This window comes from Hoplias malabaricus, chromosome 1 (assembly GCF_029633855.1).
Source record: "Hoplias malabaricus isolate fHopMal1 chromosome 1, fHopMal1.hap1, whole genome shotgun sequence".
NCBI classification, from domain to species: Eukaryota; Metazoa; Chordata; class Actinopteri; order Characiformes; family Erythrinidae; genus Hoplias; species Hoplias malabaricus.
In genome coordinates, this window is record NC_089800.1 from 49,533,891 (window position 1) to 49,678,069 (window position 144,179).

At 40.0% G+C, this 144,179-nt stretch overlaps 3 protein-coding genes across 3 annotated transcripts in view; 1 reads left to right on the forward strand and 2 right to left on the reverse strand.

The window, feature by feature from the left end:
• Positions 1-2, reverse strand: part of nek3 (NIMA related kinase 3) — an 8,636-nt gene extending 8,634 nt beyond the window's left edge. The window contains exon 1 of the mRNA XM_066678845.1: positions 1-2. This exon is cut by the window's left edge and continues 351 nt beyond it. The gene's annotated coding sequence lies outside the window, so the exon portion shown is untranslated.
• A 9,369-nt stretch (positions 3-9,371) lies between these two features.
• On the reverse strand, positions 9,372-88,006 carry LOC136709423 (LHFPL tetraspan subfamily member 6 protein). Its single transcript, XM_066684647.1, has 4 exons — positions 87,705-88,006; positions 85,461-85,999; positions 13,741-13,839; positions 9,372-10,178 (listed from the first exon to the last, which is right to left on the reverse strand). The coding sequence occupies exons 2-4, from the start codon at positions 85,843-85,845 to the stop codon at positions 10,060-10,062; spliced, it is 603 nt and encodes a 200-aa protein (XP_066540744.1). The 5' UTR covers positions 85,846-85,999; positions 87,705-88,006; the 3' UTR covers positions 9,372-10,059.
• A 6,410-nt stretch (positions 88,007-94,416) lies between these two features.
• cog6 (component of oligomeric golgi complex 6) lies at positions 94,417-128,107 on the forward strand. The gene is made up of 19 exons (XM_066678889.1): positions 94,417-94,592; positions 96,086-96,229; positions 96,346-96,417; positions 96,941-96,999; positions 109,623-109,734; positions 111,307-111,389; positions 111,585-111,655; positions 111,942-112,035; positions 114,277-114,405; positions 115,301-115,392; positions 116,043-116,107; positions 116,377-116,468; positions 116,563-116,680; positions 118,696-118,827; positions 119,809-119,976; positions 120,146-120,253; positions 122,999-123,052; positions 123,159-123,238; positions 126,857-128,107. Exons 1-19 carry the CDS (start codon positions 94,455-94,457, stop codon positions 127,002-127,004), a joined length of 1,959 nt encoding a protein of 652 aa, XP_066534986.1. The 5' UTR covers positions 94,417-94,454; the 3' UTR covers positions 127,005-128,107.
• The last annotated feature ends 16,072 nt before the right edge of the window (positions 128,108-144,179 follow it).

The following is a 144,179-nucleotide window of genomic DNA, read 5'->3' on the forward strand; positions in this document are numbered from 1 at the left end:
ACATTTATTATAAAGCCCATAGAGTTTTTTTTTCTTCCTCTTACTGACTCCTTCAAGTCGGTCAAGTCCTCCACATGGGAGTGGCGGTATTTCCGTGTTATTGTGTGACGTCGTGATGACGTAGCCACTTTTTGCTTAAGACCAGACATTTATTTCAAAACTGTGAGGGCAGTTCGTCCTAACGATCGATATTGGCCTTTAAAACACACCCAGTCCGGCCTAACGGAGAAAACAAAATACGCCTATAGCATAAATACTCATTGCTTTAAGCCTGTGATTTTTTTTTTATATTTTGTAATTCACTCCCTGACCACAAGATGGAAGAAAAGGCACGAGAAGAAAAGACAATCTCTCTCTCTCTCCCTCTCAGACAGACAGACTGGTCCAAGTGTTAATGCATGTTTGTGGAATGCAGGAATGCAAGTACACAAGGTTTACTGCACTGCAAACTACTACCCTTTAGTATGCACTAAACTATCAAGTCTGACACACATCATATGGGTACATGTATCGGGACACTTACGGGAGCTTTTATGATATTCCATTCTAAATACGTGGGCATTATAGGGTTGGTCCAGCTGTAAGAGCTACCACATTTCTGGAAAGACTCTCTACAAAGTTTTAAGGGTCTGTAGCAACTTGTTTTGGATGAGAGGACATGGGTCCGAATATCCATTCTATTTCAGCCCAAATGTTTTAGAATGGTTGTGGATCTTGCTTTGTGCACTGAGACATAGTGATGCTGGAACCGAAAATGACCCAAAACTATTCCCAGAAAATAGCGTACAATTGTCCAAATTGTTCAATTTTCCGTCACTGGAATTATGGGGTCTAGCGCAACCCCTCAAAAACAACCCCACACCATTATGCCTTCTCCACTAATCTTTACAGATGGGAAGATATAGCCAGGCAGGTAATTTTCTCCTGGCATTCAACAAACTCAGGCTCACCCATCAGATGGCCAGATAGAGTAACATGATTTGTCACTCCACAGCACACGCTAAAGTGTACAGTGTGGGTGTCCTTTACACTACTCCATCCAACACTTGGTATTGTTCCATTGAAGATACGGTGAAGCTCAGAGCACAATGTTTTTATGTTGACATTAATGCCAGAGGAAGTTAGAAACTCTGTGGTTATTGAGTCAGCAGAGCATTGGTGAATTTTACACAATTTGCAATTTAGACATCGATGACCTTGTTCTGTAAGTCTTTGTGGTCTGCCACTTGGTTGCTGAGTTGCTGTGGTTCCTAAGCACTTCCACTTTTTGATAATATCACTGATAGTTGATTGTGGAATATGAAGGAGGGAAGAAAATTAACAAACTGTTTTGTTGCAACTGTGGTATCAAATTCAGTGAGCTTTTAAGAACAACCCATTCTTTCACAAATGTCTGTGAAGGCATCCTGCATGGCTATGTGCATAAGGTTATAAAAAGAAACACCACAATTCAGTGATTAGAAGGTGTGTCCCAATACTTTCGTCCATATTTTTGTTATTATTTCACAAGCCACTTTACTTGGAGAAGTGCTTGCAATCCAGAACTAATTTCCAGTATCAGTATCTGACCTCAGTGTTGCTCACATGGCTGAATACAATCAAGTCTTTGCAAGAGAGTAAATGCTGACCCTGCAGCAAAGGTTGACCAACTGTTAAATTTTCATCTTTTTTGTTGGATGTCTATCAAATGTCACACACCATGTTGCTATTTGTTAATGAGCTGTTAAATGTAATAAATAGCAATATAAACCTGTGCAAACTAAAAGTCTCACTGCAAGTTATTAATGAATTATTATGAAACTTATGAAAGTCAAGTTCTGAACTATCATAGCATGATTATAAGAAAAAACAAAAAATAAATGACAACAATAAAATATACAGGAATTAATGTAGATTGGGAATGAGAAAGAAAGAAAATATATGGTGGGACAAAGAGACAAAGGGCACTGAAGAAAGAAAGAAAGTGAGAGTGAAGTGAATGGGTCAGGTTTCTGCTTTATTAGAAAACTTGTATCTAAAATGACATATGCCTCTGAGGTCATAGTGACTCTCAGCTTTATCGCCATGAACTGAATACTGTATGAGAGCTGGTGATTGTACGCAGACACAGGCAAATAATTCTGGAGCAATCAGATAGTTTCTCCCGGTGCTGCCGTGTGACAGAGGGGATTGTGTAGACGCAGCTGTGTTTACCGAGGGATTTACTGTGCTTATTAGCCCCATGTATCCATCCAGGCCATGACTGTGGATTGTAACAGGCACATTCAGGTGCATAATGACTACCTGACAAAGTGAGCTAAAATAAATGCTGCATTATTCCCAGAAATGCAGGTCTGCCCTTGTGGCTGCACCTCTTTTGTTTTCTCTTCTCTGTGTACAATGTGCTTCGGGCTATCATTTTATTTCATGCTGATCACATTCAATATAACATAAAAAATAGAACAAAATGAAAGGAGCAGGTGGAGATTATCCTGTGCAAAAGACAGAGACCACCGTTTTTTTTTTGTGTTAGATTTCCTATCAGAGCTGATCCTAAAGACCCTCCTCCTGTGAAAATCAAGGTTTTTTTTTGTTGCCTTGTTAACTGTGTGTCTGTGTGGTGTAGTTTATAAGCTAGAAATGTGTCATGAGGGAAATGAACAGTCAACACCATGGCTCATAATTTCTGCTTTGGAATCGCAGTGTTCCAAAAACGGTCTCAGGACAGATTCAGACAGCCAGGGCTTTTTATTTCATAAACCTATGACTGATTTGTGTATCAGTGTAGTCAGAACAAAATCTCATACTTCCTAATGTTATATGTAAAATGCCAGCTGCTGTTTTCTGTTTTTTATATCAGAAATATTGATAGAAGGGTTTGTTCTGACAACAATAACATGGAATGAAAATTGTTCATAAAGCAGTGAGATAAAGCGAGAATTTTATGTTCCACAGTGTCACAACCAAATGTGGACCATAGGACAAAAAGATATTAAGCCTCAATATAATGTTTAATAATGTTGAATCCATTAAGTCACTAGATTAAAAAGGATAGGTGGGGTGTGTGTGTGTGTGTGTGTGTGTGGGGGGGGGGGGGTTAAGTTCCCCTACAGAGAAAATGTGTACAAATGTACATCTCAGAGGACAACTTGTCCTTCAGTTCAGGTGCAGCAGCAGTCCTGACCAAGGCAGAAAGAGAAAATGTATAAATGACCATCGCTCCAGTTGATGGTTCATATTTCAGTGAATGATTGTTGGCTAGGGACTGTAAAATGGACTCCATTATCGTCCTCACGGAAAGAGCTAGAGAAAGACTGCATTCATCCTGCGATGTACGGACCCCCATCATATCAGATCAAATAATTACTGCTCATGAGAAGGAAATAGCAGCAAGGGACTGAGAAGGTAAATCATATCTGTTATGGCCTGAATATGCATTTAATTTATATTGAATTTCTTGGATGTTTTGCTGACGTACAGGAACATTTTCCTTGACGTAAAAAAAGGACATAACCCTCTTTCATGAAAAGAAACAAGAAGAACTGTGTGTTTTTGTTGATTATTAAGTTTTAACATCCCATATCTCATTAATTAGTTTATTTATTCATTTCCAGTCGGTACAGGGCCCTGTATAAAAATGGATCTTTAAAAATGGTCATTTTGGATTAACAGTTTTTGTGATGTCACAAAGGCCTAGGATTTACATATCTTTGCTGTCCAGTTAAAAACATGTATCTAAATAGCCACTTTACAGAAGACGGAAAAAAACTACTGAACTTTCAATAAAAGTGAATGTAAAAAAGAATTTATTCCAAGTCATTTTGGTCAATTCACATCCATCAATTGAGATGGATGTTTTTAATAGGACAGTGATGATGTGTTGACATATTTGTAAAGCTGTACTACCCAGTCCGTTTATATTGATGTTATAAGGATTTTTTTTCTGGACTGCTTTTACAATGTTGGACAGTGTGGGACACCCAGTAAGAACATGGGTCATACATACCTTGGTCTTGAACCCACAGTAACAAGAGAAATCTGTTTAATTCCACATGAAAGGAAAGGCTATAAAATGTTGATATTAAAATGAATTATGATAAAGTGTTCTTGGTAAATCAACTCAGGTATCTAATTTCCTCAAAGAAAAAATAAATCATAGCTTAATATATGAAGATTTCCTTTGAATATATGTAGAAATTTCAAATAAGGACACAGTGTCGTTGATATTAAACACTGCAAAGTGGACAAGTTTCAGAGAGTGAGTGAGTGAGTGAGGGAATGAAGGAGTGAACTGGGGTTCAAGCCAGTTGCATGAAGTATAATGATAGAGCAAGTAGCAGTATATAATAGTCACATCCCACTTAAAGGTGTAGTTCAAGATTGTACTCAAAAACTGATAAATAAAATTTAGATATTTCCTTATTTGCTGCTCTCCAGTCTGTTTTTGTGCTGGAAACCAGTCTGATGTGTGTTTACAGAGCCTCTGTGTCTGTAAATGGGTGAAAAAACAAACTGTCTCTGTCTGCTCATAATGAGTGAGTGATATTCATTAATTAATTCATTCATTATCTGTAAGCGCTTATCCAGTTCAGGGTCGCGGTGGGTCCAGAGCCTACCTGGAATCATTGGGCGCAAGGTGGGAATACACTCTGGAGGGGGCACCAGTCCTTCACAGGGTGACACACACTCACACATTCACTCATACACTCACACCTACGGACACACCTACCAACGTGTGTTTTTGGACTCTGGGAGGAAACCAGAGCACCCGGAGAAAACCCACAAGGACACACAACAACTCCTCACAGACAGTCACCCAGAGAAGGACTTGAACCCACACCCTCCAGGCCCCTGGAGCTGTGTGACTGCAACACTACCTGCTGCACCACCATGCCGCCCCCGTGAGTAACATTGACTTACTTTTTCTTAATTTTGAAATGTCTCCAGATTCGGGAGATGGCTAACTACATTACCAACAGTGCTACAAAACTAAACAACTCAAGTTACGAATGAGATTCAGTGGTAATTTAAATAGAGAGTAAAAACTTACAGACAAGTTAAACTTTAGTCGCATACAAACAACAGTCATTTTTTTCTCTCAAACACACCGTTCCAAAAAAAAGTCACTTAGCTGTGGAATGTAAACAACCAGAGAGAACTGCAATTGCCCACAATCGTAGACTTTCCCTTTAAACCCACCTATTAACAGATGTATGTAAATGTAACAAGTGACTCTCAGAGACAAAAATATAGAATATAGGGCTTTTTAGATTGTATTAAGCTAAATACCACGTTAAACACATTCTGCTGAGTTTGTATTTAACCTCTAAGATTTTAGTGCAGTGCTTTAAAGAATGATGAATAGCCTACATATCAAATAAGCATAAATGGTTTACTAGAAAATGACAGATGTATCCAAGTGTTTACCCTCAGGGTGGTGTTTTGAAGTGCCTATAACCCTGAGTTACGCATACTATTACATTGTTAACATCCTATCACTTGGAAATCTCTTGCATGTCATTATCACCCACGGGAGATTTCACAGGACCTCCATCTTTAACTGCAGGCTATAAGAAGACAGCCTGAGATAATGGGGAAAAGCCAGTAACCCTTCTTCCAGACCTCAATATGTCACGCCACACTGCTATTCAGATGTGTGTCTGCTGCTCGGAAACAATCACAGGCACAACAATAGAAAACAGACAGAACTGAGCTAACACCACAGAGAAGGAGAAAAAAAACTCTATGCTTCTTCAGGCATGAGTGAAGAGCATCATTATGGTGGCATCAGCCTGCCAATGAAAGCTGCAATTCACTATAACGAGCAGCAACCCTAGAACTGTGAATATATGAATGTTCAATATGCTTATTATACAAAGTTACAAGGTTATAATCTGGTTTACAGTAAATGTTTGCTGCAGGAGCGATGACTCCATCTCTCATGGCTATTAGGGCTGCACAATATTTCTGTGAATCATTATTACAATATTGCCTGATATAATGTTAATGTTAATTATATTATAAAATGTTGATCAAAAAAACTGCATACAAATGAACCATCTAATCTGTCTCTGTGTTTGTGTGTTGTGGGTGTCGTGACCAATCATTGATCAAGATCATTGTGTTAGTGGAAAATTTGATGTATCAAGGAATTAAAAACTTACAAACCTTAAAATAAACTCTGAAAGTTTTGGTAAATGTGTGGACTCTGTGTGTAATGTTGCAGCTCTTCGTTGAGCTGCTAGTGAGCAAAGAGTTTAAACACCCTCCTACATTATATACAGTGTGTATTACTCAAAATAAGGAAAGACCTAAATGAAACGATAACCCTTTGGCATATGATGATAATTTTACACAAAAGCTATGGGGGGAGGTGGAAACACATTAAGCTATGTCACCCTGGAAGGTAGGTCTGTGAGACATCAAACTGGTGAAGAATTTCACAGGAAATCCATTGGTGTGCCTCCTGTCAATGTAAATGTATTCATTTTCATCTCACAATAAAATACTAAAGTTTGTGAAACCAGAAAATTGACCATAATGTGTACAGAATGGGTTTGATATAATGTCTACCATGATCAAGTGTTAAGGCCATTCTTTACTTGTTTCCTGATGAACTTTCACCAAAATATCTGGTGAAAACATCAACCATTCTGTCTCCAGGATGAACAACATTCTGTATATTCACAGAGTAAATGAGTGCCTTGAGATGACCCTACAGGTAGAAATCCAAAGGGGTTATATCAGGACAACGTGTTGGCCACTGAATTAGACTCCTGCAACCAATCCACTTTTGGGGAACTTGTACATCATATAGCCTCTAAAAACATATCAATAAACTGCTGCTCTATGAGGTCAGGACAGTGATTGCTGTTACAACATCCACAGTCCATCAGTTTATTGGCGCCAGAACCTATTTCTCAGAATTCAGCGAGAATTTTGGCAACTGCATTTTGGGCAATGGGAGGCCCATTTGCGTAGCATTGGATGTAATCTTCTGGGTGTCAGTTTCATCATGCGAAAGTTACCTTGACCGTGGTTTTTCTGATGAAATTCTCTACCATGATGTGTCACACACTTTCCTTCCCACTGGTAAAACTGAATGTGAATCCAGGATTTTAGAATTTAAGATGGCAGACATGTGACATTGCCTAAAATGTTTCCCCCTTCTGCCACAGGTTGATCGTTGCCTGTCAAGCTGTTTTCATTTTATGTTTCCTTACTTTTGTAACGCCACTATAAAAATAGCTGTGGTACAATTTCCAGAGCTGCTACTTCCTTGACATCAGAAAATAGTAACTTTCTTACTCACCGATAAATAAATTTGCTTCCATTATTTAGGTTATTAGGTTGCAAAACACATCACAACATTTACCAGTATAATACCAACATCTGTATTTTGCCAAAAATGTCTTGGTCGATCTTGGGTTTTAGCAGAAGCAACATGCCCTAATTTGGACATACTGGTCATGTATAATCATTTTATGTGTATACCAAAACTGAAAGTATGTCAGCTGTTTAGCCTGTGCCAATAAAATTTAATTGCTAGAAATATTAATTACCTTTTGTTTTTGTTTACTAGTGATGTTTGACTTCAAATATAGTGCCTGCCATATTAATCCATTGATATTATTAAGTATTAAAAGTCATGCATAAGTTTTGGGGCCTTAGCTCAGCCTATGAATCTTTAATGAACCTGTATTGTGAATGTCTATGACCCTTTTTTGCACACCATATAAGTGTGTGGTTGTGTCTATATGTGTTTTTTTTTTTATTTGAGCATCAACTGTAAATTCATGAAAGATCCCACCTTAAACCAGGGTAATTACAAATATATTTTATTGGTTTAATTTCCCACCAAACACTGCACTTTAATGAAACACTGGATTCCTTGATGTAACAGCACACTGGGTATTATATTCAGATCTTAGTAGAACCTTTGTAGAACCTTGCTTCTCTATAATTCAAGAATTCCTTTGGAAGACCTGTCTGTCCAGTGCAATGCCAGGGAAGTGTATTAAAAGGATGCATGGCTGTCAAACCAGCTAGAGTTCCATGGTACATTTCTAGGGCTAAAACTCCTCTGAAGGATTAGGGTTACAATTCCGCATTGCCTGTTCTATTTTTGTGCTCCTCTCTCTTCCAACATTGGCTGGATTTAAAGATTTGCAATTTTCTCGGGAACTTGATTTCCCCCCCTCCACTAAGTCTCATTTAACTTTCATTTGCACTGCAAGAGTGACTTCCAGAGACTGGCTACTGTACCTGAACTGCTTACATTTAGATGCTAATAAGGGCATCAAGTGTGGTCCCGTATGGGCCTGAGGTTGTTTAGTGTTGTAGCAGGTAATTTATACACAGCATAGTCTGTAACTCCCTGGACATTTAAAGAAATTTTCAGTTCAAAAGAAGGCCAGAAAAACAGCATGACTTCAACTGGAGGGCTGTTAATGGTCTGTAACTGTATTATCTACATACTTTACATAAACGCTTTGCTCAATGAAACTACTGTTCTAAAGTGATTTTTAGTTCTCTAGAGTACAAGAGAACAAAGGGTGCTTTTAGATGCGTTATTTATTAATTCACAGATTTTGGCAATGTTTCAAAAAGAAATAAACAGGACATGAGGAAATGATAAATAATACATAAAAATATGTATTTATAACATTTTTTGGCAGCGTGTCTGTCTTAACAGGATGTTGTCACTTTTCAAATTTAAACTGATATTGTGCACGTTAATTTAATTACAATTAATCCATTAATTTCAATCAGTTACAGCCCCCTCTATATCCAGCTGGCCCACACTTGGCAATGAGCATGGTGACCTCAGGCTCATATTCATCTGCTCCTGAGCTTTCCAACGTATCTGTTAGTGCTTTTATACGGAGATTCAATAAGATGCGTGTATATTTGGACATCTATGTCCGCACTTTTGATGAATTGTCTACTGTTTCCCGACAAAGCAGTTCATCAAAAGATATTTTGTGTAAAATCCATGGTCTGTAGTTCCTACTGGTTATGGAAATGAGCAGCAAACTTCTTACCTCAAATGCTAATTTAGATTTTGACCATCTGAGCAAGTTAAAAACTGATCTTTATGATCGCCAACTGTTACTGGACTCCACCTCTGTTAGACAGCTATTATCTGCAGACCCTTCTGACCCTTAACTGGCTAGTCAGCTCATTGCTTTTTCAATTTACTCTGTGAACCAGTGCTGATTGCTAGTTCACCATGTGTCAGTCTGGCCAATGTAAAGTGCTAAGGGCACTGAAAGCAATCCCGAGGAACAATATTACAGTTGGGGGCTTTGGGAACAAGGTGCAAAGTGGTCTGAAAGACAATGAAATGTACAATTTAAATCAACAGATATACTGTTTATAAACAGGTTTTATTTACAAACTTAAGGTGAATAAAACAATACATGATATGGGTATTTTCACAAATGTGTATGTTGTTTAAACATACAGTGTCACAATGGATATAGAGTTTATTGTTCTTATAGTATACTTTAGCATAAAACAGTAAGCATTAGTCCTCTGAAAATGCTTATTGGACAGTGTAGAAGGTGAATATGTAAATTATTGTTTTTCATAATGTGCTGCAAAAACAATATGTCAGATTACATAGATATGAAGACATAAACAATCCATAACAAGAATGCATTTTTTAAATGCTTTCTTTCTTTTTGTAACAGACTTCACTAGCACTAGTACATCACAAAACACAGAGGAAAAAATAGCACTCTCAGGATTAAGAGTAGACATAAAAAAGGGAAATTGGTCCTTTTGATTTTCCAATAACCATCCTGTAGGCATGTACTATAAAGAGAATAACAGTCAGTTGTGTGTGATCAAGCTAACAAAAATCAGACCACTGGATGTCCATGAGATTAGAAGGTCCACTGAGTGTCAGTGGAGGATCACTGAAGTCGAGAAGTAATGGAGAATGTGTTTAGAGCTGAAAGAGTTTGTTTCTGCGGTTTATAAAGTCCACACATGGCTCTTGTCCCTCTGCTGCGTCCTATCGGCTGTAACTGTGCATGGAGCTGGATCTGAAGCTGAATATGAAGCTGACTCTCTTTAATAAGGATACTGCTTCTGTTTCTTCCCAGCGAAGCAGGCCAGCCAGGTGCACAGCAGCATGGCCGAGGCAGCTCCAGCTCCGGTGCAATAATACGCCCAGCCAATCTCACACGAACCTAAAGCAAACACATGGGAAAATGTTAGCACAAACTCATACTCAAAGCTGGGTTATCGTCCACTAGAGGACAGTAGGGGTGCTGATCTGGGATCTGCTCGGATAAAGCAGAAAACATCCATTTTATTCAAGAAAAAATACAGAAAAACTATTATTCTAATAATTTGTTTGCAGCCTCAAATCCCTTTTGTTCTCCCTCATTTATGAAACTCATTTATGCTTCATGGAGCAAGCCCTACATATAGGGGCAGCCTTGTTTAATATAGGTTTAGTATGGAATGTCTGACACATCCAGGCCGCTAGGTGTCAGTATAATAGCTGTCTCAATACATGAAGAAGAATTGAATTGAAATAATTGTAAAGAAAATGCTTGAAATTGAAAGTGAAAAAAGTTGTAAACCAAGCTTTAAACTGTAGCTATAAGTAAATTTACCTGAAATAATCAAAGATAAATCATTTCCACATCCCATACATCACATTCCCTCAGCCAACCCATACTGGATCTTGGTTTTGGCGCTGGCACATTGAGGCTAATTTGTTAACTCCAAAAGTCAACATTGACCCAAACCTCTTCTACAAATCAAATCCCAAAACATCTGTCAACCTGCTCAAACTGCATCCAATGCTTTATGAAGTATGTGCACACCTGTTGAAGTGGTTCTGAGCACAGTATGACTTTCAGTGAACATTATTGATTATAAAATCATCTATACAAAACTTCACAGAGTAGCTGAATGATGCAGTCAGTCAAAGCTGACATTTCTCGGTTTCTGTTATTCATCTTTTATATATAACTCTTATAATTCTTAACTGAGGGCGGCACGGTGGTGCAGCAGGTGGTGTCGCAGTCACACAGCTCCTGAATATTGTGGGTTCGATTCCCGCTCCGGGTGACTGTCTGTGAGGAGTTTGGTGTGTTCTCCCTGTGTCTGCGTGGGTTTCCTCCGGGTGACTGTCTGTGAGGAGTGTGGTGTGTTCTCCCTGTGTCTGCGTGGGTTTCCTCCGGGTGACTGTCTGTGAGGATTGTGGTGTGTTCTCCCTGTGTCTGCGTGGGTTTCCTCCGGGTGACTGTCTGTGAGGAGTGTGGTGTGTTCTCCCTGTGTCTGCATGGGTTTCCTCCGGGTGCTCCGGCTTTCCTCCCACGGTCCAAAAACACACGTTGGTAGGTGGATTGGTGACTCAAAAGAGTCCGTAGGTGTGAGTGAATGTGTGAGTGAGTGTGTGTTGCCCTGTAAAGGACTGGCGCCCCCTCCAGGGTGTGTTCCTGCCTTGCGCCCAATGATTCCAGGTAGGCGCTGGACCCACCGCGACCCTGAACTGGATAAGCGCTTACAGATAATGAATGAATGAATTCTTAACTGAATCTTTTTGAACTGAAGACGTGATTCTACATATAAGCCACATAAATCATGTCCATGTGTGTGACACATAAAAATGTCTACTGTAACGTTACTCATGTTAGTATCAGTGAAGCTAAGAATAAAAGAGTTTAAAAGTTCTGTTGATTCTTGAACTGTCAATCCCTGGTGTGAAACAGGGTCAGCCATGCTGAGAAGAGAGCTAAAGCCTACTGAAACTCATTTTTAAAAACTGAGAGCAGCAGCTGACGGACATAGCTCAGCTAACTGTGACATTTGTTTTTCTGTCTTTGCAGCACCCACACACACATAGACCTCAGTTCTGCCTGTCACAAGCTTTTGAATTCTACGCTTGCTTGAAGACAAAGAAATTACTCTGAGCTGAAATGCTGCTCGCCAGTTCATTTCCAATTCCTGGGAATTCTCAGTTCTCTGGTAAAGTTTTAAAGAAGCTCTTCAAGCTGCACAGAGTGAAGTACGAGCTCTGCAGACTTGTGCTTTCCACATTCTTTGCTCACAGCAGTGTTGCTTTAACACAGCATATTTTTGTATGAACAAACAGCATAATTAGTCAGGCCACAAGATCCTTTAAAGAGAGGTCTAGAATTCTGGACATGAAACAAAATCAAACCCAGTTTACTCCTTTTACAACAGAACTTCCATTGTTCACTGTTCAGTTTCAGATGCACCTGAAAAGCACATGAAAGCATTTCTGTTACGAAATGAGGGAGTCAACTGGCTTATTTATTATTACTGTTATTTATAGCATGAGACAACATTAAAGCAGACTCCATGGTATTAAAAATATCTTTGACTATTTTAAGTGCATTATTTCAAAGTATTTCCACATTGTGATGACACATCATCTTACTGCTGAAGTTTTGACTGTGCTGCTGACCTTCCTTTAAGTAACTATGACTATGTCATGCTGAGAGAACCTCTGTGGAATAAGCACTTCATCAAAAAAGTCAGACTTGGCCATTTGTTCCGTGCTGCGCTCTTGTCACTGTGCGCCTTAATATGAGGAATAGCGCCTGAGCTTTGGGACCAAATCCAGCGTTTCCTCCAGGGAAGGGTTTATATTTATGAGGGAGTGAAAAATGAATAAAATAAAACGAGAGTCCACATGGCCATCTATTATTTCCACATGCTCTGCTGAGCTTTTAGAACATTCAGCAACAAAAATACCAGTGATGGTTGGTTTTTGGTTGCAATATTTTTTGAAGATGCATCGATCGACAAAAACTCAGATCAAATGCGCCTAATAGAGGAGATCATTCTTTAAATCCTAGTCAGTGAGAGTATGTTTTCTTGTATAAAGTGGTCTCGGATGATACTGAATGCTTTAGTGCCTTATTATCCATTCAAAAACTGCTGACAAAGTATGGCAATGTCTCAAGGGCAAGGTCTAAATTTGTTGTAATATATGCATATTGCACAAATTCTGTAGTGCATTTCAACAGTGCTGTTCTTGCTCAGGTCATTATAGTTCCAGTACCAAACATGGGCTGAAAATGCTGCTCATGCATTTGGAGTAAACTACATTTCTTAGGGGATATTCTACATTTGTTTCTATATTAGCTCATAATGAAGACTGTAATACCGGCGGCCTTCAAATGGGAGAAGAGTAAAAACTGTTATAAACTTTGTTGTTTATTTAATTTAAAATACACTTTGTAAATACATCATACATCAGCAGTGGAACCCTTCCCTTTCATTTGCCTTTTACACATGAAGCTCTATGACACTCAGGTACAAGAGCATGTAAAGATCAACAAATACATCCAGTGTCACCCAATGTGGCACAAATGGAAAATGCATAAAAATATTAAATGACAAGAAAGAAATAAAAAGAAGAGAGCGTGCCTCTACTTGTGCTGTTAACTCTAGATCCAAACGGCCCAGTGGTTTGAGTCTGAACATCACACAAATCAATCACTTTATCACTTTACTTTTAATCAATCACTTTACCTCCATTGGGAACTGATAATTAATGTTTAACTCATTATAAGTGAGGCTCAACCAGAGCATGCGCTACTTACGCAACATCATTACTTCTCAGGACCATAATCTTGAGCAAAATGTCATGATAATAATTGGGGCCATTCAATATATATTTGTGTGCATTATGGGAAATATGCTTTTTAACAGAAGTGCACAGTGAAACTTAATGTATTTGTTTATTATGTGTTAATTAAAGCTTACCCAGTTGAAACTGGTCGGAGCCGTTGTCACAGGTTTGTCTGACCTCCTCACTGTCCCAGCCGAGAGGGTAGAGGGCACACCCTGAACCAATCAGAAGACCTGCACAGAGGAGGAGATTGGCAGTGTTCAAATATGCACCAAGGCAACTAGGCACAATCAACACAAACCCAAAACACGTAAAACAAAGAAGGGCGGTGGGGACCACCCTCGCTGTGGCTCAACTTGTATTTTAAAATGGGCGGCATAGTGGCGCAGCAGGTAGTGTCGCTGTCACACAGTTCCAGGGATCTGGGGTTGTGGGTTTGAGTCACACAAACACACACATTGGGTCCAAAAACACAAATTGTTAGGTGTGATGGCTACTCAAATGTGTCCATAGGTGTGAGTGTGTGTCGCCCTGTGAAGGACTGGTGTGTTCCAGCTCCGGACCCACCGCGACCCTGAACTGGATAAGCACTTACGGACACTGAATGAATGAGTTGCCTTTATGACTCAAGTAGTTTTACTTGCTAAATACAGTTTACGTAGTGCTTTGCATTAATAATGCCACTGCATCCTTATTTAAAATAGTCTTGAAACACAAGGGCAAAAGTATATTTTCTATATAATAAAGACACTCAGCATCATTTAAAAGCCTGCAGAGTCTACTTTCTTCGCAAAGACCTCAATACAAACCGTCTTTATGACTGATTTCAACAAACCAATTAGCCATATGAAGCAGTGAAGCACTGCCATATGATACTAGGAGCAGATTAAACAGACGGTGGCATCTGAGGTTAGAGTCAGTAGCTGTTTTTAAAGGAACGAGGTAAAGAAGGAAACAAAAGGCGATGGTGACAGTACTGAGGGACAGTTTATTCTTATTCTTGTGCTCGAGAGGTCTTGTTGTCTCACTGTTAAACAGTTCTGAACAGGGTTTAAACAGGAGGTGGAGGGGGAGACTATTTTCCTGGTACATGTTTCAAAGGAACATGGCAATTTCAACTTCTACATGAGTGAAAGTTATATTAAAAATGGTATAAAAGCTTTTTCTTACTCTCTTCCACTATCATTCCACTCACAGAAGTCTCAGGAGGTTACTGGCTGCTCTTTTTGCAGTTTGCTGCTCTCCAGGTCTCAGCATTGGGCTGCAAGACCACGACTGCTCTGCTATGGATGGATATTAGCCCACAGGCCTGCAGCTAAGGGGCTTTGCTATCACATTAGCTTAATCTCTTCCAATTTGCCTCTCGCTTGCCTATCAGTTTTGGGCCAGTCGTGGAGAGGGAGAAGGAGACACAGAGGCCCATGTGCACTAACCTCAACACATACTGGACCAGGAGAAGATAACAGCAGAAAAATATATAAAATTAATCCCCACACCAGCAGAGCACAAGCTTCAGAAATGGGTGTGTGAGGAATTAAAGCAGAATACAGATAGAAACACTACAGCTAGATTGACAGCCAGAAAAAAATATCTACCCCAATAGGTTGATATTGGTGGCATGGTGGTGCAAGAGATTCCTGGGGTTGTGTTTCTTGGGTCACTGTCTGTGAGGATTTTGGTGTGTTCTCCCTGTGTCTGCTTGGGTTTCTGGTAGCTATTCAGAAATGTCCTCAAGGTAAGAGTGTGTGAGTGAATGTATGAGTGCGTGTGATGCATTGCAATGGATTGGCACCCTGCCCACTGTGCATTCCTGCCTTGTGCCCAAAATGATCCTGGGCAGGTTAATTTGCAGACCAATGAACAAGATAAAGCATTTACAGAAAGAAATGATTTGATATTTTTATATATTCACTGTTTAAAAAAGCTGAAGTTATGTAACCACAAATGTTTTGGCTTTATTTGGCTTTGGGGGGTTGGCTTTATACACGTTCCAAAGCCGCTCTGAACTCCTGACCAAAAAAATACCTGAGTTCACTTCCCCGATTCAGCTTTTACAGGTGTGTTTTTGCTTATCGGAAAACAATGACATTTATGTTATCATAGCGTCGGACTTCTGAAAATTGGTTAGGGACTGTTTTGGGAACCTGAGGCACTGTGATGCTACTAACCAGATTAAATCACTGAGAAACTAGCATTGTTCACAAATACCTGCAGCAGAGACAATAGCAGGTTAGGGTTAGTCATGTTATGTTGTCAGTAACTGTGAAAGAGAGCAAAATATAACTGAATTGTACATGTTATTTAATATCACTTGGCTGTTAGTTTAAAATTAAATTTGGCCTACTTTACTCTATGAAACTTTCTCAGCATAGACATTTATTACCCTTCGAGTACTGGAAATCATCAGCCACATCGGATAACACCATGACAACACTCAAAGCCTTTTAGCGAATGGTACTGTATAAATGCCAGAGACCTCTTAACTTTATTACATATCTTGTCTGTCTTAGGAAAACACAGCTTTTTTTAAAGTGACTTTCTCTGACAGTTAAGGTGTTTTAGTTCTCCACTATTTTTGGAGATACATTTATTTCTATTGACAGCGATGATACATTTCAGGAGATATTTATACATTTTAAATTCCATTGAGAGCGATCGCTCCAGTGTTTTCATTTTTTGTTAATATGTTGGGGATATTTTACTGAATTTACTGACAACTTCACTCTAAATAAATGGCTGTTTCAACTGGAATGTGGCCAAACAAAAGGTTTTTTTCTGCACAGTACTGAATATGAGGACACATCATCATAAGACTCCACAGAAGGACTAAAAGGTCTACTCAGGACAGAGGAGTAATTGATATGAGCAGAGAAGCATGAGCACGTTGTCCACTGGTGTCAGCATTTAATTGAATGGAATAATGAACACACTCTTCTTGGCGGCCAGAATAATTTCTTGCTCATTTTTCCATCTGAAAGGAGCAATAAGTAGAATTTCCTCTTTAATATGTAATAAAACATGAAAAAAGAACATTGCTAGGTGTGAATGGTGTCAGAAAGAAGAAGAGCATCATCATAAGACTCCTGGGTTGAGGAATCTTTTTTTTTCCCCCAGCAAACAGCCTCCAGTTTGGTGGTGGAAAACGTGGCCATGACCAGATACATGCGAGCGACAAAATTGAAGAAGCATAAAACAGCCCAACACATTGAGCTTTTAGTCGCCTGTGCAGCTTCAAACACGCTTACCACGTCTGACTTAAAGTCTGATTAAAAGAGCAGATCAGAGATGTGCCGCCTCTTTAGATGTAGCAGAATCTTTCTCTAGAGTCAGTTCCGTCTCTAAATCGCTGCCCCACTTTCCAAGTGTGGGTGGGTCTGTATCACACCGAACACTCAAAAGACAAGACCTAAAATATGCTCAATCAAAAGCTGCTAGTCTTCTCTTCTGGGTGCTACTAAAAAGCTTGATGCTGACATTCCTCCACCACAGTTCTGGAGGTGATATAAAGCTCGTGGTTCATTACTACTGCAGCAGAAGCCATGACGCATGGCTCTTAGAAGTCTTGTTATGATGTTAATGTATTCCTGCTGAATTTTAAATAAAATCACAAATTCTCTTTCAAGTCACAAGTAATGTCAAGAGATAAAGAGGCGTGTAATGAGCTTGAAATGCCCTGCAGTTCTTAAAAAAAGAAAAAAAAAAACAGAAAACAAAAGGAGGATAGCACAGCTTGCGCAGAAAGGAGTATGTGTGTCTTTTCCCCTGAGCTTAATGTAATGGCTATTTTGGCACAAATCTGGAGCACAACACCTATTTACAAAGGCTGTAATATGCATCCTTTCTCTGTTATTACACAAAAGCAAGGTGGTGATCCTGACACCTGATTCTGTGTACAGCAGGACGAAGGTATGCTCTACTAAGAAGAAGAAAAAAAAAACAATTATCAGCAGCCTGACCGTGGCCTCGAGCGCCAGATACTTCTTTTAAATAAACACAATACCATCCTCATTATGTATTGGCTCCTAAAGGGACATAAAAGTTGCTCTGACCAATTAAGGCGACTTATCATAATAGGTGTGTTGCTAATACACTACACTGTATTCAACTGAAGCAGTAAATAAGAACTGAACGACATATAATTCGTTATTGGCTTTGCAGTGCTGCTATGGCAGAAGGGCTTATTATGCCAATAAGACCTCCAATCAATCTTACTCTGTGTTGTGAGAATACTAATCAATCACAGTTACTCTGTATTCACGCCGTCCAGCAAGTGTAAATAATATTGCTCAAGATAATACAAGGTAATTCTCGACCATATAATGTGACTGATCCCCATAGCGTGGTAAGTATGTATCAATATATTCCGTGCTGATAGTCCTTCCCTGTTTTTAAGCTCTACTGTAACCCTTGAAAATGTCCATTAAAATGTTTTCCAGGCTTGCTTAGGAAAGAGAATAATAGCTTATGGACATGGTGACATTTACTGTTACTTTTCTCATGCACCTTGAAAAATGTACAGACTCCAAAGAGCAAGTGGAAAATTGGATAATGGCATGGTGTAAGACAGGCCTTTCCCTGTTCATTTCTTTCTTTGCAAACAGCTGGAGAAACAAGGACAGAGAGAGAAGAAAAAGACAGCTCCAATCTCCATTGATCACTGCAACCAACATGGAGCTTTTACTCTTTCATCTCCCCGTCTTCACTCCTGCAGCATGCTTTATTCATTAAACCTTTAGCAAAGCAGGTTATTAACTTGAACAGGGAGAGAACCTGCAGCAGATGTTGGTTGCATTTCTCTGCATAGTTTCCTCAAAGGAATGTAATGAGGTAAGCGAACACTGCGAATCACAGCAGGTTCTGAAGGGAAACAGTTTTCCCAGTGAAGAGGAATGCAGTGACGTGACCATCCCAGAGGCTTGTTTTCTGTGGTTTGTTATTAAGGTTCAATGCAATGGAAACGGCAGGCCTTAAAGGTCATTCCCCTCCAAGTCGTAGCTCACACCGACTGTAGTGTAGTTTTGCACATTAAATTACATTTTCTGTTCAATATAATAAAGCAGTGTCTTGCTTCAGTGGCTGCCTCTTCTAACAAGACTTTAAAGTAAATGTTTAAAAAACTGTTGAGAGTATATAATTACATTCAGCCAGAACAGCATTAATTAGGTCAGGTAATGATGCTGGAAAAGTAATTCTGGTTTAAAAAACCACACAAACTCATCATAAAAATACTGCATTGGGCTCCATCACTCCAAAGAGCACTGCTCCACTGGAACAGTAGGGGTGCAGCCAGAGGGGATGTACCCAGAGCTGACGCATGGCATGGGGCATGATGACCTCAGGCTCATATGCAATTGTTCTCATTTCATTTCTTGCTTTGCTATGGAGACAAGCTTTGTGAGTGCAAATGACAGCCTGTGTTCAAGCAGAATGCTTTAATTATGATGAGTATTAAAAAAAATCATGTTTATATGATTACATGTATATAGTTATTTAAGAAAATATCCATATAGGTTCTCTTTCTCAGAGAGTGCACAATAAAGACACACTTAATAATAATAACTACATTGTGATAATTAAATTATAAAAAGTGTATGTAAATATACATGGTACAGAAATAGATTTATCCAAAAATACACTGCATAGCACTTAAGCAAATTTTTAACGATGCAGCCTTTTTATTTCCTCGTTTGTTCATTGAGTATTTTGGGTGCATAATCCCATCCTCCACACTCTCTATGTGGGTTATTGAGTCAAAGAAAGATGGATGGAGGGAGGGGGCATGAGTGTGTGCGATGATTACTAAGAATGGAAACAGCAACTGCACATTTTGTTTGAATGCCAAGATTCCAAGAGGGAGGACAGACTTATGAACGACAGCTTGACGTTGGAGACAATCTGTGGTGTCATGGAGTTAGGCATGTGTTCCTGTATTTCCAAAATACAAAGGCTAATCCGGAAGTTTTTCACAGTAGTATTCAGTATTGAATGGGGCTTATGGGTATGAGACCCTGGAACCATGAGCAGAAACAAAACCCATTCAGATCATGCAAAATATCAAACAGTTTTACAGAACATATTGATATTAACATTAAATAACAGAACTGACTCAACAAAAAAAAGTGGGTCAGCAGAAAATATAAAGGTGGTTTGAGGTGTAATACAGGGTGGGCCATTTATATGGATACACCTTAATAAGATGGGAATGGTTGGTGATATTAACTTTCTGTTTGTGGCACATTAGTATATGGGAAGGGGGAAACTTTTCAAGACGGGTGGTGACCATGGCGGCCATTTTGAATTCTGCTATTTTGGATCCTTGGCTATTTGGAACTTTTGTTTTTTCAATGGGAAGAGGGTCATGTGACACATCAAACTCATTGGAAATTTTGCAAGCAAACAATGGTTTTAATGTATCTTTATTCTTTCATGAGTTATTTACAAGTTTCTGACCACTTATAAAATGTGTTCAAAGTGCTGCCCATTGTGTTGGATTGTCAGTGCAACCCTCTTCGCCCACTTTTCACACACTGATAGCAACACTTTTTTCTTGTGAAATTCCCAATAAGTTTGATGTGTCACATGACCCTCTTCCCATTGAAAAAAAAAACAAAAGTTGGATCCAAAATGCCCGACTTCAAAATGGCCGCCATGGTCACCACCCATCTTGAAAAGTTTCCCCCATCCCATATACTAATGTGCCACAAACAGGAAGTTAATATCACCAACCATTCCCATTTTATTAAGGTATATCCATATAAATGACCCACCCCGTATTAATTAAAATGGTAGTTCTCAGACCTAATTAGTTTTACTTAGTGACTTGGTTACATAGTAATGAGTCTTTCTGTATTTACAAATGAAAACAGAACAGAAAGCATAAAGACACCAAACACGTTTACAATAGAAGCCGATATACTGTTGCTTTAGTGTCGCTAATGATAACTTCACGTTTTATTGCTGTGGCAGTTAGAGATTAGTTGGACAACACAAGTATTTCTTTACTCATTTTAGGGCTTTTAGGGTAGTCTTCAGGAGAGTGAATATGACTAAGTTAGAACTGCTTTGTGGTCTGTGATCATGTGGGGCTGCCATTGTCTAAAATTTGGAAAAGCAAGCTTGGGTCCAAAAGGTTGCCAGTTTTATCCGGGGGAGTGAAGGAATAGCTCTTTCTCCTCCCTATATCACCATGGCTGAAGTGCTTTTGAGCAAGGCATCTAACCCTTAACTGCTCCCTGGTTGCTGAGGTGGCTACCCATAACTCCAGGTGTGTGTGTTTGTGTGTGTGTGTCTCCTCACTGCCACAGAAAGATTAAACGCACAGTCCAAATTTTGTTGTGGTGTGCAATGATGATAAAATCATGTTTTCACATTTTTCCTGTTACACATGTTGTAGTCCTTATCACTGTTACAGCATACGTCCTATTTTTTAAAATCATCAGACAGCATTGACATTTCATGACAGCGAAAATCAGGTTTTAAAAAAGTTCCATTTACAGAGCTTATGAGAGTTTAGTTGCTCTTCTAAGAAGTGCTGTTCAAAGGACCCTATGTTTGGTAACTTTCATTACCACATTTCCACACTTGAATGAAACCACCTCCTGGAATTTGTTTCTGTTGCATCACTTTAGAATAAATTTCTAGAACTTAATAAGACTGAGAAGTCTCTCACGTGTGCTGCATTTATGAACTTCCCCTGAAACCCTGTTGGAGTTGCTCAGGAAGGGAGCTGTGGATCCCAGGTGGAGATTTTAATGGTGTGAATGACAAGGTTGTCAGCTGCTAGATCACAGGACGGATGGTAGAATATTAATGATTGTTCTCTCGCAGTCTGGAAGTGGATGACCTAGATGTTTAGTAACAGGCTCTGTGACACACACTCTTCAGCTCAGCTCAACTCAGCACCACTGAAGAAGGCAAGAAAGTCCCTTACCAGGAGATGACTCCATTTGTGACTGTTTATTTTGAAGTTTTTTGGATAAAGTAATTATATAATATAGTGTTTATTTGATTCAAAACACTATGCAACTGATCTAGACTATATTACACCAGGTAACTGAATCAAGGCATGTTTAAAACGAGCCTGGATTTAGCTAACAGTAGTTTAAAGGATACATTATGTCCCTTTTTTCCACAAGTTGACACAGTTCCCAGGGGTCTTAGTGAAATGTGTGTAACATGTGTTGGTCAAAACACCCCAAAGATCAAACAGGACTTTTCTTACTCTGTTTAAACAGACCTTTTCATAGCAACCAGTTTCAGCACCTGTTGATAACGAGCCTCGGTTTACTTCCCAGTTCCACCAATTCAGTTCATCAGTGTGATAATGTGATAGTGTGGATTTTTTTTTTAACACTTGAAACATTAATTCACCTTTGTTTTAAACCTACATTATTTCAATAAGCTATTATCATCTTACATTTCACAAATAAACAAAACAGATATCATTCGAAACTAATAACACACAGGGAATTTTGGCAAAACACAGAATAGTGAACTAATATTCCTCACTGGCTTAAATAAGACCAAATTGTGGCCAAAATTCTGTAAAGTGCATCCATTCCAGGAAGAGTTGCCAGAAAAGAATGCATTTTGTGGAGCACGGCTAATTCAATGACTATGATATCAAAAGAACTCCTCTACACTACACTGTATCAGAAAGTAATTTGAAGATGCCTGTATCCATGTAAATAGCAACAGCACATTCTGACATCAGGCCTGAAAGCAGATCACATATTCCTGTCACATCACCATCCAGATGTATGTGTAATTACTGGAGTAAAGCAAAAAAAAAAAAAAGAAACAGATGCGCTGAAATCACTCACCCCAGCACCGTAAATGCGTCATGATGAAATACACTGGAGAGGCTCTGACAAACTGTGAAGAGGTGCTTCTGTTTCACCACAGCCCTCATGGGAATGGAAATTGGTTCAGCCTGTGACAAGCCCACAGACACCTACTTCACACAGCGCACATGCTGGGCACCTCTAACACAGACCTAACATTTTACTGCGAGGCTATAACAACAGGCACAGCCTCAACAGCCTCTTTTCTGAACACCTTGATGCACAGCCAAAGTGACATATACTCTTAACAGACTGAATTATGCTAACAGTCTGACTTGCTAAAGGTTGTATATCAATACATAGCAGAGGCATTATTCCAATTTTTCCGTTGCTTATTGTGCACTGTTTTCTGAGTTTCGTGACAAATGGGCCACCAGTGGAATGATATGCTTATATAATCTCCATAGAAATGCTTTGAACAGTGGAATTCCAAATGTCTGCCAGAGGGGTATAAACCCCTAGCGCTTGCTTGTGGATCAGTGGATCTATGTTCTCTGGAGTTACAGAGCTCTATTCAGTTGGGATGGGCTGAAGTGGTTTAAGTGATGCAAAACTATTCTTCCAACATCAGCATCTGACCTCTTTATTGTTGTCATGCCCAAATGCCATCAGATCCTCACAACAATGAAGCAATATTTAGCATAAAGGCTTCTGCCACCTAACAATTTCCCTTTCAGAAGTGGTATTGTTTCAGGAGGGCATGCACAAACTTTAATATATGCACTCTTAAAAATGAAGGTTCTTTGTGCAATGCCATAGAAGAACAACTTTTGGATCCATAAAGTTTATGAACATTATTCCATTTTTCCCAATACCTTTAAATGGATAAAGAACCTTAAGATGGAGTGATGCATTTTTAAACCTTTCAAAGGTTCTTCACACTCGCACATCTCTTAAACACACAAGGTTCTTTGTGGAACTAAATGTGGTTCTTCAATGGCATCGCTCAAAGAACCCTTTGCATGATCTACACTACAAGGGCTAGTTGTTGGTTTAACATTGCCTACAGAAATGTTCCCATCAGTGTTGCACATTTGCCGCTGCCCTGCTGAGACCAGATTGAGGAACCTTGACAATGACAGTGGCAAACTTTAAAGGTTGTTGTCATGGTAACAGACAGCAGAGCTGGTAGGCCGCCATTAGCGTGAGCCATACAACTCCCCTGCGCCCCATCAGCCAAATCTCAAACTTTCAGATAACTTTTTTTTGATGGAGAATCTGGTTTGAAGAAACATGAGTGAGCACATGGAATGTAAGACCTAGTCTCTTACAGAGCACTACTACTATCTTCCATTAGGAAAGTGTTCAATAGTCAGCGGTGAGTGGGTGCTAATGAGCCCTTGCCCTACAGTAAATGCTTCCTCACACTATTAGTGATTACCTTACAGCTTCTTATTCACCCAGCCTCAGAGCAGCAAGCCTCGCATGTCCTTACAAGTAATTAAAGATTTAAGTGGCTCGCTCTGAATACAGACTAGTCTTAGGAGTTCAGCAAAAAACCCAGTGAATAAGCCCTGTGAGACTGGCACACTTTCAGAACCTTTAAGGGTACTGATTACAACCCAGGGCGTGAGCCTGGTCGGCTCATAGTAGGATTAAAAACCCCACAGTGAATTCTGAAACTACACCATTTACAGAATATTTACATTCTGTTTTTAATTTTAATTTAGTTTTAATAGTTCTTATTTAACAGGCAACACGGTGGTGCAGCAGGTAATGTCACAGTCACACAGCTCCAGGGACCTGGAGGTTGTGGGTTCGAGTCCCGCTCCGGGTGACTGTCTGTGAGGAATTGGTGTGTTCTCCCTGTGTCTGTGTGGGTTTCCTCTGGGTGACTGTCTGTGAGGAATTGGTGTGTTCTCCCTGTGTCTGTGTGGGTTTCCTCCCACAGTCCAAAAACATACGTTGGTAGGTGGATTGGCGACTCAAAAGTGTCCGTAGGTGTGAGTGTGTGTTACCCTGTGAAGGACTGGCACCCCCTCCAGGGTGAGGTCCCGCCTTGTGCTCAATGATTCCAGGTAGGCTCTGGACCCACCGTGACCCTGAGCTGGATAAGTGCTTACAGATAATGAATGAATGAATGAATGAATGAATGGATTTATTTATGTATATTCACTTTTCTCCCCAGTATTCATTGCTAAGACAATATACTACCAAACAACTCAACACACTTGAAGGAGAATGCTAACTACAATGTTAGCTAAGGCTGGGAGCCTCTTGAATAATACATGGCTGAGGAATCACCAGGCACTAAATTTGGTCAAAGAATTCGGTTTTATGGCATTGCACCAGTTTTTGGCTACTCCCTTTTGACATCTCTTTTTTTACACCGTGCAATAAGGAAAAAATGTGGCCCCCTGGCGGCCATTAAATGGTCAAATAAATGGTCAACTTTTATGCTTTAAAACTGTATAAACCCTGTTAATAGGCCAAAACTAAGCGTAACCATAACCATTTAATTTCAGTATATTTGTATTTTTATTATCATTTAGACGAATTTATATATCTACACTTCCAAAAATACCTTTTCCTGCTCTCCAAAATATTCTGCATATCTTTGATTAATGACTTAAAAGTTTCCAGCGTTGTCAGAATGACAAAAGATCCCAGGAAAATTTAAATGTATCTTGGGCAGTGCATAAGCAGTCTAAAATAGGAGGAGTTGTCCTATATTTAAGCATGTTCAAACTGTTGGCAGGTGAGCTCTTAATCTAGTCAATAGAGGTTTACATGGACTATCTGAAATCCCTTCTTCCTGTGACAGCAAAAAAAAAAAAAACTTAAGGTCCTTTCTTTCATATCCCTGCCATCCTACTGTGTCGGGCCGACTCGTTTTTATGTCATCCCTTCCTGGTTTACCGCAGTGGAGAATGGGGAATTCTGTGCCCTGCTCTCTTGGCCCTCAATGCCATTCACGTTTCAAATTCAAAGGGGTGGAGAAGAGAGGAGAGAGAAAAAGAGAAAGAGACTGCCTGGGTTTTTAGAGAGAGCAGAGAATAGAACACATGAATAGGTCTGGAGGCAGTTTTAAAGGGCTGGACAATCATTCTCAGAGGAACAAGAGATGAAGGAAAGCAGAAGGACTGCGAAAAAAAGATTGCACCAAGGCGATAATATAACTGCTGGTAATAGTGAATAAACCTTCTGGACAAGATATATTTCTCAATGACATAATGCAACATTAAGAGAAAGAGAAAGATGGGCAGAAGCAAGGTGGTACATTCTTAAAAATAAACATTCGGAATGCTTTTTCCTGGATAGACTTCTATTGGTTCAATAGTTTGTAGAGCCCCATTTTTATTCGTGAATTTAACTACTTTGAGTTGCACTAAGTGTGAACAAAGACATACAACTCTGAACAGTTTCTATAATCTCCATAGAAAGAGCATGAAACGAAATGTGACTGCATCTGAGCCTAAAAGTCACCATGTCCAATACATCAGATTAAGGGGTATAAGGCTCCCCAACCCAACAGTGGAACTCTGGACTACTCTCGAGTGATAAAGCACTATCCTTTGCCACTTGGATGAATTGTATCTAATCATTCAACAACAGAACCTGACCTCACTAATGTCCTTGTTTGAATACCATCAAATCCTCACAGCAATATTCCAACATCTACTGTGAAAGCCTTCCTTTGGAGGCTATAAAATGTTACTTTAGGAAAGAAGAAATATGGATGAGCAGACTACCACAGATATTTAGCTATGTAATGTATCATGATATGTATCTCATATTGTAAAAAAATACCTTCTGATATTTTTGCAGTGCTGCCCATCTTCAGTGTGGGGTCCTAAAATGGCAAAAATCTATTTAATTGATGTATTATAAAGGAATATTCTGTTTAAAGGTGCTATAGAGGACCAAAAGGTTATTTTATGGCATTGCTGCTTTTGACTGGTTTATTTTTTAACAGTGTGAACTGAAAATACTTAACTGCCAGTTGATCAGAGGCAACTGTGGGCATTATCCTGCTCTAGTTCTGTCTGTTTAATTCAAACCCTGTCTTTTGGTGAAATAATGGTGGTGAAGTGAGGCTTTGATATTTAATTTCTTGAATATCTTTGTCCAGAAAAGAAAAAAACAGTGCTGTTTTAGTTTAGATCAAGGAAAGAAGTGTGGTTTATTTTTGGAAGGGGGTTATATCTCATTGCTCTTACTCTTTCTTCATTTTCTTCTGTGATCTGATTACTCCAGTCACAAACACTCTCTTGCTTTTTCTGCACTGTTTCATCTCCTTTTAAAACTCTAACAGGATCAGAGCTGAATTTCTCAGAGGAGCTTTATTCCATGGTGAGCTTATCGATGGAGAACGCTTCCCTTAATCCTGTGAGGGGGCGCTGGGGACTCTAGGAAGCCAGTGAAAGGATCTATAAAGGATCACTGCTATCTGGGGGAGGAGAAACGTCAGTGGGAAAGTTGGGCATGAGAGTGCAGTGACTGAGCACTGAGATTATTCTCAATGAAAGTCCAGAAGGAATATGTTTCTCCTGACATTAAGCCACTCAACTTAAGAAATGTCAAAAGGTATGGCATTTAGATTACAGCTGTTTTCTTTAGTAGTCTGTTCCAAACAGTGAATTAGAAGATATCAAACACTAAATGACTACAAATGAATCACTATTGCTTTTTAAAATGACCAAATATTCCTATAAATCAACATGTCTCAATGGGTCTTAGATCTTATGCATTGTTCTACAAAGAAGTAATACAGATCTTTACTGTAATAAAAGCCACTCACAATTAACATCAGTCATTAAGCACAAGATAGTCATTATTCAAGAGACATTTCTAAAGAGATCAGGTCTAAAAAAAATTCAGGTTGTGGGAAAATATCAGTTTCAATATGGGACCATTGAAATAGCCTTTCGGAAACCAAACGTGTCTTTATTCATGCTGCAATTCACACACATTCTATGACACAAATCCACATAGAGAGACTTTTTCTGCAGTACAACATAGAACAAACCTGATCTGCATGTGAGAATAAGCAAATGAGGAAGGTTTCCTCTTTGTATTCAGGAGTCAATGGGTCAGGTCAAACTCAATATATCTTCACACATACGCTGACCCATGGAGAGCAGGGTCAAAGCTGCCTAGTTATAGCAACAAGATACTCTTCAGCTGTTGGACACCTTTGGAAATGCTGCTTAACATTATCTTCACTAGAAATGGTCTCAAGAAACCAATAACAGCAGAGTTTTATCAGAATCTGAAAACATTGGTATCTCTTCTACTGATCAACAAAGAGTGTACTTATAAAACCTATTACTCCTTTTCCACGTTCAACAACAGATTGTCAACAAATTCAAAATATTACAATGACTACGTTAGGCTCTTTTCAGTTTCCCAGACCCAGATTGTGCACAAGCCAAGAATACATAGGAGTTTAATGGTGAAAAGGACTGCAATTGAAATCAGACTTAATCCAAGTCTGAGAAACCTATATTATTGCCAATTTAATGGATGCTGAATTGTTCTGTATTTCTGACATGGTAACAGTAAATTAATACAAGATTTCTGCTCTGACAATGATGCTATGTCACTAGCTACGATGCTACTTATGCTAGTTATCTTTTCTACTGACCACTTTGGTGCTAGTGCCCAATTCCCACGAGAGAAATCTTAAGGGTTCTTTGACACAAAGTCGATTTGTTCCATGTCCCAATGGCTGCCGTGTCACCCTTCACCACATCCCCTCCCCTCCCCTCTACTTTTGTTCCATTGATTGCTCTTGTGTTACCATGTCAGATGTCTCCAATCCGTAGCAGCTTTTATCTGATTACATGCATACAAAACATGTAGTTCTGTTTATTAGATGTGATAATGAATTAGAACATAAATTACATGTTGTGGCAAGCCTGTAACACCAATCAAAAAAGACATAGCTTGGGGAAATGTTACAGAGTCAGCTATAGTCAGTCAAGTCAGTCGACTATATTTCTTAATATAGGAAAGATGCAGAAACCACTTTTGAAAACAAGATACTTCGTGGTCTCCCTGGAATCATTTTGAGATTAGCTCTGAAAGTTCACAAGTCTGGCAAAGAGGCAGAACGAACAGAGCCCAAGTAAGAACAAGGCTGAGACACTTATCCCTTACACACACACATTTCTTGAGAACTATCTCCACAGGAATTTCCATACTGGTGGTGGCTCACTTAACTTAAGATTACAAATTGCAAAAAAGCTTTCCCCTCCAAGTTGAGGCTTAGCGAAGCAGCCCTAAGTAGAATGAGGGGAGGGGAATTTTGCGAAGAACGGGAGAATTAAGGAATGCTCTAGTGCCTGTGAAATGTCCCGCTTTTCGAGCTGTCCCCTTTTTCAAATATGCAGGCAGACTGTCTCATTTCCCAAAAAGCTGGCAATAAAAACCTTGCAAAGCACAACCTGCACACCAAAGAGAGTCAGTAGACACTTGTACGACCCGCAGAGTTGTTGAGCTATTAGGCCAGTGGGGTGTTCTATGATATGCACTGAATTTTCTAAAGAAGTGTTCCCAATAATTTTGACAGATATGCTCACAACAGTGAGCAGGCAGAAGCATCAGTAGGGCATCACAGTGGAGTACCATCTTCAGCTCCTGAATAATTAATGGTAGTGAACATGTAGCAGACAGTTAAGTGTCAATGTTAAAAAAGTTTCCTCTATATTAAGGACAGCGTGCTCTCTCTGGGATGAAGCCTTTAGTGAGTCTTCTCTATTCCCATGACCTCTCAGCTCCCAGGGAATAGACTGAGGTTGAATTAAGGATGAGAGGACCAACTATAGTAAAATCTTCATTCTTGCTGGAATTTTATGTTTAAATATAAAGTTTCCTAGCTTGAACGTACTCTTCTAGGAGAAAGTAACACAAACGTAGACCTCTGATCTAGTTCACAGTCTGAGATTTTGTAATCACTGTTAGTGATCTGAATATCAGTTACAAAAATAGCTATTTAGAACAAACCAGAAATCAAAATGGACTGTAATTTCCAATTTAGTTTAACACTGAAAGTTTCTTTGAGAAACCAACAATGGTTCTTCTGGGGCATTCATTTAAAAAAACGTAGGCAGCTATAATCTGAAGTATGTTATTGTAACAATGAAAGCACATCGTGAAGTCTTCTCTCAGTGTTGTGGGTAATTTGGTCTGTAGGGTTATTCAAGACCACCCATAAACAAATTTAGCCCCCATATTAAATGTTGTTTCTTCTGTCAATCCCAAGTAAACCAGCTGGCCTTGTCTGTAGAGCTGAAGTTCAAAGCATCACAACTAAACATGTTTGTGGCAAGCTGTGCTCCGTCTGCAATTATGTATTTTCTCTGACACATACCAGACTGTGTTTTCCCCAGAGCTTTGTGTCAGACTCTCTGAAAGTTTACATCACCAGTGCACAGCATAGTTCAAAGAAAGCCAAATATGGTGAATGTTTTTTGATGTTATTCAGCAGCACTATTGGTGATCCACAACACGGTTGTGGCACATTTTGGGCTGAAGTTTACATTATATAAACACTCATGCCAAAAACGTAGTGTTGGAAGCCAAAAGAGGTGTTAGGAGTCTTGCCCAAGGACAGTTATTGGTTCATCACAGTGTGCCTACACCAATCTGGAATCAAACCTTAGTCTTCTGCATTAATGTACACTGATGTGACTCACTACACTACACCAACCACTACATAATGGAAACCGTGGTGGAAATGTTGAAATCAATAATAGTTCACATTATGGGAAGGGTTGTTGAGTCATTAATGCACAAGTCAGAATACAGCAAAACCGGGCCATTCTTCTAGTACTCCCTACATACGAGCAAGAAAACAAAGGCACAAAAAAACGTCTGTTGTTACAGCTCCAAAAACAGGCTTGTCACTTTCAGCAACTCCTGATTGAAGGCATAACTCATCCGTGGATTCTGTATCTCCCTTCTCTACAACTGTTTGATATTACTTTTTTGGCTTTTGCTTTTTTCCCCGCAGTGTTTCTGGTTCTTCAGTGTTTCCGCAGTGCATCACACAGGGCTCTGTTCACACTCTGAGACAGAGCAAGGGAGAGGGAGAGAGAGAGTGGAGTAACAGCTCAGATCAAACAAACCTGATAACCTCACAGTCAGTCTCCAAGGATTAAAGGTATTAAAGCATAGTAACAGTTTCTGTTTGACCTCAGATGACTTCAACCCACTTAAAGTGCCAGTGTACTTAAAGGCTACTAAACTCTGGACCACACTCCATGCACACTCCTATAGACGACATTAGCAAAACTAGACCTAACCCTCTGGAACAATGAACACCAAAATATAAAATAAAACGATATAAGATTAATACAAACCTACGAATATGAAGATAACTGTTCCTTTCTCCAACTCACTAAACCTGTCATGATGATGAAAGCTGTCAGCTACTTGCCCCTGGGCTTTCCCAAGTCAAATCTCCTCCCAGTTTATTTTGGCTCCTTCTCTTTTTCCTGCCGCTGTTTGATGTGTGTTAGCCTCTGGGTGGAAGACTGGCAGCAGGTTTCTTTTGCTTTTATGCGATGTATCAATATACAGTAGCGGAACACCTTTGGGGATGTACAAGTGATCCGTGCTCCTGCAGAGATGTCCTTTAGCCAGACTTCATAAAAAAAAGAAGCTTAACTTCAAGTTTTCAAAGACTTTGAGCAAAGAGGTGTGACAGTATTAAAACTGAAATACAAACAGAGTTAGACGATAAGGTGTATAAGCTGGTACAGGAGCTGTCTAGGATTATTTTGGAAAGCAGCTTTATATCTTGCTGTATTAGATGTGGTGTGTTGCCAGAAACTGATGAACTGTGTGGAATTCCCTCCACAAGCTGCTGGGGAAAAAAATGAGGCACGGAGAAAACACTATTAACGTGATGTTATGGTTCTACGTAATCAAGCCTCAAGCTGCAGCAGATTTGGTGGTAATTAATTACGATTTACTGCACAGATAATATTCTATATTGCTGCAAAACAGTGAGTTGTAAACACTTATGTTTAGACTGAGAATCAGACTCAGTTGACTGGTGGTACAAGGAACGAGTGGGAGAATTACGCTTTTTCAAACTCAGAAATTGCGCTAAAACCAATATCCATCTCAGATATGCTGCAGTTCATCTTTCTCACTCATAAACACTCCTCTGAGTTTGCCTGTGCCTCTTAGTTTTGTCTCGACTCCCTCTGTTCTCACTTCCCAGAAGCCCTTCAGCTTGCTGCTGCTGCTTCCTCACTTCCGAGACCACCCGTCCAAACAGCTAATTAATCCCGCTGCAGATTGACTGTAGAGCCTTCCCTCTCCCCTCCCTGTCCAATACGGCACTGTGCTCAGCTGCTCACAAGCCCTCTGACAAGCATTCTCAGCTGGGATCAGAACTCCATTACACTACAGCTTCCCAAACTTCTCCCAGCAGCTTCACACTCGCCGACAAATCTGAGCACACTGACGCATCCATAAAGCCCTGCAACACAACAGCGGCAGCAGAAGCAGATTTAACGCATGGCTTTACTTCTTGAGGGCAGAATATTTATGGAAACCTCCTATACACTAAAAAATACACAAATGCGACAGTATCTCAGGTATGCAGCTAAAAATAGTCCCACCCTTTTTTCCGTTTTGTAAATGCATTATTCAACTGAAATATATTGCATCAATGTTAATGATGGAGCAGAAAGAATTCACATGTTAATGTAGAACAGCCTTATTTCACACATGTCTGTAGATCTGGAGGATTCTCAATCGTTTCTAAACCTGCTATACTCTATTATGAATTTATAACCTACAGGATATGCATTTTCATCATCATTTAAGCTTTGTCATCATCCGTCAATACACTGATCCCATGTTACAGATTTATAAATATTTCCAAGTGCTGCGTAGCAGTCTAGCTACCGACTTCCTGCTGGCTCCCACTGACTCTGCTCACAGATTCTCACTGAATTTCAAACCATGCCACCCCTGCTGGGGTTTAGAAAACCATATAAAACAGGATGGAGCAGTTTGGGCTGCTCAATACCACATGTGGGACAATACTATAATTCATTATAGTGTGCAGAAAAAAAAATCCCTTGTGAAACATCTGGATGTAATTTAGCAAACCAAAACCCAGAGAAAGAAGATATAAACACACCTAGAAGAACGCTGGAGTCCAAGTATTTACAGGACTCAATGGACCACAATAAATGCTTGCAGTTTCGATATGATTGTTCTAATCTGACTTGTACTGACTGGAAGCATAACAGAAACCCAAGGCTTTACAGACCCACATTTCTGGATGTTGGCTTTTTTTGAGGTTACATCTTGACATGATGTTTTTTCATGTTCCCAGTAATGAACTACACATTCTTTTTTCTGTTGGTGCAGAGCTTTTACCAGAACAACCAATATCCCCAGCTGTGTTTATTACTGAAATATGCTGAAGAACAATGGGTGGCAATGAGCCTTAAAAAAGTTCTAAGCCAAAAGAAATACTTCTTGAAGATTGCTGGAGATACGGAGGGCATGTTTGTACACTGACAGGGTCAGATTTCAAGACAAGGAGTCGCTACACAATGTTGTAAATAGCTGTCGAAAAAAAAAAAAAAAAACCTGATATGAGAAGCACTAAACTGTGCCCCATTTGTTAAATGTGAGGGAGTGTGTGAATGTGCGAGTAAGTAAATGACTGAGTGAGTGAGTCTGTGAATGAGTGAGTTTTAAACCAGTTCCATGAGGTTCTTTGCATCTAAAAAGATGAAAATGCAGAAAATGGATTGGAATAATACTCAAAAGCAATGAGATAAGTCAGTGAAAGCCTGTTTGTTGTTTTGACCTTGTGTTGGATGGGCAGGCCTTTAGTTTCTGAGCTGATTAGTGCAGTGGCCTGTGTCATCCAGACCATGAAATCACTTGAGCACACAGCATGTGGCTGAGAGAAGCCAAATAAGTCAAATGGTCCATATATAATACCTGAACTACTCACAAACAGATCACTTTATTGACTTGCTGTGTAATTCAGCACTATGTGACACTCGACGGTATTGGAGAAGTCAGAGAGGATTATAGGAATGCTTTTACTAAATCAAGCTCACATTTTGTAGTCTTGAAGCCAGCACCAGTGCGACTTGACATGTGATTCACAGAAAAGATCACAGTGCTTTAAATGATCCAAGAGAGCAAAGAGACAAATTCCTTCAGACATTCTCGTGGTATGTGAGAGTGTGTTTGTAAGTGTGTGTTAACTCCAGCCCCCTCTTTCTCAGACCACTCATCAATATTCCATGCATTCATTAGCACATACACACATCTGTGGGAATATACTCAGCCCACTCAGATGCGGGTGCAATCACACACACACACACACACACACACACACACACACACACACTGGGAAAGCCCAAGATTGCTTGCTTTCACACAAGTGAGAACAATGTGAGGTGCCGCCACCATGAACACACCCACACATCCCCCACATATCCCCCACACATCTCACACACACCCACTCCGACACACACACACATATCCCCCACCCAGCCCACAGGCTCAATGTCAGTGTGTCCTATGCTGCTCTATCGTTGTGCTGATGATTTGAGACTGAACAGTCAGGGTTCAACATATTTTATCACAGCCACAAAAACAACATTAAATAAACCTGCTTCCTGTTAATATTTTTCCAACATTTCAGCATAGTATTCATCCCCTTCGATGTTTCCCCTTATATTGATTTTATAAATGGAACCATGTCTTTTTTGACAAGAATTTACTGCCAAAAAAAAAAGTCATTAATGTGAACATTAAAACAGATTTCTACAATAAAATATTCATTAATATAAAATAAATGAATGCAAATATATTCACCCCTTTTAAAGCCACTGACCTAATTCAACAGAGAGCCTTGCATTTGATGCTAGTAGGCTCAGAAAAAAATGTGAAATGGAGATCAGCTGAGTGCAGTAAATGTGTCTCAAGTGACTGTATTATAACTGCAACTGGGGCTGGAAGGTCCAGTCTCTGGTTAATCAGTATTCCTGGCTACATTTACACCACAAAGATAACTCTCCACGCAACTCAGAGAAAAGGTTACTGAAAACATAAATCAGGGGATTCATTCATTATCTGTAAGTGCTTATCCAGTTCAGGGTCGCGGTGGGTCCAGAGCCTACCTGGAATCATTGGGCGCAAGGCGGGAACACACCCTGGAGGGGGCGCCAGTCCTTCACAGGGCAAACACACACTCACACATTCACTCACACACTCACACCTATGGACACTTTTGAGTTGCCAATCCACCTACCAACTTGTATTTTTGGACTGTGGGAGCAAACCGGAGCACCTGGAGGAAACCCACGCAGACACAGGGAGAACACGCCACACTCCTCACAGACAGTCACCCGGAGGAAACCCACACAGACACAGGGAGAACACACCACACTCCTCACAGACAGTCACCTGGAGGAAACCCACACAGACACAGAGAGAACACACCACACTCCTCACAGACAGTCACCCGGAGAAAACCCACACAGAGACAGAGAGAACACAACACTTTCCTCGCAGACAGTAACCGGGAGGAAACCCACACAGACACAGGGAGAACACACCACACTCCTCACAGACAGTAACCGGGAGGAAACCCACACAGACACAGGGAGAACACATCACACTTCTTACAGACAATCACCGGGAGGAAACCCACGCAGACACAGGGAGAACACACCACACTCCTCATAGACAGTCACCCGGAGGAAACCCACACAGAGACAGAGAGAACACACCACACTCCTCACAGACAGTCACCCGGAGAAGGACTCGAACCCACAACCCCCAGGTCCCTGGAGCTGTGTGACTGCAACACTAGCTGCTTCACCACCGTGCCGCCCTAAATCAGGGGATGAAAAAAAAATCCAATCCAAGTCACTGAGTTACTAAGAAAGGGAAGGAATACAGCACATGTGTAAATCTGCATTGAGCAGGCCATCCTCTGAGTGACTGTGCTTAAAAGGAGACTAGTGAAGGAGGCCATCAAGAACACCTGTGACTACTCTGAAGGAGTTAAAGCTTCAGCAGATGAGACGAAGTGACTCAGCATACGACAAATGTTGCCTGGGTTCTTCACCAAAGAGAAAACCGCTCTAGAAGAAATCTCAAATTAAATCTTGACTACAGTTTAACCAAAGGCATGTGGGAGACCCCAAGGTAAAAACGGAAGAAGTTTCTTTGGTCTGGTGAGACTTAAATGGAGCTTTTTGTCCATCAGACTAGTCGCTATATTTGGCAGACACAATATATTTCACATCACCACAAACATGCAATCCCTATTATAAAGTGGTGGCAGCCAGCTGTGGAAGGCTTGTAAAGTAGAAGGTAAAATTAATGCAGCAAAATATAGGGAAATCCTGGAGGACAATCTGTTTCAGTCTGCAAGAGAACTATGACTTGGGAAAGGATTCATTTTCCAGAAAAACAATGAACAGAAACATATAAAGAAAGCTACACAGAAATGGTTTATAGACAACAGGGTGAACGTCCCCGAGCGGCCGAGTCAAAGTCCAGACCTGACAAAGCTTGAACAGTTTGGAGTAAAAGGAACAGAGTAAAATTGCAGTGTCCAGATGTTAAAGCCTTACAGAGACCTGTCCACACAGACTCAGTGCTGTGATTGCAGCCAATGGTGCATCTACTAAACACTTCCTTGAATGGCCGGAATATGTATGTAATCACTCATAAGAACTTAACATTTCTGAAATTTCCCTCAAATAAAGCTATTAAATTAAATGTATATATATATATATATATATATATATATATATATATATATATATATATATATATACACCATGTGATGTTTAAGACACGGCAGAGACAAGACATAGTGTGTACAGACATGTATTCTGTTTGGAGGAAGTAGATTGTTCAGTGAAAACACATTTTACTAGCTTTGTTAATGTGTAATTGGCATGGAATTATAAAGTACTATTATTACCATTTTAGCTTTAAAAGTCTTGACAATAATAAAACCTTATGCCTGGTTTTGTACAATACACGGAATGGCTATATTTCTCTTGTGGACATTATGACCCATTTTTCCATCCAATTTATTACTATATCCAGTTCATTACGACTCGACCTATTATTCTTTTAGACCCATCGTCTCACTTAAATCCCAACACAGGCCATTCTTTGTGGATTCATGGACAAACACTTTCCTTCTCATTTACCGTCAAATCATGTGACTTTCCAGCAACATTAAAGTAAAAAGAGTATTTTTTAATCACAGGGTGAAGGCCACAGAGAAAATGACTTTAAGTAACAGCAAAGATCCTGTATAGTTAATGACTGTGAGGCATAGGCCTATTGTTTGGGACATTTCTGTGGTTGCTTGTTTCTATAATCTGCACAAAATGAAGGAGTTAAACACAGTTCAAGGGGAAGCAAAACCATTCAAGTCATAACCAATAATTTCTTTTTCCATCCTTTCCAAACTCCCTAAGACACGAGTGGTCATCTGTCACCTGCCGACGAGCAGTCTACTTCCTTATATAGCCCTTTCATAGAAATGATAAGTGAGATTCACATTTCTAGACCTTCCAGTTTATACATTTCTCTCCTGATTCTGCTACAGACACAGCATCTCTGAAAGCAACACTGATATTAATGAACAGATTAACCTGGAGAAAAACCTTGTTGAAAACTCCCCACCGAGTTTACACCATGAGAGATGCACACTTCGGTCAGCTTCAAACAGTAAAACTCTTGCTTCAGTAAAACACAATTATATGCAGAGCTTTTTGCAGAGGAAACTACTGCAGTGTCTGCATGATACACACCAGAGGGGAACCCTCGGGGCATTGGAGGACGTCAGAAAAGGCCTAATGATGTCTAGATGTAAAAAAAAACTACATGTTCGCAATGTTATTTATTTTTATAATTCCTCATATTTCAACATTTATTAATGTAATACATTGATTTCATTCATGTATGGCTGGTGCAAAATGATTAAATTGTTGAAACGTCCAATAGAATAATATCAGATTTGGATATTTGGGGGTCACAGTGGAATCACATCACCAATCATGTTTGATGTCCAATGGGTGCGACTAAGCATGTGAGAATAATGGCCTACAGGAAATCTGGAATATATCACTGAGTGTGAACAGGAGCAGTAGCCTAATTGACCTGTTTAATCTTGCAAATGCAAAAAATAGTTATGTGCACCACCACTATCTTACTGCTAATATACAAACAGAAATCCCATAGGAGCGCTAGCAGAAAGCTCCCATTTCAAGGTTGAGCAACTTTTACATCATTAACAGTTTATTCTAGGTGTCAATATCATTTGTTCAATGACAATAACTATAATAAGTGCCCGAAGGCTAGAGTATATTTCTATTAATTAGTTTGGTCAAACTTGTAGTGTATGAGAAAAATGAACAAAATTCTGTTTTGTTTTATAACTGTCATTTAGGTACCACAACAATATATGGAAATCATACATTTCCAAAAGTCAAATAAACGCCCTTTTATCTGTACACACTTAAAAATGAGGGTTCTACAAGGGTTCTTTTCTAAAAGAAATGGAGAACTCTGAACACCTGAAGAACCTCTTGCTAGATTATAGTGTTCTCTGCATCAAAATTGTTTTTTTCAGATTGATGAAGAATGCTATAGATGGTTCTATATAGCACCTTTTTGAAAAAGGCTTCTTCTATTGTTGCAATGTCAAGCTTGTTGCAATAGAAGAACCATGTTTGGTGCCATGTTGAACCTTTAACATACAAAAGGTTCTTTGAGTGTTCAGGAACCATTTTCTTTACTAAAGAATCCGTGTAGAACGATCATTTTGAAGTGTGTAGGTGTAAAGACTAAGAATATAGGACCAAGTCTGTGATTTTCTGTGTGGTGCTGAAAGTGAGGGCACATGAAAGAGAGCTCCATTCCTGCCGTGCTGACAATGACAATGAGGTGGGTTTCAGATCTGATTGCGTTTATGAGGCCAATTCGCCTTTAAGAACCCTCTGTCTTCCTGTGCCAAGAGTGGATGAACCACTATCGATTTTGGTGAGGGTTATTTAAAAGCTCTCTGTGCTGAGGAGGAGGAGGAGGAGGAGAGACAGTTGAGGAGAAGGACTACTGACCAGTGAGCTGTCTGAAAACCTGAGATATTTCACTTCAGTCCAGGAGCTTCCCTCTTCATTATCCTCCATCAGGAGAAGAAAAGACTCTTTGATAGCTCTCTGAAAGTCCTCGTGGGCAGATAGACTCAGAAGGCAGGGAAAGGTCTTCACAGATGTGGTGGCAAACAGATGAACAGGCGAAGGCGAAGTAAAAGGGAGCTGAATATAGGCTTCAGAATGAAGGAAGTAGAAGATTAGATCTAATCGCCAGGGATAAACTCAAAGAAGCCAAAGTCAAGTGTTTCAAATCATGTCCAACAGCAGGCGAGACACGTTCTGAGACATCAGTAAAAGCATACCCTTGAAAATAAAAGGCAAAGGGATGTTCAGTCAAGTGCTCTCCACTAAGTAAGCAAACAGAAGCCACAGGACCATAACCGGCCTCCAAGGTCAACAGTGGCAGTAATAGAGCGTGCGATGAGGTGTCAATTGTCTGTAAATCTAACATCATTTATTCATGCTACTTCTTCCTCCAAATTCTGCTGGGGTTTTTTTTATGCTAAAATAGTATTCGGCTCAGCAGGGAGTGAGCCTTTCTCTTTCAGACGCAGGCACCATGTCCCTTATGATGCCAAACATGACACACTACAGAAAAGCGTGAGGAATATGTAAACAGACAGATCCAGACGGCACTCCGTGGGCACACCGGCGCATCAGGGCAAAGGCGTTGGCCCACTTCAAACATTTCAAAGGTGGAGTCTTGGGAAAAGAGACTGGAGGATAGGTTTAACTCTTACATGTCTAGTGTTATTATTTGTACTTCTGCTACTACTAGTTATACTTCTTTAATTCATAATCATTATTTCAAAATGCATTGCATGCGATATGAATCTGCATTTCTATTTTGTTTACATTCTGAAACCAGGTTTAAGGCTGTTCTACAGAAACAAGAATATGTCTCTATGACTTTTGCAAACAGTTAGTCCCAGTCACAACAAGAAGATGATGCACTGAGTATGAAGCCACTATAAAAAAATCAATAAAGGTACATTTTAGGCACTAGTGGAATATAATACTATGGCTGCTGTGGTAATCGAGTTAATTTATGAATGATTTCTTTATGAATTGCTTCATGTTATATTATGATACACAATGTATAACAAATTGTTCTCATTCTCTGTTAGCAGCAATAGCATACTCCAAGCCAGCAGTATACAAATATGGTCCTCTGGACACCAGTTTTTAGAGCTTCACCACCCCCTCACCTTCGCCAATTTAAACAAACTATCTTGTCAATATGTAAACTACTACAGCATATGTATAAAAAATCTCTTTTGCATTTACATTTGTGATATCATCCCATTTTCCCACAGCATTTATTCTGTATCATTATTTGGCTAACACAGTGTGTATGAGCACCACCCATGGCTTCATAAACAGCCTAATGTCCATGATGCTAAATTTCTCACATGACACTACCTTTGATTATTTATGGTCATAAAAATAAAATGAACCCAGCAGTACAAAATGTACAGTGTAAGAGAATAAAACATTTTAAGAGTTGCATTTCTTCCCCAAAATTGTAACACTTCTGCTCTAAGCAAGCTACATTTTTTGGGGTACTTTTTTATTTATATAAGTTCATTCATTCATTCATTCATTATCTGTAACCCTTATCCAGTCCAGGGTCGCGGTGGGTCCAGAGCCTACCTGGAATCATTGGGCGCAAGGCAGGAATACACCCTGGAGGGGGCGCCAGTCCTTCACAGGGCAACACAGACACACACACATTCACTCACACACTCACACCTGCGGACACTTTTGAGTCGCCAATTCACCTACCAACGTGTGGTTTTGGACTGTGGGAGGAAACCGGAGCACCCGGAGGAAACCCACGCAGACACGGGGAGAACACACCCACTCCTCACAGACAGTCACCCGGAGTGGGAATCGAATCCACAACCTCCAGGCCCCTGGAGCTGTATGACTGCGACACTACCTGCTGCGCCACCGTGCCGCCCTATTTATATAAGTATTGTAACTATTTCCGAGTATTTTATCTTAATTTACATTGTAGCCATAAAAGCAATGATCTACTAAAGGCTGTGTATTACAGTAATTTTACTAGGGCTAGCAGTGATTTATTGCTTTTGTCTCCTTATAAACACATGCTAGGATCTGCACTTTCAACAGAATTGCTCCACCTGTTTCGACAAGATACAAGTAAGGAATAATGTGTTTGAAACTTCACCAGCTGATGATAACTGTGACTTCTAAGGGTTATAGGAAAATTCAGGCCATTATTTCTGACCCAGTGACAAGGGTAAAAGATACAGTCAAATAAGGAGCAATGTCGCACCCAGAAGAAGAGCAATGAGGTCTCCCAGTATCTTTTCACTGCAGACACAGAGGGGGAGCCTAATCACTGAATTCATGCCCAAAGCATAAAGTGACGGCAATGATGGAGGAAGCATGCAACAGAGAGAGAGAGATGAAAAAAGACAGCGTGTGGGCACGGTGCCAGTGTGCGCTACCAATTACTGTTGAGGACAGTGGCAGAGGGATTAGAGATGCCCAATGGGCACAGATGGCACCGATGCCCTGCAGGTCCTATACAAAGGTCACCCAATACATAAGGACCCCTGTGGCACCCATGGCTCTATTCAGGATTTACACCACGGGATTCTATTCTGGCTTAAAGAAAGTCAACTTGATGTTGTTTTATTTCTTCCCTCCGTTCTTAAAAGACCGTGCGCTGTCTAACACTGCGGTTTGTCCCTGGGACAGCGAGGGGCCAAGATGATTAGATAAAATTAGAATATGGCACTTTTGTTGTAAGCCTAATATTAGAGCTTCAAATAGCCTTTTAACGTCAAGGGTAATACTATCCCATCTATTTTGATATGTACATGAACATGATCTGGTAAGGCCAAGATTTTGTCTTTAAAGGCCATTGGGAATGATGTAAACAAAAGAATAATAGACATATGCTTCAAGCTTCAGACACATTTTGATTTTACTCAGATGAAACAAAGTGCATCTCATGCAAATTTAATTCTGAATGTGTGTTCAAACATTATGGTAGTGCATCCAAAATAAAGGCAGGGCTAATAAAAGCGTCTTTGATATTAGTAATGGATAATATGGTGGCCTCCAATTCCATATGCTAATGATTTTACTGCATCCAGTGAAGACATGCATATGGACAACTAACCTGACCGCAGAGATTTCATATAAACATTAACAAAGTACATGTACCTCTAATGATTTTAGGTAAGATAGGATTGACCCAACAGTGCAAGTCAACTAGACACTTGATATATTTAACCTAAAATATCAAGCCCTGCAGCTCTTTCTCAAAGGTCATCAACTCTATAAGCACCACACAAAAACCCCTCTGGCCCCTCAGCTCTATTCATAATTTACACCAGTAGATTCTATTTTGGCTCAAAAAAAGGCAACCAATGCACTTTCACCCCCCCCCCCCCCTCCATCAGCAAGCCTTTCACAACTGAAGCATGTGTGTGTTATCTAACAACAAGGGAATGGTCTGAAAGCCTGTTATACTCCTGTGAGTTCACCTATGTCACGTCAGAGATGCTGGCTCAGGCACAACTCAATAAGCTGCTGGTGTGGGCCACTGAAAGAGAGCGAAGATGTTATCTGTGTCTTTTTGTCAAGATGTTTCATCAAGGCTGACCCTGGCCAAATGCCACACTCTCACAGTGCTGCGCCGTAAGGCCATATCTCTCCGGGTCCCGCCGGCCAAATGAAATGTTATGATGGCTGTAATTTGCTTTGAGAAGGTCAATTCTGACACCCGCTCCACTCGTCTTTCTCAAGGATGAGACAAGAGTCGCTTATTTCCGTTATTTCAGCCTCTTTTGGAGAGTAAATATAACCTAAAACGGTTCAATCTGAATCCATTTTCTACAGCATCTCAGTGCATCAAGGAATCTCCAGTTTCCCAAAAAGCATCCAAGCATGAATATGACTCTTAAAAAGTAGAGGAGGCACCACACTGAATACATTCTCTCCGCAATTTAAGATGTTTCTGAGAAACTGGGCTCTGATTTATTTGGTACAACTATCTATGCTCTACTCAGAAATACCCTTTTCATAGCAAATGTTAGAGGTAAACATTTCAGATCTTGCTAATGTTTAGTCTGATTACTCATGAATAATAAACATACTAACATACTGGTTTGTCATATTCTCACAAAATTAAGTACCAACAAAGCAGCGGTTGCTAAGAAATAGTTTTTTTGGAACACACTTACATTAGAATACTTGGCTGAAGCTGTGATACAGAACAGATGATCATGTTGCTGTTGTTTCTCATATTAGTATTTGATGAACGTGGCTTTAGGAATCTTGCTGGAGGACCCTTGTTGATATAATATGAGCCAATGACTCAAACTCTTGCATGGAATGTAGAGGTGCTATTCACTATGCAGGGCTGGACAATATGGCCCGAATTTATATCATGAATTCGATATGATATAATTCCGATAACAGCATAAAAGCCACAGAAAAACTGCCAAAAACAAGCAGGAAACATGACATTGCCATCAAACATAAATCTCTTGGATTTGTGAATATTAATATTTTTCAATTAAATTTTAAACTGAGTGCACTGAATTGATGACTGATTTGATGATGTAATGAATGGCAGTCAGTTACAGCTGTTGTAAATGATGTATATTGAAATATTTAAAATGAGTTTAAAAATCATATAATTGTTATTGAAATATTTTATATAGCGATATATATTGATATTGAATTATTGAATTATAGTCCAGCCTTATCACTATGCAATACAAACCTTTCAAGATTTAGAAGAACCACAACACTGCAGACAATAAAATCTACACATCAAGCTTTTCATATTTGAATATGTCCCGAGAATCTAATGTTTAAATATTTTTGGAAAAACTGCTCATTTGACGCAGAAGAACAGAGATCAGTTCAGTTCCCTTCCACACTTCACCATTAAGAGTCCTTGGCCAAGGACTCTTACAATGTGTTCACCTGTATCTATAAAGTGATTAAAATCTGCAAGTCTCTCTGGACAAGAGCATCTGCAAAATGCCCTAGAAACATAAATAATAAAAAAAATCAATGCTCAACTTTATTACAATTGATTATAATCAATGATAACATTCCAGCAGTGCAATCGCTATGCATTTCCAGCCTTATTCCTCAGTGGTATTTCTGTTTTGTGTTAAGCACTGTGCTGGCTCTGTGAGAGCTTCCTGACACCATACGGCTGACACCCCCACAGGCGCTGGCTTCCACATCATCACCATATGGTCAGGCCTAGGCCCCGGCGCCACATGAGATACCAGGGGAGTTCTCTCTCTCTCTCATTTTGCAATATCTCTTTTATCTTCTCTACCTCCCTAATCCCTCTCTCTTCTGCTGCTCTTGTTTTCCACCTCCAGCTCCCCTGCCTCGTTCCGTGTACTAGAAGAGGGAACGCTGTTTTGCCAACTGGGCCCATCTCCAGGCTCGCAAAGTCCTTCTTCACACTCACCATCACAATCGCACACACTCATTTTCACTTCACAATGCACTCTAATCTTCACAGCTACTTTTTGGCTTTTGTTTTCAGTTCAAATGCGGCTTTCACATAATTGGTGTGACACAGTTAAATAACGCTTTATCACAAAGCCAAAGCAGCGAATAAAAACATATGCAAAACCTCAGAAAAGAGGATGTGTTGAGCAACCAAATGCTATCACTGTTTAAAACAATATGTGTAAATCAGTGCTTTGCCATGTTTGTATTGAGGACAGTTCAAAAATGTGTGTGCATCTCTTTTTTAAAACCCATTTACTCAGTAAAACATCACTTAGGGCTTTTGTTTTTGAATGGCAAATCAAAACCAAGCTCCACTGTTGCTTTAAAAAAAATCCAGTCCATCCTTCCACTGTAAGAATGAATGGCATGGGTCTGGACGGCTGTGCAGTCTTCAAGCAGTGGTTACTGAGACAAAAAAAGAATGCACATTACAAATCAAAGAAAGAAGCTGCTGGTGTTCTCAGAACAATGGACAGGCCACACCAGAGCACAGAGCCCAACGTCACTGAATGTGTTTGGGATTACTCGGATTGGGAGAAGCAAAAAATGCAGAAAAAATTTAACCCTGAACTTTAGAGGTGTGGAAAAATATCCCTGTAGGTTTCTTTGGAAAATTAAAAGCAGGTCTCCTGAAAAGAATGAAAGGCAAATGGTGCACACAAACTAGAGGGAAAAAAAATTATTTGTTTAAATGAATTTGTTGAGTCCTCTCTGTAATATTATGTTAAGTTGAAAATATTTCACCTCTTTAATTATTTCAAAAAATTACAGCACATACCTAATGGCTGTTTTGCCTTTAAATATTTTTGAGTATTTACAAAATATGCTTTAAAAAGTTGTGCCTGTAAATGTATGTGCGCTTGGGCCCCTGTGTGGGCCCCGGCCCTCATAGCGTGGGGTCAGCACTTGGCATGCATGAGCGATCACCTCTCTTTAATGTTCTGGTGATAAATGTTGGCACACTGGCGTGGTGATGAATAGAGCGCATTTCCCCTTGAGATCTGAACCCTCCATTACATCTCTTATTACTGTTCCGTCTCTGATGGCTTAATTGACCCTCGCAGCTCTTCACCGCAGTCCTGTAGTGACCAAACCCCAGGGAGGGGAGGCTTTTACTGGGTGAAAAACGAGGCCCTTCACCCACAGATCCCAGCCTTTGATAAGAGGCGCTGAGCAATGTTCAGGACCACCCCAATTCCACATTCAATCACTCGCCTGTCAGGACAACATAAATCCAGAGCAGATTGGAATGGAGCGAGGCTGCCACTGTTTGTGTAACATGCTGCGATACATTTCCTTTTTTTCTTGTCCTCTTTCCTGCATTATTAGATCGTATCAAGACAGAGGACAACAACATGCATTCATGGACTACAAAAACTGCATTTACATTTATGGAATTTGGCAAACAATGTAATCCAGAGCAGCTTACAACTGGGATGATGTCATAGAGTTAAGTGTTAGGAGTCTAGCTCAAGGGCTCTTAATGCTATACTGTGGTGTTCCTGGTAAAGCTGAGAACTGAAACCCAATCTGCAATGTAGAGGACAGCAATGTGGTGTTATTACCCGCTACACTACACCAACCTCTGGTTCCACCCCTAGTTTCAACTCGCATTGCTGTGGCAAGAGCAGAAATAAGCCATGAGTGGTTTTTAACGCTTGGTCTAAAAGCAGAAACGCTAAGTATGTGAAAACAGCACTTGAACCCAGCCACAGCAGTGGGCCAGCGCTCCTGTGGTGTTGTGCGTTTTCTTGCTTTCGTGTGTATTTAGGTTTTTCTTTTTCCAGTGTATTTATAGCACAGCTGCTCGATTTAGATGCTCCATCTGCTCGTTCGGGACGGGGATGTGTGCTCAGGCACTTCCTTTGACGGCCTGCTCCTCTAGGTCTGGTTTTAAAGATGGGGAGAGAGAAAGAGAGAGAATGATGGCAGTGGATTATTCATCTCCCACACAGAGTCTTAAAACAGACCTCTGTGTGCACACGAGTGTGTGTGTGTTTTGGTTTAGTTTGTTCCACACTGTCCAAGAAGATTTCAAACACATGCATTTGAAAGAAATATGCAGAAGAATCCACAAACATCTTCTTCATTTTGCAGCCATGTGCAAAAGTTTGCTCGCTCCTTGAACAAATAACACTATATCCTGATTTGCCAAGTGGATGTGTGTAAACTAGTACTGGCCTCTGGAGCAGTGTAACTGGGCTCTCTGGAATGTGGGAATGTCATTTAGGAAGTGCTGGAGTAGTGTTTGTGGTCCAGAACTAACCATTCAACACCAGTACCTGAGCATATTAACACTCTCGTGGCTGAATTCAGTCAAATTTTCAAAGCTATTTTCAATATCTTCCAACATCTGATGGACCCAACTGTAACTACCTCAAAGTAAACTGTTACTATTTTACAAGCTATTCTCTTTATTTCAGAGGATCATTTATCAGTTGTGCACCTATTATAAGCCAGGGTTGGGTAGCGATGCTAGGTTCATATCTCCAGCACTGAATTAAAGACACCAACAAACGTGTCCTGGAAGTCTTGGAGTTTAGATATATTTCTGTTAAAGCAGGGGAATTCACTCATTAGAAACATGTCTTGAATCTTTCAGACATAAACCTGTCCCCCTCAGGCTCTGACACTGCAGGTCTTCACTCTTTCCCCTGGACACTGCACTGGGTTAAGGTCAGTCCTAATGAAGATAACACCTATGATGAGGGTTGGAACAAGAAAAAGGTGTGAGACCTTATTATTCCCTGTTCACTCCACTGTGTGTGTAGTTTAAGCAAGGGTTCTATGTATTGTATTAAACCCTGCCAGACTGCCACTAAATTCTGCAATATTCAGATACCACCCCCCCCCCCCCCCCCCCCAAAAAAAAAAGGAGGCAGCATCTTTAAAATATATCCACTTACAAAGTGAATGTGAAATCTCCTCCCCCATACAAAACACATCTCCAAAGCTATGATAACTAATTTATCCACGTTGTCCTATCTCTGCAACGGGAAGGAGACAATTTTATGAATAACACAGCTTTAAATCAAACGCAACATCATAAGTCAGACGCGCATTAGCATTTTTAAAAGATTACACGTAAGCTTCAGAGTGCCCCAGTCTCCTCTCTTTTCTCTTCATTAAGGAGTCCCCTCACAAAATCAAGCACAGGAGAAGCAATTTCACTCGGATAACCGCTCTCAGTGTACTTCAGTGGCATGAAAAATCTGATTTTGAGAGCTTTCTCTCTCTCTCTGTCCTCGGTTATGAACTGATATGGGTTTTAGCTCCAGTGGTTGACAAACCTCTGCAGAAACAGAAGACTCCATTAGAAACAGCCCATCACTCACAGTCTTTATTCTGCACATCCATGAAAAAAAACAGCCAAATGCAGAATTGGAAAACAAAAATAAATACATTAATTGTTATCAGTGGTATCAATAATAGCATTTGTATTAGTATTAGTATAATGAGCTCAAAAAGCCAATAAATCTGTGCATTTACAAGCAAATAACACTTATACAAGTTTCCAGCAGATGTATCTGAGGGTTGGGAACAAGACACACTACTCACAAAATGATCAAGAGCAAAACAAGATTCAAAAGCTAGAAACTGTGCAGGGACAAGGAAGACTGATCTTTGGAGATGTTAAAAAAAAATACAGCCCAGCAGATGTCTTTTAAAACAGAAAGCAGGTCTCCCGGCAGAAAGAAAATGATGAACAATGAGAAGGATGTAAGAAAAATGATAGCAATAAAGACAAAAAGTGTACGTGCGATGGCTAATGGAGCTGTAAGAGCATAACTGGGATCTCACATAAAAGTTTATAGAGGAAACTCCACAACTGCCCAAAGACTTCTGTGTATTCAACACTTAAACGTCTAAATTACTGCCTGTGGTAATTAGCCGTAGAGCAGACAGGTATTAGCTGGGCAAATGTAATATTTATTTACATTTCAAGTGCCTACATCGTAGTAATCAACTCTATTTATTAAGTGATGTTCAGCTGATATCATATACATGCTGTTTTAGCATATAGTTTTCTGAATGGTTTGCAGCTGAAAGATTATAATCAATTGGCCTCTTTGACCAGTGCATCGGCCAGGGATGGTATCCTCATAAGCTATCAGCACTTTCCATAAGCATTCATTATCTAAAAACAAAGAGTAAAGAAATGAGTAAACACAAGATAACAGGCCTTTGTCCTCCCAGCAGTGCAGCAAAATGGTGAACAAACAGGCAGATGAGGTTGGCTTTGATTTGACAAGGGCCTGTGGGTGTGTGTGTGTGGTGTCTATCCCAGCACTAAATAAATAGCCTACTGACTGCATTGAGACTGTGACTGATTATGTTAGCATGATGACATGTGGAAGAAGGACAAAAAAAACGAAAAAAGTAAAACTAGAATTCTGTATTAAAATAAACATTTATTTAAACCCTGTAGATTTCTCAGTTCATTTTGAATGCCATTTGCTACAAAAAGCAGCGGTAACAAATGTTTTTCTTAATGAAATAATAGGTTTTACATATACAATTATTCAAATAAAAATATAGCATTTTATTTTGTTAAGTTAGGCTTCCATGGTTTCCATAACCCAATATTCATTCATTCATTCATTCATTCATTCATTCATTGTCTGTAAGCGCTTATCCAATTCAGGGTCACGGTGGGTCCAGAGTATATCCAGAATCATTGGGCGCAAGGCAGGAATACACCCTGGAGGGGGCGCCAGTCCTTCACAGGGCAACACACACACACACTCACACATTCACTCACACACTCAAACCTATGGACATTTTTGAGTCGCCAATCCACCTACCAATGTGTGTTTTTGGACTGTGGGAGGAAACCGGAGCACCCGGAGCAGACACAGATAGATTACACCACACTCCTCACAGACAGTCACCTGGAGGAAACCCACGCAGACACAGAGAGAACACACCACACTCCTCACAGACAGTCACCCAGAGGTAACCCACGCAGACACAGGGAGAACACACCACACTCCTCACAGACAGTCACCTGGAGGAAACCCACGCAGACACAGGGAGAACACACCACACTCCACACAGACAGTCACCTGGAGGAAACCCACGCAGACACAGGGAGAACACACCACACTCCTCACAGACAGTCACCTGGAGGAAACCCACGCAGACACAGGGAGAACACACCACACTCCTCACAGACAGTCACCTGGAGAAAACCCACGCAGACACAGGGAGAACACACCACACTCCTCACAGACAGTCACCCGGAGGAAACCCACGCAGACACAGGACTCGAACCCACAACCTCCAGGTCCCTGGAGCTGTGTGACTGAGACACTAACCTGCTGCACCACTGTGCCGCCCTCATAACCTAATAATAAGTACAAAGAATCTTTTATTTTAATACTGGCCAGTTCTTATCCAATTTCATATAAATATATGTCACACAGCTACAGCATCTCAGAGTCTTTAGTTCAATCCCCAACTTGGATGACTGTCTGTAATCAGTTCTTTGTGGTGTCTCTGTGGGTTCCCTCTGGGTGCTCTGTTTTTCTACCATAGTTCAAACACACAGGACTGGCTGAGTGACATTGTTCACAGGTGTAAAGGTGACAGGGTAAATGTGTGAGGGACTGACTGAGTGTGAGATGACCTGTCCAGGGTGTGTTTCTGCCTTGTGCCCAGTGATTTTAAGGGTCCTGGCCCACCACAACACTAAAGTTGAATCTGTTATTTGCAAAATATTCCTCAAAAATTCATATTTTTAATATGTACATAGAACAAACCTTTCAGCACACATTTTTTTGCATTAAACAGAATGGCCATCTGCCTACTGACACACACTAGAAATATATTTCACATGTATCCAGTCAGAAAAATTGGAGCTCAGTTCTACTGCTGCTCCTGAAGATAGATGGGATAATACAGAGTGGTCTGTGGCCCTGGTGGCCCCCTAGAGTGTGTGGCCCCCGGTTGGTGGATTAGGCCCAAATCACTGCTGACAAGTCTGGAAAGAATCGAGTGTTTTGAGGGGGCTCTGTGGGGTTAGAGCCGGGGAGGGGGGGTGGTCCAGTTTTCCACAAGGACAGGTTTTAGTATAATCTAGTTCTTGACTTTACAGGGAGTCCGATCAGGTACAGCTCTTCATGGAAAGCCTCAAATTTCAACACAACTGGATTAAATCTGAATATATGATATGGATGTCATTCTAGTTTTGTTTATCTAATATGATTAAATAATTTTTCAAAAATAAACTACAGTACATCAAGCATTTTAGGGTCATTATGGTGTTTGAACATAGCCACAAACTGGATATTGTTCATAACAACAAACATACACTAAACTCAAAATTAATATTCATTCATTCATTATCTGTAAGTGCTTATCCAGTTCAGGGTTGCGGTGGGTCCAGAGTCTACCTGGAATCATTGGTCGCAAGGCGGGAACACACACCCTGGAAGGGGTGCCAGTCCTTCACAGAGCAACACACACTCACACATTCACTCACACACTCACACCTACGGACACTTTTTGAGTTGCCAATCCACCTACCAACGTGTGTTTTTGGACTGTGGGAGGAAACCGGAGCACTCGGAGGAAACCCACACGGACACAGGGCGAACACACCAAACTCCACACAGACAGTCACCCGGAGGAAACCCACGCGGACACAGGGAGAACACACCAAACTCCACACAGACAGTCACCCGGAGGAAACCCACGCAGACACAGGGAGAACACACCAAACTCCACACAGACAGTCACCCGGAGGAAACCCACGCAGACACAGGGCGAACACATCAAACTCCTCACAGACAGTCACCCAGAGGAAACCCACGCAGACACAGGGAGAACACACCAAACTCCACACAGACAGTCACCCGGAGGAAACCCACGCAGACACAGGGAGAAAACACCAAACTCCTCACAGACTGTCACCCGGAGGAAACCCACGTGGACACAGGGAGAACACACCAAACTCCACACAGACAGTCACCCGGTGCCGGACTCGAACCCACAACCTCCACGTCCCTGGAGCTGTGTGACTGCGACACTAACCTGCTGCCCCACCGTGACTCCCAATATTAATATCATAAACAAAATTATAAAATCAGTTTTACTGCCAAACTGCCCCATTTAGATCAAGATACAGATGTGCTGGTACAGATTTACACTCCTAAAGTCATGTATGTGAGCTTGGGGTTTGTTTCTGGTGAAAATATCTGTAGAATGCTGAAGTGCATTTCTGATATATTTATAGACACAGAAACTGTTGTGCCTTCATTTCTTCCATTTAGTTCAATTCAGTGTCAAGCCGTGCCCCTGCTCCTAGCACTGATCTACACCTCCTGGCGACAGATCATTTAAGTGCTCAGCCAGGCATTTTTTTTTCCATTGGGTAATTGTGTCTCCCCTTTCTCATGCAGCATAACTAGCCATCAGCGTTGTTGTAAATCACTGCAGTAACTTCTGCACGCGACGTCTGCCCTTGGACCAGAAAGCATTATCATTCCACGGCAAGCTGACGGAGGCTAATTGCTGTGGACTGTGGCGCTGGAAAATATTGTGGCTGCCTCCTCTGCTTGACCCAAACATGGTCCAGTCTCTTCTAATGGGACAGCGACACACGGGCGTCCAATTACGAGACCAAGAAAGTTCAGCGGTAAAAGCAAGGTGATGGGATGAAGGTTAATTGCCAAGTTGCTGGAAGAAGGGGATGGAGAATGCAGTCCAATAACTTTACTTTCTTCTATAAACACTAACAGGGTTGTAAAGGGTTTGTAACTAGTATTTCCCACATATTTCAATAGGAACTGCAGCTAAAGTTACATTGACATTTTGTTGTAAAGCGAAGACATCGGAAAAGGACATAAATTAGTGGTTGAATGTGCACCTTCAGTGACCATAATGCTCTGACATTAATCTATAAGGAGAAACGGAAAAGCAACAGTTCCTCATCTCATTCAAAACTATATAAAAAAAAAAAAGATATGAAAGTATGTTTGCAGTGCCGAAGACAAATTTAGATTTAAGAGTTCAGTGATGCATTTATTTAACTCAAAATTTAAATTTAAAAATTTGTCTGTGTGGGTTTCCTCCGGGTGGCTGTCTGTGAGGAATTTGGTGTGTTCTCCCTGTGCCTGCATGGGTTTCCTCCGGGTGACTGTCTGTGAGGAGTGTGTTGTGTTCTCTCTGTGCCTAGATGGGTTTCCTCCGGGTGACTGTCTGTGAGGAGTGTGGTGTGTTCTCCCTGTGTCTGCGTGGGTTTCCTCCGGGTGACTGTCTGTGAGGAGTATGGTGTGTTCTCCCTGTGTCTGCATGAGTTTCCTCCGGGTGACTGTCTGTGAGGAGTGTGGTGTGTTCTCTCTGTGTCTGTGTGGGTTTCCTCCAGGTGCTCTGGTTTCCTCCCACAGTCCAAAAACACACACTGGTCCATAGGTGTGAGTGTGTTTTGCCCTTTGAAAGACTGGTGCCCCCTCCAGGGTGTGTTCCCACCTTGTGCCCAATGATTCCAGGTAGGCTCTGGACCCACCGCGTCCCTGAACTGGATAAGCGCTTACAGATAATGAATCAATGAATGAAGTTTATCTTTTCAGATTTGAACACAAACATTGAAATGTGATTAAAAAGTCACTTTACAATATCAGGATATATTTTGTCTTTAAGTGTGAAATGCCGTGTTCATGCTGCACCTTTTAAAAGAGCACGAACACATACTTTTCCAAAGTCAGGCAATGCCACACTAACAGTGTCTATGATGTGGATGACATTTACTGTGACTAATGGACGTTGTTTCTGCCTCCAGAGAACAGTGGTGTCGAACACAACTCTTTTTGTAAAGACTAGTAGGACCTGAAAGTCACTGTAGTAAGAGGAAAGAAGGGACTATTTCCCACACGATTTCACACCATTGTGAGATTTTATATATAGAGATTTATTTATTTAATTCTAATATGTAATGCCATGTTGTAACTTTATTGTTAACACGTGAACTATTTCAGCACATGGAATGTGACAACAGTCATAATACCACAGGAGTACTCCACATCACATATGAAAAGACATGACTCTAGATCTTAGGCTGTAAATGAATTCCTTGAAAATAATCTGTACAATATTTAACCGTTTTTAGCAGAGGTTTGTTCCAATGAAGAGAGAGAGAGAGAGAGAGAGAGAGAGAGAGAGAGAGAGAGAGAGAGAGAGAGAGAGAGAGAGAGAGACATAGTAGGTCAGGCTGATAAGAGTTCATAGAGAATCCCTGACTTCAGGAAGTGAGTGTTATTCTCAGTGGAGGTTCTAGCTGGTAGATGGTGAGTGCTTTGATAGTGATTACATAGCCTCAGGCCTAACACAGGTGTTTCTCTCTCTCTCTCTCTCCCTCTCTAAATCACTTCTCTTTTCCTCTTACACAGCAGTCCACTAGGGAAGAGCCCCATGACACTGCAGTGTTTAGCAGGATGGTGAAAGCATTTAAAGTTTCAGTCTGAATCCTTACAACTGGCAGGTCAGAGCTTCCATTATACACTATTTATTTTACAGGGAAGACTCTGGAAGTTCAGTAACTTATACTCATTTCGACACAATGTCTGCAAAAAAAAGATTCACTCAGATTTCAATAACATCAGGTAATTTTCACAAGGCTGCACCGCATCAACATAAGCCCTTCATGACAACTGCAATAAACCTACACAAACATCTATAAGGCTTCAACAAGTTTCAGTCATAAAGGTTACTTAAGTCAATATAACCCAAGACTAGGTTGTTAAAACAGTATTTTTATGTAGGGCAGCCTTAGACCGGCTAGTAAAGGACACTGCTGAGTATGATGGAGGGGTAAGTAGGGGATGAGAGAAAGAGACAGAGGGCTGAAATGCTGGGTGTTAATAAATGACCTGAGGGCCAAACTGTTCCTGCCTCCAGCGTCCTCCTTCCAAGGGTGGCCAACGGCTTGCACAGTACGTTTATGATATTTTTGTAGACTCATATCAAGGTTTACGTACGTGTCGTGTATCCTTATGAAAAAGGCATGCTACCTGAAGTACACCCAACTACAGTTGAAACAAACCTAGTCCATGGCCAAAATATCATTCAATAATCCATTTTAATTTTGAAATCTCTCCCCTTTCAGCCAACATCTTTACTGGCATTAAACCTCTACAGCATATATCCCAGATTTAAACAGTCTTTAATAAGAAATCACATTTGCTGATCCTGCTAAGTATTAATATGCCACAGGAGCTGGGATAATTCTATAGTTCACTCTTAGGATGAGTAGATTTAACACGAGATGAACGTATTTTATGAAAAGAGGAGAAAATTATAATTGAAGTCTGGACCGCAAACACAGTTCATATTTACCACCCCAACTTTAAAGCTCCAATTAGGTCCATCTGAAAGAACAGGGATTAGATCAGTGTTTATTGTAGAGAGGACAGTAATGATACATGCTGCAAAGTTTCAGGAGTTGTTGTCTTGAAGCACTGTAATTATCTGGGTCCCTGCTGTCGCAACGCTGACAACAGTGTTTAGACCAAAGCAAACAAGCAATGCAATCTCATCGTCAAAGACAAGACAGAAACTCGTATCTCCTTATTTGTTATTATAGGTTTTTTTTTATTACCTAATTTGAAAATGCCTGCTTTAATAAACAATGTGGTCCTTATGTTTTTGGATATATATTGGATATGAGTTCGGCATTTAGGCCCAATCGGTTAATAGTGTTTGTGTAATTTATGCTCACAATATACTTGTTCCGTCTGCATAATTAATTTTAAAACAACTTCCTTATGTGGATACTGATATAGATTACCTCTGGCCATCAACACAAATGGATAAAAGTAAAAAAAAAATAATGATAATAATACTGATTTCTCCATGCAGTGTACTTTTTCCTTTTTAGTAAACAGCAAGTAAATTCCTAGCATATTTTACTGTTTTTTCCAGCTTTAAAACAATTGAATACATACTGTCCCGTTCAAGGACAAAAACATATTTTTATACGACTCTTATTACAGCATATAGAAACATAGCCACTGAGGGTTTACAGCTCTAAAGCCCCGACAACTCCAGCATCAATATCAAGTGTTTTTCATTCCAGCCAGAATAGAGGTCTTTGGATCATATTTTAGATAAATGGCTTTAGGTTATATTTTAGAGCCGGAAGCCCATGCTGCATAGCTGAAATAGCGGGTGGAAACGACACTGTACCACACCTTCAACTCCCTTCTCCCACTACAGCGCGTCTGCTTTGCTCATCAGAGACTTTTTGGATTTCTTTTGACTTTTACTGACTGTCAAAAAGCAGAAAAGCCTCTGGAAACCTCATCTCGAAACTGGGAATGGCATGTTGTGGTGTGGTACATATATAGCATAAGCAGGTACACTCAGTCACTACATGGTATTACACTGGAAACACTAATGGACTGGAATTTAGCAAGTTATATGTCATTATTGATTTAGATCATTCTCACACATGTATTACGTCAACACAAAGTGGTATTAGATCTGCATTAATCAGAGATGGCATGGAAATAATAAATTGCAGGTTTCAGTAACTGTGGCCCTCGTCCTAGAGTTGGCCTCAGCTGTCACAGTACGTTGTAAAATTTGAAAAATATAATTCTTATAAGCTTTTACTGAATTCCAATATGCCTCCCTACTAGCAATGTTGTTTTTATATGGAAAACACATGGAGTATGGTTTCAAAACCACATTCAAGCTTGTTGAGCAGTCTAACAGTGCTTTTCCATTGCGTGGTACCTACTAGACTCAGCTCGGCACATCCCAACACACTTTTCAGCCCTGGCCCCTGGTCACTTTTCCATTAGCACAGCTCTTCTCTTTGAAATGAAGCTGGAAAACCCTGTCTCTAACAGGAACGACTGGTTTGGAAATCAAAATAATGTTAGCGATAACGTTAAGCTCTGCTTAATTGTTTTCACTGATTCGTGTTGTACATCCACCTCTCACCGGAGTTTTTCACCTGCCACCAATCTAAGGAGCGTTTGAACCTCTTTAAAAGACCACAGTGTAATATTAGGAGCTGCTGTTATGATTTGGACAAAAACAATGGTGATCGCTGATTTAATCTGGAGATTTTACAGATGATAAGTTTGTGCCAGGTATCTGTATTTCATCAAGATTTACAAAGATTCTCTGGCCAACCAATGCTCTGCAAAGTTTACATGTTACATGTTTACAAGTCCCTACTTGGCTCACTTGGAACCACACACGAGCAAGTAGTAAAATAAATACCGGATCCAGGGACAAGGGACAAGGGACAAGGTTTGTCTAGTGGAAAGGCAAAAAAAGCAGAGCCGAGTAGGTACCATGCAGTGGAAAAGCTTTCCACAAAAGTGGATGCAATTTGTGCATTATTTAAACAAATAACTGCCCTGAACCCACACCAGCAGGATACAGTACACTGGAAAGCATTATTATTGGCATTAACTTGATTCAAATTTCTACTTAAAATATATTTAATAAAGTGCCAAAAAAAACTCCATTTGAAATCACTTAAAATTTGCATATGCACAATGACAAGACTTTTGTCTCATATGACATCCTCCTTTTATACTCCACAATGTGTGAGGGAATGCTACACAAAGCCTGATCATTTATTTCTCCTGAGCCTTGTCCATGAACTCATTATAGAGGGTTAACAGCAAGACTCACGTCTCAGACGCTACCAGAAACGTATAAGACGTCTGGCGCAGTTGCTGCTCATTACATAAACACTTTCTCCAGTCACAAGAATGATGAGAATTTGAAATCCAAACACAGCGGCCTTCATAGATCAGGCTGGGGTCGCTAAGCTGAAATAATAAGCTGCCAGACGTCTCGCTCCAGAGCCTCTGACACTTCACTCACTTTTGTTTCCTTTGCTGAAATGGGTTTCTCTCATCTTTTCTCTGAATGTTAAAATGCTGAAAAGGTCATAGTAATACTTAACATCCTTTATTATAGCAGTTTTTAAAGACGTCTTTCATAAAACAATGCCGCATGTGGCGATCAGGATGTGCGTAGGCGTGAGGGCTGAGGAAAACACTGAGAAAAACAGAAGGATAATATGTAACCTGACATTTCGAGGCCATGTCAAACACATTGCCTTGTTCAAGATGTCAGCATCATTGCACCATGAAATGATACTCCAGTGGACTTGTACAGGTTAATAGGAGAAGAGAGAGCTCTTTTGTTCGCCATTTCTTCAGTGTTCATATTCACTATTGGCTCACAGCCTCTACACTGAAAAGCTCTCATCTCTAATCTTAGCATGGATGCCCTTATTCACACAGGAGGAAAAGGATCAGCCATAATATGTGCCTTTACAACTCATTCACATATCATCACTGTTCAAAGAAGAACATGTATATAAAAAAGCTCTTATCTTTAAAGAAGGAAGTCAGTGTAAAAACATTTTATTCAAGGTCATTTTGGAGCATTTCTATTGGTCCATTCATAATGAAATGTTTTTGAAATGTTTCATTTCTATTGGTCCAGTCATAATGAAATGGCCAGCTGCTGCATTAAAATGACTAAGTAAACTACAAATCAACAAACATTGAGTTTTTCTATGTAGAGCTACGTATACAGTAAATATAAACATATGTATATCGACGTATACATGTATATAAAATATATATCATGATAAAATATTTGTGTCATTATCAATATTTAAATATTATTTTTTTATTACCTATTTTAAATAAAGAACAGGAGAAAATATAAATACAACGTTAACCTCATTTTGACTTTAAACATCTTATTGATCAAGGAAAATTATTAATAATTACAACACAAATGAAAACCACATGAAAATAAATAAGTGCAGAAAACTAAAAATATAAGTATGAAAGAATTAACTCACAGTGACAAACACATTAAATAAAGAAAACTGGTACAATCAGTGTTTGTAGTATGTCACAGACGCTAGGTCGATATACCTCAAAGTTTATTTTCAGGTTAAAACCTGTTCAGTGAGTGGCTCTTTGCCAGTCTCATAGCTGTTAGTCATAGCAGGTACTTTCTGTACAAACTTTATTAGGTGTGTATTGCAGGCATCACAAAATGCATTTATATTTGCAAAAACACCAGTTGGTCAATAAAAATATGGAAGTCTTTTCTTTTCTCTATAACTTTGATTCAGTTATTTAAAGTTTGAAGAGAATAAACAAGTCACAGATTCTTGTGTTTGTGGCATGTTACGAATTGTCCCATAGTTTGTAATTACCGAGGGGTTGTAACTCCATTCCCACCGCCCACACCACTGAATGTTATGCCTATGGCATGAACGTAACACAGGCTCTATAAATTCACAGTATTCCAGAGCACGTACCCTATAAGGTGCATCTGAGAATAATAACAACTGAGCCTCCATGTGCACTTCACTATCTGCACTGATTACACTACATTGCGTAATAAAACCTGCACGCCTGCGGCTCTCTCTCCATCTATCCCGCCATCTGTATTACTGCTTATAGGTCACTAGAGTAGAATAGAGTTAAAAGATACAATCTAAATTTATTTGCCTTGCAACTGCTCAAAGAAAAACAACAAGCTCTGGCAATATAGGAAGAATGTGCGTGCGGAATAACTTCTCACAATGGAGTCCCAGCACGCTCAATATGGAGAAGCGCTAGAGCACAGTAACTGCATTAGTGAAGTTTGTTGCACTAATAAAAGCCACACTCCCATCTCTGGCCTTTCTGCCTGCTCTCCAGGGCAGAGCTGCTGACTACTGCACTGTCTGGATAAATGAAATTAGCACACACACACACAAAAAAAAACGTCTGTGATAACTAGCTAAAAAGCTCTTGTGTCTGTAAAAAGAAGAAACTGTCAACAAAGACAGGGATGGTAATTTGTCTTAAACTATCCACCACAGTATGACCACACCATAATTACACTTCACAGCGAAGTGTCCAGCCAATTCAATTAGGCTCCAGCTAGCCATTAGCAGAGCTATAACACTTGACCGCTAGGTTTTCAGCATGTATTCATTCCAGCTAGAAATGCAGGCCATTTTGACACTATTAGAATCACTTTTTTAATAGCAGTTGAAAGAATACTGGCAAATAAGGTATGTAATTATAAAATAAGTACTTAAATCAGTGCAAATGTCAAAGCTGGCATCTGTTTAAAGTGTGAAGTCTTACATTTTAAAGAGTACAAGATGGAATGCACGATCAGATCGTGTACATGATAAAAGGATATAACTCATCAAATATTTCTGGGCAAATTTTAACTACTGTTCCCAAAGTTCATTTTCGCCACTTGAAAATCATAGTATGTATGTCATCATAATGGAAAAGCTTTTTTGACTTAGTATCATAATTTATTATCTCATAGTCCCGCTTAGTTATGACATACTATCTCAAAATTATGACAGCGTATCCCTGAGTTACTAATTAAGCAAAAAGTACTAGAAGCATTGTCATTATTATTATTAATATGACCCTGTGTAACTTTATTTTTTCAAGTGGCAGAAACTGGATTCTATATAAATATTAAACATACAAACACTTTTTAGGGAAGCCCTGACAAGGTGATTTAAACAATTCTAAAATCATACACTTTTCAGGCTATAAAATGTCAAATAAATGTGATTAAATCTAACTGAATTACCATTGTGAGGAAATGTAACCTTAATTCCTGTAAGAACACTAATACAGTTACATAAATAATTTGTTCATAAGTTCACTTGGGAAATCGTTTATTTTGATCATATCTTAAAAACAGCCATCCTCCATTTTCTCATGCAAAATAAATAATAACAACTTTATGGTGTGTACAGGTCGTGTTGTACCTAATCCAAGGTAAAAGCAGGAAGAAAATAATGCAGATTGTTGAAAGGGAGAGAAATACTTCAGTCTGTGTCTTCTCTTCCCACGCTCTCTTTGCAAAGCTGAATAATGAATGAAAAGGCCATCTTTGAGCAGTGCTGTGACAGAGTAAAGGGCTGAGGGACTGCAGGGGTGCAGGGCAACAGGGTGTGGAGCAGAGGCTAGGGCTGAGACTTCTAACTGACTGTTCCCATTGGGTTAAAGATGAGGTCATCTTGCACACTTCTGTCTGCTTGCCTTTCTTCTCTCCAGTTGACATCTCAGTGCTTAGACTCGCAGTGTCCTGAGCAGTTCTAACAATCTCCCATGGGAAATCAGATTTACAAATCTGCAGCTTCTTTCATTAAACATTCATTCACCAAGATTTGATCTTAAGTGACCTTAAAAGATATGAAGAGTATATATGAAAATGTATTAGAAATGCAGACACTACAATTTTTAGTCCTAATGTTCCAGACGAGCACTTCGTTTTTAGATAAAAAAAGGCAGACAGACAGAAAAAAAATATTAAATATTGAAAAAGAGATGGAAAAAAGTAACATTTTAATGCTAATAAACGTATTAAAACGAGTCTGCTTCCCACAAGCCTGAGCCATAATTTTGGGAATGTTTCATCAGATTTCATCAAATATATATCTTTTTTTTTTTTTAAATATGCAAAACCATGACAGGAAATTTCCACTTTGATATTAGTGCCCCACAACTATTTGAGTACACATATATTTCTTAATTCACCGATCAGTCTTAATCAAATATTCTGAATTCATCTTTAGTAAAATCAAATATGAAACTCAAGTATATTTTGTAACTCAGGCCCCAGGTCATTATTCCCAGCCCTAGTCTGCACAATGCCACCAAGTGCAATCAAGCTCCTAAATGTAGGAAGGAAACGTAACTCTGTTCACCATCATGACGCAAATCATTTTCTGCCTACACAGCAACTGTAATCCTTTCCTCCATCATAACATACTGCCCTGTGCACAAATCACACTCATACAATGGGACTGGATGAAATGAATGGAAACAGAAAGATAGGAATATGGTTCAACAGATTGAAAAGCATACAATGGGAGATTTGCTTTCACAATGGCTGGGAGGCCAGCCCCAGGCATTATCAGTCGCTCCAGGAGCCCGAGTGTGTTCTTAGGCCTCATTATCAATCTCTTAGCGCACAACTGCTCATTAAGCCATTAGGGGCCCGGCCTGATAGAAGATCCTTGGTTTTTAGCCCAGCGGAAAAGCTTATTAAATCTTCAGGCCAGCCATCTTCTGACTCAGAGTTATCTCCCTGCATGTGTGGGTTAGGGGAACCCTTACCTGCAGCCTCTGGATTTAGTGCAACTGTACAAATGGGCATTATACTCTAATAAAGCTAACAACTAAAAGGAATCAAGGTAAAATCCGGCCATTAATCTGGACAATGACAGGAAGTTAATAAAGAAACGTTGTGTAAAAAATGGAAATGTACGAGATTTCCATTAAACCAGCTGTTATTAGTTCCACAATTTTATCATAATCAGTTTTAAATTACATTGTGATAGACATATCATGTATGTTCTGTATACGCCAGGTACAGACTGAACACTGAAACCGTTTCTTTCAGTGTGAAGCAAAAAGGCAAAGACAAGTGTTTGTGTGCAAAAACATTTCAGCAAATCCAAGTCAATAAAATATCAGTTTACAAATTTCATTACATTTTTCTGCACATTACAGTGAACTATATAAATAATATAAAACTACACTGTGCCATCTCAGTGATATATGGCTCCTTAGGACTGAACAAAACTATTATTTCCGCATCTGTTTGCTGACTAACCATTAGTTTGATTAGAAATGAAACTTCTCTTCGTAGGGTTATGAATATTCTACAAGCGTGAAATCATACGCTAAATGAGGCAGCTCTACCATCCTAAGGTCCAGCCTTACTGGTCATAATTGAAAAAAACTCGCCGTATAAATAAATAGGAGTGAATAATATTTGTGGACAGACTGTCAGTCCACGTGAAGTCTTTAAGTCAAGTCAAGCCATTAAACCTCCACATCTTTTATTTATTGCCCGAATCAATCAGCGACATGTCCGATGTCCCTTTCAAACCTGATTCCCATTGTGGAGTGTCAGCCCCTCTGGTCAGATGATGGATGGGCTGGTGTTCAGGCCTGCAGCAGTGGAGTGGGTGGGTGAGAATAGGCTGAGGAGGTAGCAGCACTGAGCAGAATGCTAAGAATGCTAAAACACCACTAATGGAATTCTCATCACAGTGACAGATTAGCTAATGATCCAGTCCTCAGCCATCTCAGCGGAGACAGCACGTCCAGCACAGCCACCACTACATCTGACAACGAGCTGCCTCTCCATAAGTAATGATAACTTCATTGTGGATCAATCCATGAAGCTAACAGCACACCAGAGTTAACTTTTAAAATTAAGGATGCCAAAAAGTGAAGTGTTCATAGCTTCAATTGCTGCTATTTAGTTATACGACCTGATGCAAAGTTAGGAGTTTTAGCCAAGGACTCCTATTCATAGGGCATAGTGTATACCTGCCCAAGCTGGGAATCAACCCAGGTCTATCGTGAGGAAGGCAGCGGTGATATGCACTGATGATACCACAGAAAAACTCTGAAATTCATAGCATTTGACAGATGTTCTTTGCAAAAACCACAGATGAAAACAAAAAGAAAAGAGAATGTTGCAAAAATCAAAATTTGCTTTGTGCCGAGTGCTACGCTAAAATCGACGTAAGTGAAGTGTAGGCACAGCTTGCTGCAGCCTCCTGCTGTTTCTCATATCCTCAGTCTCTCTCCAGGATTTATTGTTTAAGCGTTGTGCAAGAACTGAGTTTTAAACGTGGGAATCAATCCAAAAGTGGATCTTCGATGCCATCGCTCCGAAGAAGCATTATAAGAGTATACACTGCTTTGTTGTGTGTCCAATCCTCCAGCATCAACATCACTAGTCAGTTCAAGCTTTTGTACTAGTCCAGCACCAATCAGACCAAAGCCAGGTAATGAATGCTCTACAGCCCTTGATGGTCTTTAAGGAATGCGAATGAGGGCGTATGTGCTAGGGCAGCAGGCTTTTCATCGGCTTCCTTTGGGGTGTGGGTGGGTGGGGGGACGCTCCGCATCAGAAGATTTGATTATAGTTGAACGTAATGGAGGATGGAGATGAAAAACGAGAGTGGATATTTTCATCAGCAACAACACACCGCGACGGTGCACTGGGGGGATTTCCTTTGTATGTCGCACCAGGCTCCAGAACCACAAGCACTAAATTAAAACAAGGGAAAACACTTCAGTTGGAGTGAAAGCACCTGGCTGAGCCCGGCTCACCAGACTGCCAAACAGCTCTCACTCTGACTTTACAAACACATGTACCACGACCACGAGAGGCACTTTAAACACAGAAGCAAAACAAAAACTTCACTTCCACTGAGCAAGTACACTCCAAAAAAGCAACAGCAATATACATCACCAGCAGCAGCTAACACCATTTCAAATGATCAGTTAAGTTATATAACAACAAGCCTGGGTTTCACGGTTTAAACTTTACAGTGAGAAACACACAGTGTCTGGCCAAAAGCTTGTGATCATCTTCTTATCCAATGTTTCTTCTGAAATGAGGAATATCATTAGGGAGTTTGTCCTGTCTTTGCTGCAGTAACAGCTTTTAGACTTCACAATAAATGCTTGGCCCAAATGTGGCACCTCTGCCCTTCTCTTATGGCCCACTTTTGGCCTTGAATAGTGTTGATTCAGTCCGGTTTCCTCACCTCAGCCCTAAGTCCACCTTATACGGGCTAGATATGGAATGTTTTGGGACAAATCTGGGCCAAGCTGACATTTGACCCATGTCTGGCCCACACAACACATGCTGTAACCAAAGCCTAACTCATGACAGTCGGTCCATGTTCCGTAAGCACAACATTTGCCAGTGTTTCAAGATCTGGCCTCAAGAGTCACAAGGGCAAACATTATCCGTTCTCCAGCTGATCCCAAATACATCACTCCAAAGAAGATTGTTCAGGGCTTAGATGCTTTATAGCCCTCTAGCCAACCTTTGGCACTTGGCATGTAACATAAGGTTAGATCTGTATTTGCTTTAGATTCCCCCATTCTGTTGGTCAGTGGTGGTTTAGGGATATTATACATATTCAGGAATGGGTACACCTTAAAAATAGCTCAATTAATCAATTTGAGTTTTCCACACACCATGTAGTTTGACGATTAAATGTCTCTGTCCTAAATTTAATTCTTAAATGAAAATGGAAGAACAATCAGTGACTAAATGAAGTGCGTCATGGTCATTGCACAACGAAATTTGACTTCTGCTTGTAACTCATTCTTGACAGTGAACACACACACACACACAGAGTAGTTAGTGGTCATTCTTGGCACCCAGGGAGCAGTTTGGCATTGGGTGCCTTGCTCAAGGGAACTTCAGCCATCAGGAATCAGTCGTCAGGGATAGAACCAGCAACCTTCCGGTAACAAGCCCAGGCCATTAGGTCACAGCTGCACCCATAAATCATATCACAGTTCTATGGTTTTCTGATGTTGACATATACAAGGCAGAGTGGAGATGAGCAATATTTTGAAAGTTGTCATTGTTGTCCATCTCAATTCATGCCATCTTAAAACTGTCAACAGAAACCAGCTACACCCCCCAGACATTATCTTTCTGTGCTCCCCTAATCCAAAAATGTGCATAAATAGTGACAGTAATTTTATTCACATTGTGGTCCACTTGGGCATTAGCTTTTTCCAGCACAATACCATCAACAGCAAGCAAACTGTAAGAGAATGATCCAGTGTGGAGCTTCACTTCTGTCTTAGCTCTTAACACAAACTCTAAACTCACACATTACAAGTGAGAAACTCTACTATAGCAGGGGTTATTAGAGAGAGAGAGAGGGATTATTAATCACTACGGCCCATAGCAAATTTCAAATTGCTATGCTGATGATATTCAGATCTTAACATCACTCCCACAAAATCATTTATATCTCCCACACTGGTTTCCGCTGTCCAGGAGTTACACTTCTAGTTGAGTACTGATTTTCGAAAACTAAATGCTAAGAAAACAGGATTTATAATAATTGGTACCAGGTCAGCCATCACTGCCCACTCTGCGGCCACTTAGAGGCTGTTGATGATTCTCCAGTCAGTCCTTTTGCTGTAGTTTGAAACCTTAGTGTTCCCATAAAATCACCATAAAATGTGGCTGTGAGACCCCATGGACTTGCACTCTTCTATCTTTCTGCACTTCTATTACCTTCATTACTTGCATCATGCTAATTAGGGCTCTGATTCAGGTCGGTTAGCTGTACCCAAGTTCAGGCTGTCCATGATGGATGGGGGGTTTATAAGGGCAAGTTTGTAGTTCGGTTTCCTTGGACTGGAGCAAACAAGAAAATCACACTGATGAATATACAATCAAACTAAAATGCAGATGCAGTCAGGCTTTCTGAACTTATTAGGGTAGTGTGTACATGGTGGTGTTTTAACCAACTAGAAACACAGCAAGTGGTTGTAAAATGAATGAAGGAGTCAAAAAAAAAAGTACAAAAATTTCCTCTGCTGCACAAACCAAAGAAGGTACACTGCTATTTCCAAAGCACCCTGTTCCTTCTCAGTGCATTTATTGTCACACCTTGTGACTTCACACCCCATGTTTGGCTATTTTAGATGCCTTTGTTCTGTATTGTGCTCATACCTCAGACAAGCCGCACCAGAATTAATTCACACCAGAATGCACACCAGAGTTCGAAAGGAAGCATTCACACTTACTCCAGCAAACTGCAAAAAAACAGAGCAACTGCCCCAACTTTCTGGAACTCCTTACCTTCATCAAATGCTTCTTTAAAACACAAAGGTATGAGACAGTGGGGAAATGTAGAGTCAGGGATAGAGAGAGAGCTAGACATAAAAAAGAGAAAGCAAACGAGAAAGAGAGAGAAATGAGAGGAGAGAAAGACCCTTTGTTCTGTTCCCTCTGATGGTATCTTTCTTCTTGTGTTTCAGCAATACTCCGTTGGCCTGACAAACATTTTACAATGTGTGATGACAAGTAGAGCAGAGGGAAAAGCTCAGAGTTTGATGTGTTTCCGAGGGAGAGGATTAGTGGAGATGAAGGAAAAAGAGTGGACCCAGGCCAGTGAAAAAGGACCAGGCAGTCAGAGTGAGAGGTCACGAAAGAGAGCGGGGCGTTCAAGCTCCTGTCAGTTCTTTAGACAGGTGAAAGAGGGGAGGGAAGAAAGGCTCTAAAAGAGTTCCTGGTTTCAGCTTTCACTCCAGCTAAAAATACAGCTTCAAACTGAGCCAGTGCAGCTTGGCTCTCTGAGAGTGAAACCAAGACTCCCGTTTTATCATTATCTTCATACTCCAGCCTGACTGTCTCTCCTACAGTCTGATCCCAAGTAACACTGAGACTCAAGTAATAAAGTAGAGTCTCAAGCTTTTTTGGTGTGTGTGTGGAGCAGATATTTAAAATGTGAAAATGTCACTGGGGTATATCTTATGAATAATAAGCCCGTAAATGTCAAAGATTCTGTAAAAGTTAGTACTGTAATATTACACTATTTAAAACAAGAGCAAAGAGAAACTTGGCATGCCTAGTTTTGCCGGACCACCATTAGCAATATAGCCATTGTCACAAAGGTGTTTCTAGCATTTAAAAAACGGGAAAACCCAAAATACACAGCCTTGTCATTGGAAGGTCTGGAGAAGCTTTGGTGCTTCTTTGTTTACATGTTTACATTTGGTTTTTATTATGTGATTGTGTTGTACACAAAATATGAGAAAAGGAGCACAAAGTTTTATTCATAATATATACCACCAGCATCAGTATTTTTCTTGTTAATTATATTTAAAAACAAATACTAGATGATCTACCACCAAGGAATGTGAAATATGGCTGAACTAACAACAGACGGTGCGCCACCTTAAGTTGTCTCTGTGAAACAAAGCTGATCTAACAGTTCCTACTCAGGCAACACTGGATTGTTGTGGGTCTGGAGCCTACCTGGAATCGTTGAGTGAAAGGCAAGAACACACCCTGGACAGGGCACCTGTATCCAGTCTATCAGTGTGTATTATTTATATATTCACCCAGTCACACAATACCTCACAGCTGTGGACAATTCTGTGTAACCTGTATATTTCATTGTGGGAGGAAACCCATGCAGAACACACCAAAGGAAGAACATCATCATGGTCATCACATCTGTGTCCATTGTGGGCAAGAAGAGTAAAAAGAGGCAAATTGGAATGAAAACCTGCACCCACACTGGCCCACTGCGAATAAGATTGGGGACCCCTGGACTAAAATCTGTAATTGTAGAACTGCAGCGTGCTCCTGCACGGTCAGCGGAACTGTGAGTGCAGAAACAAGGAGGGGGTCATAATGTTATGACTGATCTGAATGTATTTCAAGTAAAATTAAAATTAAAATTAAAGTAATACGAAGCTAGAAAACTTGAACTGTTACATATAGAATGTAAATCCAATGGAACACTTACCATGTAACTCAGTGTATAATCACGTAACAGTATCGAAACATCAAAGTTACAAATCTTCTAAAGGCTATTGTAATGTCAGTAGAGTACTGTGTCCTATTGTGCAGCCCTACTCGAACTACAGAAATAGCAGTATGGAAACATGCACTTATAAGGCAGGCAGGCCTTGAGATTGTGTGTGTTTACTGAGCGTGCTTCAGTTCTCAGGCAGCATTCCACAGCTCTTGTGTTACAAGTCTATAGGTCTCTACTGAGGCTGCGCTTCAAGTTATTGCTGCTAAGTATCCACGTGTTTCAGCGTGGTGGGTGGTCAGACCAAGGGTCAATGACTCAACCAGCAGTGCTGGGGATATCAATATTATCCTTGCAATGCTAGCTACATGCACATACAGATACACACACTAACACATAAATGAGCCAAACATTAGCTCCACTGAATGTGGAGGATAAGTGAATCTACATGTATTCCAGACACTTCAAAGTTTTATTCATATATAAAAGCACTAAAATTCACTTCACTGATAAAGAAAGTGTTAAACACTCACTTTGACATTTTGCTCTAGCATTAGCTTTGCTCTGTGATGCGTTCAGGGCCCAGTTCTTTATAAACCCAGCTGTTTCATTTCGACACTTTAAGGATTAAGTCTCCTGCCTTATCAGTTCGGCAGTTATATGAAGTCTCTCAGTTTTTATTTGTGCGTGCATATTTTTGGCTGGACGTTAGTCGTTTCACCAGATACTGTCTTTGCCGTCTGCATCTGATATAAAACAATAACACTGCAAAAAAAATGACAGAAAATGGTCCTCATAATCCTTAATACTTTTTTAAAAGCCCATACGCCATGTTTATACACAACAAATATAATTGAAGCACCATTTTCCAACCTCTTTCAACCTTAGAGTTAATCAGGCTGTTTCTGTTGCCATACCTTTAAGATGGATGTCTGTATAAAACCTCTGAAAAACTCCTTATAACTTCAGTGTGACTGTGAACGGTTGGGGCTGATTTGCTGGAAGGCTGAAGAAGAGGATTTATGAAAGCCTTTCTGAGTAATTAGCTAGCTGTGCAAAGACTGTAATGCAAATATTTGCCAGAAACTAACAAATTACTGGAAGAAAGGGGCAGAGTTACAGTGGCTAATGACATTCTCTTAGTCTGAATGATTAAAGGGCACATATTATGGGGGGGAAAAAGACACTTTTTGAGTGCATTAGCACATTAATTTGGGGATCGTAAGCACCTACCAACCCACAAACTGTGAAATGAAACCAGTCAATCAGTTTTTATGTGGGTTGCCTTTGTTGGTAAACATGGAATAAAATGATTCATCGATATCAAGGGCAACATATAGTAATTATATTGTATCGTGTGAGGCCATGTGATTCCCACCCGTACTCTCACCCCTAGATTAAACATGGTGAAAACAATAACAGATAAAACAGAACCAAGTAAAAATGACAACAGCCCACAGCTTCTGCTCTTTGCTCATCACTCCTGGATTCTCACGCTCAACTGAGCTGTCACTAAACAGGCACTGAAACCAGTCCTTGTAAACAGGGCTATTACACTGGGAGAATGCTACTGTGGTGTTAGTGCCCTGTAATATTTTGACCATGTCAAAGGCATTCCATTATGATCTACAACTTGTGGAAAACTGGTACAATATGTGCACCTTAAGAATTCGGTTACTGTTCTTTGCTTAGAAAGGGCTGTGTTAACAGTACAACTTTAAGGATCATTTCCAAGTGATTCATGAGTATGTTTTTTGGTAATGTTGTGTGTTCCTTGCCCCCTAAAGGCTCATCTAATACATTTTAACTGAATGTATACAGTCACAGTTAGACAGCTCCAAGGACCTGGGGGTTGTGTGTTCGAGTCCCTGTCCGGGTGACTGTCTGTGAAGGGTGTGGTGTGTTCTCCCTGTGTCCGTGTGGGTTTCCTCCGGGTGACTGTCTGTGAGGTGTGTGATGTGTTCTCCCAGTGTCTGTGTGGGTTACCTCCGGGTGACTGACTGTGAGGAGTGTGGTGTGTTGTCCCTGTGTCTGCGTGGGTTTCCTCCGGGTGACTGTCTGTGAGGTGTGTGATGTGTTCTCCCAGTGTCTGTGTGGGTTTCCTCCGGGTGACTGTCTGTGAGGAGTGTGGTGTGTTCTCCCAGTGTCTGTGTGGGTTTCCTCCGGGTGACTGTCTGTGAGGAGTGTGGTGTGTTCTCCCTGTGTCTGTATGGGTTTCCTCCGGGTGACTGTCTGTGAGGAGTGTGGTGTGTTCTCCCTGTGTCTGTGTGGGTTTCCTCCGGATGCTCCGGTTTCCTCCCACGGTCCAAAAACATTCCTGTCCGGGTGACTGTCTGTGAAGGGTGTGGTGTGTTCTCCCTGTGTCCGTGTGGGTTTCCTCCCGGTGACTGACTGTGAGGAGTGTGGTGTGTTCTCCCTGTGTCTGTGTGAGTTTCCTCCGGGTGACTGTCTGTGAGGTGTGTTCTCCCTGTGTCTGCGTGGGTTTCCTCCGGGTGACTGTCTGTGGGGTGTGTGATGTGTTCTCCCAGTGTTTGTGTGGGTTTCCTCCAGGTGAATGTCTGTGAGGTTTGTGGTGTGTTCTCCCTGTGTCTGCGTGGGTTTCCTCCGGGTGACTGTCTGTGAGGAGTGTGGTGTGTTCTCCCTGTGTCTGTGTGGGTATCCTCCGGGTAACTGTTTGTGAGGTGTGTGGTGTGTTCTCCCTGCGTCTGCGTGGGTTTCCTCCGGGTGACTGTCTGTGAGGTGTGTGATGTGTTCTCCCAGTGTCTGTGTGGGTTTCCTCCGGGTGACTGTCTGTGAGGAGTGTGGTGTGTTCTCCCAGTGTCTGTGTGGGTTTCCTCCGGGTGACTGTCTGTGAGGAGTGTGGTGTGTTCTCCCTGTGTCTGCATGGGTTTCCTCCGGGTGACTGTCTGTGAGGAGTGTGGTGTGTTCTCCCTGTGTCTGTGTGGGTTTCCTCCGGATGCTCCGGTTTCCTCCCACGGTCCAAAAACACACGCTGGTAGGTGGAGTGGCGACTTAAAAATGTCCATAGGTGTGAGTGTGTGAATGAATATGTGTATGTGTGTCGCCCTGTGAAGGACTGGCACCCCCTCCAGGGTGTGTTCAAAGTTAATTGTTAACTGTTGCTTATATATACACAAACACATATTTCCAGACCTATTTTGGAGTTTGTTTCTCTGTCTTGTTCTCTTAAAGCGTCTTGGTTAATGGGGGATTTATTGATAGTTTGCTGGAAGTAGCCACAGATCTGTTCATCTCCAACTGTTGCACACCCACCAAGGCTGGTGACCCCCTGCTGCCATGGAAACAAGATCCTGTAATACGGCAAGCCCACCCGACTGCTGTCCGACAGAGATTAAACTTCGCGGGACTGGCTGAGGTGGAAGAGGCCGGCGAGAATAAGAGAACTCATTCCCCATTCCGCCCCTTTGTCTGCAGTACACATAGTTTATGGTGGGGGTTTGCGAAAAGATATCCATTTTTCAGCTTAACTCAGCCAAACTGATGCTTAAAGGAGAAAGTAAGCAATCAGGTTTTTATGCCAGAGCATGGTTTTCTCCAGCACTGGAAGAAAAGAATTTGGCCGATGTTTTACACACTGAGGAGAACTATGCAGCTAAACTTCATGAATTAATAATTGTGTTAAATTCATATGTGATGTGCAGATATACACTCAAAAAGGCTATGCTTTAATGCTGTATATTACTGAGGAGGTTTATGATTCAATCAGTTTACTTGTTTGATCCACTGCTGAAAATTATTGAGTACAGTTTTATTTATTGCACCTTTAAAGCTATATTTCCTTTGAAAATATTTAAGCACCCACTTGCAGAGATTTTGCTTTTTAAAGGCCATGGTTTGATATCAAGGAGATTAGACTTTAAGCTTCATTAAGCTTCTATTCACTTGACTGAGAACTAAGAGCAAACCTTAACCACATTTTCATGCAGCTTCAACCTTCAGTGGTTTTCTTTATGCATCATTTAAAGGTGAACATAAAAATATACAATAACGAAAAAGCATGCTGTGATTTTATAAGCTTGAGGTTTTTCAGATGAACAGACTAGGAATCTGTGGCATTCTGGCTCAGACAGTTACTGTGTCATAGTCCTGCACATGTTTAACAGTGCACTGGAGTATTGCACACTGAATAATCTCATATACAAAAACACAAACACGCCAACTAGGCTTTATCTTTCAATGATCACAGGTTTCTGTTATCAATGGTTGTATTTTATCACATCTTTGCAGTCATAACACAATCTGTGCAACAGCAAATGAATCTGGAGGAAAAATAACTTTCTTAAAGTTCTCTTATATTTATATAATAATTCTGAGGTCTATTCCCATTCTTCGTATGCCGTTTTTACCAGAAGCAGTCATGATCATTGTTTACTGATAATCTGCAATCCTCTGTTTAAAATGAAACAGGCCGTTTTGGTTTTTGTGCCTTTAAGACTGATCTATGTTAATGAGCTCTGTTCTGATTGGCTACTCAGTATAGTATTTCATTCCAAAAGCTGTCAGCACTTAAATATTATTTAAACGTCTGTGTGAATGAGTGGCGCTAAATCGCTGTGCTCTGAACAGGTGAATAATGTGTTGATACGTTGATTTCTTCTCAAAAATAGTTTGCTTTGGCAGCTTTTATTTAGTTTATTAAAATGCATACATTATGGAAAAAGTAGATTTTGATCAAAGGGAAAGCCAACAGTAAGTAGAATCGAAATAAATGTTGAAATAAAGTCCCCATCTGGTCATTGATTATCCCTCTAAAAACCTCTTTTCATCAAAATGGCATATTTAGATAAGATATTTGCAAAAATGTCAAAATAATTCAATAATGCCTTAAAGGTGTCTAGATGTAGCCTAACTCTCCACAATTTAATTCATAGAGTATGTGCCAATCTATGAATATGCAAATAGTTCCCATTTTTATCCCCACCCACCCGCAGCTCTAAAGCCCCTCCCTCCAAGTTGACAGGACTGGTTCCTAAGACCTATGAGGTCAGAAACTCCAGCTGCCTGAATTTGCCCATATGAGATTTAGTAAAACAGCAATTTAAAAGCAGACTCTGACTTCTAATGCCCATGAGGATATGTCTTTTAACTCATAAACAGCACTGCACTGAGGATAATTCTTGATTTTCACTGGAGGGAGTCTTTAATTTAAGGCCATTGCTTGTAACTTTACTGCATTTCTATGGATCTATCTGTCAGAAACATTCTCACATATATCAAAAGTGCTGTAACACAAGGTTTTGAGTTGACAGTTCCTTATCATACTGTTTAGACTACGTTAACAATGCGGATCTGAGCATATCCTCTTGATCTCAGCGATGCAGAGTGAGTGTTGACGTGGAAGTAAAAACTTTCAGAGTGAGGTCACTGACTCAGCGACGAGTTCAAAAATGAAGTTAAGACAGGCACTTTCTGAACACACTGACGGTGTGCTCGCTTTTTAAGAAACAGCTTCTGTAAGCCACGACTCCATCAGTATAGCGCTCATTTTCTCTGCATTTTCTTTGAGGCTATTGTTCAAAGACTGTACTCCCCCCCCACACACTTTGTCAAACACATGCCTGGAACTCCAAAGGGCAGCAGAAGAGTTGAAAGGCAGGCTTGAAAAAAAAAACAGCTGTTTGGCAGACTTCCTGTACTGCATTCATAGCACACACTGCTCTGTTTACTCACCTGCCTCACACACTCTCTCACCCCAAAGCCAAGAAACAATTACCCACACAGGCCGCATACACTCTGATCACGCACAGGAAACACAGTTAAATCCAATCACAGTGTTTCTGGACTTATCTGAGTAAATCAGGGTTGTTGTGTCTGCTTTCAAAACTTGCTCAAGTGCGACAGGAAGAAAGCCGTCACGGTGTGAATGTGTCTAGCCGTAGACTCACTGGTGTTTACCGAAGGCTGGGTGATAGGGAGGAAGAATAATATCATGGTATATTTTGCAATAGAGGATAAGCATTTTAATGAGTCATGTCAAAGTTAACATGTTATTAACTCTCTAATATGAACACTCAATGAACCCTAACATCATTACATTTTCAATGAAGTTAAAGATTTGAAGTTTAATGAAGCCACAATCGTCTTCCAATTCGGACGTGCTGTTCGACTTTGTGAGCTGGTACTCACTGTACCTTCCAGCACCTGTACACTGCTATAACTTCTGGACCATGTGAGGTGGAACTGCAAGTTCGAAAAAGACGGCAATTTCAGCTGCTTTATCGTTCCAGCCTTAGCAGCCTAAAGCCCAGATGCTCGTGCAGTTTACAGGCTTTATTTAAATCTGTTTAAGCAGGACTAATCATGCTCTCTTTCTAATGAAACATGCCTTTGTTTGGCACTCTTGAAATACAGACGATATCCACCATCTGCTCTGAAAAGCATACTGTAATTTACCATGACACTCTTAAGAAATCGTCAATTTGAGAAAGTTCTGTTGAAAATGTAAATTCTAAACTCTGAATCAGTACCACATTTGTGTTCCTAAGTAGATGAGGACACATTTTATCATGATTTTTGCAATTCTTCCAGGAGTTCTAAGAGCTAAATGAAACACAAATACAGCAAATACTGTACATTGTTTTGTCTCCACTGAAAGGCAACTAAGTCAACTGTGCCTTGTCTGTGGTTGGTTCGTGTTTGAAAATCCTGAGACTGGGATTCACTGTGCAAATGGAGGGATGCACCATTAAGTGCTTTGGGCTTTTCTGACATTTCATTCTCCCGAAGTAAAGTCAGATATGAATGTGAATATTCTCATGTTGCTTCGGCGTACCTTCTGATTAACCATCATATAAAAGATTTAGCTGGCTCCAGTAAACAGATGCTTTCATTTATTGCAGTATCCATCAAAGAATATTATACCTGGCACCAAAGAAGTTTCCTAAAACACTGTGATCTTAATCCTATTCTCCACACCCCAGTCAGAATTCCTTTATGTCTGGAAAAACAGCCATTTTCATATAATACATATTTTATTCTGGGGTTAAATAGTTATCATGCCTGCCTTAACTTGAATCGCTGTCTAGACTTAAGGTTTAATGGCTGTAAAATGATCTAAATCAGTGCTGTTTAAGCCTATATTTTTAAGGTCTGTATTATGTAGCTATGCAGAGTGTGTAAATTCAATGCAGTAAGGTTCAGCTGAAGTGAGGGAACTTGAAGTCAGTCTTGTTTTTGTATATTCCAATATACACTGGCAAGATAGGGCCACGACTCCTCTCTCAAACTCCTAAGATTTCTTGAGTCATTCCACCCACACTGATCATACAAACCATCGTATGTTTATCTCTGACACTATGCCGACCCTCGCATTTCCATCAGCTGAATAAATTATAGGAAACCTTAACCCCTTGAACTCTAAGGTTGTACATGTAGGCTCACACTTCAATGCCTCACTGTAATATTTATGTTTATGTAATATTTAAGTTTTATAGTAGTTGCTAAATAAATGAGCAAAAAATACACCTGTGTGGCTTTACATAAGAAAACTTGTGTAATTAAATGCAGTTTGCATTTAACATGTGTAGTGTATCTTTATTCTTCTGATTGTTCCTCCCATGGTCCAAAAACACACGTTGGTAGATGGATTGGCTGCTCAAAATGTTCATAGGTGTGAGAGAATGTGTGAGTGTGTGTCGCCCTGTGACACTGCCTTGTGCCCAGTGATTCTGGGTAGGCTCCGGCCCTGAACTGGAATCATTATCTCTCAATAACAGTTTTGTATGGGATCGTGTTATAAAATTTTTTTGAATAGTTTAGTTTAGACTGCAAATGGGTTTTAAAACTTTTAAAGTGAGTTTCACAAATAATTCAAGTGAGTTGCAGTAAGTTTACACTGTGCTACACAACTGAAAGGTTTTCCAGACAGAGTAATCAGTGTGTCATTTAAGGGGTTAACGGGTCACCTGCATTTTGGCAGTTTCTTGGTTTTTGGGCAATTTCAAGTTTGCTTACATAAGCCTTTCAAACAAAAATCACAACCACAAAGTTCCCAAAACTGTGCTCAGCTATGAAACGGTTTCCCCCACAACGTCTTGGTAATTGGAAGGTCTGCTGTGCAATAACAATCCCCTTACACTGGCAAAGTTTATTTCAGAGTGAGAGAGGATTGGTGCAGTGACCACGCTGCCCTTGGCCCGGCGCTGCCCAAAACAAGGATTTAACCTCTGAATGGGCTGAAATAACACTTCCTGTCTGTCCTTTAGTGCTCTAGACTTCCTGTTTGACTGAGACAAATCCCTGCTGAAGCTGGACATTCCGCCCCACACTGGCTCTCTGACCCGTCTGTCTGATTCACTTGCTCTTTTAGTACTCTCTCTCCCTCTCTCTCTCTCTCTTTGTCTCGCCACCTTCCTATCTACCCTCCATCTCATTTTCATTCCTTCCCTGTTCAATCCATTCTGTTTCTCTCAGTCCTTTTCCCTGTCGCATTCTCATTCTCTCTCACCCCCTCATCCATCTCATTCTCATTCTCTCTCTGTCCATCTCATTCACTTACTCTCACAATTGTCCATCTCATTTTCTCTTTCGTTCTCTCTCTCATTTTTTCTCTCTACAGACTGCAGTAGACTGTGCTCCTGTTCTCAACAGTCAAAGCTTCAGTCTACACACCACTGGAGGAGAAAAGGAGAGAGATACACAGGCAGAAAAGATGAGAGAGAGAATAGAATGAACAGGAAATATGGCCAGAGAGAGAGAAAGAGAGAGAGATATTAAACAAGGAGTGCCAGAGGACAGAGAGGAGAGGTCAAAACAGGGAAAAGAATTAACTGGGTGAAAGGTGAATTGAAACGGAACATATTGCTTGAAATAAGGCCAGATATTAATAACCATGGGCCCCTGACACTTTTACGCAGTGCTGAGAGAGAGAGAGGTGGGGCAGAAATTTGGGAGGAAAACTTATCGCCACATTCACAAGGTTAAAATATTACTGTACTGATTTAAAGGAACACTAGGTAAGGTTTGGGCTCCGTCTTGTGTAAATGATTTTTACAGCACTGTACTGAAACAAATTGTAGTGGATGGTCCCTACCCTCCCCTCCTCCAAAAGTTACATAGTGCATTTTCTGCAGTGCTAAGCCCAGAGTAGCAATGACAGGGGCTCGGTTCTCCCTATCACAGGTCAATGAAGCATCACAATGATTTTGAAGCTGTAATTTTAAGGTAGAAATATTGCATAGTGTTCCTTTAAAAGATCATTTAACCACTTATGCAGTGGCCCACTCTATGGAACCTAAACTGGTTCATTACCTCATGAGAGTCGAACATTAGACAAATAATGTTTGAATAATAAACAATTTTATTATCACTTTCATAAGCATTTGTGACATGACGGTGCTTATGTCTCCTTTAAGTTTAAAGCCTTTGTACAATACTTGTTGCACTACAATGTCTAGCTTGGTCTCCAGAATGCTGGACACCTTTCCATCTGCATTAGAGATGCAAACACCCCCAGAGCTGAGCCAAGTAAATGTATTCAGAAAGCACAGACTGTGCTTTCTCACGAGTGACTTAATAATCCTTCAGTTTAGCAGCCTGAGAGGCTGGAAGGTAGCAGTGTAGACAAGCTAATTACTGCCCAGCCCTGATGCCAACTTCACCTTAATATCAATCATTGGTCAATCATCCAGAGGGTTGTTAGAGATAGGGCGATGGTCTCCATTGCAAATGCATGGCTGAGGGCGGGACTGATTTCATACAAAGTAACCATTCTGAAATAACTTACTGAAAATCACTGGTGCACTGGGTTGCGTCATTTTGCTTAGGCCTTCATGAGCCAGATACATTTTATATTAATGTACAATCATAACACAGAGGGAACAGGCTACAGACTGTTCCCTCCACTACACATAAAAAAAAAAAAAAATCAAATCACTACTAAACCCACGTTTAATACAAATTCAGGGACAGAGATGAAATCAACTGTAATGCGTGTCTCATCCGTATGATGCATGGAAAACGTTCAGAAAACGGGTCATAGGAGGCAAACTGGCATTAAAACAGATATGAATATTCATGCAGGCAACATGAAAGCATAAAAATGTACTTACCATACACAGCCTGAAATACCCATTTCACACACTGTGCTCAGACTGTTCTGAACACTGCCACCTTCAGAAAGTGTTTAATTTAGAAAGCACTCAAAGATTTGTAGCTACTTTCTCACCTAGTTTTCAACAACAGCTTCCGCTCTTCTGGGACCAGCTCTCCAAATATTATATATAACACAAAAAAGAGCACTTAAGATATTTGTAACATGGCTACATTATGATACATAGTTATTGTACATTCAGGTCCTGCGCACTGGTGGCGTTTTACTAAATCCACACAAGCTGTGTATTATTCATCGAAGGAGAATGTTCCACCCCTTCTGACATTTCAGAGCTTGGAATTAGGATTAGGCTTAGTATTATTGTTATATTTATGGTCATGCTTAGGGTTAAAGGCTTAAGGACAGTCCCCAACTGATGCTGTGTAGACATCAGCAACTCACATGTACACCCCGAAATGACAAGCTATATTTTGTACACATTATACAAAGGTGAAGTGCAGTGCAAAAGTTTTAGGCGCCAGAGACTGAGATTTAAAAAGCTATTTATCTGAGCAGTAAGTGTTTATTTGCTAGAAAAACAAACAAACAAACAACAAATAACACCCAACATTAGAATAAAACCAAATCACATTATTCCAGTGTTATACTCTGTGTGTGAATGTGTTGCTTTATTTTTTACCAAATCTCTCCTTGTTGAGTCTGTATTATCTGAAGTGATCATCCATTACCTAGTTTTAGTGGTTAATAAATAATGATTTTAAATAATGTGTGCTGTTGATTTAACAAATTCATACAAATCAAGAAGAATCTGAACAAAACATTGTTCTTCAAACTCACTCTCACCTACTACTTCATAGAAAAAAAATCTAATATTTCTTATTTGTTTTATATTATTGTATTTTTTTTTTTATTTACTGTATTTATATATAACTTTATATAAGCACCACACTCACTGAGAAGGCATTAGTTTAATAAATATATGTCATTATCTTAGGTTCTTAAGGCTTCTGCACAGTACTGTATATTTCATACACATTGTATGAGTCCTGGAAATGGGCTTCGCACTGAGACCACGCTGCTGTGAGCATTTGATTGCGGGACTGTATTTTAGCTTCTGAGGGACTATGGTTAAACTTCTGTATGTAGTTTATAAGGCTACAAAACACTTGCATAAAACTTGTAATGTCAACTTGACAAAGTCGTTATGACTGATGACGACTTTGCGACCTTGCGCCCAGTGATTCTGGGTAGCTTCCGGACCCACCGCGACCCTGAATTAGAAAAGCGGTTACAGATATTGAATGAATGAATGAATGAATGAATTATGACTGATGCCACATACTGGAATAAGCTTTATTTTGGCTGGTTGATGTTGTGTAGTAGGAAACACTGTTGCCGTCCTCACAAAGAAATTTAGGGTTGGGAAATCACACCAATAACTGTCCTTGGGCAAGACATTTCACGCTATATTCACCTGTATAACTGAACATGATATCAACTGTAACTCACCGTGGATAAGAGCATCTCCCTAATGACATGAATGTAAATGTTTATATAAGTGACATATATTCTTATGCGCACTGCCTTACAGTAAAAGTGTTACCAGTCAAACTGTGTGAAAACCATGGCAACTGTTTCTCCCATATTCATGTGACTTGTCGTAATCATATTAAGCAGGTGATGAGAAGATGAGACACTAACAAATGCATTTGCAGTCGTACAAACACATGCTCCTTCACGGCACTTGATCCGGATGGAAGAACAGCGTTTAGTTACAGATGTACGCCAGGGGCACGACACACAGGCTGCGTAAAGAAATGTATTGCGTAACTCATTTGCATGTTTTGAGCTTAGATTATCGTCTCGTGGCAGTTACATTAATTCCTAACCACAGCAGGAACATAAAACTGTGCTGCCTTGAAGGGTTCTAACTATATATCAACCCCCTCCTACCAAACCCCCTCAACAAGCCCCTCAAACCAAAAAGCATCAGTCATCTGAGACAGAACAAAGAATGCCCTTTTAACAGCGCGGCTGAGAGGATCCCATCCAGGCCGTTTTACTGATGAGACGTGGAGGAGTCATCGGTTATGGGTTAACAGAACAGCAGATGAATGGAGGAGAAGCCATAGGGAGGCTCTGTGTTTACTATCGCTGCCAAATCCACCGGACAGGGAACATTAGGAGAGGACAATAGGTACGAGAAGGACACAGTGGTCGAGGTTCTAACATGAAGGTCACTGTTCTTCTCAGTAGTTTACACTGCCTTACACTCTAGTTCACTGTCATTCTACCTCTGTTTCCCCATGGCACTGCAGGTTCATTTATCATGTTGTTATCGGGTTCAAAATGATAGTTAGTTCAAATGTCACACTCTACAGTTTCTCACTCATATCAAATGTAGACAATGCACACAAAACATGCCTGGTGTCTGAGTATTTTTTTAGGTTTACAGTGGAGCAAAAAAAAAAAAAAAAAAAAAAAAAAAAAAAAAAAAAATAATAATAATAATAATAATAATAATAATAATAATAATAGGGCGGCACGGTGGCGCAGCAGGTAGTGTCGCAGTCACACAGCTCCAGGGGCCCGGAGGTTGTGGGTTCGATTCCCGCTCCGGGTGACTGTCTGTGAGGAGTTGGTGTGTTCTCCCCGTGTCCGCGTGGGTTTCCTCCGGGTGCTCCGGTTTCCTCCCACAGTCCAAAAACACACGTTGCAGGTGGATTGGCGACTCGAAAGTGTCCGTAGGTGTGAGTGTGTGAGTGAACGTGTGTGTTGCCCTGTGAAGGACTGGCGTCCCCTCCAGGGTGTAATCCCGCCTTGCGCCCGATGATTCCAGGTAGGCTCTGGACCCCCCGCGACCCTAAATTGGATAAGCGGTTACAGATAATGGATGGATGGATAATAATAATAATTATAATAAATATAATAATAATAATAATAATAATAATAATATGTTTAATTAATATAGGGCCTTTCTCATGCCCAAGGTTGCTTTACAGTTCAAAGTGTTTTTTTTTTTTTTCTGGGGGGGGGGGGGGGGGTCATAATAATTAATTAAAGGCAAATCAAACTATTGTAAAACAGCTTCTTTAAATTTTTAAGCTGAGATTTAAGAAAAGAGAGGCAAAGACATTGTGGCAATGTGACATTACATAATTTAAAGACTAATGTAGCTACTACTACATTATGAACTACTAAAATAAATGTATAGGCAATAAAGACTGCACAATTAATCATTTATTCATTCATTCATTGTCTGTAATTGCTTATCCAGTTCAATGTCGTAGTGGGTCCGAAGTCCACCCGGAATCACTGGGCACAAGCCCAGGAGGCGATACGCACTCACAGATTCACTCATACACACACACTTACGGACACACTTGAGTCGCCAATCCCCCTACATGTGTTTTTGGACTGTGGGAGGAAACTGGAGCACCCAGCGGAAACCCACGTGGACACAGAGAGAACACACCACACTCCTCACAGACAGTCACCCGGAGGAAACCCACGCAGACACAGGGAGAACACACCACACTCCTCACAGACTAGTCACCCGTAGGAAACCCACGCAGACACAGGGAGAACACACCACACTCCTCACAGACTAGTCACTCGGAGGAAACCCACGCAGACACAGGGAGAACACACCACACTCCTCACAGACTAGTCACCCGGAGGAAACCCACGCAGACACAGGGAGAACACACCACACACCTCACAGACTTGTCACTCGGAGAGGGGACCCTGGAGCTGTGTGACTGAGACAATCTGTTGAGCCTCCATACCACCCCACAATTAATCAATTAATTTCAATTCAATTCAGTTACATTTAATTAGAGCTTTTTCAGTACACACTGTCACAGAATTCCAGGTCCTAGCTCCAAAGTGAACCTAACTGAGGCAACAAAACTCTTTAGAACAAGAGGCAGAAACCTTGAGAGGAACCATGACACAAATAGGGAACCAATCCTCCTTCGGCTGACACCAGACAGATACAATCACTGATTGCATTTTCATTTCACATTAACACATCATTAAGGGCTCCAGTGACAGAACAGATCAAATTAAATTACACATGCAGTGACAGAGTGAGGTCATTTGGAAGCTGAGTGAACAGAGGTTGAACCCCAGACTAGTGTTGTCACGATACCAAAATTATGACTTTCGATATGATACCTGCCTATATATCTCGATACTGATACTGAAACGATACCATCGCAAAAACATAAAACATCAGGAAAAGTAATGTACATTCTCAACAAGCTGAGGGCAGTCGGCAAAATCGCTGAAATCTGTTTGTTAAGTGTGACGCCACGCTGGAAGTTTCGCCATTTCTGGGTCCAATCGCGCCTTCGGCCCCATGTCATACATCCATAAGACGTGTTTACTGTTTGTATAAAATCGAATGCCTCAATCAATTGTGATCTCAGTTCAGGAGTTAAGAAAAAGGAATAAACTCAACACGAAAGGAAGCAAATGTGTCCTTGGCAGCATTTTTTGCACATTCACATATGAGCCACTTCGTCTCAGGGAGCAGAGAATCTGCGGAGAGAGAGATGTCTCTCATGCTCATGGTCAGTCCTGGTGTTCTACCTGGTTGTGCTACCAGCGATTCTTTTCTATAAAACATAGCTACGGTTTGTACAGAAACTCAACTGTTTTTTTTTTGACTGTGTTTTTTTAAATAATTTAAAAATGTAATCATTTTAGAATTAAATAATTAAGAGAGGGACAGTAGGCAAAGTGCTGTGGGTGCACACTGCCCCCCCTGTTGCACTTGTTGGAAATACCGGTCCTAATTATATAGGTATTTTATCGTTTTTAATGACAAAGTATTGAGATACTTTTCTAGTGTCTTGTGTGTATGTTTATGTTTACCTTTATGTTTTTTTGGAACATGTTTTATTCTAAGAAAAAAACACATGAATATTCTTTTCATTGAGGCAAGGTGGTAGATGGTGGTCATTTTCCACCCTCAGCAACACTTATAATTCAGGCACCCACCCCCTAGATTTATCCATGCTGGGCCAATTACAGAGCACAAAAACTTTTGCATGGTTCAAAAATCCCTGACTAACCTGAAAACCCCTGCTCCAAAAGTGATGATTATTCCCAGTCCCGGTGTTATTAAAGGTTGCAAGCTTGCACATATGCTTCCTCTCTCAGCATTGTGATGATATCCCCCTATTTGCATGCAAACCAAATATTCAAACCTCCACTGAAGTGAGCTACTGTAAGAACAAAAGTGTGTCACGTTAATTCAGGAGCCAAATTATGGAAAAAGGAATGCCTAATTATCTGCTTGAACAAAGACTCTGATTAACATTTGCTTATATAATCCGCTATGCCACACTATATGAGTCAAGACCCCCAACAGACTTCATGATAGAAGCGCTTCTATTATTAGCATGCCGTAATGATGCGTTCTGCAGTATTCTGCCACCTTTGTCTTCCTCTTTTATGTCGCTTCCCATTCACAGTCTAGGAGAAGTGACAGCTGACACTATGCCTGTAAGGAAGAATGCACTCGTTTGAGATCAGGTGCATCCTCACCTCCTCCAGACTGGCCTATATGACAACGGTGCACTGGGAAATGAGGGCAAACTTCAAAGGCCTCTTCGCTGGATTAATACACGAGACTTGCATATCAGGACATGAGCCGAATAATCAAGCACATGCATGCAGCTTAAAGAGCCTGAGTGGTGGAGCAGTAAGGCTAAAGCTGTCAGCAGTCATCTGCCTCTATTTAACACAGTTGTAAAGTGACTAGCTAATGGCAGGGTGGCAAGCCACATTATAAGTGTGTGTGTGTGTGTGTGCAAGCTGAGTTAGAGTGAAGGAGAGACAGCATTGCTAAATCAACACAGAGAAGGCAAACCACTCTTCTCCAAGCACTGTAAAAGAGAGAGAGAGAAAGCGCAAGAGAGCATGGTGTATTCAGAAAAGCTAATTGTTATTCAAATTTCCAGCAGTGTGTTACAGCAGTGATTCACAATCTTTTAAATGATTTAAAGTCTAGAGTCATTATTTTTGTTCCATTTGGCTGTAACCGGTCTATTATTGCCATTTTAATTACATATATTATTACATTTTACACATAGTTCCAAGAATGCATGGCTAATTTGCGTGCAACCTGCTACATATGAGAGGTTAGATGTCCCACACTGTTATAAGTGGTTAAGATTAAGATTTATTATGTCTAATGATATAATAGGGGCATGGTAACTTTATCTTTAAGTGTCATGAATGATGTCATAATGCTTGACGCCATGATGGCTAACAACATTTCACTTAGCATATGTGATTATATTACGAGAGGTTTTAGTCTGTACTTCTGTCTTGCTTGATATGTCTTAAAGCCTACGAATAGAAAAGCGGTGTTTATTGCAAAACTATTATATATTTCATTATATGCAAGTCACAACTCCACAACTTTTCCTAATACTAACTGAAATGTTTGAATCTGCATTATTTCAAGATTTATTTCACTGCTTGTAAGGGTTAACAGTGCTGTTACCGACAAACCCCTGCTCACCCCAACTTCGCTCTCAGTCCGCGTGAAAGCACATTCTTCACATTGCTTCTGAAGGGTGCTAATTAATGTGTTAATTTACCTTCTTCACACAAGCACCCAACAGCTACTGAGAATCTCAGTCATTCTAATTTTGGTCCCCGTCATAACAGCACATAATTTTGACACACAATAAATTCTAAAGTTAGCAGCCACAGTTAGCTGCTTTGGCTAACAGCTGCTGTACATTCCCAACCATGCCAGACTTAAACTTGATCCGTTGACATTGTCATTTAACACAAAGGTCATTTTAAAAGTAAACAACACGTGTTTATTTTTCTCATTGTCATCCAGCAAGTGAAAACTTATACTTTCAAGATTCCCAGATAAACAAACGAAGTCTATAATTTCACTTAGCAAGACAGCACAAACTTTTCAAGACACACACAGCTGTGCTTCCAAACCAGCGTCTGCCTGGGTCATGATCGAGACCGTACACATCATGATCAAAGCTGTAGCTTTTTACTTTCATCTGAAGTCGCTGTCCAATTTTGTCACGTACAGCTATCCAGACTGTCCTTTATGATCAACACACTCCACGCTTCCTAGTTTGGAAGCAAAGCCGTGGAAGGAGAACAGAAACAAGTGTCAGCATTCCTCAAAGACACCCCACGCAGCCTGTTTCAAATCTGCAATTGTGCTTGGAGAATCGCTCAGGCGAGCAGAGAGGGGGAAAAAATAAAAGGCTATTATGTCACGCCGTGGGCAGGACCCTAGCACACTGAGTTTGGAATTACAGCCCTAAGCTCCCAGTCTAAAATGATGCAGGATCCCTCCGCATTGTGCTTAATACGATTTGGAGAAAAAGGCACCCGGAATAACAGGAAAGGCTAGAGAATCAATGCTCTCTGAACCACAGTGAGTGTGAGAGGCGGAAGGGCAATGCAGCTTAGAACTGGATAGCCTTTCATTACAATGTGAACAATGTCTTATGAGGAATGTGATATGTCTGCTAATAGGGTCTACTGAAACATGCTTTTCGAGGTTTATACACATATTTCCAAGGTGTAGGTTCAGCAGCCTAAGTTTAGTCAATACTTGTTTGTGTGTGTGATGACCTGGGAAGTTTGTATTACTTGTTATAAACCTTAATTATCCTTTATTTCTTGTGATATACCAAAAAAGAAAAATGTTGGAGGTAAGTTTTTTTTGTTTAGTTTTTTTTTTTGACAAACTTTTCCTTCAGTGGGAGCCAGGGTAATATACTGTACACTGTGAGCAAGATAAAGTCTTCAGAGATGAAACAAGCTCCCTTTCAACAGTAATCAATAAAAGCCAGTATGGACTTGTGTCTGTCAAACCACTGCACAGTTAGAAATCAGGGTCACACTATGAGGGTCAGAGAGAATCCACCAGTAATTCACTCACCGCCAACGAATTGGATGCCCCCTGCTACTCGTCCAATGGCGCGGGAGATGAGCTCGGACACGCAGCAACCCATGAGTGCCGTGAGGGCCACCAGCAGCAGCAAACCGCAGCCTGTCCCCGTCACCACCGTACACACACGCCACTCCACACTGGGGATGCCCTGGAAGGTGGCGTAGCGGCCACACTGCTCCAGCATCACCGTGGCCTGCCTCTGCTCATCCCGCACTGGGTAGGAGCAGCGCCGAAACGTGCCGAAGGACACAGGCTTCCCCATCTGAGAACCCAGTAGCCAGTAGGGCATGAAGAAGCCCACACAGGATGCCGCAGCACTGAGTAGAGACACCAGGGCCCACAGTAGCCCTACACATGTTAAACTGGAAGCCATGACGAGGAAAGAGGCGTCTGATATAAAAGAGAGTTCCCAAAGGCTAAGTATGAACAAACTTTTACTCCTTTTTCGTTTCTCTGGAAAACTAGGGGGATGAGGTCTATCTCCACACAGATCTCACCATGATCCTCCTCTCACTGCCTCCAGTTCCCTAGATGTAGACACAAAGAAACGGGCTGTTGATACAAGTACAAATTCAGATGACGTTTAACTTCACAATGTGGAAAGTGTTAAAGGAGGCTTCCACCCAATGTCCCACATTTCTGAGTAAATAAATTGCTATGATTGTGTTGCTCTTAAAGCAACATCATAACCAGACGTTACATAAAATATTAACAAAAATTCTGAGACTTTGCTCAAAGATAGTTCTGCCAAATATCTAAAACCTTAAGGTGTACTATATTAGATTAAAATGCTAATAAACTAAAATAGAACTGTTTAGAGATGTTCTTAATTGTTAAATAAATACATCAATTCATTAATTAATTAAAGCCACATTCCTCCCCAAATTTTTTTTTTATTATTATCATTTACCACCATTTTACAATTAACTGCTGTTAGTTCATTATAACTTCTATCACCACCACTGTAAAGAGATTCACATCAGTAGGTTTCCACAATGAACCAGTTCATATCTGAATCACAGTGAATGACCTTAAAGGCATCTTGAGGGTGGAATGATGAAGCAGTCTCGAAAAATGGACACCATCCCCTTTTAAGATTGAGAAATTTAAACTTTTCTTAGAAGCCCCCCCTGTTACTCCTGAAGACCTCTGACAGGTTACGGCTTGTACACGATGCTGTTCATTTGGACCGGTACAAGGTGCTGCTTGTGAATCCCTGTAACTATAACCTGTCTCTATTGGAATTGATTTATATACTTTTAAGTCATTTTATTAGTTTTTAAAGCTTTAAACGCTTTGGCACTCTCATACATTGCATAGTGCTGACAGAGTGCTATTCTTTAAGATCATCAAATACTTGAATGCTGGATATTCCTCCAATGAAATGTAGGAAAAGTGGTGAAGCAGCCGTTTGCTTTCATACTCCACAGAGCAGGAGTTCTTTGCATAATTGTCCGCCACTTTCTGCTGACCATTTTAAAGAGCTCCTCCAAAGAGAATCGAGTTTTTATCCTTGTTAACGTGTCAGTGTGGTGTTTTTTTTATACACTAGAAGAATAATCATAAGTGATGTAAACAGCTGCCGTGTTCCAAAGTCAGTCACAAAGAGGCGGATTCAGACAACTTGGACTTCTTACATCACAAACCTAAGAAACCAATCACGTAAATTACAGGAGGGGCTATTGAACTGCAGGAAAGTGGCAAAGACGGTAAGTGGAGAGAGTGGGGGGCTAAATGCATAAATTCACAAATCCTTAATAAAGGTGAATGTGTATTTACATTTAGAACTCTGTTGGTTCTTGGAAATAACTTTTAAAAATGTGGATTTGAATACCAGAGATGGGTTTTAGCTGGTTAATCCATGACTGGATGGGGGGGAAAGTTTATTCTGTTTACTGTTGTCTTTTCATTTTATGCTGGTTTGTTTTACACACTCAGGAATTAAATGTAGAGCTGCTGTTTTTATTATATATTCGCTCCTGCAACATTTTTATGCAAATCGGTTGCTAACGTAAGCGCGCCACACTCGCGAAGTCGAAAACACTGTACAGATGTAGTGCATAAAAAGAACACATCTTTTACACTAAACAGAGAACAAATTACATGTACGACTTATCAAGCGTCTTCAGAAGAGAACTGTGCTCGCAGTAAATATAAAACAAAACACTGCGTAACGTCAAGTCTAAGAAAAACTAAGAGACACAATTCAGGGCACAGACTGAGGGAACTTACATGATAAATGAATCCGTCTAAAGTCTCAGGTAAAAGTCAGCAAAGCCATGACAGTGTCCAAACCCAAACTTTCCCCCAGAACAGTCCGCTAGTGTTCGCTTCAGGAGGAGAGTCCACGAACCGGGAAAGTCCCCCACAAATACGTCCCCTCGACTTAACACCAGCGAATGGAGCTAGTCTCTCTCGCTCCTCTCTCCACGCTCAGTGAAGACGTGAAGTGCCGAAGTCTCTCTCTCTCTCTCTCTCTCTCTCTCATACACAAACACTCTTTCACTCCTGTGCTCCTCTCTCAACACTCAGCCAAGGAGTGAAGGCAGAAGTCAGCCGGAGGCTCCCAGTCTTCGCTGGGCCATCACTCACACACATCTCCGCCCACAGGGGGCAGGGCTAGCGTCCCAAGCTCTCTCTCTGAGTTTTCCCCCACACAATTTCAGGCGTTGAACTTCAGTCTCCAACGTAGTGTACCATTTTCAGTGGAGTGGAAGTGTCCTCAAAAGTAAGAGACCACATTTCATTGATGGTGTTTCCAGTTTTCCAGCAGAACATGATTGATATGGATATCCACTTGGTTCCTAAGAAAGACATTTTAAAGATACAGAAAATGGGACTCCTAACATCAAAACCTGGCAAATCACAACAGTTGCCACCATCAGATTAACAGCATATAAAGTAGATGATATTTGGGTGATAAGAGAAAAGTCAGCTCAGCTCCATCCTGGCTTCAGATCTCAACTTCAGATCTCATCTTCAACGTGCATGTGTCCGTAAGAACAGCTACAATGAAGTACTGTGGTGGAAATGTCATGGTATGGGACTGTTTCTCTCCACCTTATTAAAGGAGATAATGCACCTGTTGTATTTTATCTCATCTAAGAAACTGAACCTGGGGAGAAAATTGATTTTTTATGGTGACAAAAACCACAATATAGCCAAAATAATAATAAAATATAATAAGAATATAAATAAGGGTGGCATGGTGGTGCAGCAGGTGGTGTCGCAGTCACACAGCTCCAGGGACCTGGAGGTTGTGGGTTCAAGAACCACTCAGAGTGACTGTCTGTGAGTAGTGTGATGTGTTCTCCCTGTGTCGGCGTGGGTTTCCTCTGGGTGCTCTGTGTTCTCCCTGTGTCTGTGTGGGTTTCCTCCGTGTGACTGTCTGTGAGGAGTGTGGTGTGTTCTCCCTGTGTCCTCGTGGGTTTCCTCCGGGTGACTGTCTGTGAGGAGTGTGGTGTGTTCTCCCTGTGTCTGTGTGGGTTTCCTCCGGGTGACTGTAAGGAGTGTGGTGTGTTCTCCCTGTGTCCTCGTGGGTTTCCTCCGGGTGACTGTCTGTGAGGAGTGTGGTGTGTTCTCCCTGTGTCTGTGTGGGTTTCGTCCGGGTGACTGTCTGTGAGGAGTGTGGTGTGTTCTCCCTGTGTCTGTGTGGGTTTCGTCCGGGTGACTGTCTGTGAAGAGTGTGGTGTGTTCTCCCTGTGTCTGTGTGGGTTTCCTCCGGGTGACTGTAAGGAGTGTGGTGTGTTCTCCCTGTGTCCTCGTGGGTTTCCTCCGGGTGACTGTCTGTGAGGAGTGTGGTGTGTTCTCCCTGTGTCTGCGTGGGTTTCCTCCGGGTGACTGTCTGTGAGGAGTGTGGTGTGTTCTCCCTGTGTCCTCGTGGGTTTCCTCCGGGTGACTGTCTGTGAGGAGTGTGGTGTGTTCTCCCTGTGTCTGTGTGGGTTTCGTCCGGGTGACTGTCTGTGAGGAGTGTGGTGTGTTCTCCCTGTGTCTGTGTGGGTTTCGTCCGGGTGACTGTCTGTGAAGAGTGTGGTGTGTTCTCCCTGTGTCTGTGTGGGTTTCCTCCGGGTGACTGTAAGGAGTGTGGTGTGTTCTCCCTGTGTCCTCGTGGGTTTCCTCCGGGTGACTGTCTGTGAGGAGTTTGGTGTGTTCTCCCTGTGTCTGTGTGGGTTTCCTCCGGTTGACTGTCTGTGAGGAGTTTGGTGTGTTCTCCCTGTGTCTGTGTGGGTTTCCTCCGGGTGCTCCGGTTTCCTCCCACGGTCCAAAATCATACACTGGTAGGTGGATTGGTGACTCAAAAGTTTCTGTAGGTGAGAGTGAATGTGTGAGTGTATGTGTTGCCCTGTGAAGGACTGGTGCCCCCTCCAGGGTGTGTACCTCCTTGCGCCTAGTGATTCCGGGTAGGCTCCGGATACACCATGACCCTTAACTGGATAAGTGCTTACAGACAATGAATGAATGGACAATATAAATAAAAAATGATGTTCCTTAAGTGATCTAGTCCATTTCCTGACCTGAATCCCTGTGTATCCATCTATCAACAAAAGGAATGGACCAAACTGGAACACAATTACATATAACCGTAGCTAATGGCCAACACTAGCATTCATTTATAAATAATGTACTGTCCAGCTTTCTAAGTTTATAGACAGAAGAGATTAAATAACAAAAAAATAAAATGCCAGAAAACTTGATCTAAAGTATTGTCATTTATTGAGGGATATTTCCTTGTTCTTAGGTCTATTCTTCATGTGTGTGTGTGTGTGTGTGTGTGTGTGTGTATATGTGTGTGTGTGTGTGTGTGTGTGTGTGTATGTGTGTGTGTGTGTGTGTAAGTCTGGGAAACAAGCCCAATCCTTTGGGCAAAGGTAGATATGACTGATGACTGTGTACAGAGACACTTACTTGGAGACTTGCTTTTATCGCTTCACTCTGTTACTCAGAAAGAAGTGTGAGCTGACTGCACATGTGAGTGAGACACATAACCCAAGGGATGACCTTTGTCAAGGCCTTGTTCATTCTACCTTTTGTGTGTGTGTGTATGTGTGTTTACTGTATTGAAGTATTATATATATATATATCCCTATATGTGGGTTATAAATAATATATTATCATATTATCACCATATGGAAGTGGTGGCACAGAACATGCATTAACAGAGACAGTGGGGCTCATTCATACAGTGACATGGGATTCATTCATTCATTCATTCATTCATTCATTCATCCATTCAGCAAAAATACCTATTAAGGGAAGTGCCTACTTGATCACCACTAAGAAGAACTTGTGATATTGTTGTTGCTGGTAGGAAGACAGTGTGCTTTGTTCACAAATTACATATATATTTTAAAAATGTTTATTCAATGAAAGTACCTCGCATTATTCACCACTTAACACTTCACCTCTTACAGAATATTTTCCTAATGACTGATAGCTCCTCTTAAAGGTTAGTCATGCAGGGCTGGGCGTGATCAGCTTGTGGTCTGCACTGCTGAGGAAGAAGAGATGAAGTGATGGAAAACAGCATGTTTCTGCAGGATAGAGAAGCAAAGGAGGTGTCAAGCAGTGATTATGGAAACTTCACATATGAAGTGAATTTATACACTCATTTTAAAAGCATTTAAAACTGCATTTACAACAGTCATGCAGGTTTGAGTTACAGGAGTCTTTGAAGCACCTTTCCAGTGTATTTCCACTTTCCAGTGTATTTCTCTACACAGAAATACCACTTTTTTAACTGTAAATAAATGGGGGTTATTTACAGCATCATTGTAATTTATCTGTATTTGTAAATTGAGTTTTAAGATGCAAAGAATCTCAGGTCACTGCTTTGTTACTCACTCCCTAAATACTCCAACACCTCATGTGTAGGAATTGTTTCTCATGAAGGGCCGCACGGTGGCGCAGCAGGTAGTGTCGCTGTTGCACAACTCCAGGATCCTGGAGGTTGTGGGTTCAAGCACCGCTCCAGGTGACTGTCTGTGAGGAGTTTGGTGTGTTCTCCAGGTGCTCTGGTTTCCTCCCATGGTGCAAAAAACACATGTTGGTCGGTGGATTGGTGACCGTGGGTGTGAGTGTGTGAGTGAATGAATGAGTGTGTGTCACCCTACGAAGGACTGGCGCCCCCTCCAGGGTGTGACCAACTATGACCCTGAACTGGATATGCACTTACAGACCATGAATAAATGAATGAATATTCTCATCAATGACACATTGTTTTCATCAGAATCACATTTACTGGCCAAGTATGTTGACACACATAAGGAATTAGTTTCCAGCAGTGGGTGTCTCTCTAATCTAGTACACTAGGAATGTACATGTAATTACAGAAAATATACAAAATATACAAACTACAGGAGTGATTTTTCTTTCAATACACAGCAAATATATAATGTTTCACTTTAAACAGACAAGCCAAAATCCTTGCTTTTATTTGTGTGTTTGTGGAGGTGGGGGGAGAGGTTTAAAATCAGGAACACTTGCATCTGTGCATGCAAATATAAAAACAAATATAAAAAGTAAAACAAGCCAGCAAATATAAATAAAAAGGCAAATCAACGTACAGAACGTTTAATCAACGTACATAAAAGTCTCCATGTATTTTCATTTTTATAATCGTCTTATCGCTGACCTTCCTTAGCCTCAATTATTATGACTTTGCACAGGCCATCTGCCATGTCAGACTTGCTGCCAGCATCTGACAAATGAATAGACTTTTGCAATAGGATATGAATTCCTAATCTGAGATCAGCTATGTGCTGCAAAATGATCAAGGTGTACCATTCTGAACTGGATATTGGTACTAGTTCGGTGGAAAAGTAATGAACAACAGGCCAAAGAGAGGGCAGGCAATCTTCAGCTGGACTGATGAGGGGCCAGAGAGGCACTGTTTGTCAAGTGCAGTGTAAAGTATGGGGTCCACAGCGGGGCGCTGGAGTTTACAGAAGGGACGCACTGCTGTGAATTATTCAGAGGTGCCTCAGAGAGCTATAACCTTGTGTGCTCTGTTTATTTTGTGTCTAACCTTTTCCCCTTAAACACACACACACACACACACACACACACACTGAAAATTCATTCCCTTTTATTTCATTTTAATGCAATGAGATTATCATAATCATCATAACAGCAATGGGCCACATTATTCAGTGTCAAGGGCATTTTACATTTCCACTCTTTCAAGGTGAAATTTATATCTACAGAGAAGGGTGATTTCAAACTGAGCTAGAAAATCTTCTAAAAAACAAATCCAGTATAAATGATCCGTAAGCCATTATTAAGCAAATACACATTCATTCATTCATTCATTCATTCATTATCTGTAACCGCTTATCCGCTTTAGGGTCGCGGTGGGTCCAGAGCCTACCTGGAATCATTGGGCGCAAGGCAGGAATACACCCTGGAGGGGGAGCCAGTCCTTCACAGGGCAACACACACACACACACATTCACTCACACACTCACACCTACGGACACTTTTGAGTCGCCAATCCACCTACCAACGTGTGTTTTTGGACTGTGGGAGGAAACTGGAGCACCCGGAGGAAACCCACGCGGACACAGGGAGAACACACCACACTCCTCACAGACAATCACCTGGAGGAAACCCACGCAGACACAAGGAGAATACACCAAACTCCTCACAGACAATCACCTGGAGGAAACCCACGCAGACACAAGGAGAACACACCAAACTCCTCACAGACAGTCACCCAGAGGAAACCCATGCAGACACAGGGAGAACACACCAAACTCCTCACAGACAGTCACCCGGAGGAAACCCACGCAGACACAGGGAGAACACACTAAACTCCTCACAGACAGTCACCCTGAAGCTGTGTGACTGTGACACTACCTGCTGCGCCACCATGCCGCCCCAGCAAAAATACAAAAAAAAAAAAAAATAGAACTATTGGACTGATATTTCCAGTTTATACTAAATAGCAGTTTTACTGCGTTTTATGTTTCTGTCCAAAGAAAAAAAATGTTTCTTCATTTTTGTCTATATTTAGATTAAAAAATCATTTGAACACAGCAGCTGTCCTTCAAATTGTGTGAGTATGTCATGATGAATTGACCAATTGAAAAGATCTAAAAATATTTGGAACATTTTGAACTCTATTGAGGGGCAGCACGGTGGCACAGTCAAACAGCTCCAGGGACCAGGAGATTGTGAGTTCAAGTCCCGCTCAGGGTGACTGTCTACGAGAAGTTTGGTGTGTCCTCCCCGTGTCCACATGGGTTTCCTCTGGGTGCTCCGGTTTCCTCCTACGGTCAAAAAACACACGTTGGTAGGTGGATTGGTGATTCAACAGTGCCTACATGTGTGTGTGTTGTCCTGTGAAGGACTGGCACCCCCTCTGGACCCACCGCGACACTGAACTGGATAAGCGCTTACAGACAATGAATGAATGAATGACTTCCTTTGACAGTTAAGAAAGTTTTTCCCTCTCCTAAAAATTTGCTGCTTTGGAGATACATTTATTTATTTTTTTGGACAGACAATGATTTTTGGAAATGTATTTTAAATTGGACTAATATTTTAAACAAACAAACATGCACACACTAAAGTGCACTATTTATCATGGTTTTAAAATAGACTCTTGCGTTCAAATATTATTCAATAGGTCTAAGAATTGTTCGTTTGATATTCAGTCACGTGTCCAAAATTTTAGCTGGACATGTAGTGCACTATTCCAATGCAGAAGTCAAAACCAAACAAATACAGCAGGAAGGATTCTTTTGGGATTGAGCTTTGGTTTTCATGCATTAATTTTCCTGACGTGCTTTAATTTAAGTTTGAAAACAAAAATGTCATTGTCTATGTAGAATTCGTTTGGGCATATTTTAAAAACAATGTTTACAGTAACGTTACACAGAGCAGTTGCATGTCTAACTTATCTGCGTCGGAACTAATCACGCAGCAGTGTGTTGTGGTGGGGCTGTATTACGGCGGTGTGCTGGGTGACGTGGTTTGTTTATAATGGCGGACACTAAAGTAGAAAGTTCAGCTGAGAGCCCAGCTTTGGTCTCAAACAACGCAAATGTCTCCTCGCACAACAACAACCCCCTGGCCAGAAAGCTCCATAAGATCCTGGAAACCCGGCTGGACAACGACAAGGTCAGTGAGCATGTCTGTCTCGTACAAAAACGTCAAACATGAGCTAACGTTAGCCTGCGAGCTAATTTACTCAACAAGAGCTAGATATGATAATATTGATGTTCAGAGTGATTTAGTTCACGCAGTGAAAACACAGCGTCTAGTCTAACACTTAGACTAATTCCCGCAGCTCATTATATCTATATTTTAACGTTAACTTCCTTATCTTTTCTGCTATGTGTTTAGCTTGTTCTATACTCTAATGTTCTTCATTCATTGACCATTGTATTAGCTCCACTATTACAGATTTGAATCCATGTGTAGCTCTGCATACAGTATCAGCCCTATTTCTCCCTGTTCATCACTGGTGTTCTGGATCATTATCAGCACTGCAGTGGCACTGACATGGTGGTGGTCTGATAGTGAGTGTTGCTCTTGTACAAGTGGATCAGACACAGCAGTGTTGCTGGGAGTTTTGAATGGTTGGATCACAAACACCAATCCAGCACAAACCACAGACACAGAATAGTGTTCCTTCTCTGCAGAGAAAACAGTTCCACTGCTCTGCAAACCAATGCATGGGGGGGTTATACCCCTCTAGTCAACACTTTGTTTACTAAACCTCTTTTAATGATGACCTGACCACTTTATTAAAACAAATCCTCTGGCCTGTAGTGGGAGCCCAGTCCCCTACTAATCCAGAGTGATTAATATCCTGTATGGCTTACTGTACTTTAATATAGGGCTTACTATACTATAATTTTATAACAATCAAAATGGCCAGAGCTACACATTAACTATAACTTAAAAAAACTAAATATATATATATATTTTTGCCAGGTACTACACCACCATGGTCTCTGTTTTCCTAAATAATTACCATCTAACAGAATGAGAATAGAATAAAATTAATTGATTTTTTTGATAGAATTTTTCTGATGCTTTAAAAGAATGAATGCCACAGATGTGCTCTGAAATAAATAATGCAGCCTTTCACCTGCTGCCCATATACAAAAGCCCATGTGCGTTTATATGAAGGAAATGAAACACTTTTACACACATTCATTATTTCCTTGTTAAATTAGAACAATACTTTATTATAAAATTACAATTCTAAATCAGTATTCTTCTGGATATAGGTGCCAGGGTTCAAAACCCCACATGTTTACCCCAAAACCCCAAGATTTAGCTTGAACTCTATGGGTGATAATTATATGTTCGTAAAAATTGCATATTAATGTTTTTAACTTTACTCAGGCACGTAAGCAGTAATTGAACTGCACTAAAATGTTACTGTATATCTGTAACATTAGTGGCTAGTAGTGACAAGCTTCTTGGAAAAAGTCAGAAGTTTGCTCCAGCTGTATCAGTAAAATGATTTAGACTATGATTTTTTATTTTTTTTTTTTTTTTGTTGCACTATTGAATATTGTCTGAAATCAACCATGTTTACCGAGTAATACAGAATAAGCCTCTACCCAAAGAAGCTACATATGTTGTACCTGTATTTGTAGGAGATGCTGGAAGCTTTGAAGTCTCTCTCTGTTTTCTTCACTGAGAACAGTCTACGTACACGTCGAAACCTGAGGGGTGACATCGAGAAGCGCAGTTTGGCCATCAATGAAGAATTTGTACGGATATTTAAAGATGTGAAAGAGGTAAAACTAATATAGCTGTTAAACCGAAATTCATTCTCCATGTTATGTAATGGCTGGTGTCGTATAACATACCATTAATCTACCGTCTCAAAATGTATTTATTTTTCTGTGTCTAGGAGTTGGAGAGTATACATGAAGATGTTCAGGCCATGAGCTCCTGTTGTGAAGAAATGACCAATAGGTTAAAGGTGTGTTTTTGTTTGAGCTGATTAAAAACAAAAATTCTAAGCCTAAAAATATACTGATTTTTTGTGATAAAACTCCACTAATTTAGTTTAGTTTAAGAGTATCTATAATCCATGTACAAGTAACTAACTCTTAAAATCAAAACGAACATGGCTCCCAGGTTTGAACAGAGCCCTCACTCCATTTCCAGCAGTCACCTTGATGCTGGCTGGCACTGCTGAATATTTCCTCTTTGAAACTTTGTACTAAATACAGGGAAATTAAACGGGGAAATTCAGCCTGGCTTTCTTATACTGTAAAGCTATGGAACCCATCCCATCAACTTTTATGGTGACTCTGCAGGCGAGGGCTGGAGACAGAGACAGGGACAAGTTGTATATTAATAGAGCCATGTAAACTTATCAAATGTAAAGGGGTAGAGTTGAATCTAAGCCACTTTTAAGACTCAAATGATGACAGTAAGGATTTAAGAAAGCTGTTCTTTGGCTTCTTATGTGCTAACTGAATTTTGTTTGCTTGCAATAGGCAGTGAAGGAACAAACCCAAGACTTGATCTTGAAAACCAACAAACTACAGGGAGAAAAGTAAGTTTTTAAATGTTATCTACATAGTTCAGTCAAAAATAAATAAATAGATCTAAATCTAACAAAGCCACAATACTAAGACAATCAGTTTAAGAAATGACAGTGTTTGGAGCAGAGGGTTCTGAAATTGAAGATTAAACTGTGATGTTTACTGAAGCTGAAGATTAAAAGTGAGGCAGCTAATGATTAAAGGAAAAACAAATGGTGATGCCGTCTCAAGCAAAGTGCAAACTAAAGACAATGTCTCTTTAACATTCACCACAGCTGTAACAGGTGAATGGAGAATGCACATGCTTAATTAGCTAAAGATTAAACTGTTTAAAGCTGCTGTAATATACAGATTTAGATCTAGGCCCCAACAGTCCGAGCCTTGAAAGAAACATCCTGAAGCTAATTACTTTGTGGTTTTTTGTATTATGTATATACCTAGTTGTTAACCAGTGCAATTGGAAACACTTCATGCATTGATTTTGAATGAGATTACAAAGTATATTTCAACTCTTTAGACACAGCGGCGGTAAAGAATCAGTGTAAACATGCCATGTAGCTGTTGTACATAGAGGACTGCCAAATTACAATCTAATATTAAACCTGTCTGTTGGTATAAATAGTTTCAGATATTAAAAACATGGAAACAGCCAACAAATCTTAACGATATGTCTCTTTTGTTACATGGCTGTACATTTGCTACATTAGTGGCAATAGTCAAAAAACCTAATACAGCTATTTTTATTTGTTTATAATCTCTATTTGATGATATATTCCCATTAAGGGAGGAGAACTTTTGATGCATTCTACTTTCTTTGACACTTTTCAAATTGCAGTAATTGAATGATAAATGCTATAATATTCCTTAAATATTTTTTAAATTCTTCAGCAAAATTGAAATGATATTTATTCATATTTTGTTTTCTGTTTGAGTTACAAAAATGTTTTGAGTATTCTCAATAGGAATTCAAATTACATTTTGCTTGGTAACAGTCATTAACATTTAACTGCAAAACAAATGAGCTGAGTGAAAAACGTGATTCTACCTCAGTATGAAGTAAGTGCTTTAAAATATATGTAAGAGGCTGTTAATTGACTGAAAACGGCCTATAAATCCACCAAAAAAGAAATATGACAGATTGTCACTTGGAAGAACAAGAAGAGGGAGCTTGTACATTTATTAAAAACTGATGATGTCCCTCTGTCTGTAAACATAAAATGCCATTAATTATATATAAATTGGGGAGAATCAGTTGATTGCTTATGCCTAGAATATTTGAAAGTAAACAAAGATGAAGGGAAGAAATAATTTATAAACCTCATTTACAGAAATGGGGTTTCAGAAACTTGCAATGAAAACTTGTGTGTAACAAAAAAAAGACAAATGGTTTTCTGTCTTTTCAATGACAAACATAAATCTATTGGTTAAATATAAACACATTTAGAAATGGAAGCCTGGAACACACTGAAAAAAGCTGGAACAGCATGTTTATCACTGGGCCACATCGCCTTTTATTTTAATTCTAATATTTAGTTTCTTAAAAGCGATAAAGATACTAATTGTTGCAGTTTTGCCAGTGAATTTTCCTAAACAGACTACAGTATAATCAAAGACTTTTTGAGCAAATTATCAGTGAAAATGTCAAATATTCATGTTCCATGTTATAGGTCAGCTACTCTAGATTTAAATAGATAAATGCTGCAGCAAATTAAATCTCCCTGCATTATCAGTGTGGTTATTGGTAAGAGGTTCCTTTATTTGCTCAAGTGACCAAACTTTAGACACTGCAAGCTGAATTGCAGTTTCAGTACAATGGCAATGTCTTATATAGTCATTCATTCATTCATTCATTCATTATCTGTAAACGCTTATCCAGTTCAGGGTCACGGTGGGTGCAGAGCCTACCTGGAATCACTGGACGCAAGGCAGGAATACACCCTGGAGGGGGCGCCAGTCCTTCACAGGGCATCACACATGCACTCACACATTCACTCACACAATCGCTCACACCTACGGACACTTTTGAGTCACCAATCCACCTACCAACGTGTGTTTTTGGACTGTGGGAGGAAACCCACGCAGACACAGGGAGAACACACCAATTCCTCACAGACAGTCACCTGGAGCAGTACTCAAACCCACAACCTCCAGGTCCCTGGAGCTGTGTGACTGCGACACTACCTGCGGCACCACCGTGCACGAATAATTGTCATCACTTCTCATTCTATTTCTGTAGTTGGTCGAGCAACAAAATGGGAAAACTCCCCTGAGCGTAATTGCATTGTTTTCTACTCCTAAGATCTTTGTCTTTCTGACATCAAGCATTACTTGAAATTGTTTTGTCAATTATTCGTCAGACATTATGTTGTATCCTTAGCCAGCCTCTGGGCTGCTCCAATATTCTGTTGGTACATGTGGGGAATATGAATCAACTTCCATAGATTCTTAGATTATTGAGAAATTTGACTTCTCATGAGCTCTAATAAATGATTCATGAGCCAGCGCTGGAAGTTTCATTCCTGACTTAATTCAGTGCAGAATATGTAATTAATAGTCTCATCTCTTGTTTGCTGCTCATTTTAAATTCAGCTTATTTTGGTCTCCAGAAGATAACACAGACAGTGGTAGACACAACATCATCTCCCCCTGGACCACAGAGGAAAGAAATGGGCCTTTTGTGGCAGGAGTTCTGTGTTCAGATCTGACTTGAGCAGTTGAATGGCAAGCTATTAGAAGTACTCCTCTGGGGCCTGAGGACATGAGGACAGGGCACAGAGACAGCAGGTGATGAATTGATGTCCTCAGCCGGAGCATTTCCATCACCTTTTGCCACCCACAGATCAGTTTTATGGTCCTCACTGGTGCCGCACTCTTGTTTATGACCATTGAGTGACTGCCAATAAAACTCATTTGGGTGGAATTGATTGGAGAGAGGGGGCTGCTGCGGAGGTGACACAGCCGCTCAGCAGAATGTCGCGCCTCATCCACTGCCAATGACAGAGAAAGAGAAAGATGGCTTGAGCATGAGAGTGAAATAGTAGTGATCTAAGCAGAGATGTCATGACTGCTGGATCTGGCGAGACTGAATTAGACAGGCTGAGTGATTAAACATAGCTGAAAGCATTGTGGCTTTCCCGTGTCTCTGACCTTGCACAACTGCTTGGGCCGCTGGCACATCAGCCTGAGCTGTGTCCAACAGATGTGTTGGTCAGCTTTTGAATCCATGCATCAGTGCCCCAGCCTCAGACCTTGAGAACAATGCGCTAAAAAACAACAGACATTGTATGTGGTCCTTATAAATGGATATTGTTTTTCAAGAAATGGCAAATATGCTGGTCCTGAGAGGGTGAATTGCTCTCCCAGGTCTCCTGAACTGCCTCTTTTTTTTACACTCATAACCCTTTGATACAAAATGAGAATTTCTGTATTTGTATTTGTAATTGCGCAGATTCAAAACCATTTGATATTGTACAATATTTGTATTTAATCTAATAAACTTTGACTCATAGAATTCAAGTTATTGTTCATGTCACTATGATTTCCCTACTCATAACAGGCTGAAAGTTTATTAAAAAAAATAAATAAATAAAAAAAAAAAGGTTTGTGGGGATGGAGCCAGCGACCTTAAGGTTCCAAACTTGTTTCTATAACCTTTAGGCCATGCAGTACACTTGGTAATTCGTTATGTTTGCCATGGATGAATCCCAAAAAAGCTTGCTATAAGAGGTCTGCTTAAATTCCAAATAAATGTTTTTTATTGTGGAAACATCACATTGCATAAAAGCAGACACAGGTCATGTACAGTGTTGACTTTTGACTGTAGTTTCAACTATGACAGCAGATGACCTGCTCTTCAGTGACGTGTTGGTGATGGATGCAATCACTAATGGTTCCAGTGTGTTTGTGTTGGTTTAAGTTTCTGATGGCGCTCTGTCAGTGGTTGGTCTTTGTCTCATTGGGTCTCAGAGTTGCTAGTTTAGATCAGGTTTTGATTTTTTTTTTTATTTTTTTTTTTTTTTTTTTTTTTTGTGGTGGAAGAGTTGCTTCTAACAACTAAAAGTAACAATTTTGGTGCAGTGTCCTTTACAAAATCAAACAGAGTGTTCCTTAGACATGGAGTGCATGTTCTGGTTCTATTGACATTGTCATTCCGTCCCTTTGGGAGCAGTTCTCTCTCAGTGATATTTTCATCCATGCCTCCACAGTGCACAGAGCCAGATGGGAATGTTCCTGCCAGTCTGGCTGCTTTATAACCTTCCCTGACATTTTTTTTTGCCTCAAAGATGCCGGACAAGGACACAGACTACTCATTAACTTACTTGGAGACAAAGGCCCTACAGAAAGTAGTTTTTCTGATATCTCAGCTGGACTTTAGGCTCTTGGATATCTCTGCTGGACTTTCCTACAATGAAGCACAGTCCCAGCTGACCTTTTGAGGGTTCTTTTTGTGACAGCCCTTGTATTGTGGTTGATGAAATGGACCAGCTTGCTGACCTTTTTTATTTTGACCTCTCCGGACACTCGCAGCCTATTTTTGAAGAACATGACATGGCATTTCGAGAATGCACAAAATTACCCTGCTGTGGAGGTGCAAAGCAAAGAAAAGCGGTGGTGGGGTTTGCTTTAGCTTGCTTCAGCAAATGTTTTCTGGTGTTCTCTCTTCCTCAAGGGTGGTCACAATTACTCAGTTAAACTCAACTTAAATAAATTCATTAAAAGGTCTTGAGTAATCAGGAATAAACTCATTCATTCATTATCTGTAACCGCTTATCCAGTTCAGGGTCACAGCGCATCCAGAACCTACCTGGAATCATTGGGCGCAAGGCGGGAATACACCCTGGAGCGGGCGCCAGTCCTTCACAGGGCAAAACAGACACACACACACATTAACTCGCACCTACGGACACTTTTGAGTCGCCAATCCACCTACCAACGTGTGTTTTTGGACTGTGGGAGGAAACCGGAGCACCCGGAGGAAACCCACGCGGACACGGGGAGAACACACCACACTCCTCACAGACAGTCACCCAGAGCGGGAATCGAACCCACAACCTCCAGGCCCCTGGAGCTGTGTGACTGCGACACTACCTGCTGCACCACCGTGCCACCCTCAGGAATAAACTGTAGACAAAAAAAAAAAAAAAAAAAGATGAACTTTTTATTAACATTTTTTGAAGGCTTTCAATTACAAGTAAAGGTTTTTAGAATTTCTGAAAAGTTATGGCCATCATTGTTTAGATGAATCCATTTTTATTTCAGATTTTTGTTTTGTTTCTACTATGATTATTTAGTTAAATGATAATTGTATTGTATTGACTTTTCCGTTGCCCACATAATCTATTTTCACTGGTCAGTTTCTTTCATTTCACTACTTAGTTTATATAATGATGTCACCTATTGGCCAGAAGGTTTAGTAAACTATATTGTATAAGAGAACTTTTTTCCTATTTTATTCATACGCTCAGTGCTTCCTTCAGAAATGTTGTACTTGCAAAGGGCATTTCACACTCGCTGTTTTCTTTTGTCCCTTCCAAAAACATTTCAGACGGCCCTGATCTCTGTGACAAATGAGCATTTCATGTTGACGAGAACGTGTCTCGCATCCTCTGTCTACCTCCCACCTTTTCCCATCACTCAATGCCGTAGTGTCATTTGTTAGCATTTAGCACCAGCATTGCACAAAGGAACTCAAAAGCTTTGGCTTGTGATGAGAGGAGAGAGGGGGAAAAAAGCCCTGAACAAAGAAGGCTGAGGACAAGCAAACAGACAGGCACCTGATAGTATTGATTGTCCAATGCTTCTGGCTCTTGCTTCTCCTTTGAAAGCAGCGATCATTAGGGGGATGTAAGGGTCACAACTGCACACAAGTGCTTCCTAACAGGGCTTTGATGTTATTATGTGAATCTTATGCCATGTGCTTAAATACCTAGCTCATATTTGCTCAGCGATGTATATCAATATCAATGGAGCTCAGTGGCACCATTCACAGTCATCAAAATGTAAATGTAATTTTTCTTTCAAACTCTTAATTGACGTCTGTAGTAGGGCCACTCCTTATATTCCACTTGGTCAAAGCCTGCAACTGGAAGAGCTCTTCTACAAAGATGTCTCTTAGATGCTGTTTTGTTTCACTCAAATAAACCAGAATGATGTGGAGTGAGCAAAGTGTAAACTTTTATTTTGTAGCTGTCCATCATTGTGTGAAAGGACCAATAGAGATGCTCCAATATTACTTGGAATACAATCTTTTTACACTGACCTCCATTAAAAAATAAGGATTTTCCTTCTTCTGTACTACTCCTGTTAGGGCGGGAAGGGCAGCTGCTGTGTTTAAATAAAATATTGACAAACATGGACAATTAATGATTTTTCATTGCACTGCAATTATATGTAACACTTTTTTTATTTATTTTTTGCTTGCAAAAGGAATAAGCGGTTTCAGACAATGAACGAATGAATGTATTATGGCTCAGTAGTATTGTATATTTGTGCGTCAAGTGACTCTCACCCTCATTCGTGAGCATGAAGTTTCTGATCAGAGGAAAGGCTTTTGAAACTAGTGTCAGACATATGTTTAGAAGTGAAGGGACGTGCTGTTTGTAGAATGATAACTTTGTTTTGACCATGGATGGCTGATCAGGATATTTCATCAGGCTGTCTCTGAGTCCCTTGTTTGATTTCGTGGCCTTGCGTCTAATTACAGATGCATGAGCGAGCATGTTCACTGAAGCGTAGGATAGAAAATGTATTCCAAACTTTTTCCCATGACATGAAACTAGACTTTTCGTCGTTTGAACATTTGATGGACAGTGCAGGAGGGACCAAAAGAAGAAGGAGTGGATAGTTTAATCAGATAAGGGTTTGTGATTGTGATCAACTGAAGTTGCAGCAGAATGTTAAGATATTGTCAGTGGTTAATACAAGCATTGGGTGATTTTAGAAGCCAGAGAAAGGATCTGCTGTGTTTCTCAGATGAGCAGGTAACTGAATGTCCCTCAGCAGGACTGATGTTTGACTGACTAATCACTTTATGATTGCCAGATTGTCCCAGAGCCTCAATGGAACAGCTGCTGATGCCATAGGTCAAAATTAAATAATTGAAGTAAAGTGATCTGGCGAGGACACTGAACACACCTTATTATTATTATTTTTTATTAAACTGTGAGAGCACTCTTTAATTTTAGTATCCTTGGTTTGACTTTGAATGCTTGTATGTGTGTGGGAGTTCCTGCTGGGAGAGGTTATTAAAAGTTGAATTTATTTTCCTATTAGTAAGTCATGTGAGATGTTTAATTATTGCATGAGAAGCCTTTCACCAAAGATCTATAAGACACGAGATAATTGAATGAAAATATCAGAATACTTAATTAAATATGAGAAAATGTAATAGCTTGTTAGAGAAAGCTGAAAATGTAAAATGAAACTTGAACAGATGGATTGAAATTCTCATGAAAACCTGCATTTGTTTAATGACAATGGTGCACATTTGACATTGACCCATGTGGTGTCATTCTCTGTTTTAAGACTTTGCATGCTGAGTCACATCCAGTGAGAAAGCTCATAGCAAAAATCCTAACTATCTGGAGAATGTATAGACCCCAGTAATAGGAGCTCACATCAGTGTTGCTCAACTGTGGAAAAAACTTTTTAGTAAGCTAACGCTGTTAATAGAATCTAATAAATGCATGGTTAAATGATGTCTTGTATAGAAACAGAATCAACCACAATGACTCTTTCAAAGGATAGTTTGTTCAAAGTAAGTTGTATTTTGTCGTAAACCACACTAAGGAAGTGTGATGTTAAGAAAGACACAAATACGTTAAGCCTGTTGAGGGGCTTTGTGGGTTAAATTACTGCTCCAGGTGACTGTCTGTTAAGAGTGTGGTGTGTTCTCCCTGTGTCGGCGTGGGTTTCCGCCAGGTGCTCCGGTTTCCTCCCATGGTCCCAAAACACACATTGGTAGGTGCATAGGCATCTCAAAAAGTGTTCCTAGGTGTGTGTGAGTGTGTGTCACCCTATGAAGGCCTGGCACCCCCTCCAGGTTGTGTTCCCAGTGATTCCGAGTTGGTTCCAGACCCACCGCGACCCTGAACTGGATAAGTGGTTACAGATAATGAAGATAGGCCCCTCACCCATTTCTTGTTGGTGTATTCAGATAAAAGGGTGTCCTGCGACTTTTGACTCTATACTTTATAGCTCATTACTCATCCCTCCCCAAATAAAGAACTTCGCCCGAAGTTCAGTAAGTGTTTTTGCACGGAAGTTCTTTCAGATATGACCAGTTTGTGATGTATCATGTAGAAATGTACAGGTTTTAAAATATCAGCCACTCTTCACTGATCATGGCTGCTGTCGTTTAGTCGGTATCCTTTGAGAGATGCTATCAATGCCACATTGGAAAAACAGAAAGAAGTCTGCCTCATTGTTTTGTTCAGCATCCTCAAATCACCAGAGTGAAGGGCTAGAGACATTTAAACAGCAATGAACAAAACATTAATGATGTCACTTTGCTACCATAGCAACCTTGCAACGTGAAAAGATATTTTAGGAAGAAGAAACTTATTTACTTACATGTCTGGGACTCGATGGATTTCACATTTTACATTAGATTTCAGTTTAAATGTTTTTATATATATTTTGTTTTTGAAAAAACCATATACTTTAGAATTATGCGATCAAACTAACATTTCACTTGGTTGATCTTTCAGTTGTTCATGTGAATCAGGGGACTGACGTGTGTGTGTTTGTTCTTCTTGTTGTTATTGAGGTACACTCTTTCCCTCAAGCAGCTTCTGCTACTAGCCAGGCTGTTATTGTAAATAAGAATGCGTTCTTAATGACTTGCCTGGTTAAATTAAAGGTTAAATAAAACATGAGCCAACCAAATTAAAACTGGTTAACAATGCAGGCCAGTATTTAATGAATTTACTAGATGAATGCACACATGTATTGCAAAGTATTTCCTTAATTCAAGATATAATGGTAATAGAATTGTATTTTATAGGTAGTTCTGGAGGCATATGTGGGTCTGTAATATTAAGTCAAGGTCTTTTTAGTATTTGTCTTGAAGAATTTCACTGAAACAGTAAACACATATGTGGTGTATTTAGTGAAATGAATGAAAACAAAGACTGAAGAAAAGTGCTTTATCTCACTCAGCTGATTAGAATGGGACACGCAAACCCATTTTAAGTCTCTAGAAATATCCCACTCATACAGTTTTAAATGAATGTCAGTAATTAAGAAAACTCATTAGAACTGAACTGGGATCTGTGAAGATTTATCTGTTAAGCCGTCTGGCTATATGGGGTGATTAACCTTTTCTTTTCTTGTTTTCATCAAGCCCAGAAAGTTGAGTTTGATAATTGCTGTGTTTGATTGAGGGGACTCAGGTGCACAGTTCTTTAATGTGTAAGATTCTTAATGACTCTGCTATCAGTAATTGTGGAAAATTGATTTGGCATTTTTTCCTTTGTGTAGCAAGAGCTTTATCAAACAAATTACACTCTCAGACACTCCTTTAAAAATATAGCAGAACCACAGTTTTTCAGTCCATATATTCTGCATAAATAGCTCTACTGTGATGAAAAGCAAATATTCAGACCCTTATCTGCATGTGGTTTATTTTCAGTGCATGTACGGCCACTTCAAAGTTTACTATAAGTTTAAAGCAAATTTAAGCTTACAAAAACACCCAAATCAAGATAATTTGGCAGTATGTTTGCCTTGGTTAAATGTCAGTGTACTCAGATTCACTTTCTTGGCTGATGAGATGGATTGTGTTCCAGTTCATGTTTTGTTCTGTGAAGTATGTTCCCATGCTTCACTGTGGACATTTTTTCACCCCCCTTCTTCTTTCTTTTCTAGAAGTGTTATGGCTGATCAGTGTATTAACTGAATATATTTTTAATAAAGGTGTCTGAACGCTGGTTTCACCTCACTGCAAAAATAAAAATAAAGTTACCATCAAACACTTCCAGAACTCTTGATCATCATCAGCAAGACAGCAGCACATTCTGTTTTCTAGCAGATATCTTGGTATTAAAAGCCTTATCAAACTACAGGGTGGGCCATTTATATGGATACACATTAATAACATGGGAATGGTTAGTGATATTAACTTCCTGTTTGTGGCACATTAGTATATGGGAGGGGGGAGACTTTTCAAGATGGGTGGTGACCGTGGTGGCCATTTAGAAGTCGGCCATTTTGGATCCAACTTTTGTTTTTTCAATGGGAAGAGGGTCATGTGACACATCACATGGTTTTAACGTAACTTTATTCTTTCATGAGTTATTTACAAGTTTCTGACCACTTATGAAATGTGTTCAAAGTGCTGCCCATTGTGTTGGATTGTCAGTGCAACCCTCTTCTCCCATTCTTCACACAATGATAGTAACACCACAGGAGAAATGCTAGCACAGGCTTCCAGTATCCGTAGTTTCAGGTGCTGCACATCTTGATGGTATGGTGTGGTATATGGGCTACAAAGAAAGTTAAGAAATTTAAAGAGGGAAGTTAATATCACCAATTATTCCCATTTTATTAAGGTGTATCCATATAAATGGCCCACCCTGTATATTTATCGACCATCCCAGAGCAGAAAAATAGTCCCAGGGTTGTTTTAATCTTGTGCTTACCAAGCCTGATGTTACAGTTTGTTTCTTTTCATAATGGGCAACCCACTTCCAGTCTGTGAATCTTCTGAGAGAAAGGTGAATGTGGGTATAGTTATGAAATAAACTGGACACTGAATAATTGGATGAAAGAATGAATGTTCTTGGCAGTCAAACAAATGCTGCTTTTCACATAATTAAAAAGAACAAAACAAGACTTTAGTGAATATACCAACTTTGAACAGAGTTTGTTTTGAAACACACACTTTACAAAGTGACTTTTTCTGTGCTGTTATGGACTTTTAAACAGTCAGAATGTTTGGCAGCTCATGAACCCTAGCTAGCTTAATTGAGTCTGCATAGGGCTGATATACTCATCACATCCCTGGAATGACCTTTACCTTGTTAGCTCCAGGGAGGTGCTGTTCCACCGGAGCATGTCATTTACGTTATGATTTACATCACTGGGTGACATTTATTACTTTTTTCCATCCCACCCAGTCTGGTTGTGTTAAACCTTTTTGACACCATACATCCATGTGCCCATGGAAGACACATGTTTTTTTCCCTCTTGTACAGGTTAAGGATTGCCTAGCATCTGCCCCCAGGCTTGGAAAAGATGTGATCCATTTGCTTTCACACAGGAAGCTAGGGATGTGTTTCTAGAATAAGCCTGCATGACTAAACGCATCCCCTTGATGCCTGTGTGAAACCGTAAAGGCTCGGAGTAACATGGCTAGTCATCAGGCAGAAGGCAGTGTGGAGAATTAGAATGAGGCTTGGGGGTTAAGTCTAGCAGGAGTCATAAGCACACCACTGAAAGACTCTGCCTGAGGCTACCTGGGCTGTGCAGGCTAATGGCATGTGAAATGTAGTCTTGATTATGTTAGCTGGCTGTCTTTCCAGACAAGAATATACTCCTGGGTTATGGATGTTTTATGGAACTGAATATTGAATATTATCTCTTTACAGAGACACAATGAGAACATGAATCTGAAACTATAGGAATATGTGGTGTGTGAAATTGACATCATAATTTCGGTTTGTGGAAGATTGCTATTGGATTCTGTTGGGTCAACGGTTGTACTTGGTTGTAACCCAGCGTCACACTCTTACATCAGTACGTACAGATGCAGTTGGGACTGGAACAGAATGACGAAGATGGTATAGTGAAGTGGGAGATGTTAGATTTGTTACAAGGTTGGACTGGATTAATTTCTGTTCCAGATTTTTATTTTTGGCCAACGTTGATACACAGAAATATAAATGTGACATTTCTAATTACATAAACACTGAAACACTGAATATTATCTTGTTTTTTTGTGATACTGATAGTGTATAAAGCAGAATTGCAATATTATCCATGTGTTTTATGCAGCCCCAAATTCTATTAAAAAAATTTAATTGATTAAGGAGATACATTTTTACAGGCCGTTGTGAACTAAAGATTACAGAGCAATAGACTGATGCAGTGTCAGTAAAGGTGTAATGCATTTTGTTGGGGGATAAGGCAGCTGACAAAATGCAGGAGCCTGAAGTATAGAGTGCTTTTTTTCCATGAGTCTGTGCTGAGTTGCCTCCCTGAGGAGGTCCCTTGTCAAAGCCACTATTGTTCTCCTGCAGGACAGCTCATACTTACAGATGTGCTGGCCTTGCTATGGAGCCAGAAGTTGCCTCCAGCTAGTTTTCTGTGCTACTTTCTCCTCTCAGCTTCTCTCTCTTCTTTTTTTCCTTGCTGTTTGCAGCTGAACAGAGATTTCTAGTGAAAGTCTGAAATAATGAAGATGATTTTTTTAGGCCACTGACAGCTAGTATTGCCGATTTATAAGGTTTCTGCTGCCATCTAGTGTTGAGAAAACACCTTTCCATTGTTCAATCAGACCATGAACACAATGAACCGAGACGACAATGAAACTGCTGAATGTCTCCACACAAGCACAGACACAGCTTGATTAGATGCCTATTGTTCCCTTTAATTAACCTTTCTTCTTTTCTCTCTTGCTCTCTCCTCCTTCTAGTCATCGCCTTGAGGTGCGAGCGCAGGTAGCCCAGGCATTCCTCTCCAAGTTTCAGCTATCCAGTGAAGAAATGGCCACCTTACGTTGTGCTCGTGACGGCCCCATAACAGAGGTGACCTCAAGTAACAATGTGAAATTTGCCATGTTTTGGGCTGTTTTTCCAGAGTTAAATTAACGTTGACTGGACCAAACTTCTACTGTGAATGGTTAAAATTGAAAAAGTTATTTTTGGAAGTCTAGGCTTGGGTTTAATTTTCATCAAGTTTATACACATCTTTCTAATTAGTGAAATAAAAAGTGCACTCTTTACTGATACTAATATTCAGCTGCACACACAGTTTGTGTAATCTACACAGGAAAGCACTGCCAATCGAAGGTAGCAATCTGAAGCAACTGCACATGAGCGTAGGATCACCATACCCAGTGACAGCCATCAAATACAGGGTTATGAAATTCAGCAGAAGTAGACCATGTATCAGTGGGCCTGTAAACTCTGGAATGTCTTTTGCGTGAGTTAGAGTAGCATTTGTAATTTACAAATGATGATTCACTTCACTACTAGACCTCTCTAATATTCTTGTAGCTGTTTTTTAGTCCGATTCTCACTGCAATGTTCCAAATGGGAGACATAGTTTGTCTTAATATTCTAACACTGGATGTAACACATTGGATGAACAGGTGTCTAGTAGCTTAGTGTAATGCATAAAGCTGACCACAGCATCTACCTAGTCCTGTATGCACAAACTGCCCTCTGGTGGATTACAGATTAGCAGTATAGTTTAGTCTGCTTACAGTTCTTCAATCAGGGACTATTTAATGTAAGAAAGAAGTTAACGTTCATGTGTAACAAAGATTAGATTAAGATCTTAATAAAATAAAATAAATAAATAAATATACAGGAGTTGAACAATGAAACAGAAACACCTGGTGTTAGACCACAATAATTTATTAGTATAGTGTAGGGCCTCCTTTTGCGGCCAATACAGCGTCAATTTGTCTTGGGAATGACATATACAAGTCCTGCACAGTGGTCAGAGGGATTTTAAACCATTCTTATTCCAGGATAGTGGCCAGGTCACAACGTGATGCTGGTGGAGGAAAAAGTTTCCTGACTCGCTCCTCCAAAACACCCCAAAGTGGCTCAATAATATTTAGATCTGGTGACTGTGCAGGCCATGGGAGATGTTCAACTTCACTTTCATGTTCATCAAACCAATCTTTCACCAGTCTTGCTGTGTGTATTGGTGCATTGTCATCCTGATACACGGCACTGCCTTCAGGATACAATGTTTGAACCATTGGATGCACATGGTCTTACTGGTGCAATGTGCAATTAATGAAGACTGGCCACCAGACTGGTCCAATTTAGCCATGAAACCTCCCACACTAAAGTTTCAGTTTCATTGTCTAACCCCTGTGTGTGTGTATATATATGTATCTTTTTGGTTTTGCTTTCAAAATGGTTAGAATATCTCATTATTATACAGAAAGTTTATTATTTAGAATGCCTTAAAACAGTATCATTGTACAGTTTAAAATAAAGCTTTGTGCTAAACAAAATGAAATAAACTGACTGTAGGAGGCGTATCTAAATCTGTTCGGTTGAGGAGCAGGTCTGTTTATTGTAAGCTAATTGGTGGAATAATGTAGCCCTTAATTTGTGTTTGTTCTTTTTGACCTGCAGGATTTCTTTAAAGCTCTCAGTCGTGTCAAGAACATTCATGAGGATGTCAAGGTTTTGCTGAGGACCAACCAGCAAACTGCAGGGTGAGAGGAAGAAAGATCTATATAATTCTCTGACTCAGAATACTTTTATGAATAATTATTATTTCATGCACTATTGTTATTACTAAGTGATAGTTAATAAAATGGTACATAGAAACATAGAATGTGATGTAGGCTAAAGAGGACTGTGTTTAGGAGACGTTATGTTTGGGTGTGCTATTGTGTTCATTAATTTAGATTGGAGATTATGGAGCAAATGGCAGTTTTACAGGAGACATCATATGAGCAGCTCTACCGCTGGGCACAGAGTGAGTGTGTATTCACACCCATGCACATTAAACACATGAAACGTTTCTGGAGCAGTGGCACAGATGTTGTGAGGGAGTGTGTTGAGTCATAGATAAATTCTGACTCACTGATCTCTTGCTGTTGTAATTAAAATACTCTTTAAAAGCCAAAAAGAGCAAACAACATTTAAATTAGTTTCATTTTCAAAAGGAATGTCCCTAACTCTATGAACTTCTGCTTTTTTTTTGTTTTTGTTCTGTTTTCTTTCTTTGCCTCTGTCTCACTCTCTCTGTATTTGTTATATAGATGAGTGTCGGGGGCTGACTCAGGAGACGTGTGATGTTCCTCCAGTGCTGAGTCAAGCCATGGAGGCTCTGCAGGACCGTCCTGTTCTTTATAAGTGAGTATACTCTCTGTCTCACACCAAACACACACATGCACCAGTTGGCCATTTATGATAGAAACATTTGGTTCCAATGACTAGTAAGAGCGTGCTATCGTCCAATACAAAACCATTTGTCCAAGCTTTTTTTTTATTAAATTCAATTGACTGCAGTGAAGTCACAGTACTTCCTTCTATTTACCACATGGTGTCGCCTCAGATTCAAACACTAACTTATTGTTCCATGTAAAATTACCTTTCAGTGCCAGAGGAAAGGAAAGTAATGATGTGGTCAAAGCATGCCTTTAAAAAGCATAGGACTACATTTTTCAAGCTTTTAGTGACAAACAACGGATGGAATTGCCTCAAAATTGACTGAATTGAGAATAGCTCAACTATCTCTTTCTCTGTCTTTTTCTTTCTATGGTAATGTATGATAACACGAAAACTTTCTAATTAAGTGTTCCTAAATTCACAAGTACCCTTTTGTTGGCTACACGGCCACTAATTCTATAGAAGCGTTTGTGTTTGGAAATGGCACATTGGCAAAGCAATGTCAAAAACATTTTCTGTTTGCTACCGGATTGCTAAGAGACTTTTGGGGGATTGCTGAAACAACTTTTGAATTGACTAGTTTACATAAGCATGTGAATGGCAAAGTAAATAAATGTATGGCTATTTTTATTGATGTTGAATCTACTATACTTAATAATAAGGATATTTACCGAAAGCATGTAGGATGCTTAATATAATGTAATTAAATTGGCCAAAGTAATAAATGGACTGACTCTGTACCGTTTTATTAAGACTTACTTTTTAAACCTGTTACAGATGTTAACTTGGGTAGCGTTAGGAGTCTGGCTCCATGATTCTCATTGTTTTAATGTGGTGTAGATTTAGGCCCTTATCTAGTCTCCCTGTTTTATATCCTAGGGTTTTATTCTTAATCATTTTTGTGCACATCATGATAGTATTTGATATTAATATAGAGAGTAACATAGACAGCATTACCACAATGAATCAACATGTTTATGGGCACTGGGAAAATGCAGACATGTGTTGGCAAGTCTGTGCTTCTTTCTTTTTTTTTTATATCCTGTTTTTGGGAGTGATATATTTACATTTTGAATTTACTTTTTTTCTCAGAAACAGTAAAAAGTGAACTGTTTTCAGTATTCATGTTCTGCGTAAGGGGATTTCTATCTCATTGTTTCCATAGACAGAATATAAACTTGGTCTTGTGTTGAGAGTTACTTCTTACTGTTTCCCTTATGATCAGCCATGAGAATGTCCCCTTCTGATTTCTTCAATCCTACCAACAGCACATGCCTTATAAAGGAAACCATCTGAGTATCAGTAGAATGTGCAGTTGTCCTATTATTTCTTAATGTTTCAGGTTGTTGTCATATTATTAAAAAAAGAAAAAAAGAAAATGGAATATGTATACATACAAAGTTGTTTATGAGATAGTTTTACTGTCTTACTTTCTCTCCCACATTCTGTGCCCTGGCCCCTGGTTGAAAAAAGTGTTATGGGAGTCCAAGGCCAGAGCAGAGAGAGAGAAAGTGGAAGTGTATTCCTGTGAAGTGTGCAAAGCCACTCCACCCCTTTTTCCCTGTGGTTGGTGTAGTGGCTACTGTTTAGTCTGCTACGGCTCATTCTCAGCCAGTAGATCAAAACACTGCTGCACTTCCACTACACCGGGGGCCCCCACTGTTTTCAGCTGCTTGTGAGATCGAGGCCCTCTCTAACCTCAGGCATTTTTGTCTCTTTTTTTTCTGGAGGTCATGGTTGGGGTCCAAGTACAGCTTTGTTTTGCACAGGACACTTTCCAGCCTTTTCAGAATGTTTTTAAAAATGAGCATGTTTTCTTTGTTAGTGCACAATAACTAAACATGTTTAACACAATGTAAAGTCTTGCCATTTGGTTTTAAAAACACTGAAATAACAATCTACTACCTTGAAATAATATCATACTTCACATTTATTTTCTTCTTGTGCTGTTAGCCCTCAAATAGTTCTGAGAAAAAGATTTTCAGTGTGCACTTTTAATAGTAGGTTGGTTAAAATGTGAGTGTTGCAAATAGTAGTTTTCACGTTACTGGCTAAATGGACCTGTAATTAGAAATTTAAATAGATTCTTGTATCAGATTAACATGTTTTTTTTTTTTGTCTAGGGTATGGCAATTGTAAAAAAGTGGCCCATGCATTAAAAGGTAACTGTAAGGCTCATATCTGTATCATTTGCCTGATTGTCAGATATACACTGGATGAATTTGGTACAGCCAGACGAAGTGCAGTGGTCCGAGGCTTCATCGATGCACTAACACGTGGGGGGCCTGGGGGCACCCCCAGACCAATAGAGATGCATTCTCATGACCCAATGAGGTAAGGTACTCTGCATAGTCACATCATCCTTTCATTTCCTGTATTTAGATTTTTGAACACATTGAAGAAGAAGAAAAAAAATTAATGGCTGGCTTTTTGAGCTCCAAAAATAAAACAGTCATTTTGCAGCTAATTGAAGGTCATCTTGGGGGTCTTGCTGTCATTTAGCACTAAAAGCCACTCCATATCCCATTACATCACACACATCACTCCTCTGTGCCACCACGTTTCCCGTCCCCCCCTTTTTTTTTGGGCTCTCTGCACTTTCCCATGTGTCTAAACTGTGTCTCCAAAGTGTCAAATCCAATTCTGGCCTCTAAATACATTAAAAACAGCCTGATTCTCTTTCAGCAAACCCTCAGGCCCCCTTCAGGGAATCAGTTAGCGTAGGGGGTTCAGGGAAAGCGCGGCTATTGAGATCTATGGATTTCTGGATGTTGCAAGGAGCCTATGTCCTGTTTCTATTCTAACATCCTCAGCTCTTCTCTGGAAACCTGGGGAGAGAACATCAGGTTCTCCGCAGAACATCGATAAAAGGCGAGAAGAGCGTTTCTCAGAACCGCGTGTCTTCTCACCTCTTTTGCTGCTTTCTGATAAGGAATATAACACTAATGTAATGATGACACGCTGAGGTGGCCATGTTGTGTAATAAGTACCCTGTTGTTATGTTAGTGACAGTCATAGCCAAATCAGCCCTGCCATTGGTCACTGATTATTCATTTGCTCTGATATTGCTCTCTGCACACAAACACACCTTCAAGTAAATGGATTATTTGATATATCTTGAAATAAATCATATGTTCTATACATAGGATATGACTTTTATCTCAGAATGTCATCTCACCTTTGGTGCCCAAACTTGGGTATATATGACTGTATGTATGTGTTTTCTTAGGTATGTGGGGGACATGCTGGCATGGCTACACCAGGCCACAGCCTCAGAGAAGGAGCATCTGGAGGCTTTACTCAAGCAGGTCACAGTGCAAGGTACATCCCAGCTGTACTATATAAATATGTGTGTGTGTGTGTATTGTCAGTGAAATGAATTTAGAAATCCCAAGGCTTGTTTTTTTTAAAATGTCTAGATGTTCACTGGAAAAGTTCTAAGTACATACTTTTTTTGCATTTGCAAAGATCCATATTGCCAATTAAAGCAATAAAAAAAGAATTTCTCTTCAATACAATGACATGTTTAGAAGTTGTTTCCCAGGCGAAAAATTCCCTAATGCCTTAGAATTGGCTTAGATTTTAATTCTATAGCTTCACCTGCAATCAGTACACACTTAACTATGAATTCCACTTAACTCTGTCTCCACTTCCCCCCCATCCATGTCTATTTCTGCTGCTTGCCTCATGACATTTTCAGTGTGTGCGGGACAGGTGCTGTGGTCCAATGTCAAATAAAAAAAATGACAAAAATGGAGGTACATATTTTTGACTGGACAGCAGTGCTATGATACATCTTGTAGCATATAAGCAACACCACACAATCTTACCAAGGTTAAAAAAAATGTCTTAAATATTACATTTAAAAAGGTTTACTGTTTTCAAACATCTACCGCAATCACAATCTTTGGTAGATGAGAAGGCACCTAGTTTATCTTGGAAATAAGCAGTTTTGTGCTCTCACTGTACAGGTGTTGAAGACAGCATGCAGGAAATTGTTGGCCACATAACTGAAGGGGTTTGCAGACCACTGAAGGTGAGGTAAAAGCATGCATGAGACAAGTTAAGTGAAAAAACTTGTCATTATGCATTTTTAGACTTTGATACTAATAATAATAATAATAAGTTACACTCATATATGTAAATTGCTAGGTCAGCTGGCTTGTATAGCTACAGGAATAAAACTCACCTGACTAAATTAGAATGTGATGTATTTATTGTGAAGTATGGTCATACCAATCTGACCCGCACATAAGCTTATTTATATTCAACCCACTTTGCTCTTTGTGGCTGTGTATCACTCAGGTGCGAATTGAGCAGGTGATTGTAGCAGAACCTGGTGCTGTGCTGCTCTACAAACTTTCCAACCTGCTGAAGTTCTACCACCACACAATCAGGTAGAGTAAGCTTACCCTGTGATTGTCTACCACTGGGGACTTTCTAATCAAAAAAACTTAAACACTACTGTTTTCCTCTCATTGTCTCTCTTAGTGGCATCATTGGCACAAGTGTTTCATCTCTGTTGATCACTATTGAAGAGATGCACGTCCTCAGTAAAAAGATGTTCTTCAACAGCCTCGGTGTCCATGCTAGCCGACTCATGGACAAGGTAAATAAGCCTTAGATGTAGGGTTTAAATAAACTAACACTAGGCTGTATTTTTACATTAAATTACGATCATCATTGGGATTGTACGCTTACCAGTAATAAGGAGAATAGAGGATTTGTCATTGCTGCTCTGGGCTCAGCACTGCAGAAACCATGCTATAACTTTTGGAGAAGGGTATGAAAGAGAGTTGTTGAATGAGAGCTGTTGTCTTCTACTGAGTCACTGACTGACTGTATGTTGTAGTGAACACCTTAAATAAAGTGACACTATAATGCTCTTAGTTATACTTAATGTGTGGGACTAATACACAAGTCATAACAAATGGATAAATACATATATTTGTAGTTAAAAAAAATCCCTCACTAATTGAAGTAACACAGCATTGAGTATTGAATATTTCTATGAGCTCAAATCATGTCTGACTTCAGTTGGAAATTCATACCTAACAGTATATTTCTGACTGCAGCGTTATATGAGAGCGTTCATTACGTTCATATAATGTGATTCATAATAAATGCCCTTTATCAACTCCAGAATGTCCTTGAGAACTCAAAAGGGAGTTTTAAAAGCTCACGTATCAGAGCTATGTAAGACCTATCTGGTCTATCTTTTTTGCTATTGTGAAATCCTTGAGGTCAACAAACTCTGAAGGACTTGTACCTTGTAAACACCAGGGCTCCATGCCTCCGCGTAAGCAAGTACACTGGGCTGCAAAACAGCAGCCCCACGACGGTGCTTCTTAAATTACCGCCAAAATATCCTAGAACACGGCCAGGCTTCTTCAGAAGGCTGTTTCATCGACAGGTAGATCGATTGGAACAACAAGAGGGTTTTGCTCTCTGCTCTTCAGAGGGAATTATCGCCTTAGCAGCACGTTAATCCAATCAGCTCAGGCTTAGGGACGTTGCGTATCAGTGGCAAACGCTCAGTGCCAGGAACGCTGACCAGAGCTAATAAGCTCCATTAGAGGCTGCAGGGCACTAGGGTCTGCTAGCGTGGAGGGATGGAAGAAAGAGCCAGGCATTTATTAGTAAGCAGTAAGAAGAGTCAGAGCAGTGTCACACAAGGTAGGCAGGTTATTGAGCATGTGAAGAGGGCAAGTACAGCTTTCTGAAAATCATAGGAGTATTATTCAATTAGCTGTATTGTATAACTGCTTAGAAGCTCTTGCCATTTAGATGCTAGCTACTTCATTCATGTTCTCCTGAATTCTTTTTATAAAGATCAATAAGACCATTAAATACATGGGTTAAAAATATAATATATATTTATATAATATAAAATATGTATATATACACACATACACACACACACAGGGTGGGCCATTTATATGGATGCACCTTAATAAAATGGGAATGGTTAGTGATATTAACTTCCTGTTTGTGGCACATTAGTATATGGGAAGGGGGAAACTTTTCAAGATGGGTGGTGACCAAGGTGGCCATTTTGAAGTCGGCCATTTTGGATCCAACTTTTGTTTTTTCAATGGGAAGAGGGTCATGTCACACATCAAACTTATTGGGAATTTCACAAGAAAAACAAAGGTGTGGTTTTTTCTTTCATGAGTTATTTACAGGTTTCTGACCACTTATAAAATGTGTTCAAAGTGCTACCCATTGTGTTGGATTGTCAATGCAACCCTCTTCTCCCACTTTTCACACACTGAGCAACACCGCAGGAGAAATGCTAGCACATCAATACTCCTATGATTTTCAGAAAGCTGTACTTGCCCTCTTCACACACACACACATATATATATATCATTCTCTCTGCAGCCTGGTACTAAATTCTGAAGTCATCATCATTGTTGTCATGTCACAATACAATCAATATTTCCCATATTTAGGCAGTCTGCTTTTTGATTGGGGAACAGTAAAAAGCAGCTTAAACTAAATTGGATATTAAAACACCATTGTCAAACTATGTCTTGGGATAAAATTCAAGAAAAATCCATAAAGGATTTCTTGTTTCTGGCATTCCATTGTCTTTCTGCTTATTTTCTGTATCTTGCATAGGTTGAACTACCTCCTCCAGACCTGGGCCCCACATCTTCCCTCACTCAGACCCTCTCTCTTCTCAGGGAGGTTCTGGCCTCCCACGACTCTTCTGTTCTTCCTCTAGGTGCCCGGCAGGCTGACTTTGCTCAGGTAATGGACATATTGCTGCTAGCAATAATAGAGAAATAATGATTCTTATACAGCTTACTTTTAAAATACCTAAGTGCTTTTCTAGCTTTCTTTCTTGAGTAGGACACACAAGAATTGCTCCGAATTGCTGCATTATGCAAAAAAAAAATTATTTCCTTCAAAACCCACTATTTATAATACCCTCAGAAAATACATTTAAGTGTTGTGTTAGCAGTGATGACCAGGACTACCGAGGAAAAGCACTACAGCTGATTGTAAGAGTTGTACGAGTCTAAATAGCTGTCCCTGAAATCACCAACAACATCCAGATTACAGGAGCAACATAATGTTTATGGAAGATTTCAGCAACTGAATTATAAAGGCTGAACCGCAAGATGTAAACCTCATCTTAATTCTCCAAAACAGAAGGCCCGATTACAATAGGCTAAAAAGTGCAGAGCAAAGTTTCACAAGGAGTGACTATAAACACATCTTAGAAAGGTCAGCGAGTGGAGAAGAGTAGAACACAGCCAATGCGAGGCATCCTTGCTCATCTGTGAAACATCGTAAAGGTTTTTGATGATCTGGGCATATCTGACAGACTCTGAAGTTATAGGCTCTCAGTTTACACTGGCAGGAATACTTTGATCCACGTGTAGTGCTAAGACAACCACCTCCAACAGAGAGGAACATTTCTGACTGACCAAAACAATGTTTTACTGAGTGAAAAGGCAAGTAAAGCCAAAAATTCCCTCCGCACCAATCAAGAACTGAAAGTTATGCTGTCCCAACTGTCATGCTTGTTTTATTGTAGTGACACTTACTGACCTGGATGTATAGTTCTCTGTACTAAACTTCTCTTTGAAATGGTCACCCTTTAGTAACTGGCTTCTTCTTGATCTTAAGAGTTGCATATATAGTAAATAATCACTTTCAGATATATTGTTGGCTACTTCTTGTAGTAGATATCACTTATTTCTCTTTCCACACGTCTATGTTCAGGTGTTGTCATGTATTCTGGACCCCCTGCTGCAGCTCTGCACAGTGTCAGCCAGCAACTTAGGGACCGCAGACATGGCCACGTACATGGTGAACTCTCTTTACATGATGAAAACCACTCTGGCCCTGTTTGAGTTTACTGACAAGCGGCTAGAGATGCTCGAGTTCCAGGTGCAGTATGACAGCAATGTGTTTTATAGAGAATTTCATGCATGAATTATGGAGATTTGCACAGTTTTCTTTCATGTAAGCTGTTGTAATGAACTTCTTTTTGAACTGACTTGAACTGCAGCTCTTTAAATGAACTTTATTTCTCGTCTATTTTTCCTGTGTGAATTAGATTGAGGCTCATCTGGACACTCTAATTAATGAGCAGGCGTCCTATGTGCTGACCAGAGCTGGACTCGGATACATCTACAATTGTCTACAGCAGTACAGTCCAGAGCAGGTAGGACACATTTTTGTACTGGGTCTGAGATATTGACACAATAAGACCACATTTTTCTTCTGACAGAAGTTGAAGTAGGAACTTGATGCTGTTAAAAATTGTAAAATTGAATTTAGACTCATAATCTTCTACTTCAGGTCTTGGTGCAGTTACATCCCAAAATAGTCACAGGTTGGGATTAGAAGAGACAACGTTTGAAATTCCATATCTGATACAGCACTTGTCTGATCTTTGTACTCAAAGAGTCACATTAACATTAATCTCTAATCTAGAAGTAGTTGTAGTATTCAAGCATTTCAGAACACCCATCGAATTCCAGTAATGTTATTGTACGCTGTAACAATGACATTCATCAGTCCAAATCATCAAGTCATCAGTTTCCTGGGGAATTCTCAAGATTTTACAGTCTCAGTATTTTCTGAATGCCACTCTGATGCTGTGGTTTGAAGACTTTCAATGTGAAACATTTCACTTTCTTAAGTACAGCATTTGGTCTCCTCAGCTCCCAAACATTAACAGAGTTCTATTAAAAGTAGAGGTGATGCAACACGGTGGTAAACACACCCTTTTCCAAATTTTTTTTAAACAAGTTACTATCATCACATTTCTCGGTTTGAACACTTGACACGCTGTCTTTAATTTTCAATTAATTATAGGGTTCAAATAATTTGCACGTCACTGCATTCTGTATTTATTTACATTTTGCACAGTATCTCAACTTTTTATTTTTAATTGAGGCTTTGTAAATCAAACTAATGTATTCCAAAGAAACAGATGAAATGTAGTTTTTCACTGATACAGCCTTTTTAATTGTGTTGTCTTTTGTGGTTTCCTAATGTCTTCTGAACACAATCAAATAGTTAGATTTGAAAAAATGTTTTGTAGTCCGTCTCTTTTCCAACAGGCAAACCACAGAGATATAAACTCATTTCTAAAGTGTGTGTATCCATATGTCATTAAGGAAGCTTTGTGAAGCTGCTCTACGCTGTGGTATATTTAAAGCTGGGTTTATGGCTGTTATATTGCCTGTAACGAGCATGCTGTCCATCGGCCGCTCGTCCCAATCACTGATGGTTCACTTTTCTTTTTTCTTTTTTTTTTTTCTTCCTCCCCCTTTTTCGTATTTTACAGGAATAGTCTTTTGTTTACATAGGCTCTCTTTTAGACCTCGTTTCCATGGTTACACCATGGTAAAGCTCTCATCAATAGATCCCTGAGAGCAGCTTTTTCACTCAAGTTTTTCAGACACCAGGAAATGACCTGAGATTGAAAAAGCCCATGGAGCAAAAAAGAGAGAAATTATTACCCATATTCTCCCATTTATCAAACGTCTGATTATAGACATCTGTTAAAGCCTTTTCTTCTTCATTCATTTTGTTGTTTTTGATGTTTGAGGATATAAAGTCTTTATTTAGCAGAAAAGTATAGGGTACAAAAGCTGTATTGGGGGTGGTGGGGGTGAAGATGTATATTTTTAATTTGTACATAAGTTTTCCCAGAATTCTCAGAGGTCTGTGGTTGTGCTTGTGCATTTTAATGTTCTGTTTGATAGAGTTTTCATAACAATTATTCTTCTGGCTGTATATTCTGGCTGGCGAGGAAAACGGTGAATAATTTTGAATTAGTGATGCATTCCTTGTCTGAAACTGAAATGTAGGGCACATGACTGAAGTTTATCTTTGACAAAAAAGAACAGACAAAAAAACGATTTGTAAAGATTTATGTGTCCACACACCTGTATAATCCTTTAAAAAATGTTTTCACTGTGTTTCACATCATACTGTCTGCCTTGTGCAGTATTTTTGAGTAGAACAAATGATGCAAAATTGTGATAGTTCCAAGAGCTACTTATAACTACCTCGTCATAATCTATTGTCATCCATATGAATGAACACTTGAGAGACACGAGAATATTGAGTAAGGAAAACAGAGAAAGAGGCCTTGGCTCAGTCATGCAGTCTGGTCATTCCTATGCCAGTCCTCCCCCGTGAAAGGCTGTGGGGTGACTAACTGCCTCGAGACACCTGCTGTCCACAAGTGCAGAACACAACTGTCTTGCCTCCTGCTCCGCTGCCTTCTCCTGCTACATTCAGCATTAATTATGGGCACCTCCTGTGCTCTATTACTCTGACTTCTTACAGTGAAAGTGATTTGGGTCTTGATGACAAAGGCATTTTAATAATTCTTTTGAAGCTTCTGTGCTGCCTGTCCCAGAATTCAAAAACCGTTACACTGTGTAACTCCAGGTCATATGTGTGTAAATGTTATTTTATGTTATTTTATTTTATTATTTATTTATTTATTATTTTTAAAATATTATACTCTTCAAATAGGATATAATTAGTCCAAACTAATGGGAATTTAATTTATATCAGTGTTATTAGCTGATTGGAAGTCAGTGTTCCCTCAAATGGTGTGTTCTGCTGCTGGAGAGACCTTGGACTTTAATTGATGTAACATAATACAGTAGATATGTCATGTCTAATATTGTTTGGTACTGTGCCAGTTGTTTTCCCCTTGGGTGGCACTGTGCCTGCAGCTGAGAATGTGTGATGCCCTGGCGTCAATGTGCGATGGACTGGCACCTTGTCCAGGGTGTATTTCCTGCCCTGTGCTGTTAGCTCTCTACTAAAAAGCTGATTTGTTATGTACATATTGGCACAGATTAGCATCTCTCTCTCTCTCTCTCTCTTGCTCACTTACTTTCGCTATCTCTCTCTCTCTCTCACTCTCATCCACCTCCAGGGTCCTCTCTCCAACCTCCCAAGCATGGACAGTTCATCTCTAAAAGCAGCTATGGTAAGTCTTTTGCCATGATCATCTGTACTTGTGGTTACACACTTTTGTTTCTCAGAACACAGCAGACTTTTTTAGGTTTTATTAGTAATGATTTCTTTTTGCTCAGGTCCAGTTTGATCGTTATTTATCGTCTCCTGATATGTTTGTGATGACTCAGCTCAACTTTCTCCTCAGTGCAGCTATCAAGTGAGAAATTGTTTTATTTTGTAATGCTACACACTCTATAGTGCAGCGGCATTCGTGATGTACGTTTACATGTCAACTTTGTCGGTATGGGGCACTATAATTGTCAAGTCATGGTTGTAGCAGTCTGCATTCATGCTGTCTCTTTTTCAAAAATAATAATAATTTGTATTAGATTTCTAATGTATTACAATATCTCAAAATATTTTGACCAGGAAAAGGCAAAAAAGTAGTGAAAGGTCTAAATCAAATTACAGCACCATTAAAAACAATGGCACCACGGGCACATGCTCAGCTAATTTTTTTTTTTTAAAGATCTGGATTTAAAAACATATTGAGCACCTGAATACTGTAAGATAATTACCTTCCAGCAACTGAGCTCCGGGTGATTCCATAGGTTGCAATGTTAGATTTAGGTTGCACACAATCCAAATGGACTTGACTTAATAACAGACTTGCCAATGTCTTTCACAGATTTCAATTGTAAAATGGTTAAAAACATGAACTGTGGTAATGAACAATAACATAATGTTACAGTAAGAGAATAGAAAAGTTCACCAAGCAAAATGACTTCTTGTTAATTCTTGAAGAACAACTGTTTCATTTATTTTTTTTAATTGAATAATCTTGACAGTCCACTATGGCACGTACACAGTTCAGGAGAGGACTGTTCGTTATTGCCCTTAAAACTAATCATGCTGTGGACTGCAAATAGAACGGCAAGCATGAGAGACTACATGTGCGTTTGTTATGTTTCTTTTTTCCCCCCCTCCCTCTCACTTCTCACAGCAGGAGTATGCTTTTAGCATGAGTATGGTTTTGCTGTTAGAGAGAGAGAGAGAGAGAGAGACTGACTGAGTCACATTGTTACTGGGAAATGTAGCAGGGCTCTAGGAGCACTCAGTGTCCCTCAGGTTAATGTTCTCTATTAATGGAGATGGAATTGCGGATGGGCCGGCCACCACTAATTACCTGCCGGTCCATTTCTCTATCTCGCGCTCTTTTTCCCCTCCCTCGCCCACCCGTTCCAAGCTCCAAATCTCTCTCGCCTACACATAACCGCTAAACATGGCTTGAATCTATGTGGCTTTCAGAGTGAGACAAATAGATGTGGAATGATTTATTGGAAAGCTTGTCAACACACATTCATATATTATGCACTTTGCTATACACACTTCATGTTAAAACCAAGCTGGTATTTGAAATTAAAGCATATTTATGCACAGAGATAAATGTTTGCGTGCTTTTCAGTTGCCCTTTTACCGCGAGAGCCCACACTGTCCTCATATGTTTACTACAGCAGCTGAGATTTTGTGTAGCTGTAGGTGGCACTGTTAGCCTCTTCTGCTGACTGTGGAGCAGTGGAGTGGAGACCTACTGTTTGTGTGCAACTTGAAGGATTTTGTGAAGTCTTAGCACAGTTGGCATATGATTTCCTGAAGGACTGCATCTTCTAAAAAATTAGTTGTAATAACGTAGCAGTTTTTATTGGTGTACGTATGGAGGTTCCTATACAAACTAACACTCAGTAAAATGTAACGTTTTGTGTAGTATATTATTTACCTTATTCTCGTAGAGTTTGTAATAAAGCATCATAACATCTACTTGAATTACAACCTCCACATGGCAGGGTTGTAACCCTGGAACAGTGAAAACCTTGTAACCTTGTAAACCTTGAGTATTTAATTTGACCTGTTTACCTGTTAAATTTAGATGACATTTTTTATTATTATTTTCATAGCTTTCACATTATTTAGCCAAAAATCCTAAATAATGAGAATGTTGTGCAACAATTAGTCCTAACATTACGACCCCGTTTTATCTTGCTCTTCAATAGTCAGAAACCCTACAGGACCACCACAGAGCTGCCTTTATTTTGTAGTTGAGCATTCTCAGAATGGGTAAAGTGACACTGGTATAGTGTGGGTATGTTTGTGTGTGTTGCCCTGGTACGAGTGGATCAGACACTACTTGGGAGTTTAAAAATCTGAGCATGCTCCCTGACTTAAATCAGAGGCTGCACTGCTTGTGTTAGTCATTCTCAAGTCCTTCATCATCAGTCCCAGGCCGCTGCCCACAGGATGTTGTTGGCTGGATATATTTAGTTGGTGGACTTTTCTTAGTCCAGCAGTGTTACAGAAGGTTTAAAACCTTCTGCACTGCTGTGTGAGGTCCACTCACACCAGCGCAACACACACTAACAAGTGATCCTACTGCATTTGTATCACTGCATTTCTGTTAATGATCTGTCGCTCAAATAATACCTGCTCTGTGGTGGTTCTGACCACCGAACAACAGGAAAAATGGAGAGCACTGATACAGTAAGTGTAGTTGCCGGAAAAGGGCAATGAGTGAAGAAACTAGGAGGCCATTTTAATGCTGTGGATGATCAGTGTATGTCATAAAGATATGTCTGTTCCTTTTATTGTGGCAGAGGAGTGGAGTTTGCTGTTTTTGGAGCTTTTACTGTAGAGTTTATGCTGTGTTAATTGTTTAATTTAGTCCTTCTGCAGAGTTCATTGGACCCGAGTTGTACTTTCCTCTGACTGCTTGAATGCAGTGTGACTGACCATATCTTTGTCTTACATTTTATAATGTGTAATGTTCATGTTTACATAGACTGTTGTGGCTTTTAAATGCAGAAGGTGTAATATTTTACATCTGTAAAATTGGGTCAAGCCAGTTAAAAACACTATATAATACAAGCTTATACGTAAGACGAAAAGACTGAAAGCAGTAGACTGGTTCTCAGACTTCTTTATTTCCAAACACTCAGATGCAAACAACTGAAATGGATGGAACTTGAAATGGATGTTACAATAAAACTTTTAATTACAGGAAGTGTAGTGACCTTGAATAGCAAACTGAGAACATGTTTTGTTCATCTGTTTACACTTTTAACTATAGGGTCCTGCTTGAATATACTATGGTATGTAGGGCAGACTTTTCGTCAGCAGCTCCTTACCACAGTCTCACCCCCCACAAACCTAAATCGCATTACTTATGTCTGACCGGCCACCAGTGAGCTACCTGGCCCTGCATTTCACTTACACCCCTTAACTGTGATTAGATGAATTAGTTGAATGTGGTGTGGCTTTAACAAAACAAGCTAATAAATAATACATGCAGTACATCGTTGATTAAAGATGGGTTCCACAATGTAACGCCATTAAAACTGGACTTTCTCTTGTAGACGCTTTACTAGACTTGACCACCAAATGCTCCCGTTTGAATAATTTGTCATATACCATTGCTGCAGTACAATGTCCAAGCAAATGTTTAAAGTTCTTAAATGATTCCCCAAATTCCTTCATATTAGTCACTAACAATTACAGCTGCGGATTTTTGTCAGAAAATAAAAACTTGTAAAAAATGTGAGGAAAAACCACTTGCTGCCATGGGGTTGTTTACATTGCCATGGCTACTCCCCTGTCAGTGCAACTGAGAAAAAACATCCGAATAGTCAACAGAAATGTATTTTATGAAGTCCTGTTCCATTTGAAAAATGACTTCAGATTAGATTTGCAGTTCAGATTATTTTCTTGGTCAAAATAACTCAACTGTGCAGATTGAAAACTGATTATTTATTTTTTTCTCTTTTCTTTTCTTCATCTTCCACAGAGAGCAGATTTTCAAGCAGTCCACAGAACTGGTGTGTCGTGCTTATGGAGAGATATATAGAGGTGTAACCAACCCAGCCAATGGCTACAGAGAACCTGAAAGTGTGTTATACAGATCCCCTCAGCAGGTACAAACCCTGCTGTCCTGAGCCACAGCACACACTCCCACAAAACACTACTGGCCTTTTAAGCAGTATCATTGACTTTTGCGTCCAGAGGATCAATTACTGTACACGGCTGGGCCGCAGTTTGAACCGGTCAGTAGGAGGTGGACACATGGGGTGGATTCTTGCGGTGTGGCCTAGGTTAACAGTCGTGGGTAGTAACTGTGTGTGTGTGTGTGTGTGTGTGTTTTGAACTGTTAAGCCACTTTGTGTCCTTCTCTTCAGCTCCCACATTGTTGTGGGTAAAAGGCTGTGTTTGAGGAAGGGAGAACGGCTTGCACCCTGGAAAAAAACCAAACATATTTTTCCTCTTGACATGAATGGATTCCCACTGGCAGGCCTGGGAGAACACACTTAAGAGCTTGTAGCACCGCACACATACATGAATGTACATACTCCACACACACATACAGGTGTGCAAAAACATTTGCACTGCAAAGGTTACACAGTATATTGTGTGTTAGTGGTTTTCCCAATACCGATATTGTGGATTATATTTACTAATCACCCCAGTAATCAATCACTGCATTGTCATCCTCTGATTACCCTTACGAGTTCCTTATGGGAGTTTCTTTGGGTGTTTTGGATTAATCATGGTTTTCATATAAAAATGAAGAAGCTGAACTGTTCATAGTAGACATTCTTGGCAGTGGTTATCACAGTTCCAGCACTTACAGCCCCAAGGGAGTGTATACAGATAAAATCAGCTTTTGGGCTATGCTGGTTAAATGTAGATATCATTTCTGTAAAAAAGCAGCATATTCTACCATCTTCTGACCACTTCATCAGGTTCTACAGATTTAACAATGGCTTTAGTATTGAGGGGCGGAATTGAACAGAAAAACTTTTTTTTTTTCTCTAAATTATTAGAGCAATTACTCATGACCAAATTGAAGAAGGTAACACCTTTAACTAAATTGGGTATTTATTGTGTTATATTCTGTTATTTGTAAATGATTACACTTTCAGAACACACACACACACACACATTACAGAGCCCAGTCTGACTCAGCTCCAGCCTGTAATAAGTAACAGTTTTTCCTTTCTTCTTTTTTTCTGAACTGCATTAAAATACACCCAAATGTTCACATGCTGGTGTCTTTCTCTTTTTTCCCCCCCTTCTCCGCCTCTTTTGAAAGAGATAGTTAAATGAAATTTTGCGGCTGCCCAGCCAAAGCGCCAACCAATGGTGCGCTGGCTGGCTGGATGCTCTCAGACAATGGTGCTTTTATGTCGGCGACCTGATCGCTAGTCACGCCATCCTTTAATTGCAGGCAAAATGCCTGCCAGTGCTCATTCATCAACTATATTTAGCAGAACGATGAAAAACAGCACCAGTATAAAAAATGCCACATTACTCTCTGGCTAATAATAGAAGTTCGCTCTAGTTTTTTTTTTTTTTTTTTTTTTTTTTTTTTTTTTTTTTTTTTTTTTTTTTAAACGGAAGAGGACCAAGTATTGAGCCCTGGCAGGCGTGAGGGGCTGGATGATGAGAGAATGTACCAGGCAGAGGAGACCACACTGGGAAGACTGCAGAGTAGCAGTTGAGGACACACAGGCTTTCATCTGGAGAGGATTTGAAGAGGGTCACATGGCTGCAGTAAGGGGACTCTTCCCACATTGCCTGTGGCCAGCAGGATGGCAGCGAGTTTCGCATGCCTCACATTCAGCTCCAGGCTTTCAAGTCCTTGAAAAACCAAGTCAAGCAAAGTGTGATTGTTGCCAAAAGTTGTGGTCTTTGGTAAAGTGGGTGTTCAACTTGACGTTCTATTTTAAACTTCAATCATATTACAGAATGAAGTGTGATTTTATCACATCACATGTCATTCTTTTCCCTATTTTCTTAGCTCTTTTGCTCTTGGGTGATTTTTTGTTTGTAGTAGTTGTATTGGGTTTTTTTAAGTGCTGTTTAGTTGTTATTACTACTTTTGTTTTCACATAAACTGGCTAACGTTGAGAGGCCATTACACTCCATGTTTTGATAGTGCACTGTAAATTCTTTTAAAGCAGATTTACAAGAGGTTAATATAGATCTGCAGGCAGCTGTGACGTTCAGTGCTCCTTGCATTCAGTGATCCTTAAGTTTCCAGATGGCAGTCCTCATCTCGTGATATTCTAATGCTTCATACCTTGAGGTGTTATTTAAACTGGCTTGACACTAAAGTGTTGGACACTGAAAGTGAATGAAGTCATATCTAGGGACTGCTCAATCCTGTGGTATTAAATCCATATGAGTTCTCAGTTTTGTCTCTGAATCTACTCAACACATTCAGCCCATGAAGCAGTGCAGTGTAACAGTAGTGTGTCAACACAAGGCCAATCAATTGTAGACTTCTTTTATATGATGGTGTTGTAGGTTTATGTACCAGAAATTCCTTATTTGTTTTTATGTGACAATTTTACAACATTTAATAAAAATATTTGTTTTCATTCTTTGGTTATGAAAGTACATTCTTGGGTTTTTTTTCCCCCTTTTTTGTTCTCCCGTCCAGGTAAGTCCAAACACATGCAATATAACTGTCCGATCTCTGGTGTAGTCAGTCCACTGTCTCAAGAACACCAGAAGCTCCTTATTTGGTTTGCAGCTGTTGTACGTTTTGTCTATTTCCAGTAAAAGCATCTTGATAGTCACACAATTTTTCTATCAAACATTTTCTTTTGTAATGCAGTGATTAACAAAAATAAATCTCCAAGACTTCAAATCCCTCTGCTGCCATTGATTCAACCAAAAACAATCCTCCTCCTGCCTTTAAAAGGGGCTGTTAACAAGGCTGATTTTTAGTGGAGGGGATCTTTTAAATATATTTTAATAGGACACATTTTCAATGCTTTTGAAAGCACCACCTGAAATATTCAGAAAAATATAATAAGAGAATTTATCACATTAACCATAAATGTAGATCTTTTTTCTTTTTTTTTTTCTTCTTCACTGTTAGACAAAGCCCTTGTATCTCAGGAACTAGATCTGGTCAGGGGATGAAAGGCAAATACATATTTTGCTTATAATGGAGATTAATGCAAACATATTAATATCCAAATGGTTGATGTTCAGAATTGTAATATTTCTATCCGTCTGCTCATCAGATATTGAAATGATATATATATATATATATATATCGGCTCCACTGACCATGGTGCACCTTGTCCTGCAGTTAGACTCTAGTCTATCTGTTGCTCTGCATACTTTACTTACCTCCTTTCACCTTGTTTTTCTGTATTCAGAAACAACAGTGTGTGAATATTATTTGAGACGTGGATCGTTCTCAGTGCTTCATTGGCATTAACACCAGCAGTCCAGTAGCACTGATGTGTCTGATCCATTCAAACTAGTGTAACACACCGCTGTCTTAAGAAAGAACCACCATCCAAATTAAACCTGCTTTGCTGGGGTCCTGACTTTTGAAGAACATTGTGAAAGGGGGCTGAGAAATATTCAGAGCGATAGATGGACTGCAGTTCACAAATTGCACCTGAATGGTCAGTGGAGCGATCAAATGGTCATAGAGGGAAGAAACAAAACAAAAATATTTTAATGGTCTGTGTATGTTGTTCTAAGCACTTGAGTAAAGGAGATGGAATAAAATACTTTTAGGAATACAACCACAAACAAAGCAATGTAAGAATGAATTACATTTCCATTTTGAGTACTTTTTAAATACTGTATTATTCTTTTATACACTTTTTTCTGAGTAACATTCAGCGTGAAAGCAAAGACCTTTAAGACTTTCTAGCCCTGATTTCCTGTAATGCCCACTCATTTACCCACAATGAATGCGAACTTTTACTGTACCTTTAACGCCATCTCTCATTTTTCCTCCCCCAGCCCCACACTGTACATCTGAACAAAGGTCAAGGTGTTTTTATTCATGGCGTGAAAAGGTCAGAGCATTATGCCTGAATACGTGCGATCTTTCCATCTTTTCCAAACGTTTCCTCCTCCCTTTCTGTGCCTAAAAAAACTGAATGACACTACTTCTAACTTCCAGGGGAAAGATTTTATTTCTCTCAGCTTTGTTTAATTGTAGCTTAGGTTGTAAACCAGCCATGCTGCTGCAACACAGACAAACAACTTGCTCAGGTTTTACTCTGGAGGCTGATAGCACAACTTCACATTACTCAGTCTCCAGTTAATATTCATACTGCCTCTCCAGGACTGCCCCCTAGTCCCAAATCTGGGGGGGGGGGGCTTGCTGCAAGAGTTACAAACTGTTTGTAATAGCATATTACACATACATAAGCTCATTTCATTGTCAGAAGGCTGCTGATTATTTCATATTTTTAACACACAAATTGTGTAGGTTTAAATATCAATTTAATTTCCACAAAATTTTTGATACTGGGCACAATGTAAATGAAATAAAAAAAATGCAATGATGTGCAAGTAATTTAGTTCCTATATTTAAATAGAAATAGTACACAGACAAATTTAAAAATGTTAAGGTTTTTTTTCTTTTTGGAAATGTAGAATTTATTTATTTAATTTTTATTTTACAAAACATTTATGACAGGGATACATTTACCTCTGAGTTGCATCACATCTATTTTTAATGCTCTAAATATTTGGGAAGTGGGGAGACCAGTTGCTGTGGTTTTAAAAGTGAAATGTTTTTCCTTTCCTGCTGGATTTAGAATTTCATCTGCTCAACAGTTCCGGTCTCTGTTGTAGCATTTTGAATTTCATGGTGTGCCATATATTCTCGATCTGAAGATCTGAAGAAGTTTAGCACCTCTCTTTAAATACAAGACAAGGCTGTTGTTATAGTCTGTGCAGAATGTGGATTGAAATTGTCTTGCAAAAATAAGCAAGGACTTCTCCAAAAAAAGACAATGTTTAAACAGTAGAATGTTGCTCCGAAACCGTTATATATTGTTCAGTATTAATGGTGTAATTGCAGTGCCACTTCAGGGCCTGAAGATCACACCCAACCAATATTAATATTAGGCCTTGTTCCTTGCATATAGAGATTTCTCCATATTTTATGAAACATTTAGTGATATTACGTATTGTAGATGAAGAATTCCCTGTTTTTTTTTTTTTTTTTGAGAAACATTATTCTTGAACTGATAGACGGCCTGTGCAGTGTTTCACAGTGTGGTAAACCCCTCCCCATTTTTACTTCTGAAACAGTTGGTCTATCTGGGACTCTCTCTTAATCCAATCATGTCCTCGACCTGTTGACAATTAAACAATTTTTTTTCTAGTATTACACTAGTTTTTTACTAAATCTATTTTTTTTTTTTTTTTGCCGCTGCCCAATTTATTATTATTTTTTTTTTGGTAAGTTGCTGGCATCAAATTCAAAATTTCTTAATTTCAATATAATTTAAATATTGTATATAGTATATATAAATATTTGTATAGTTTTCAATTAAATTTGGGGGTTAAATGACGTGGGTCATTGCATTCTGTTGTATATTATGTTTTGCACATCATCCCATCTTCTTTTGGAACTGGTATTTGTATGACCTACAGATCAGGTGGTATTATTTAGTGTTGTTGCAGCAATAAGTTGCCGTTAAAAGCAATATAGTGTACTACAGCGTAATAAATTATAGACAGGTTTGACATTTAATTTAATTTAATTTAATTTATATATATATATATATATATATATATATATAGTCATTTTCACTGTTCTTCAGTGTTCTTCAATTTCCTCACTCATTTACGTCAGAGATCTCAGTTACAGAAGTTGGCTGCAAGCTCCTATTTTTGTGAAACAAGTCATTTCATGTCATTAACACCTTCAGTGATATTTTCAGTCATGTTCCAAGGATCTCAGCAGCTCCTTTGTTGATTTGCAGATTTTCAGGTGATATAATATAATCTAAGATAAAACAAATCTAAGATAAACATTTCAGTGATTCTGAATGGTGATTCCATCATTTTTAGCCATAGTGTCACTAACTAGAATGTGCAGCAGAGCTTGAATTTGTGCTTAACTGTATCCACGTACGCTCCAGCCACTTAGCACGTGTCACACGCCCAGCTAGCTGATGTGCAACAGGTGGTCAGACGCATAAACAGCCGTACGATGGACCATTAGGGTCACCACTTACACAAACACGGCCAACACACTCATCTGTCCATCCTGTCTTCCATGCATCCATCCATTCATTCACCTCTCTGCTTCATTGCTCTTAGTTAACTAGTGCGGAAAAGTCTCGCGTTTGCCCTTTGACCTACAGAGTGTGATAAAGCAGGTGCGGGCAGAAGGCTGTATTCTGCTGATGTCTGCAGTCTCCCCTGTTACGAAGGCTGGCATATGGGTCAGGGAAGGTAAGAGAGCATGGAGAAATACTGCCTGAGAAGTGTCGTAGCGGAAAGATATAAAAATTTGTCATCCGCCTCAGTATTGTTTAACTGACTTCTTAAACTTAAACTGCTATTAAACTAAAGTAGTACTTGAAGGGGATTATTTGTACATTGAGAAGTGTATGTAGTGCTTGTTTAACTAATGTAACTTCTGACTTAGTGCTGCATCGCTGTTGGGGGCAGTAGTGAGTACTGTGTGGGTTTATTTGAGGTTGAGGAATATCTCTCTGGATCGTTTCAGGATACTTATAAACTACATGGAGATGTTTGGCTTCACCAAATCACGTTTTTGGCCAGTGATGTGAATAACGTGAGGCAGGTGAGATATTACTAATAAAAACTGGGTTGAAACAAAGCCTCCAGAAAATCCTTTAACTAATATGAATCAGTTACGAGCATTACAGTCCAACAAGCTCTACAACAACTAGTCCATAACAGTTGTGAGTGTTGAATCAGTGTGATTCAAACTTATATTTCTGATATCAGTGGTAGCACTGCTTCACTGAATCCATACAAACAGGCAGTTATTCTTACTAAAAGAGAGTTATAAACTCGTGTGGGAAAATGGTACACAGCTTCTAAGCTTTTGCACTTTAGGATTAGGATTAGTGGCAGGTTTAAAGGTGATTATTATTTTTTTTTTATTTCTTTATTTTAATACTGGCTAGGCATCAGGAATGAATGTGTGGATCCAATAAGGGTGAAATATATTTGTACACATTGAAATAATGCTGGGAATGGTCTTTAACTCAAATATGTACAAATTTACTTTGAGCCCAACCTGTACATTCATCATCTGTTAACACTAATTGACAAAACATAGGCTCAAACATGTTCCTATTGTTTTTTTTTTTTGTTTGTTTGTTTTTAACCAAAAGTACCCTCTGTTTGAAACTTTGTGAACATTACATTCTGCTCTGAAACACAGGTCTCTAACATTTTCAGAGACCTGTGTTTCAGCAAGTTAAGAAGAAAGTATCAGAGTTGGACTTTAAACAGCTCTGCCACATGCTGAAGATGAGCCAGACAGCTATTTAAAACACTGGCCTACTTCTTTATTGATATGTGTGTGTGTGTCCCACACTGATCCTTTTAGAGTGAAAATCAGTGCAACAATCAATGATCTCTTACCACTGATATAAGGTTGAGGTGCAGATAGAGACATTCCTCTCTGGCCTCTTGGTTTCTCTGCTTTCTCTTTTCCTTGGGCGCCCTGTTCTTCTGCAGGAATTCACTACCACAGCCAAATTCTTAGACACCTATTGTGTGGTTAATCTTGGCGCCTGGGTCCCCACTCTCAGCATTAATCCTCTCAGAATAAAAGCAGAGGTTACGCAACGCTCACGCGCCAGCTACGCTTAATGAGGGAAACTATGAGTCTCATTCACAAAAGCCATATCTCATTCCACCCTGATGAGTGCTGTTTGTGTAAAGTATAGGGCTGTAAATGCATTTTTAATTAGGCTAATAATTCTGTCATTAACAAAAAGATGAAAGTAGTTCTCCTTGTAATGACTAATTAGAGAGGAACATGTGTGAATAGGATTCAATGTCTTGCAGTTTGACAAGTGGACAAAAGCTTGAAGATTTTTAAGTCTACATACATATTTACCTTTTTTTTGTGGGGTTTAATATTATTGAATGTTGAGACTCTGCCACTGTCTCAGATCAAGTCTTACTTCACCAATAAAGGTGATAAATGGAAGTAAAAACAGGTCCTTGGAGCAATGGCATTTGGGTTCATCAAAAGTGTTTTTGTGGTTTTGTTATTCTTAGAAAAGTTTTGGAATATGTGAAGAACATTTGTTGCTTGTAGCTCAAAGGATCATCTGCAAATTGGAGAGATATAAATAAATAAATTTTGCCTGAAAGGTTTCTTTGCAGTATGCTGTAAGAGAACCACATGTGAAGAATGTGAAGAACCTGAATGGTTCCTCTATAACATGGTCTTTGGTTAGTCAAAGCATTACTATGGTTATGTCTGTCTTATTGTTTCTGGCTTATTCAGCACTTACTTGTGCAAATTAAATCTTAATGCACAAAGCATTTGCATTTCACTTCATTGTTGTCCTCACGTCCAAAAGCCTTGAGGAATGAGGCAGTAGTGTATTGGTATGCATGTTATTTACAAGATGCTTAATCTAATTAAATCTTAACCTAAATGTAAACTTTTCCGATGATATCATAGACAAATTTGATCGTTTCTTTAAAAAAAAAAGGGAGCCAAGGATGGTAAAAATTCTAGCTGTGTCCAGAGACTGGGTGGGGGTTTGTGAGGAGCTCCCAGCAGGCACTGCAGCTCTCCCTGTTCGTCTTTTGGGGACTGTTCTGGGGTTATTTATGTGTCTGTTCTGTTGTTTGTGTGTTTGGCTTGGTGTGTAGCAGGATGTTTGTTGTTGGGGCTCACTGTCAGGCAGAAGTTTCCAGACCTTTCCTGGAAATGGGGTCTATATTTTGTAATATGCAGATTACAACGTCATACAATTTCATTCTAGAGTCAGATATGATTCACACTTTGATAAAAGTGAAAGTATATCCTGGAGAAAATCCTGGGACCTTAAGGGTTAAGCTTATATTTGAATACTTTGTTGTTGTTGTTTTGTTTTTGTTTTTTTCTCAGGAGTGCTGTGGAAAAGGGATAGTGAAGCTGGAAGTGTAAAGGGGTAAGATTATCTAATGTGATATAAACTGGAGGGACACAGTGTCCCTGTGACAGAGGAACATGAATAAGGAATGGGCGTTATTGGCCCAGTGGAGCGCAGTTCTTTTTGACTTCAGCACTTGACTATTCATCGTTCTGTCAGAGGGCCAGACGCCCAGCACTGGAGCAACTCTAAAGAGCAGTGAAAACACTCTGTGCTTGACACTATTTCAGTGTAAACATTAGTGTATTAATAGCTTGACACGATGTAATAATTTTGGCAGATCCACTGCCACATCATAACAGCTTTGAAGTTTGCTTTTATTTTGGAGTGGAATTAATAGAACTTTATTTGAAGCATACACTACATTTATGAACATGCTGTTGTAGTGACACATCTGTCATAGTTGTTGTAACATTAGTCCATTATCTGTATTTATACATGGTTTAGGATTACTTCAGTGCTTGAAAAGTCAGATCTCTGAACCTGAACCCCACTGCATAACAGATATAATCATGCTATAAACATGCCATGCCCAGTGGCAGTGTTATGTTACCATTACTGGTCATTTTGTTGTAGATGTCATGTTGGGAGAAGAAGAAGAAGAAGATGGTCCTTTATTGATCCCCTTAAAGAAATTACTTCTCTGCATTTAACACATCTGTGGTAGTGAACACACAAACACGCACTAGTGAGCAATTTTTTACAAACACTAGGGGCAGTGAAAACGCAAACATGCACTAGTGAGCAATTCTTTACAAACACTAGGAGCAGTGAACCCACAAACACGCACTAGTGCGTGCTTTAGTGCGTGCACTAGTGAGCAATTCTTTACAAACACTAGGGGCAGTGAACACACACAGTTTGGGGGTTAGGTGCCTTGCTCAAGGGCACTTCAGCCCTTCAAGTCTGGTCCCTGGAATTGAACCGGTGACTCTCTGGCCTCAAGCTCGCTTCTCTATCCTCCCACGGCTGCCTGTGAAGTCATTGCAGGTTAGGAGATCGTACAGAGAAAGAAGTATATGATATAATCTGCCATGAAATCAAACACTGATGAACCAAAACATTAAGACCACTCACAGACGACTGGCCAAATAACGCCGGCCCCTGTCAATGTGTTACCTATTAATGGAGTTATCAGATTTTATATTGTTACATCTAAAGGTGGTGAATTTTCAGATTTAATAACAGCTCTCCAGCTTAAACAAGGATTTATTTTTTCCAAATCAGATACAAATTTTCTGTGAAAGGAAAATACATCTCTTTTAGAAGTATGTGTAAAGCCCAGAGCTCAGCACCCAAACTTTAGGCTAGAAAAATGATCTGACATATGTGTTAACTATCTGAAATTCTTGATGATATCTTTATATACCGTAAGACTCCTCTTTCCTTTTGGCTTTTAAAAAGCTAAAAAACTGCAACGCCCCGGTGGGCCAAGCCGAGAGCCCCTGTCCTCAACTCTTTAACAAAGCTGCAGTCGTCGTCTTGGATGCTTCTGGGTTGCTTTTGCTTTTGGAAGTGAGAGGGTTCGCTGAAAACTTCAGTGCCATTTTAAAATCAAGAATACAACACAATGAGATTAAGGATAATAATAACAGCAATGTACTGCCAATAAAAACCGCAGCAGAAGAAATGGAGTGAAACTTTGCCATCCGCGCTTTGTCTCCTCCCCTCGGTCTCATTTGTGGGGCATGGAATGTTGGCAAGGCCTGTGATAAGCTCTCTTATTCACTAGTGTGGATCCAAAGCCCCTTACAGTGCCTCTGAATGCTTGTACAGTATCGCGTGTGTCGGTGATGCCCTATTGTGCAAGCCCTTTTCCTCCCAACCCTGTGGAAATGTGTTTGCTTTGCTAATGTGTACACTTTGTCCAGATTCCTGGAACATAAACAAAAACGGTTACATAATTTCCAAATAGTGCCACTTTTTAGCCGCGTTTTCGGTTGTCATAGTTTTCTTTCCACTGCGTCGTTGTTGATGTTATTGTTGTGGTGTACTTCTGTGCTGTGATGCAGTCGGAAACGTTAATATTCAATGTGGACAACACCCACGTTAGCAGATTGGCTAACCCCATTACAGCCTGCTTTACACACAAGGTGTGACAACACTGCTGAGGCGGATCCACTGTTTTCATTCATGAGTTCATGTCTGGCTCGCTTAACTACAGCTTGGGTGGCAGGGTCATACCTTTCTTTCCACACTGCATTAGAACACGGTTAATTCACACACAGCCATAAAACCTCTGCTAGATCTTTATTTGCTAATGTCCCAGTGTGAATAGGTGTATCTTATTGAAAACATCTTGTTCAGAAAACACAGCTATTGTGTTTCTGAAGTTGATTTGATACGCTTAAGATGACCTCATTTTACTGGAGATAAGATCTTAACATCCTGTTTGAGTAATGACAAATGAAAGATATATAAAATAAATTAATAACTGTAGAAGCTATGCTTTAAAAGAACACAAAGGTTCCAAAGTGTTTGTTATAACACTATCATAGAAGCAGTTTTGGTTTCCTGAACAACTTTTCAGTTCTTATTATTGCACTGGTCCCTGTATCAGTATTAGCGCTAGTGCTGCCCTTTACACACAACATTGGTTTTGCAGATAAAGAATAGCAACACATTCAACAGCTTCTGATGCATGTCATTTTTTGCTAATTGTTCTTATTCTGTATAAAATTCAGTCCAGTTTGTCGACTTTTGCTCTTTAGAGACATGGCAGAATTTTTATTAATAATATGCTGCTTGACTGCGATCTGACTATAAAATTACTTGATTCTCAGTTTAAAGATTGGCTAATAATATAAATAAATCCCTTAAAGAAGAAAATTGTGCATGCACTTCATGATTGGAGGATTTACTCATTTAGGAGCTGTTGAATGAACAGAGATGGTGAAGGACAGAGCTGGTGAATTGAAAGAGTTGGATGAAACTGGTGAATGGACAGAGCTGGTGAAAGTATAGAGCTGGACAGAGCCTGTGAATGGATTGAGCCTGAGAGAGCCGCTGAATGGACAGAGCCGGACAGGGCCGGTGAATGAACAGAGTTGGACAGGGGCGCTGAAATGATAGAGCCGGACAGAGCCGGTGAATGGTGGTTGGTTTTCATTGTGGTCAGTAATGCTATGTCTCAGGGTCACAATAAGGAGTCCTCCTCAGTTTGTTTTGGTGGCTCTCTGGCACTCAAGGTCAGTAAACAAAAAATACGAGAGATGGCTTGCACATACTGATCTGTAGTGGTTTGGCACATGAGCTGTTTATTGTGATCTTGGCCTTCACACACACACACACACTGAGAGAGAGATGCTACATGAAATATAAGGAACCACAGAATATAAAATAGTTTTAAGCTCTTTAAATATGCACCTCCAATGAAATGCCATTTACACAAATCTCTGCCAATGTCATTTACCATTTATTTATTTTGATGTTGAGCCGGGGGAATGTGTGTAATCGAATAAAATGTTGGTGACTACAATAAAATCCATATATCATTCATAATACACACAGAACCGTGTTATTACAACCATAAAGTGTTACTTTGATGGTACTCTAGCCGTTGTAACCACAGCAACTGATAGAAAAATACGTTTAGCTAAAAAGTTAGCTAATCCAGCTAATGTTAGCAGGTGCTACCACTCGCCCTCGATCATCAGTAACTCTCAAAACCAAGTTACTGACTACACCAACTTGTGTCCTCAGGTCTGTTTTATCTCACTCTACTGTGTAAATTCAGTTCAGTATTACCTCTTGTGTGGTCTCTCTCTCTCACTCTCTCTCACTCTCACTTTCTCTCCTCCTTGTTCTCTGTGCCATAATGTCTGTACCGGGAATACAGAGCTAGATTCTTCTTGTAGTAAGGTAACCACCAGTGAGGTTTGTGCAGTAAAGCGTCACACATTTCCCGCGAGAGCCCTCCATGATTCAGACGTTCCTTAGTGCAGTGAAATTGTGTAAAATTGTGATTCTTTGAATCAATGGAACCTTGGTCTTCTCAGACTCGGGAACATCTATAAACAAACGGATAGTGTGAATCCTGCAGGTTTTATTACACTCAAATCCTGCAAACGTCTTAAAATGGATTACATTTTCAATTATAAAAACACTAAATCAAACCAAAACTCTGAGATACTTTTGTTTATTTGTTTTTTTATTTCTACATTTATTACATCTGCCCTGCATTTTCCTGTACCACAATATCACAGAATAAAAAATACACATTAACAAAGAAGAGCCAAAGCTTCTCAAGGGCCTCTAATAAGGAGGGTATGTGTTTTAGACACTTCCCAGAGTTGTAAAGCCAGAACACACCGTTATGACAAACATTATGCAGACGACTATAATCCAGCAAAACACACCTACCCCCTTATACAAGTAAATTATCTTACGTCAAATCTGGTCAAACATATCACCTGAAAAAAGTATTAAATTCTTAGTAATGCCTTTTTTGAATGAGACGTTATATAAAGGAAGGGTGGTCTTTAACATTTGCATAGTACTGTATCTAAAATGCCAACTTTTTGGAAACAACTCAGTGCTACTGAAATATAGTTCCAAGAAATGCAGATTTGTTAGATCAGTCAAATGTTTTGGTGTGTGTTGTGATTATGGAACAGAGGTAATGGCAAGGTTAAGGATAAGGCAAATTCACAAGTTTAAATATACAATGCTCTGATGAAGATTGTCAGGGACAAAAGGTTCCCATTTGCCAGATGTAAAAAGACATCTTCTGAAGTACGTTTATTTGGAATATTCTGGTCACTTGTGCTTTAATTAACTATACTTTGCTGCAGTAAACTCAGCAGTGAGTGGAGGCTGGTGGATGTGGAGCTGAAGGGTTTTCTGAGAGGCCTCTAAGAGGGAGGCAATCACCCTGGTTACTTAGTAACCCGGGGCAACAGTTGTTGCTCACCTCTCCCCTAATACCCTCTCACCCTCAGGCCCACGTGAAGAAGAACTACTCCCAGCTACTCTCTACTTACACACACACACACACTGAAGCAGAATAAACTCTGTTAGAAACACGAAGAACCACTCAGGGGGAGGATAAGGACAATGGTTTATACATTTGTATAATATTCCTGAAGAAGACCCTTTTATCTTTTGTTTGTTTGTATGAGTTTTACATCCTAGTAAATATATTCACAGAGAGCATCTGAAATCAGTTACATTTGGGAATAATAGAAAAATACTCTGCACGTCCAAAGTATTGTTGACATTTTGTAATCCAGGATTTCCTCTGAAATCGAGGTGGTTGAGGGGGAACTTCCCCTCTCCTTGCTGCATCTTTGAACCCGGGAAGACCCCATTCTACATTCTGGAAAACTGCTTTAAGGATTAGATTGCCACAAAAACATTGGTACAGTCAGGTACTAATCTTAGCTAATTCTGGTTTAAAAAGAACTCCTCATTCAGGAAGACAACAATGCTCCTCAGCCCACTACTATGGGGTGCTTTATATTACACTATAGACAGTGAATGGAATTGGATTCATGGGTCTCTGCTCCAGTCTGTCTCATTCTATTACATGAGATTTCCACATATTGTTCAGTGATTTTATGTTTAGTTAAAATTCTGTGTTTTAAAAAAAAAGATCTAAGTTACTTTGAATAAATAAATTAAAAACAAGTTTACAAATTAACTTCTTTAACAAGTAAACTTATGTTTTAAAAGTTTAAAGAAGAATAGTCTGTTGCTGTAGAATGCTAATAAACGTGTTTGCGTTGTCCTGCCAGTGTGAAACTAAGGTACGGCTGCTGAAATATTCATTAGAGAAATGACGAGAGAGCGATTTGTGGAAAACCCAAAGTGTCCGACTGCACTATTTCTACATCCATGAACTCTCTTCATTACTCAAAAGCAGCTTCTTGGAAAAGTTCTCATATCCCCCTGTGCTGAGTGTAGCCTTAGTTACATAATGTCTTTTCAGTCCAGCTGAAGTGCACTATTGTAGCGTTGTGATAAGGCCTTCACATTTTAAATGCTGAGCATTTGGTCATGGATGGGGTTTGACAATCATTGAGAAACATTACTGTAAACACAAATTTAGGGCTTGCTTTTTTGTGTGCATTGCACTTAAAAATGGCCATGAGAGAATGAAATGTTGATGACATGTCACAGGGACCTTGAGAGTCTACTAGCATTCGGATGTAGAATTGCTTTAGAGCGAAAAAAAAGAGTGTTAACATTAAAATGGTACATATTACATTCGTTTTGTTTTACTGTGTCATTTTTTCTTTCGGTTTTAATAACATTATTATTATCATTACTGAATAAAATCACACATTTTTACATTGTTGTCTGAATGGATCTTTTGAAAAGTTACTGGTGAAACGTGCTCCGTAAATAAATGAGGGGCAGCTGTGATCTGGTGGTTAGGGAAATGGGCTGGTTGCTGGTTCCATCCCCAGAGCCGGCAGGTCATGACTGAAGTGCCCTTGAGCAAGGCACTGAAACCCCAACGGCTCCCGCTGGACGCCGTGGCTAGGGCTGCTCACCGCTCTGGGCATGTGTGCTCACTGCTCCCTAGTGTTCACTAGTGTGTGTGTAAATGTGTGTTTCATTGCACGGATTGGGTTTAATGCAGAGAACTGATTACTCTGTGTACAAGCATAGTGGCCACTAATGTGATTCTACATTATGTGGACAGTAAATGTCCATTCTGTATTGTGAAGTTTATATATATATAAATGTCTGTTGGAATTGGAACATGGAATAGGTTTCTTATTCCCTCCCTCTCTCCTTCATTCACTCAGTCACTCACTCATACACACACACACACACAAACAAATTGCCCTAACCCCAAAAGGATTTGATTTGCCACAACTGGTGCAGCCACCACTGAAACTAATTGGTTGTTTAGTTAGAAATCCTGGACAGAGTTTGGTCTCATTTGTTGTTTCTTTCTGAAAATAAGAGGAAGTTGCAGCACGGGAAAAAACAGTGTGGAAAAAAGTGTGACGGGAACAAGACGATACCCTCCAAGACTAAGCTCTATAGTTTAGTTTATTGAATTATAATATAATGGGATTCATTAAACAGATATCGGTTGTCAGACAGTAATTCCAAAATGACTGCTACTTTGGCATTGTTCAAACACTGCACTAGGGAATGAGCACCACGGTTTTAAAAGCACAGTGTGATCATTCTGACCCAGAACAGGTTGTGTGTTTTTCAGTTGTAGGCCTTGAGAGTCCAGCTGCGGTCCTTGGAGCCAGTGCTCTCTGAAGAGTTTCTGATAGTTTCAAGTCCACTACACCTGATCCAGACCATGAGGACCTGGATAATGCTCTGGATCAGGTGTGTTTTAGGAAATGAATGGTTGAAATAACTGGACACCACCGGCACTATTAGAACTCTTATGACTCCTGGGCTTCATTTGAGTAGCGCTTCACATTAATGACTCTGAGTGCCTTTGTTGCAATGTGAAAATGCTGCAACAAATGTGCTTTCTTGTTTTTAACTTTTTTAAAACAAGGGAACAATGTATGAACTGAGATTTTAGAATCAGCAGGTGTTCTTTGATTCAATGAGCAATAAATGAGACATGAATATGATTGGAATGAATATGAATCTATGGCTTTGGTTACTGAATGCATTTATAGAACCACACACTCTCTCTCTCACACATACAGACACACACAATCACGGTTAAACTCATGCTGGTAAGGAGATTCAGACTAAACCATTTAGTCTGAGAGATATACCTGGTTATTGACGGTTAGGGAGAATGTCACTGCAACCCCGCACTCAGCGAGGCATCTTCGACACAGGAGCCATATTTAAAGGAGATAACAGTGCAGTGCTTCCATGGTGATTGAATCTTGGCTATTGTTAATGCATGTGTGTCGTCATAAGTGCACCAGTCACATCATTATCTCTCCTGCCGTGTGCTGAAGATGACCTATATGCAGCACAAGCACAGTATACACTGATCAACCACAAGTTTAACACCACCCACAGGTGACATCTATAACAGTGCTCTTGTTACAGTGACAGCTGTCAGATTTTCTGAGTGCAGTGATTAGTAGGTAACCAACGTAGTCCAACCAAGGGCAGTTCTTGAATTCACTAATGACTGCCATCAAAGCCTGACAGCTATGTTTAAATATCTAGTTTCAAGGAGTAGAATCTGTTACCACACAAACAAGCAACACTGTACTCATTCATTTCTAAAGATGAATAGGTGTCGACCTTTGA

Excerpts from the sequence above, each read along its gene's own strand:
- cog6 (XM_066678889.1), top strand. The coding sequence starts at position 94,455 with ATGGCGGACACTAAAGTAGAAAGTTCAGCTGAGAGCCCAGCTTTGGTC. Across the intron at positions 114,406-115,300 it reads CATTCTCATGACCCAATGAG|GTATGTGGGGGACATGCTGG; the intron begins GTAAGGTACTCT and ends GTGTTTTCTTAG. Across the intron at positions 123,239-126,856 it reads CTCCTCAGTGCAGCTATCAA|AGAGCAGATTTTCAAGCAGT; the intron begins GTGAGAAATTGT and ends CATCTTCCACAG.
- LOC136709423 (XM_066684647.1), bottom strand. The coding sequence starts at position 85,845 with ATGGCTTCCAGTTTAACATGTGTAGGGCTACTGTGGGCCCTGGTGTCT. Across the intron at positions 13,840-85,460 it reads GGGCATCCAATTCGTTGGCG|GTCTTCTGATTGGTTCAGGG; the intron begins GTGAGTGAATTA and ends TCCTCTGTGCAG. Across the intron at positions 10,179-13,740 it reads CTCCGACCAGTTTCAACTGG|GTTCGTGTGAGATTGGCTGG; the intron begins GTAAGCTTTAAT and ends TGTTTGCTTTAG.